At 39.9% G+C, this 122,553-nt stretch overlaps 2 protein-coding genes and 1 long non-coding RNA gene across 6 annotated transcripts; 2 read left to right on the forward strand and 1 right to left on the reverse strand.

The window, feature by feature from the left end:
• The first annotated feature begins 2,831 nt into the window (after positions 1-2,831).
• svild (supervillin d) lies at positions 2,832-53,810 on the forward strand. 3 transcript variants are annotated; one of them, XM_022213885.2, is made up of 29 exons: positions 2,832-2,942; positions 16,395-16,899; positions 23,253-23,287; positions 26,811-26,872; positions 30,093-30,190; positions 31,377-31,473; positions 32,742-33,271; positions 34,345-34,480; positions 41,006-41,153; positions 41,604-41,678; positions 41,999-42,085; positions 42,409-42,592; positions 42,814-42,986; positions 44,035-44,190; positions 44,389-44,525; positions 45,416-45,563; positions 45,833-45,978; positions 46,222-46,397; positions 46,650-46,785; positions 46,927-47,227; positions 47,574-47,728; positions 47,932-48,034; positions 49,161-49,368; positions 49,448-49,581; positions 49,667-49,822; positions 50,410-50,553; positions 50,976-51,085; positions 51,190-51,345; positions 52,520-53,810. In XM_022213885.2, the coding sequence occupies exons 2-29, from the start codon at positions 16,511-16,513 to the stop codon at positions 52,604-52,606; spliced, it is 4,467 nt and encodes a 1,488-aa protein (XP_022069577.2). In that variant the 5' UTR covers positions 2,832-2,942; positions 16,395-16,510; the 3' UTR covers positions 52,607-53,810. The 3 variants fall into 3 exon arrangements, with proteins under 3 accessions (XP_022069577.2, XP_022069578.2, XP_051795611.1); XM_022213886.2 differs by having other exon boundaries at positions 2,859-3,202; XM_051939651.1 differs by lacking the exons at positions 2,832-2,942; positions 16,395-16,899 and adding an exon at positions 22,970-23,042.
• A 1,995-nt stretch (positions 53,811-55,805) lies between these two features.
• LOC127531156 (uncharacterized) lies at positions 55,806-62,992 on the forward strand. 2 transcript variants are annotated; one of them, XR_007938141.1, is made up of 11 exons: positions 55,806-56,635; positions 57,157-57,381; positions 57,952-58,190; positions 58,329-58,435; positions 59,196-59,387; positions 59,474-59,560; positions 60,728-60,977; positions 61,054-61,182; positions 61,361-61,501; positions 61,608-61,725; positions 62,072-62,992. It is a non-coding gene; the product is annotated as an uncharacterized LOC127531156 (long non-coding RNA). The 2 variants fall into 2 exon arrangements; XR_007938140.1 differs by having other exon boundaries at positions 55,807-57,381.
• Positions 62,993-63,498: 506 nt separating this feature from the next.
• Positions 63,499-68,451, reverse strand: LOC110963050 (uncharacterized). Its single transcript, XM_051939845.1, has 8 exons — positions 67,800-68,451; positions 66,257-66,435; positions 65,977-66,110; positions 65,349-65,500; positions 65,083-65,232; positions 64,871-64,965; positions 64,469-64,739; positions 63,499-63,841 (listed from the first exon to the last, which is right to left on the reverse strand). The coding sequence occupies exons 1-8, from the start codon at positions 67,986-67,988 to the stop codon at positions 63,638-63,640; spliced, it is 1,374 nt and encodes a 457-aa protein (XP_051795805.1). The 5' UTR covers positions 67,989-68,451; the 3' UTR covers positions 63,499-63,637.
• Between the last annotated feature and the right edge of the window lie 54,102 nt (positions 68,452-122,553).

Here is a 122,553-nt window from a genome sequence, read left to right on the forward strand (position 1 = left end):
ATAAAACAGTTTGATATTGTGATGTTTTCTTGTGTTGTTTCAGAAAAAGAAATAAACTGTTATTAATCACATTTTTTTTCAGCGTAACATGCAAATTATTGACTGAACCCACTGTATTGTATTTTCAAAGTAAGTCAAGTAGCAGGATTTAAATGTTTTTTTTCCCTTTAATTTAGACCATACACCAAGCACTGATTACTACAACTAGACTTACTACTACCCAACTGTAAAACACTACTGTATAATAATCACATAAACTACATTCATTGTCTTAATCTGAGCAGTAGGGTGTGCTGTAACACAACATTAACACAAGCTTTTACACTGTAAGCAGTTACAAAGCGAGTGTAGACGCAAACATCACCTGTTTTGCATTATAAGGTTGGATGTGTAGGAAAATGACGGCCATTAATGAAGTGTGTGTTTGCATGTTAGTACAGTGGCACACATGAAGACAAAGGAGAGACAGATAACATGCTGATAAATTTGATTTTATGATTTTATGACAGCAATAGTGCAAAAAGGAGAACTACCTTACAACTATAAAATAGGTAAAGCAGCATTATCATGGTACATAGATAGTAGTCCTTACACAAAAAAGTAATCAAATAAACAGAAAGTGTCAGCAGTGTTCTCTTTCAGTTCATTAAAGCAGCAAGTAAACTAGTACATTAATGTAGCTGGTGACTCCCTTTGCTGGGTATTGCAAGGGCAGCTAGCAACAGTAGGTCAGAAGGGTTTTAATGAAACACTAATGACAAAAAACATTGGTCTACTCTATAAATTTTAATGGTTTGTGGGATTTCCCCCTCTTTTGTGTGTGTGAAACCCTAACTAGGATTACCTGTATTTAACTAATGAGACAATTAGTAGAAAATGACTGATTGGTGTTTTAAAGGGGTCAAAAGCCAAATGTCTGGAATCTATAGGTGCAAGCTATTGTTTTTCATGAATTTAAATGTGCAGTATGTCGCTTTTGCCACTAGGGGTCTCGCAATCAAAACAATCCTGAAGTTGTGGGCAGTGCAATCTAGTTAAAAAAATTAATCATAATAAAATGTTTAAGTCTGTATAGCGAACTATTGGTAATTTTAATGACATATTTTTTGATAAAAGACCAGCAGAGGAAAGTGCTTTATTTGAACTGACCAAAATATTTTTAAAGTGAAAGTAAAGTTACCAACTAACCTGATTAACTGAAGGACAAAGCCTGAGGATCCAGTAAAATTCCATACAAGAATGAGGAAAATAGCCAACCTCCCCACTTAGAGGCCCTACCCACGATTTGATCAAAGCACCTTCCACCTGTGAGATGACAGCATTATTAGTCAGCGTGTGGTGAAACACCTTCCAAAAAGAACCAAAAAGAAGACCAGTTCCTTCCAAATAGAGCCTGGAAAATTCCTGTAAACCTTGTGAATAGCTGAGAATCTACACAGATCTATGAATTAATGTTTATTAACCAGACATGGAGTAGTTCAAGTTTGTTCAAGCAACCAAACTTTCCATCCTTCTTATGTGCTCTCATGGTGGTTTGCATCTAATGCAATAAGGTGAAGCTGTAGAACATTCTAATGAACAACTTTCATATTGCTATTAATTACGTGTCTATCACCATTACATATCAACAGCGTTTTATCACCAAGGCGTAAGGTGGAAACATGAGAGTTGTTGTCATTAAGACTGTTGTCGATGAAACTCTTTCCAACGTCCTTCCCCCTATCATCTATACATCGCCTAATCTTCATTATGGTTGCAGGGGACCTGGAGCCTATACCCCCTGGCTTAGGGCGAAGGTCAGAGAGGTCACCAGTTTTTTCACAGGGCTACACATAGAGACAAACAAGCATACTCACACCTACGGACAATTTAGAATCACCAATTAACCTCAGCATATTTTTGGACTGTGGGAGGAAGCTGGAGTACCTGGACAAAACCCACATAAGCACAGCGAGAACATGCAAACTCCATGCAGAAAGATCCCCGGCCCAGGCCGAGACGTGAACCGGGGATCTTCTAGCTGCAAGGCAACGGTGCTAACCAGCGAGTCACTGTGCATCTTTGCAATGTGACATCTTTAAATACAGTTCGTTGACTTCATTTAGACAAACAGCATGTTCACAGATGACCTAACATAACATTTGTCACATTTAGTCACTTGCATTCATATTACCTCAATGAATTTGAACAAATTAGGGTGTCGACTATCCATATGGCTACTGTAGCTAACATTATGTATTGAATTCACTTGTGCTGTTGTTCATAGCTTAAACAATCATATTAAAAATAATTGTAAGCGATACAAACAATAGAATGAAGAAACAAAAGCGCTAGCTAGCTAGCTTGTTTGCTAACTTCATCTTTCTTTCACATTATTCATGAAATGCACCATTACACTGAATAAAATTACAGATTTCTCTGTTTTCAATACTGTTGGAAACATTTCGGATAATACAGGCAAACAGGTAAACAAATATAACTTTAGCTGGTCCTTCTTTAGACATATTGACGCAAAAACGTCAATACTGTACCTTTATAAGCTTTTTAAAATTAGCGCGGAAATTTCTACACTACAATGAATACAAGTAAAAAGTGACAGAAACAAGAAATTTTAAGTGCCTGGAAGTATTTTAGCAGAGAGAGCGTTTCCTAACTTAACTTTTATTTTTGCACATACTTTATTCCCTAACAGTACTTCTGCAAAACACCAATAAGTTCTAACTTACCATAAATAGTGTGTGTAATTACACTTCACAGTCAGAGAAAGGGGCGTTTACTAGAGGCGAATGAACGCAGCACAGCGCTGAGTTTGGACCAATCAGAAGCGAGAAGGCATTTTAAGTTTGAAGAGCCCGGACCTGCCAGCAGCTCTGCTCGCTGTCTGTGCATACTGTTCGGACTGGACTGAGCCGTGTCCCCCCACCCGTCAATTTCGGTGGAGGGTGAGTATGAAAAGCCAGACTGTCTTCTAAAGAGGTGTTTATCAACTTCTCTGTTTTGTTTCGTCGAGGACTCCTCTCTCCTGCCGGTTAAGTACCGCCTCGCAGCGACGTGCTCAGGTTAACGTTAGCTCTGCCACGAACTTTCCAAAACACATTGCTGGTGTGCAGTTAGAAGTGTTTGAATAGCTGCCTCACATTGCTCTTATAGTTATATCTCAGTGTGTGCTCAAGCCTGAGGAGACTTCCAGGAAGGATTACAGGTATGTTATGACACAGTAAAAATCGTCAGATCATGTTTTTATAATGTTCCTGCAGTGTAACTTTAGTTCTGTGTTTTGTTTGGAGGCATTAGCATAAACCCTGCGCTTCCTATTCGAAGTTAAGTGATGTGTTCAAGGAAATATCAGTCATCAATGTCGTTGCAATCTGTGACATTCAAGGATGTGATGCATTGTTTGGTGTCGTAACGCTGTCATACACCCAACAGCCGTCATTGCGTTAGTCAGTGCAGTTTCCTTCCTTTGTCATTAACCTCATTCTCACAATGATAGTAAACACTAGAGGAAACTGCACTTTGATGCATTTGAAAACCCTGATTTGCACCTATTTGCTAAGCCTTTCAGATAACTATCCTATAAAGAGAGCAACATTCAATACTACACTAGATCCAGGCTTTTTCCCCCTCTTAAGTCTCTTCCTATGTGACATATCAAGTGACGGCACATCCAAGCCAGCTGGTTTTGCTCTTTCACCTTACTTTGGACTTGGCAAATTGGTCGACAGAGTCTTGCTGAGTGCAGTTCTCCTGCTCTCTTTCCACAGCAGTGACCTAACCCAGGGCAGTCCCTTTGCAAACACAGAGAAGTGAGCATTTGGGGCTGTTGTGTGCAAAACCACCTGTGAAAACAAAGTGATGAAAAAGTGTGATAAAGCTGGAATCGCTGGAGGACCGACTGTTACTGTACACATCATGTTTCCTGTTATGATGTGGTGGAAATGGTTACATTAATGTCAGTGCAAGCTAGATTATTCAAGTTGACATAAAATAGTTTGGAATCAGAGTCATGTTTATCTGTGCCAAACTGCCATGGCTATGCAAATACTTGCAGACTGCTTGGACGTGTACGAGCCTTGTTTGATTTGCTTTGAAAGATGGTGATTGTACTCTTTGTGAGGTGCAGCTTATGTTTCTTCAGTCTGCATGTTCCTATGATTTTTACTGGGTCTGGCTCATGAAACTGTCACCAAGCTGCAAATGCATATGTTTATGATGAAAATAATGTAAATTGGATGAGAAAATTTATCTTAAAGTTCATTACATTAGTTGCTATCTTGCCAAAAAAAAAAAGCTATGGTTTCATTCAGTTTAGTGCTATTCTGTCATTTCAAGAGTAGCTGTTACTTTTTCTCAAATGATGAACACAATGCAGCTCATTGAAGCTTCATATCCAAGGGCTATGGTATTTGAGGCTTGCCAGACTGTAATTTTCCCACTGTAAGGCATTTTGGTTGCCTGTGTCAAAACAGGCTTCCCAGGATCTTCCTGAGCCAGCTGGTGTTGAGCAAGACAAAAAAAGAAAAACCGATACATGCCTTGATAAGACATAGTTTCTGTGTGTCAGGCACAGAGCAGGACAGCACATGTTAAAATGACTGTTCAGTCCTTACTAGCAGAACATGCTGGTTTGTGTTGTTTTTTTTTGTTAGAATATTGCAGAAAGTTGGAGGACAATGCACAGCTGCTACTGCGTAATATCCAGCGTTTGCAGAGAGCTGAACAGCAGGAGCAGAAAACGGGGAGTGGCTCTCCTCGTGTCTTTTTTTTCTGTCCCACCTACATCATTTTACTGCACTTTACCTGCCTTTTCTTTGGACCGTGTAAAGACCCCAAACAAAGAGACAGACGCTCCATTGTTGTCGAGCAGAAGTGAGCGTTATGTGGTTGTGGTCGGTATTATCATTCACCTGAACGCCTCGTGTCTGTCTGATGGTGGTGTTGCGTTGCCCCTGCAGGGATCTTGTTACTCAATTCTGGTGAAAAGGCCTTTTGGAAGGTGGAGGAGCGTGCCGTGGATGAGGGCTCTTGCTGCAGAGACTTGTCTTCTTTTGTACTGTAACATCAACTTTTTTTTTTTCTTTTTCCTTCAGCACACATTGTCAGGAGTGCAATCAAGTTTCAATTCCTGGATCACTAACACCACAAGAAAACAATAGCAAGGTGTGCAAGGCTCTGAATCACAGCCCAGTCCCCTCAAATGATCAAATCAAAAGCTGTGGGGCCAAAGTGTTTCCTCGGTACGTGGTGGCTGTGTATTTTTTTTGGCTGCTGTTCCTTTTCCCTTTATACGACAGATGAGTTAAAGAGCTCTCATTAGGCCTTTATTCTGTATATTGTGCTACAATTTTGCCAGCATGCTGTCAAAATGCTAAAAGATTTCTTGGTGCACTGAGTGCATGTACCTCCCAAAGAGTGTTGTAAGCTCTAGAGTAATTGAAGGGATGTTTAAAAAAATAAAAAAAACCCTCTTGTTAAATTAGAATTGAAAGTTAGATTTATTTGGGCAATTAAGGACTTTAACAAGGCTTTAAAGGAGGAAGGCCCAAAATAAGTACACCCAGATTGCCTCATTTTCGATTGAAATTAGGAGCTAACTACTTTTAAGTCTCTTTTGGATCACCGAAATGATAGATAGAAGGGAATGTTTCCCTGCATTATTTTGTTGGTGAATATCTTTAGTGAGTTGTTATTAAAGCTCCTCCTCTTATGCATTTCTACACCTGGAAAGAATGAGTGAAAGAGCAAAAGAGGCCTCTTAGGCCTGTTTGTTCTATTCTGTGATTATGTTTATGATTGCACTGCGTTTATAATCATATGCAGAAGGTTTGAAAATTGGAACCCCACTGACTAGATTTTTAGGGACTGATGCAGATTTTTAGTGAGCAAAAAACTGCAGATGTTGACATCAGCTGATATTCTTCATATACGACTACAGGGATTCTGTACCACTGTGGATGACTGACTGGAAACCACTGACCACTACAGAAGTCCCTGTTACGATGGACCTTTTGCTAGCTAAACCCTAACAATACTCTTTACCACACAAACACAGAAAACCACCTAAACCTATCCAGCCAAAACAATCAAAATTCAAACATGATGCAACTGAAATAACACTCACAAAACCTCTCATTTAGTAATTTGGATTTTAACATTAACATTCCCGTGGTGCTCTGTGATTGCCAACGCAGAACTGCCCGGAATCCAAGCCACTGCCTCGTCTGGTCGCTACAGAATTAAACACAGCAGACAAGCAGCAGTCTTCCTTCTCACAAAACTGTAAAACCCTCCACCTGGTGGAACATCCAGGTACTACAGCAAATCCATGATATGTTTTCTCGCATGCATGGCCAATATCTTATGCCTTATTGATCATTATGTTTTTAATCAATTGCATTTTTAACAGTGATTCATTGATTTTCTATTAACCTATATCAAACCAAACTAGCTACTTACTGTGAAGACACCACACCACTGTCTGCTCAGCTGTGATGCGTACTCTGCTGCATGTGCTGCACACAGTGCTGGAAGTAGTGTAGACGGAGTCAGAGCCACTCTGCTGAACCAAATATGTGAACTTTCTAAATTACCACAAGTATCATTTTCTGTATTACACACTGGGAAAAGCTGGGATTTCATATGTTAAAATGTTTTCACAGTATATCTGTGATGGGCCGATATTGGCTGATAATATTGACCGATGGATATATCGGTTGGGGTCTACAAAGAATTAGGGCTGCAACTCTATTAATCATGTTGTGTTGTTGATTAATCTCTCAGTTATTTTCAGAACTACACAGCTGGTTGTTTGGTTTACACAGTTTTATAAAAGGGTAAAAATTGTCCAGTAGTACTTTCCAAGTAAAAGATGACAACCTTAAATGTCTTGTTTTGCTCACAACTCAACAATTTTGAGTTTAGCGCTATAGAGCAATAAAACGATGAGACAATATTTAAATTTAAGAAAAAGGAATTAGAGATTTTAGACTTTTTTCTTTCCAAAAATACAAAATTAGAACAATAAGCGGTTGAAAAGGCTGCTAATTAATGTATTAGTTGACAATCAAGTAATTAAATGTTGAAGTTTGATGAAGAACTATCAATCAAATATACCACTGTTGCTCTTTTGTAAAAGTTGAACATAATACATGCTAATAAGACAGTGTTTATTTAACACAGTAGGTACTGTTTCATCTGGTCAACAAGACGTAAGAATTATGAGTATTTCTCAGTCTTGATCTGTACAGTACTTGTCTGTGTTACTCAATGGTTAAATAACATACAGTAAAGCAGCTGAACTGTAAAAGTTGGCTGCAGAAAATCAGGCACAAGATCCATCCACTCAAGCAGATCCCTCCCCTCTTTTTGGTCTGACCTGTCCTCCCTTCCTCACTTCTCATCGGGGTTTGATGTCAGCTGCACAGCCAAGAAGTTATGCATTACAAATATTTAGATAAAGCAGAAGGGATGTGACAGTGTTTGTGATAGAAACTCCACAGGGAAGAGTGCTAGGGGTTACCCTCAGGCTAATCCCCACTAAGACATATTTATAAACCGAGCTAGCAGTTAAGAGTGGAATGCTTCCAGCTTCAACACTGAGATGCTAACTGTATTTGGTCAGCAGCTCCACCACCAAGGCCCACTTCAGTGACACCTATTAGCCGTTTTAATATTTGCATGGCACATAAACATATGGTTATGCTTCAGACTTTCATTTGATTTGCACACACGCGTAATAGTTTCCATGCGTAGGGGCAACACAAAGCCTTTCTCCATACCGCATTTGACTTTGTTTTAGCTCTGTGCCAGAACACAATTTCATCTGACACCATCATCAACTGAAAACAAAGCCTTCGAACGAAATGTCAGAGTGTTTTGAATCTGCGTTAAAAAACAAGTGAGTTTAGAGCCAACATTTTCTGTTCCTGTCAAACAGGGTTTTACTGCCTTTATGCACATGTGAGTGACAGATGCTGCCATGAGACACCCATGAATAAAACATGCACAATCTAATGTGTCATTGGTAAACCATATGTACGGGTTGTGTTTAAAGACAGCAGCACTTCAGTCAATGCAAACTGAAAAAGGGGATTTAATGGCTGCATTGTATTTATCTTAATGGCACGAGTTTACAAAGCAAATCCAAATGCTCTGTTTCATCTTAAACTTGACAGTGTTAGTGCCATTACTTGAACCCAGCATATAAGCTAGCTGATGTTATTTGCTGATCTTGCACCATTAACAGATATATCATCATTGGAATATATGCAGTTTGATATACTGCTGTTATGAAAACTGCCTTTTACAGCCCTCTATTGGGGGCTATTTACAATTTGTGGTATCAATTAGTTTGTGTTGCCAAGCAGCTCAAACTCTATTGTTTACAGCAGTGGCAGCACATGTAGCAGAGTATATATTGCAGCTGAGCAGAAGGTGGTGCAGAGTCGAGCTTTGTTTTTATGCTAAGTTGCGGAATAGTTTGTGAAATATGTTGTTTGAAAGTGCAAAAAAAACAACCCAATCAATTTGTTTTTTCTAGATAACTTTAACATGTATATAGACAATATCTGCCGATGTGTCAATACCAGAATTTCCTTCTTCCCAAGATTAGTATCGGCCCCAAAAGTCCAGTGTGGATCTGAAGATGAATGTGCATGAATTCTGCATATTGTATTACAGCTTCAAAATCAGTAACGTTGCTCTCATAGTGTCATTAAAAAGCCAAGTTCCTAATACATTGAGGAATAAGTTGTGTGTTCAAGTTTGCTTCCATGTGAATATCTCTCAGTGTAAATGTTTAGTTTATTTTTCATTATAAATTAGAATATCATTAGCCTCCTGCAACGTCAACCACAAAACATAATTGCTGCAAGCTTCACACAATTAACATTTAAACTAGAATAACATTTTGTGAAATATTTGTTTGATCTACCACGTTGTACTTCCGTGACTACATGCGTTATTTGTCACTTTTAAGAGGTTAGATCATCTGGCATTAAAGGGTTAATAGCCCTACTGTTAATACTCCATCTCTCAGCCATAACCCATCCCCCTGCAAGATAGGAGACCCCTTAACCCCTCCACCCCCTGCTCGGTAGCATTCCAGCTAGCCAGATGGTGTCTGCTCCACACAGCGGACACCACAGAGCTGAGAGGGAGAAACCCCACCAGCAGGATACTTCGGATGAGACATTCCACCCACTGATCTCCCCCCTCGCCTTAAGTTGCCTCTTCTCTCTCAGTCCAGTCTTGTCTGTGTCTCACAGGCCGCCATTCTGGGGATGAAGTCCATGCTGATAAGTTGTTGGCAAGTGGAAAAATGTCACGATGGCTTCAAGGGGGCAACAGCTCTGCAGTGAACTGTCAGACAGAATGAGAGTAGAAATCACAGATTTCAGTATCCGACAAAGACTAATTGTAGAAATAGTCAATGTCATGACTTGAGCAATCACAATATATATATATACAAGTTGGGATTCAAGCACTGATAGTTACTAGTAGTTATTATCATCTGTGTCATAATCATTCCCCACCTGTAACACATTTACTTTTACTGAAAAGTAACATGACATCATGCATTTTCTAACCACTGTAGTTCTTGTCTAACCTCATTTGTTTGTCAAGCTTTCCCTTTGCTGGCATTTTTTTTAAAAAGGGGATTTTATAGCCATATTTGTCAGTGCGTATTTAATTGAATGTGTTGTCAGGAACTCCTCAAGTAAATAGTGGAAGTGCGCACGGAAGAGAAAAGATAAATTAAACCTAACAGCAGTTCTCAGAGTAACCGGCCGAGTTCAGGTTTCTGTGCTGGTTGGCACAGCTTTGATCCAGTCCTAGTCAATTTGCACACTTTCCATCAAAAATTGGCAAAACCTAAGCACTGGAGGTGTTGCTGGAGTGCAGTAGTTGTTTCTGTATGTCAGCATGCAACAGGCGTAGAGTTTGAAATGAGGGTGAGCGCTCCAACTGCAGCTACTACAGTACATATGCCTGATAAAAATCTGCGTGGGTGTTTGCTTCTGGCCTACATGAAGTGAGTCTTTGAGTGGAGTCCAACTTTACGTGTTATGCATGTGTGCGTGCATGCAATCATGTGATCCCCTGGCTAGATAAAACACCCTAAACCCCACCCTTCCTACTCACCACTCCAGCTTCCATGATTGCAGCCTTGCTGGAGAGCTAGTGTATGTGTTTCTTTTGGCCTTTTTCCAGATTCTCTTATTGTGTGTCAGTGTGTTTGTGAGTGCATTTGTTCGTTTGCTTTCCCATACGTCACATTTAATGGCTCCTCTGAATGCAGCGATTGGAAAGCCGGAAGACTTGGACAAAGAGCTAGCCTGTAAATAGAAGAAAACACACACATGCTGTCCTGTGTTTAAGGCTGAAGCTTTAGTGAGTTTGAATGGCACAAGCTGTTGTCGTCTTTGACGAAGATTTCGAGGAGAGGGAAGCAGCACACTTTCTTTGTCTTGCTGGTGACCAAGGTAGCTCCATCTCAAGCTGGTCAGTTCATTTATACAGTGACAGTTACGATGGCAAAGCAGAGCGCAGGCATGAGTACCCAGGGGGGTGTTATGTCAACTGCCTCTTGGGTGACTGGCTACAGTCAGTAGGACTTCTGGTAAAAGGGATTTGAGGGAGTTTGTGTCTTTGTGTGACAGAGAGGGGAGAGAGGGAGGGAGAGGGAGAGATGGATTAGTCTCAAGCCCCGTTTCTGCCCCATCCTCCTCCTCTTCTACAGCTGCAGATCTTGTCCCCCCCCCCCAATATCACCAGACTGAGGCCTCTTGGCACCCTGGAAACACATGCCCCACAAAGCCATCACATCCACCCCCACAAAAGCCCATTCTCTCCAGCTTTCTTTCCCTACTTCTTTCCTCTTTCCCCCTGCTCTGACCTCTTCACTTTTCCTTATTCTGCTGATGTATGGACCCTTTCTTCTCCTCTTTTCATCCTCCCCTTTTTGTTTGTATCCTCCGTACTCTTCTTCCACATTCAGCTGCTTTTCCTTCCTCTCTCTGAAACCCCCCCCCCCCCCCCCCCCACACACACACACACACACACACCCCCCGTCCGGCTTTTCCTTTGCAGCTCAAAGTCAGGGGGAGAGTTGAGTCATGTCAGTGAAGTGCCTGTGTCTTGTTAGACAAACACACCCTCTTGTCAGAATCGTCCTTTGAAGCTCTATATTAGCAGAGGCTCATTTTAAACAAGATAAAGCATTGCAGACCTCTGTGATTGCAATTATAACTTCATTCTCCAGTTGTTGCAGGCAAGGTACTTAAACCGCTTTAAGTGCAGAGAGATTCCTTTTTAATGAGAAACACATTTGCCACTCAGTATGTGGTTGATTGTATGAGGGTGGCTTAAAAAAAGTGTGACACACCCTGCATCTGTCCCCTTCTTCACCCGTTTTGTGATGCATTTGTTTGGGTGAACAAATTCACGAGAGGCCAGTTTAGGGACTCAAGCCTATCTGCTTTCAATAGTTGGTCATGTGACCTGATTGCTGTCATACACCCATGCAGAGAAACATGCAACATCCTGTATACTGAACAAATCACAGGACAAGTGACTTTTTACACCTCCAGGCAATATTCTGTTTGATTTGTCAACTGTAGCATGGTGTGCCACTTTTTCTAGATGCATATCGAACAGGGTAAAGGTAAGATTTGATATTCCTTTAACACTAAAGAAGAATTTAATTATTGCTCTCCTCAAACTGGAATACAGACAGTAACATTTAGGTATTTAGAGAGTCATCTAATTCCCCAAACTTCAAAGCAAGGAAGCAGTACTTTAGTAATTCCCTCAGACATCCTGTGCATTGAGATCGTCGCTTGCCTCTCCACCGAAGAGTGAGTGGGATACTTCCATCTTTTGTTTTGCCCCTTTATGGTTCCAGCTGAAAATCCTTCTCAGAAATTGACCGCCAGTCTGTTTTTGCACTGGCACCTGGTTTTCTCGGCGGAGCAAACTTTCCGCTCTCCACCCTCAGGAAGAAAGTGTGTCGGCAGCTGCCTCCATCGTAAACTGCCTCCTCTCTCTTTTTGTACAGTAGAAAAGTGATGTCTAAATGTCTCTCTGATGCTTGTGGTGACTTTATGTGGATTCCCGAAGGTTTACAGTGGCAAAATGCTGTCAACATAAAAACAACATTTACCTAGTGTAGTATCTATTTTAAGTGTGAGTGCAACTTTGCAGAAGTGTGTATTTTAAACCTAATAACTGTCAAAATGCTGGCAGTTTCAGGTGTACATTTCTGTGGTGTTAAGTAACGGTTTCAATGAAAAGATAGAGATAGAAGACTCGTGGGAATTCCAGTGAAGCTGAACAGACGCAATGCTAAAAAATGGGCATGTTTGTATCTGCCTTTGGTTGCTGTAGTGCTGTGACTTCCATCAGTAATCAGATGACTTATAGAGAGATGTGGGTTTTGTGGTTAAAGACTGACTGTATGTCACAATAGCCTAATTGTTTGCTAAACAGCGCTTGCATGCAGTTTTCTTGATTTCACACTGTCAGTTTGTCACTTTGCGTCTTCAAACGTCAGGTTGGCTGTTTCTCACGTTATAAGAAAGGCCCTGATAATTTGATACAGCCAAAATCCCCCTGCCTTCCCCATGTAAATCCACTGTTTATGAGCAGGGTGTCGGCTGCATTCCTGCTCTGTCCTCTTGTGTGGACATGTGATTTCTGAATGAATACACAGTCTGGTGGGCTACAGGTCAGCGTTTGCCTTTGAGGCGACTTATTGTCTGGCCCTTATCTTAGAAACATTCACAGTTAACATTTATGTGTCCTTTCTATGGATCTCTGAGGCAGGTATTCATTTCCCATAGAGCACCTGCTTCCCATTGCTTGCTTATAATGACATCAGGCTGTGAGTAACAGTGACATAAACAAAATTTGACTAGACTGTCTTCAGGTGCTTAAGTTGACTCAGCTTATCAAAAATGACCAGTCTGTGACACACTACCTGTTCACTTGTATTCTTGTTTTATTATGAATAGTGTTCGATGACATCCAGTTTCACACAAAGGCTGTTGATTGTGAAGGGGTAATTGAGTTTATGCAGTGGAGCTTTAGGGGTACATCTGACCAAAATGGATTCATGGGCAATTACTAAAAAGAGCAGAAACTCTCCTCACATGTTTGAAGTCATCTTGGTTGTTGTAACTTCTGCATTTGTAGTATATTGCAGATGTTAGGCCTTAAACGGGGGTTATGTAATCTAAAGTAACCAGTTGTAATGATTGGATGTCTTAACAGGGAAGTAAATATTTAAAAATTGTGACTTTCACGTGGTGCTATTAGAGAAAACAATGTCACTTAATCCCAAACTGTTTTGAGTGCAAAGGAGCTGCCATTCTGTTTTCTTACTGCCTTTAGCCATCCCATCTCTCGAGAGTGCACTGGAGCTCTACCAGGTTTGAGAAATATTTCCCATTTAATCGAGCTTTTATGAAGAAGGATGTGGGCCATGGTTAGGAAGTGACACACTTGGCCTTTGTTGAGACAGATCTTCCTCTTGTAGCCAGTGACAACTCCCGATGGGCAGAGAAAGGTCAGAGAGCACTACAGTGGCTGGAAGCTGAGAATTCAGTTTGTTTACATGCCCTAGAGGAGCAGATATAATATCGCACATGAATTAGCAGGTAGGACTGGTATGACTACATATTGAGCCAGACAGACGCACTGTCGCAAGTGACACGAAGGCCAATTATGTTCTCAGATGTTTTTCACTGTCTTATTAAAAGAAAAAAACTCGATTGTGGTAATAAATGCTATCCTGGAGGCCTTTTGGAGAGTCAGACTGAACCGTTAGCTAGTTAGCTTCCTCCAAAACCGTCTATCACCTTGCTGTGTTATTCCTGATAGTATTTATTCAGAGTGTTAGTGTTTTTTTGACCTGTGCTTCAGAAGAAATAACCATAAATAGGTAAAGACACCATGCAGTGCTTTGGTGGTTTAAGTCACCTAGCAAAACAAATATTCTGGGTGAGTCCATGTTTTGCTGATAGGAGTGATGATTTTTAATCTATGACTCACAACTGTGTTTTCAGTCCCTTTTGTTGCTTAAAATAACACAGCCAGCTTCCAAACAAAGCAGCCTCGATGTTCTCGGTCTCCATGGACAAGCTTTAGTGTGCTGTGTAGCACTCCTTTTATAGGTAGTGACCTAGGTGAATTATGTAAGTGTGTGCATAGTCCTGAAATCAACATCCAAACTCAGGGTCCTTTTGCCTTCATAAGGCAATTCACAGGCTGAAGTAACATTCAGTCATTTCCAACCCAAAAGGAAAGTGGAGTTGAAGATATCTTCAGTAGCTTTTTGTCAAGGAGCCTCCCATTGCTCTGCTGCCTGAATTTTACATGTTCTGGCAATTTTAGGATGTTTTTTTCACAGACTGTACCACCAAACTAGACCTTATTTTGAGATGCTGAACTGTAACCTTCAAGGGTAATTGAAATGTAATACAACTCCCCTAACATCCTTTTCCTATTGAGCTGTGGAGCTCTTAGAGCTTCAGGCTTGGTTTTAGTGGATTCAGTGCTACCAATTGATTAGATCTGCATATTTAATAGGCCATTTGCTTTCCATATTGTGCAGTAAACTCCATTTAAAAAGCTTTAGCCTCATCTGAGCCTGAGTACATACATAGGATCTGTTCTTGTTTCTGTTCTGGCTAACTGTAGTCGGCTATATATGCCTGTTAGTGGACTAAGTGGAATAGAAGTGAACTGTGCTGGTTTGTTAATGCATCAAACAGATGGTGGATATCTTTCTACATAATATACAGCACACATTTCCTAGATTGTAGGTGTCTTGGACATCTCCAGGCTTATAAGAATGAGCAGACAGCGCGTAATTGTCCACTAGAGTCACAGTTTATGTTGAAACTGCATTTTAAATGTACACAAGGGAGGCACTGTGGTATCTCGGTGTTTAACCAAGCACTGTTATGTTAGGTGGAGGTGGGACGGGAGAGGACAAGGTGAAGACGGACACACACATACTCGCTTGCACTTACACACAGGCACATATTCCTTGACATATATATACACCGATTTCCTGTGTAATATTTCAAAGCTGTATTTTTTTTAAGGAGACCAAGAGTCCTGATTCTGGGTTGGTATTCATAAACCAGCAGGTGGTCAGAGGCCATAAGGGCTGCGCTCGAAATTTGTTCAAGCTTGTCATCATTACAGAATAGGCTCTTGGAGTCAGTTCATTTATTCCACCTCGTGACCTGACTCGCCTCTATTTTCCATCTTGCCATGACCATTCATTCTCTTCCTACTAACATTGTCCAGACACAGCACTCTCAATTATATTTTCCCTTATCCCTATCAATTTAGGGATCCTATACACTAAATGAACTCATGCTCTATAACTAGAAGGAGACCAAGGGACTACCCATGCCTCTCCTTAGCACGAATATGGCTCAGTTTATTCATCTCCCTTTTTCTCTTATCCTTGACTGCCCCAGAGCATCACAGGCAGGCATACTTGTGCTGTGAGAAATGTCTGTGGAAAAGCCCCTGTGCTTGGTGTGGAGCCACCAGAAACAGCGCACACATAATGATTATTGCTGTTGTCAGCTGGCGATGCATTTAAGTGACTGCAGTTTTCAAGGCACTCCAAGCCACGTGTGGTTTCCTGCGCTGTGAAATTCTTAATGGAACAAACTCAGTTCAAGTCAAACTTCTTATTTTCAGCTTCATAACGGCAGCTGACGAGGTACTGAAAAATCGCAGGAGATCAAACGGTGCAGCTTTTCTTGTGCTAAAAGATGTGGTTCGGATAGATGTTAAACAGATTATCCTTACCACAGACACAGATACCTGAAACCTGTCCTGACATGAAGTGTGTGAGAGGTCACAGTCACCGTGCATAGATTGCAAGTCTATCACAGAGGTAATATATGTAGACTGAAAAACAAGTTCGCTTACAGGCAGTTTAGATTTACTCATGCATTCTCTTTAGTCATGAGGAGGGGGGTAGTTTCTGAGAGATGATAGCCTGGGTGCAAAGCCTCAGCTCGGAGGAATGAAAAAAATGGGATAAAGATGTTATTTGATGGGCACTCCTTACATTCTGTGTGAAGTGAGTCGATGGAATAGAGGTTATGTGAGACTCTCACTGCGGTGGTCGGTTGCTTTTGAGCTGGCTGACATCATTTTCATCGGGGGTGGGGAGGGCATGGAGGGGGTGGATAGGGCAGGGCAGGGCAGAGCTTGGAGATCTGCAGCTGAGCCAGTTTCCTATGAAAGCTGGAGAAGTGTACATCCTGGTGTATCCAGTATTATACAACTTCAGAGAACCAGTCATCTGAGACTGCGCTCTGTAGCCATTATGCACTAATGATGTTTTTCTTTCCTGTTTGCAGCACTGGGATGATTTTGATGGAGTGAGACATTGCTGTCTCGGGAGATCTTCAAAAGCAGTTGGGCGCCGTATCATCTGAAGAAAAGACGCAACACTCAAACCGATTCAAAAAGCACAATGGATGGAATAGACACCTTGCAGAGCTCAGCCCCAGAGACCAAGGCTGAGCGAATCGCTCGCTACAAGGCAGAACGAAGGAGGGAACTGGCCGAACGCTACGGCAACACGGAGGAATTCACCTCCAAATACGTCCGAAGAGAGAGGAAAATTGACGACGCATCCGAAACAGCGTCTTCAGCAACCAAGGAGAAAGAAAAATATGAGGATAATGGACCAGAGCAAACATATACCAGGAGAGGCCTCAGGAATAAAGTAGCAGAACCTGTGGAGCATGCTGATGATGAGCCAGTCCAGGAGAAAGAGGCCACTACTCTCCTCAAAACAGACACCATTTCATCCTCAAAGTCAGAGTTTGTCTCCTCCTTGAAGATATCGTCTCATTCCAGGTGAGTTTATTCATATTGTCACAAGCTAAAGACAAATGCACAACTATCCTGACCATTGTTTATGCAAGACTAGTTACAGTGTCGATATAAAATTGACCAGAGACATGAAATACAACGCTGCCAGGTCAGAGAGACCCTGGCTAGTACAAGTGGATCTTCTCAGGAAAACCTTGCAATGTATTTAATTAAATTGAAATTAGATCTTCTTGTGTGTAGCAGCAGATTTACATCCAGACTTGCATGTAATTCTGTTGCAGTTGAATTATGTATTGCTTTTAGAGATATGTCTTAATTTGGAGAACTTGCAGCTTAGGTAGTAAAGACAGCTAGTTGATGACTGTAAAAGGGTTTACTGGCTCTCAGTAACTGAAGAGGAGGCAACAAATTGGCACATTAGTGCTATCTTCTGTTTGAAGTAAACACGACTGCTCGCATTTCCAAAATTGGCCATGTGTGCAAAGCAGTGAACTGCCACATTTATTTTGGTATGTTTTGCTGTGATTACACACAAGCTTCTTGTTTTGGTTCACTGTGCGTTCCTATAGGGGTTCACACATATTTAACAAGTCTGCAAATAATGAACCAGTATTGTCAGCAGGATATTTGGAAGAAGTTTTCTCACTGGCTGCCAGGAATGCACTTCTGAGAACTATACACAGATGGAGTTAAACATGTCCAGTCGTGGGTCTGGGGATGTTTGAGCTGTAATCAAGCTGGGGATTCTGCTGTGTGCACATAGCCGGACTTGTCTGTTCCTGAAACAACTGCCCGAGGGAGTGACGACTGAGAGAGAAGAACTTAAATGGATAGAATAGTGAGATAATGTCAGAGTTTGGGGCTTGCGGGTGCAGACTTATTGAGCTCTGCCAAGCTTTCATGCCATGTGTTTAATGAAGCAAGTTATGTAGATAGCTGTGATTGATTGACTGTTCGATATTATATACCAGTCATTTAATAAAATCTGGAAAACCATGTCTTGTGTAATAAAGTTGAGAAATACAACATGACATGTTTCAGCAAATCTAAGCTAAGCTGCCAAGATCATCTTTCACAGCAAAGCTTTGGCTTGATTATTATTATTGTTTCCTCTTTTTAATGGCCGTGCTAATGTCAAGATGTGATCTCAACATAAAATCTAGTATTATGGTTAGATTTGGAGTAGATTTTTGTTTTCCAGATTATGAAATGTGAAAGAAACTTTGCTTTGTGTGTTGGTTTACCGCATCAGAGAAAGAATATTTGGCAAAACACAGAGCAAAGTCACTCACAAAGTTATGGACTGTGTTTTTAATTACAGAGCACACAGAGACGAGTTGACATGTTGATGTGTTTGTCTTGCATGCCTATCACGTTAACTACTAATCCCGTCAGTTTTGTCGTTACGTTTGCTGCGTGTCACAGTCCAGCTGTGTAGTCTTGTGTACAGGCACACCTATGCACCATACGAAAGAGGTCGCATAGATGGCGTTGTTGTCAGCTAATAACTCATCAGCAGATTTCCATATATACCTGGTTTATTTGTATATTATGTTTATACCAACTTGTAGCTCATGATCGGAGTTTGATGGTGTTTTCCTTGCAGATCTTTCTAAATTCTATATTAACGCAATTTATCAAAAATTCCAGATTGACTTACATTTGCTAAACAGTTAGAGCTTCTCAGATAATCAGTGACCCTTCATGATCAGCATGTCTGAGTGACTGTTACAGAAATAGCATAAAGGAAGCCGGAGCTCAGCTGTCGCAGTGATAATGAAAACTGTCAACAGGTTTATCTCCCGCAGACAGGAATCCTTTGCGTGTAAAGTCACACTTGAAAAGCGACATTCCTGAATACTGCATTTTGACATTTACAATGAACAGTTTAAGCCAAGAAATACAGATTCTGTCATGCCCCACTACTTAACTTTTTATTTGTCCATGTGCATGTGATCTCAGCCTTTTAGTTGCTTTATTCTAATTTAATAGTTAACACAGTGACGTTATGCTTCTTGGTTTGTTAGCTAATGTTATCAGCTGAACAATAGCCCACACATAAGTGCACTGCTGCTTTGTCTGTCTATCAGTCTGCGAGCTAATAAGTAGAGAGACTTGGCAAGTGTGTGTTTATTATAAAGCAGCATTATTGCACAAAATATGACTTACCGAAGATAATCGGAGTAGGAAAGATTTAACATTAGCTGAACACAACTCTCCGAGAAATTTCCTACACATGAGTGGGAGTGTTATTACGTAGTATTTTGGGTCGGATATTCTGGGTGTTCTTAAGCATGTGTAGTAAACACCAGTCATTGTGTTACTGGCTCAGTGGGGTGAGCCAGTCGCCTTGGATTAGAAACAAGACAGAATGGGATTGGGGCTAATTACTGTTGACATGGCTCAACCTTTACAGATTTGAAGAACCTCCAAAATGAATAACTCAGCTTTCTTAAAATTAAGCGCGCAACACGACATTTTTATCCTCGTTTCATCCTCTCGCTCCCTGTTTCATTGTCTCACTTAAGGCTTTGTGTGTATGGCATAATTTAATGGAGAAAGAATGAAGAAGTTTGCTCTAAGTGTTTGATTAATGAAGCAGCTGCCTTGATTTGAATGTGTGTTTAACTTGTTTCTCCTTAACTTCTTTTCCTCACGTTTCATTCTTCTTCTCTGGTTAGTTTTGGCAGCGTAGACCCGATGCATGTCGTGCCTCACCTTTAGCTGACTGTCAAAGTGTGGGCGGGGTAGGTGAAGTGTCACTGAGTCCTGTGTTTGCAAAGGAAGGTTTAAGTGTCTTAGAACCAGATGGAATCAAACAACATCATCAAGATGTTCAAGCACATTTTCACTGAGCCTTAAAGGGTACATAGTTTCATCAGTGTTGCAGCCAGAGATTAGCGCATTTTGCATTGCTTGAATACTGCAACACCTGCATTCGTTATCTACCATCACATTTCTTACCATCTCCAACTACATCATATTCACATGCCTTAAATATCTCGGGCATGCACATTCTGATTTCCACTACATCACAAAGCTGTATGGAGGCGATCCAGCCCAAAACTAACAAAACTTTCCACTACAAGCAAACTCGATTCCAGAATTACTCTTAAAAGTACACTGCAGTAAAAACTACTTTTCAACAATGTTTTAGGGCTCTAACATGACATCACTCCAAGAAAAAGTCAGACAGTAATGAGTCAGATCCACCATTTAAATATGATACTGTAGTTCCCATTTGGAATTTGCCTGTTTGGCAGGATGGTGTCATTTGTCGCTGCAGCCTCGACAAGGTGCTCTGAGATACTTTCACTTCAAGTGATCATGCATTGCGTTTGTCACTGGTTTTGTAATCCATTTCCAATTCACAGTTCTTGCAGAGCACCACATCGCTGGGTCTCTGTCTAAAATACCCCCACTCCAATTCATGACAATAGACAAGAGTCTACACATACGGCAGGAAAACCAGTGGGGCTTATAGAAATGATTTCAAGACCTTAATCACAAACACAATTATACATAATATAGTGTGCAGTGAAATGTATTGTTCACCTGTTCAAGACCGAAACACTAAGAATAATAAGAGTAAAGAATAAAACACACTATAGATACACTCAACAAAAATACAAACGCAACACTTTTGTTTTTGCTCCCATTTTTTGAGATGAACTCAAAGATCTAAAACTTTTTCCACATGCACGCTATCACCATTTCTCTCAAATATTGTTCAAAAATCTGTCTAAATCTGTGATAGTGAGCACTTCTCCTTTGCTGAGATAATCCATCCCACCTCACAGGTGTGCCATATCAAGATGCTGATTAGACACCATGATTAGTGCACAGGTGTGCCTTAGGCTGCCCACAATAAAAGGCCACTCTGAAAGGTGCAGTTTTATCACACAGCACAATGCCACAGATGTGGGAAGATTTGAGGGAGCGTGCAATTGACATGCTGACAGCAGGAATGTCAACCAGAGCTGTTGCTGGTGTATTGAATGTTCATTTCTCTACCATAAGCCGTCTCCAAAGGCGTTTCAGAGAATTTAGCAGTACATCCAACCAGCCTCACAACTGCAGACCACGTGTAACCACACCAGCCCAGGACCTCCACATCCAGCATGTTCACCTCCAAGATCGTCTGAGACCAACCACTGTGTGATAAAACTTCACCTTTCAGAGTGGCCTTTAATTGTGGGCAGTCCAAGGCACACCTGTGCACTAATCATGGTGTCTAATCAGCATCTTGATATGGCACACCTGTGAGGTGGGATGGATTATCTCAGCAAAGGAGAAGTGCTCACTATCACAGATTTAGACAGATTTTGGAACAATATTTGAGAGAAATGGTGATATTGTGTATGTGGAAAAAGTTTTAGATCTTTGAGTTCATCTCATAAAAAATGGGAGCAAAAACAAAAGTGTTGCGTTTATATTTTTGTTGAGTGTAGATAGATAGATAGATATACAAGGTGAAGTGTAAACAGTATAGTGGATAGGATTTACAGGTTGATTGTCTATTTACCCTGGTATTCCAGGTTCAGCAGGCGGACAGCCTGTGGGCAGAAGCTCCTCCTCAACCTCTCCATGTTTGCCTTCAGGCAGCGGCAACGCCGCCCTGACGGCAGCAGAGAGAACAGTCTGTGGCCGGGGTGGGTGGGTTCACTCGCAATCTTCCTGGCCTTTAACCTGCAGCGTTTGTTGTAAACGTCCTGCAGGTTGGGGAGGGTGGTTCTTGCTTATTATAAGGAGTGACTGTACAAGGAAATCCTCTCTATCCACAATTTGGAAATTCTTTCATTTGTACGTGTTTTCCGTCAGTGATGCCAAAACATACTGGGGAGTTCTAAATTCTCCTGAAATCCTGTGCTGTGTACGACCACTATGGTCAGAGCACCTTGATATAATTATTTTTTATATAATTATTTTGACATGGTACTAAAGCGCAACGTTTGTCTGTTCTCGATGTGAGGGACATTGCGACCTGACACATGCTTATCGTAGTGTGGACAAAACTACACGCCCATCCGCTGTCTGCTTTCAAACTCTGCACACATAGAATCAGAGAGCAACTTTAAACACTCAAAGAGCCGTTTGGAACCATTTCCTACAGAAAGAAAGCACTGGGAGCCACAAAACTCTTGGCATTTAAAGTGAAGATAAAACTGCATAGATCGTTTTTTTTTTTACCTTTATGCTATGTATAAAAAAAAACCTATAACATATTGCATTTATGAAATCAATGAATTGTCTAATCAGGCTTCATGTTTCTGAAGAGCAACTCATCCAAACAACTTCACACTTGACACTGTGCTCATTTGCATCCCGAACAACACACGTAGAAAGCGTGAAGCAGACAGGGTGATTGGGGAAACATGAAAAAATGACACATATACACGTGCTTCTGAATTATTAGTGAGATTTTTGGCACAATACAGGTGTAAAGTCCAACTAAAGCAACAACAGCTTCTTCTGTGACAGGATGACTTTGAAACCCCCTCCCCATATCTTTCTATTATCAGAGGCAGAGCTGTGACTGACAGTGTAATATGTTCATAATGATTCTTCTTATTTTGTCTGTTGTCATGTAAACATTATCACACTATCAGTTTCCTCCAGGAAAGGCAGACTGCAAATTTCCACCATGCCCATACATTTACATAATCCTGTATCTCCTGCCTCTCTACAATGACCAGCTTTTCATTGCTTTTGACTATGGCAGCAGAACAGCTATAAACTCTGTTGACTTATTACGAGACTTGAAAACACGTCACTGTTGTTTACCGTAATATTTGATACAATTTCCTTTGGTATTTTCTATAGCATGTAGAGACAGGAATGTCAAAATCAGCTAAAAATGCCAAATTGTTCCTGATTTCGATCATGCAGCTGGAGTCTGTCTCCCCTTCTCCACTAGCCTTTGACCCCTCCCAGATGTCCACTACGATTCTCTATTGTGTTAAAAGCAGTCTTTCCCCCTCCTCCTGTTACATCATCGCTGCTACCCCACAGGCAGCTGCTGTCCCCATCCATTTTTAACGCCCATTACTTAGACATGAATGGCCACCTTCAGTTGCTACTTGGGCATTGCTGTTATATCATTTCCAACATGGGACTGGAAGAGCAACACGAGTAAATGCTGTACGCTGCATATGATATGAGGCACAGTAAGTGGCTTACTGTTTTTGGCTAGCACATGTTGGATGATCTGTTTTCCCGTCTGACTTGAGTGCACATTTGTGGATTCTAGTAATGTATGTAAGATTTATTTTCTTCCTCGTTTGCAAGCGTCAGTGTTACCACACATGTAATTCCTGTCATCACTTTATTATGTTAGAATGACCTCATTTGTCTCTCTCTCTCTTGCTGTCTCCTAGGCTGCTGGAAAGTGGTGACACCAGAGACCCAAAGGGTAAGATGAACTCTCCACTTTCACTGCACTCACATCTCTATTGTTCCACAGACAGTTGTACCTCTTCACTCATTCAATTCTGTCCATTACTCAGTGTGAAAGTAATACTGAGCTCATTGCTGATGTCAGATTACCTACCAGCTTTAAAGATGTTGGTCTTTTAACACTCTTCCACTGAGGAGGAGTAAAGGAATATAAATCTGATGTGCTTGGCTCAGTTGTACTGCTGATGTATGATTTAAAGTGAATGTTTTACCCTTAGGGGATGGTTTTCTATTTCAGAAAATAAAAGAGATATTATTTGGCACGTGCTTGCAGATGTTTTGTTCAAAGACTTATATTAGATTACATTATGTGCAGTTACATTAGAGGCTTGTTTCAACCAGCCGGCTTCTGCTATAAAAAGAAGAAAATGCCATGTTTGCATATGGAACTTTAGCTGCTTTTTCCTGATGACATTCAGCCACCTGAGCCCACAGCCTGAGCGTCTGTCAGTCCTTGTCATTGACCTTCTGCCTCTTTATTCGTTGGTTAGCCTAATTGTATGTTCCTGTGCTTACATATTTGCCTGCCTCGCTTTGTGTTTGTGTACTTGCCAGTCAGTGATGTGTGTGCGTAAAAGCAGAAAGGTGGAAACAAAGAGAGGTGATAGGAAGGCAAGCAAAAGGACAGTTATTTCACAATTTCAGGGAACATGAAGCAACATTGTGTAGCAGCACAGTAATGAAGTTAATCCAGAAGTCTAAATTATTTTCATATTTAATCACAGTTTATTTCCTAATTGCGCGTTGAGACGATGGAGTTAAAGCTGCAGTGAATTACAGGTTATGTGTCAGAATGGAAGCAATTATGTTGCGGTTTCATTATGAGAATGAGAAGAACTTCAATAATCCCCGCAGGCACATTGTTTTGTAATAGCTACTGAATTTTACCAATGTAAAAACATTTTAAATTAAATAAATTTAGAAGAAAGAGGAATTATTTGATGACTTAATGGCCTTTCAGTGGAATATTATTATGAGTTTAAGGCCATATGTGCTTCTCTGGTTAGCCAGGAGACCTTGTAGAGGATGGGAGATATTGTCCATGATGGAAAAAAAGTTTTGACAACTTCCTCTTTTCAGCTGCATCATATAGATTGTCCAGATCCACCTCCAGGGCTGAGCAGGCCTTCTGAATAAGCGTGTTGTTGTCATCCACTGTCAGGCTTTTGCCCGAGCAGACCACAGCTTCGACAATGGCCCTGGCATCCACAGACAAATATACGTATACATATTGTATGCTAGTTCTCTAATCTGACACTTTTTTCAGCTCGGTTTTCTCCACGTACGTGCACAGCAAGCATAAACTGTAAGTGACTCAGTGAGGTATCCATGTGTAAACAAATCACAGGCTTTATCCAAACACTGATTAGTGTACTTGACGGAGGCTCTTATTCACTTACAGCAGCAGTGACTGTATCTTCTTCTTGGTAAAGCGATTCTGAGAGGGTGTGAAATTTAAAACACAACACAAAGACAGAAATGAACAAACACTCTTCTGCAGACTGTCATACATGGCCATATATATTTTCACATTAAGTGGCTTCCTTGTTCTTTCAACATAACATTGATTTACTATATTTCATTGTTAACTGAATGTGCACCAAATGGCTTTACTATTTTTTTTTAAATACTTACATTTTACATCACATTGTGTAAACATAAATCCACATTTAATTCAGATCTCTTGAATCTTTTAGAATTAATCTGTTTTATGAAATTAGAAAATAAAGTGCATTCAGTGATTCATGGTTATGATTTTGTGATGAGGACTTGATTAATTTGGCAAACAGGATACAATAGTAATCATTTATTGTCTGTCTAGCCAGACTTTTAGATGTGCTGCTTAGAGGAGAAAAAGACCAATGTGTTTTTCTGGTTAGGAGACAAGATGTGTTTGTGTGTCTGAGAGGCCATTGGCAGCGCATTCATACGGCTGATAGAGCTTCCTGTCCGAGCTGGCAGAGGAGTCGGCGTTCTGAGCCAAAATGCCTCTCATGATCGCATCAAGGGGTTCCCCGACCCTTCAGCTTTTCTGCAAGTCAGTGATAAAAGCATACAAACATTCAACTGCTTTCTAATGAACTCCTCACCAAGTCGCAGTGGGACTGGTCCCGACATTATCATTGTCTTGTGCACAGTAGGTGACAGTGCCCATTGTGCATGTAGTGTCTATGTCAGCTGCAGCATGTTTACAGTAAATACTCTCTGTTTTGACTTTTTTCGGTGACTGAAGAATGTAAGCTTGGCCATAAGTTATAATATGCAAATGTGATGTTGTAATGAACTATTCTTCAGCTCCTTCTGGCTAGTGTTTATATATGTTCTATTAGATACTCTTAGGTCAAAGGACCATCCAATAACCTCTCAACGACTGTAAGTGAGCAGGCTTGTAAGATGGATGAAAACACTTACAGAAAAGTCTGTAAACTTAAGTGGAAGTTTTTCCGTCTCTTGAGTTTTTCTTTTCTTTTCTCTCTCTCTCTCTCTCTCTGTATCTACTTTGGACTTTGGATGGCTGATGATGATGTTAAAAAAGATTGGACTAAAGTCAAAACTATAAGAGTGTAGTCTGAGTGGAGTCACCACTCTGCAATGCTTAATGTTTCATCATCTGACTTAAATCATTCTAAGATCTGGACTACAGGGGAGCCTGGAAACATAAATCAAAACCGCAGCTTTCCCTTGGAAACCTTGAGTTTGTCAGAGAAGTGCTATTATTTGGACTAGAAATGTCACATTGTCAAGGCAATAAAAACAGATTTAGAGTGAGTGGAAGAGTGGATTTAAGTGTGCTGACTTAAGAAATTTGTATTGTTTTGGAATACCATTAAATTTAATAGGTTTCTTTTGTTCAGATCAGAAGGTTACATTCTCAGGGCTGCTTTTGATTAGGCAGGCCTTGTTCTCTCTAACAACATATGCACAAACACAAAGTAAATGTATTGCCCTTCTTTAAAAAAAAAGTCAGATATCTCTTGCATTACTGAAAGACTCACAGAATCCATGGATGCCAAAAGACTTTTCAGACTAAATTTGAGGTCAGCGGCTTTTTTCATTTACTTTTGTGGTGCAAAGACATTTTAGAAGCACTGGTGAAACCAATATGATTTTCAGTTTCCTTTTGTCCACTTTACCCGAGTGAGAAAAACTTCCATTTGACCCAAAAACCTTTGGTGCGTGTGTGCACACAGCTCATCGACCTTTTTCGTGCTGCTTATTTTCAACAGGAAGAGATATCAGTGTGTAGGGAATTTGTGCGACTATGTTCGTGCCTGCATGCTATAAAATACCTGTTAAGTCTGTCTTTGTGTGTTTATGCTCCAACAACACATTATGTTGTGGATACAAAACACATGCTGTCAATCTGGAAACTATATCTCAAGGTGACACCCTGACTGAAGCATTTGCGCCGTTTGAATAAATGAATTCTCACTGTTGTGTTCACGGTCACCCTTACGTATGTGTGTGTTCCTTTTCAGTTGATGAGAAGCCTCTGGACTCAGCCAAGAGGAGTGTAGCTTCCAAGATGTCTCTTTTTAAGGTACGGTGTTTTGGTTTGCTCTCTGTCTCCCTTTTTGTAACGTTTTTGGACTTTGTGTACCTGTTGTGGGGAAATAAAACTGTTTCCACAGACACATTGTGGGGACCCTCCTCCTTTTTACGAGCAAAAAACAACTCCACTTAAAGCTGCTGTCCGGAGTTTCCGTTTGTTTTCAATCTATGTATCATTTTTTAACAAAGCTTAAATGTGTTAGTCTAGTTCCATACTATAATATAAAGTTTGAATAACGCGATATGAAAATTTATTCCTGAGCTCCGCCTTCCTCTCATAGACCCCCATGTTATTCCAAAAAGCGCCGGTTGCTGCCGACCAATCAAGTTCGAGCTTCAGCTTTGTCATGCTGTCAATCAACGGTTACGCGCACAGCAAGCAAGCCCATGCTGAGGTGGGCGAGCTACGCACTACGCAACCACGTGCACATTTGTTTTGCTTGTGGAGGAGAGAGCATCAGGGCTCAGCAACTTCCAGAAAAGTTGCCAATCCCACGGCTTGTCAGGCCAAGAGACTGCAGGACGTTTTTTGGCTCGGGGTGCTCGCGTCGCTCCCCGACCACGGCCTCCATAGCCCGCCTGACGGCTTCGTTTAGATGCCCGACCTCTGGAGGAAGATGTTGGGGCGTCTGGGACATACTCTTCGTCAGAGGAGTCATGCAATTCTGAACTCTAGATAGAAATAAATAAACAATCTAACACATATACACGCGTAAATGCACTAAGTCTGATAAACAACGTCATCGAGAGGGATGCACGAGTGTAATCACATATTGAAACTTTACTCGTTCGTCCTAGCAGATTCATGTTATTTTGGTATTAGGACAGGTTAGACTCAATACAGCATTCTAACGTAATTCCTTTATTATTTACTAAATGTACTAAATGTAGAAGAGGGGAAATCAGCAAAACAGGCGAGATGCTGCAGCACTCCGGGCACTTCTCTCATGTACTGCGCCCGTGCACAAATAAAGGGGCGAAATCAGAGGGAGGGAGGCTGGGACCACCAGTGTTCTGGGAGACGCTGCGATTCAAACTCCGGACAGCAGCTTTAACATAAATCATTCAATTTCGATAGGAAGACTTGGCTTAAGGTTAGAGTAAGTTTAGATTTTTGTTCCAGTTTGGGGTTAGAATAAGTCTCTAGGAAATGAATGCAGCCCAATATGATGTCTCTGAAATGATAGAAACATTTATGACTGAGTCTATAGCACACAATCTATTGTGTGTCAAACATTTCCTTGCACATGTGTGAGGTCCAGTTTGCCTGATGTAGCCTGAGGAAGCACTTTCACACCCCAGCTGCATCTAAGCTGTATCCTCTTTTTTCCCCAAATTTAAATTTAGTAGCTGCAAAAATGACAGCAAAACCAAAGCCAAGGTTCAAAACATTAATTTATAAACTTACAGGTGATGTCACAGTTGCTGGATGTAAATTTTTTGAGTCTATGGTTATTTCTTCTAATTTCCCTCGCTGATTTACTCACAGCTTTTTCCACTGCAGCTGGTGTGCACTTCAAATCCCCTCTGGAAGTCAGCTCCATTAATAACAAATTGAGCCGGTCCGTACAGCACTGAGCTGTTCTGCACCTGGATGCACACTTGGCCAAAGTCATGACTTCAACTCACATAGTCCATCAGGGTCTTGGAGCAGCAGTGGGAAGAAAAGTGTAGCAGGCTAAAAGATGCACTCAGGAACAAAGCTTTGATAACGTCCTCAATCCTAAGGGAGCTCTTTGCATGTGTGCTTAAGAATGAACTGAGTATGGGGCTTTCCCAGGCTGCTTAGGTTTCAGAAGTGGTTAGGTTTCATGACGTTTGATGTAAATAGCTGTTCTAACTTGGCCTTTACAGACCAGGAGCAGTGCCAAGGTTGGCCAAGTGAACCCAGATGGCAGCAAGTTGCTCCAACCAAAAAACTTGCTGGGAAAACAGGCTCCCACAAAGAGGCTATCCTAAAATTTCACTGCTAACCCCCACTACCTCCTCCATTCTTTGTCCTGACCCAAATCTGTTGTTTTAAGGTGTCTCACTTGACCGTCATCAGCAGTGACAGATACCTCTTTTCTGTCTTCACTTTTTCCTTATCACTCACTTCTCCTCCATATTTCACTGATGAAAACCGGTGAGTCAGTGTCTCCATCACAAGAGACAGAGTTACAGCATGTCTGCTTTCCAGCACAGATGGAGGAAATAAAATATGTACATGGAGACTCCTGGAGAGAGATACAGCTCATTTATATTTGGAGTTCCATGCATGTGGAAGAATCTGTTTTGCAGAAGGCAGTGCATCCTTTCGAATGGAAAATATGTTCCTTCTTTATAATCAGTGAGCTTCAATTAGTTTGTAAGTGTTCTCTAATTCAGGGGAATTTGGTTTGTGCTGTTTTTCTTCACAGCTGGAGATCCACTTATTCTTACCAGGTCACCGCAGGCGCTTAGTAAAGTGTTTACTGACACACCTGCACAGTTCACACTTAGTATAAGTTAGAAAGAATCTGACTAGTAGACCGTGAAAAATAGTTTTGATATAATGAGGTGCAGAAATCCTTTTTCTTTGCAAGGAATATATGGGAAGTGGGCCATTCCACTTTCTTAAAAAGAGCTGGATGAAAACTTCAGCTTAAAGACTTGGGAACATAGGAAAACGGGTAGCCTGTCTTTCTCTGAAGGTAACAAAACACCCCTTATGTTATAGAATAGACACATAATATCTCATTTGTTAAGTCTGTACAAAAACAAACAGTAAAAAAAGCATTAAAAAGATTAAGAGGTGTTCATTGGTGGGTTTTGTTTTCCCTAAAAAGAGCCAAGCCGGAGTCAGCATTCCCACTGAAGCAATATTTGACCATGGAGATGGTTAAAAGTAATAAAAACAAACCACAATGATTCCCTTGAGGAGGCTTTGCTTTAATGTGGAAAAAGTAGCCCCGGCCACGCTCATCCCTTTCTGCTTTAGTTTTAACTGTATGTACTCAGGGTGGGTAGACGTCTCGTACTCGCGCGCAAATTACAACGCTGACCTTTAAGCAAGTCAGCTGGAGCATGGCAGGGGTTAACTAGTTTTCTAAAGTGGATGGGTGGAGTCTTATCCATTCATTCACTTCCTTTATCTAGATATTCCTTACAGCAGCTTTAGGACTTGAGCAGTATTTCTTTTAAACTTGAACCTGACATTTTGGCTCCGGCCCCGTCTTGTTTACCTGCAGGAACTGGAGGGGACGGAGGATGGAGGCAGCAGTCGGCGTGCTGATGACAGAGTAACACATCAGAAAATCATCAGTGACGAAGAGGAAGGCTCGACCAGGTGAGCAATTCAACTGATTTTAATACCAACATAGTTGCACTGTTTCATTGGACTTGCTACATTAAAACTTTGAATGTCTTTGCCAGCTGTGGTGCATTATAGATGGTACGGCACTTGTCGTTAGGTGGAGATACCTTAAAAACACGTCATACAAACAGGCACAGGCTGAAGCAAAGGAGTAATTACAGGCCAATTGAAAGGCTGTCTAATGTTGTAAACAGCTGCAGAGATAAACCAGATAAACCTGAAGAGCTTGCCTTTAATACCACACACACAGACACACACACATACACACACACACGTACATGCATGAACACGCAAACACTGAGGGGTCTATGGTAACCATGGTGATGTAAACCAGATTGAAGCTAAGAGCTGCAGCAGTGAGAGCCAGACTGTACTTAGCACTGTAACCACTGGAGTGCATTCTGATTAGATAGGTTAAAGACAAAACTCAATTAACTCCTGCCACTTTGCTGTCTGTAAGGAGTTTAAACAGAGCTTTTCTCAGTTTCCTCCCAAGTCAGGAATCGCTTCCAGCTGAACCTTTCCACTGGCCTACTTAGCAAAGCTTCATTAAATTGCACACAATATAATGTATGCAAAATGTAATCAATAATTTTAACAAGCTAATTACAAAATCAAAAGTGTTATGTGCAGAAAAGACCTGACACAGAATGTAAAAGCAAAGGTTTGTTAACAGCATTACCTTTCAAAGGTCAAAACGAGATCAGATGAGATCATTATGAACTCGTGGCTGAGCTTGCCAGAGTTTATTGTGGTGTATTAGAGAATTCCACATTCAGTGTCTATCATTATGCTGGAACAGAGCCTGCATCGCTTGGAAAACACCAGTTTAGTGACTGGCTATTGATTTTTACAGCTCCATTTGTGTTTGCAAAACCATCTGCAGTTGTGTGGAGTAGAACTGTGATACAAGCTTTACTCAGATATAAATCATATAAATTCAAATGGTAATTATATCCTAAACCACAGGTAATATATTCATAACACAAGGAGATTGTCATGATGGCAACATAATGATTGTTACATGACTCATTTTGTGTTTTGAATTACCTTGCTGCCAGCTCTTTCTAGGTCAAGTGTTTTTGCGTAAACTTTTTACATTTTTCCTCTCTTTCTGTCTGTTTCTACCATGTGTGTCCATTTCTGTTGATATATTCAGCCTCCTTAAAACTGATAAAAGCAAAGTGATGGAAGAGAAGGAGTCTACAGATAAGCCTTCTTGGAAGGATCGACACGAATGTGCAGAGGAAACAAAGGTCAGTTTTCTTTTTATAACAAAAGCTACTAAGATATTGTAACACTTTACAGAAACTTTAAAAAAATGTTTTTCATCAGTCAGAATGCTCAAATACAAAAGCCATCTTTGTGAATTGTGTTCTGAAAAATCCTATTTTTGATCACTGCTGCTGCACTTCTGAAAAAAGTTACCTCCACATGCAAACCAATTCCAAAACCGTTACTCACCTTAACTTTGGCTCTATTTTCCTCTGGTCTGGTTTAGATTAAAGCTTTGTTTTTGAGGTTGACGTGCAGATTATAATTCATGTCGCTGATGTGCAGTTGGACTCTCATTCTGAAACACATTTGGACATCGTGTTATTCAGTCAACCAGATCTGATCCTCACAAGTGATAAAACCATGTACACATGCTTCCACACACAAATGCCCACACACGTCACGCACTCTGGTGTTCATTAAAGCAGACCACCACGTTAGCATTGCACTTTCACACCCAGCTGGCCTCACAGTCTGCTCCTTCCTTCATCTCCTCCTAAATCAGCACGCCCTCATAACTTCTGACTTGTCAGTAGGACGTCTGCTGTTGTTTCAGCTGCTGTTGTGCCGCTTAATTGATAACATTTGAACACACACACACACACACACAAAACATGCATCGTTCCTTCCCGATTTTGAAAGAAGTGTTGGTGCTTCAAAATTTTTAATGTATTTTCAGATAACTTGGCCTTGTCACGTTATTTTACATTTTAATGACACAACAAATGTGTGCCGTCCCAATCAAGTCTTGTAGATTTGAAGTAGAAATCCTTCCCAGTTCTTCTTTACACATGTTTTTTTTTTTATTTCACCTCATAACTCTTTAATTTACACTTGATCCCTGTTTCTAGCCGCCACTGTTCCTCCTCTCCCAATCCCTTTGTTTTCTTTTTTTGCTTATTCTCACTTTCCGTCCCTCTAACCCATCATAATGCTTATCTGACACACTAACCCAGACTCTCTTGATAGTAGCAGCTGGTCACTGAAAGCAGAGACAGTAGTAATTGGAATGGGAGTATGTGTTTTTGATGATGGTTTTGTGCTGTATAGTCTTTCAGACAAGGAATAATAAGATGGGTTTTCACTGTTTATGTGGAAACTACAGAGCAGTTGTAACTGGAAAATGTCCAAAACCATAGAATACACTGCAAGTTGTTCTACAATTTTAATACTCTTTTCCATATATTTTTAATGTAATGACTGGTAGTAAAAACAACTTCCCCTCTCTCTTTCCTCCACTCCACACCAGTCTTCCAGTCTCCTCTCTGACAGAGCTCTCCCCCTCAGCAAGACCAGAGACGCCTCTCCCCCTCCCAGTCCTCCCTGCCAGTCTGCCTCCTCGCTGCAGCGCCAAGACTCGGGGCCACAGGGCATTAAGGGAATCCTAAAGAAAAGCCGCTCTACCAGCGTGGAGTCGGACCACAGCGACGCTTCGATGCCGGAACGAGTGCCAGCCAGACAGAGCAGTGTCACCCTGAGCCACCCTGAGAGCGAAGAAGAGGAGGAGGAGGAGGAGGAGGAGGAAGAGGATGAGATGGAGGAAGAGGTCAATGGAGAGAATGAGGATGAGTCATTCGCTGATGATATCACGGACGGACAGTGCTTGAGCATCGACAGACAGCAGAGTCAGGGCAGCAACGGCAGCAGCAGAGGGAGCTTTGAGGAGATGCGGAGTCCTTCGCCCGATGAGAGCCTGGAGAAGACCTCCACAGTGTCGGAGGATGTCGAGGAGCTGGAGAGCAGCCTGGAAGGAAGTGTGGGCTCGTCACTCAAACAGAGGTGAGAATGTACTCCGACATGCACATAATGATGCAGTATGTGGCCTGACATCTGAAATATCACAGACGAGTATGAACATTAGTGAGAAACATTTTATACTTCATGATAATTAATGCTAGAGTTTGGTCTTCAGTGTACATATGATCAATTTTAAAACCTAGTCTGTTAACTTTCGATAGGAAATAGTTCTCCTCTATTACGTCTCTAGTTTGGACTCATTTTTAATTGAGCCAAAAGGCCAAAACTCCTAATACATGAATATTGTCAGCGCTGCTACAGACGAAAAGAGCAAGTTTGATATTGCAAATTCCTTCATTTACAGTAGGGAAATTGTTGCAATGAACAATACAGCAAGTAAGCCGGCAAATTCAACTTTTAGATATCTATAATACTCTCTAAACACCAAGTAGTATTTGGGCAATTTTCTCATTTTATCAAGTGTTCTGGTTGTGTTCGAGTCATGGCTAGAAGTAGTGAGAACTCAAAAATGTCTTCTATGCAGTATGTGCAGTTATGATAGAAAAGTGGTTGAGTTTCTTCGATTTACTTCTTTTACAAAAAATGAAAAAACATGAAATTAACAAATACAATATTTGTCCAAGTGCCTACAAGTGTCACCAAGGTTCTCTATGCTATAGATGTTTAACTGCTTACATTTGTATTTGTTTCTATACTTGTCTTCTATCTGCTCTGGGTAAGCACTGCCCACTGTTCAGCTGAAAAGTCTCTGAATTTTATAATGTAGTAGGACACAGAGTTTTTTGTAATAAACAGAATGCATTTAGTCCAACAATTTTATTTTTATCATATTTTTAACGGTGATATGCAGAATGAAGTTCTTTGTCATTCTTAATCGTCCTTTCTATCTTTACACTCATTGGCTCTGATAAATAGTGTGGTTTTGGCTATTATTTTAGAAGAAAACATGCCTTTCAAACCTGCTGGCTGACTTTGGGGTTCAGAGGGTTCCATTCTTCCAAAATGCAAAGTAAACGTAAACTACGCAGTTCATTTTATTGCTACCTTCAAAACAGTCAAGAATAAGAACAAATAAATCTTTCACTTTTTTTCAGACTGGCGGAGTTCAATAGTGGAGACGTTGAGAAGAAGGACAGACTGAAGAAGCCAAAACCATCTGACCTGATCCAGACATCACTGGCTGATCGCTTCAGCCAGCTCCACGATGCTGAAAATAACTGGAAGAAAAAGGTAAGGTTTTGTAACGCTTTTGTTCTTGGGTCACAAATTGATCAGTTAAACCATGCCTCCTCAAGACTTCTTTAACATTAGGGGTACATTGCTTGACATTTTATGACAGCATCATCTAAAGAGTTGTCACTGTCTTGGGCTGGGAAAAGCAGCTGTACTGAACAAAAACGGCCATATGTTGCAGCTTCCCTTCAGCTTTCTGTGCAGGCAAAGACAAAGTTGGCTATGGACACATTTCTCCCTCTGCTGAATCAGCTTATTTCCCTGAGTTGCTGCCAAGAGAGTGTGAGGTTATGAGGGCTTGGGGTTACAGCAGATTTGGGAGTGGTGATGCCAAAGCCAGAGATCCAGGGTTCAGCTCGCCTCCCAAAGAGAAAAACGGACACGCCTCCTAGCCCTTGTAAAAACAAAATCCTACACCATGACCAAACACCTGCAAACCCTCCAAGCTAATGCTTCCTTCCTTTGTCGGCTTTTGCTCTCTCCTCTTTTCTTTTCTCCTCAAAGTTAGAAAAATAATTTCCTTCATAAGCAAGCTTTTGTGTTCCTCGTAGTGTTCTTTCACTTATCATAAAGGTATATAAACATCCAGGACAAACAGTATTGCACATGTCAGCATAGAGCATTTAGCAGACACATGCTAAGACAGCGGACCTACTGTACTTGGTGGTGATGGAAGTTTATGCAGGTTACCTACATGGTCTTCTCTTCTATATAAACAAGACCACCAGTGCCAGTCAGTACTGAAGTGGAAAAACAACACTAAACTATTCCATGGATGGTGGAAGTACAGGATCGTACTGCACCAGTGGAATATAAACCCCATGGACATCCCCAAAAGAGCCGGTTATACTCTACGAGAGAGGTGATGTCATGTTTATTTATTCTGAACATCTTTCAGCTGGAGGTATGTCAAGATCAGTGATCCTCTTGAGGGATTTTCTGGTTTGCGTTCATGCTTCATCCAAAGATGAGCTAACGTTAGAATAAATCCACGCCAAGTCTGGAAAAAGCTACTTTATAAGTAAGTACAGCCGGCCAGAATCAGAGCGAATCCCCAGTCAAATACTGAAAAATGATATCATTTTATACTTGTGTGCTTTGTCCTCAGTATGATAAATCAATGCAAAGTCCATAAACGTTTAGTGTATTTCCTTGAACGGCACAAAAACTGCGTTCTCAACAGCCCAATGCATGAAGCACTGCCAAGCTGGTGTCCAGAGTCTGTGGATTTCTTTCTTTAATTGTGTCTGAAGTTATTTCTTGTGAATTGAAACCTGCTGTTTGCTGCGGCTGCTACTGTGGAGCTCAGGGAAACTAACTTATGTCACAGATGCAGATAATATGTGGTTTGGTTAGATTATGGCATTGATGCCATGTCTGCATTAGCTATGGGACATTTACTTGGATGTGACTTGTTACATTTCCATCTATCTCTTGAGAAAAGGCCACTAGTTTAATGTTTAGACATGTTCTTTTACCTGATACGCTGCCAAGCTGGATCAGATGTTTTTGCTCTTCGGCTGACATGTGGAAGACCAGAGAATGTGTCATGCATGGTACAGGCCATGGCCAGCTCCAGATGTTTCCTGTTTGCTAAGCTGTCCTGTGCACCATGGTGTTGTAAAATGATAGTGTTGTAAATTTAATTTAAAGAAAGTCTGTTGTGGCTTGAAGACTTTAAGTCATAAGTTGCACTGACCGATGGCAGCATGCCTCCAGTTAATGATTAATAGTATCCAACACAAAGAAACACTGCTTTGTAAGTCTGAATGCTGTTCTGGTATAGCACTAAGTTGCAGTTTTTAAATCTCCACATCATCTAGACAGTCCTTAGAAGAATATTTGAAGTGCAGAGTTTGCCTTCAAATCCTCCAGGATTTGCTAAATGCCCGGGTTTCATATTCAGCTGATGACTCAACAAAGACTAGTTGGACATCTCCCCAAAATCCAAAACACTGACACTGCAGCTCCCACAGAGATACTTAAATGCATTAAGACTAATTATCAGTTGCAGATATTGCCCTCAGTATGTTGATTCCAGGAAAATGTATTACAGATGACAATGATGATAATAGCAATAATAATAATAACTTTATTTATATAGCAAGGGCTTACAAAGCTCTTTGACAGACAAAGCGAAAGGAGGATACCGAGAAGGCAAAATAACAGGCAGCCAGACAGCGAGCTACCATAAAGCAAAGCAGAATTAAGGTGAAATTGACAAAAGAACGGCCATCTTTAGATTTAAGCCTCGACCTTGATACAGCCAGAAAGGCCCTACTTGAGGTGTTATGGCTGCAAGCTGGTTCATATTAGGTCAGCGTTCCTGTTATGTAGCTTAAGGACAGACCCCGATGTGCTTTAAAATTAATCAGCACAATCTGAAAATCAACTCCAAAACAAACAGCGAGCCAGTCGAGAGAAGCCGGGTTTGGGGTGATGTAATGTCGTCTGCTAAAACCAGTAAGAAACCAAGCTGCTGAGTTCTGAACCAGCGGGAGGCACTTTTGGTTGGATAGTCATAAATTGAGTTTACGATCTCCAACACATCACAAGTGTGTTGGATCAAAATAACATGAGATAAGATAGATTTTATTGTTCCAGAGGAGATTTGTCTTGGACACAAATAGTATCTGCTGTTAAGAACTTAGACATATTTATAGCTTCAAAGAAATCAAAGGAATCCCTTTTTTTGGCATCATATCCACGAGGGGAAACACTAAATAAAGCTAAATCCAGAAGCTAGTTTTATACCATTGTAAAGACTAGTGACTCATATGGGCACATTGTACTGTCACTTTGTAAGCTCTGCTGTCTCCCAGTGCACTCTTATCAACAGTCCCACCCTGACCCACTTTATGCCAGACAAATGACCCATGTCTCTTCTTTAGACTCCCATTCTAAGTCTTTCTAACTCCAGCTGCTGCAGTCTAATGTTGCCCTGCTTCTTCTCCATTCTCCTGTTACAATTTTGCATTCTTTTTCTCCTCTTCTTACTTCCCTCCTCCTTTTATCCTTCTTTCCAGTTCCCTTTCTCCTCTCTGTTCCTATGGCCTTTGTCCTGTCCTGCAGACTCTACCCCTTTCTTTGACTTTGACACCTGCCTGTCAACCTTTCCTCATCCCTTCAGGTGAGTGTGTGTGTGTGTCCTCTTAGTATAGGCTTGTTTACTTAATGTTTTGCTCTTATTTCTCAACTGGTCAACCTCTCAACCCTCTGATTCCCTCTGAGAAGTCGACATACTTGCTGGTGCCACATGAATGTGGTTTGCTTATCCACAGGTGGTCGATATCTGTGTTAGTGGTTTGGCCAAAGGGTTTCCTACACCATACAGTAAGGCAAGGCTGAGAAAAATGGTTTCCTGTGGGGGTTTGAGGCCCTTTCCTCTCCTCTCCTCCCCTCTCTCTGGGGTCCTGTCAGGCCAAGGTATTTCCCCTCTCTGATTGACTCCAGAGGCAGGCTATGCCAGTGTGTGAGAGTACTTTTGGACTGCGATTAGACAGTTTGTGTTTTTGCATGGCTGTACGAGTATTATTACATTAAAAGGCCATAATAGGCTATGAAAAGGAATAGGAGTGGTGTTTATAACTATCTAATGGTGGAAAAAACAAGATTTGCTCCATTCTGTAGTACAGAAATTAATCTTGTTAGTGTTCAGAGTTGTTTCTTGGCCATAATAGCATCATTATCTCTCCTTCTAAAGAAATTAGACAACGCTCTTATCAAATCAGCAAGAGTTTAGTTTAATGTCCTTCTCCAGTATGTTGGGGTGGCTGTGGCTCAGGAGTTAGAATGGGTTAATCCCTGGATGTGCTTGTTCAAAGTGTCACATTGAAGTGATCTTAAGTAAAGCCACATTTCAACCACAGGAACTCTCTCCAGGGACTAGGTATGTTTGTGTCTAAATGAAGTTCCAGGGAAATTATTTCCTCCCCAAAAAGCCCCTGCTTGGGAAGAAGTGCAGTCTGAAAGTTCAACATGCTAACAACATTGAACATTTCTCTTTAGTTGAGCATTTGCAGCAGTCTCTTTCAACCTTTTCGGTACTACTAGAGACCAACCGATACCGGATACTGGATTTTTGGCTGATAAATGTTTGAGTTACACTGACAAGGGAAAATGATAGGGTCGCTGTTAATTATCTTTCCGGCAACGTATGTCACAAACTGCACAGCAACTTAGCATGAAGACAAAATTCAACTTCGCACCACCTTCACACCACTGTCTGCTCTGTTACATGTGCTGCAAACAACTCTGGGAGGATTGTAACTAATGGAGTTGGAACTGCTCTGCTGCACAAACTATGTGATGACATTTTATAAATTACTTGAAGCATCCTCTTTTGTATTGTGTTCTGTAAAAGAAAGGTTTCATTAAGGTGGTCCTAATTTTTTTGTTCTGCTTTTTGCTTTGCACCTGATCAGATCCTACTGATATTGACACCGTATGTCCTTGATAACACACACTTCAAATATCGCAAATTATCTAGGGAACCTTTTACACTTATACTGTGGGCTTTTGCGGCTTAGTAATATAGAAATTAGAAGAGGCAGGCAGTCCCATGTTACTGAGCACAAACTGAAAATTCCAGGTACTTTGTATATAATTTCAGCTTTGTTCCCATTGGTGAATGTGTGTGTGTGAAAGTGACAACATTTTTCTGTTAAAGACGAACAGTGCTCTACAAGTGCAGTCGATCCAACTGTCTCTGTGTGCATAGCAGCGTGATTAAATGTATGTCTTTGAGCTTTTGTCTCACGTCAAGTTAATGTTTGACCGCATGAGACGGATGAAGAAAGAGAGTGTGTGGTTCGCCTGAGTGTACAGGTGGTTGAGAGTGTCAACACACTTGGTGTTTTTCCATTTTCTTGGATCAAATTATGATTTAAAAAGAAATTTGTTGCTGTAAATGGCAACAAAAAAAGCTTCCCTTTTTTTGCCAAAACAGGCGAAAATATCTATTTAACTTTTTGATATTATTGAGTTTGTGCTTTTTGACTGAATAAAACTAACAAATGGGTGACGTCACCGATAGCTCTGGAAATATAATTAGAAGGAAGGCAACTCATTGTTTAATAAAATAAACAGTTGTCTTAAAGTCAAAGATGGGTTGGCTTTGTAAAGGAAAACTCTGACAGTAAGAACCCTGGACCTTTAGTACGTTATCTCTGTATGCGTTTGATTGTTAGTTATCTTGTTTAGCATTTTGCAAGCCACCCATGCAGAAATGTATTGAAAAGTTTAAAATAGACATTTTTGTTTTGACCTAAAAGATTTTAAGATGGACAACTTACTTTGCAAGGAAACTCTTCCTGTTGTAGCTTCTGATGCCAAACTGCAGTCCCCCACTGTTGCAGCCAAGCATCTTTTTCTTTTTAAAGCCACTGCCATCTGTAAATGTTTAAGTGGACTGTGCAGAGCTTACAGTAAATATGATGCTATGAGTTACAGAATGACAGTCAGCAGATCACAAAGATCATCACTCATCCACAAAGAACGTTCCTCCACGACTCTAACAAGCTATTTGGTTTTTGGGAATCCCAGTTATTTGTTCGTCTTTTGCTTTAATTTAATGCAGTTCAAACTGAGTGCGCTGCTGTTGGCTTCATGTGAATGAATGCTGTATGTCATACATGACAAGCGACACAAAAATGCACTATAAATGAATGCAAAAACCAGTAGATTTTCTGACTTTTTTAACTGGCAGTTTTGTTCACAGTTGTCTTTTATATATTTATTCCACTACAGAATAGACCTGATGTTTTCTGCAATTAAGTTTTGATAAAATGTGCACACTGTAAATCGGTATCTTCATCTTTAATCATCAAAAATTATGTGGGGAATAGACTGAGCTGTATGTAATCTAAGGAAGTCACCTCTCACGGTCCATTATACACGGTGAATTGCTCATTATTAGTGAAGGAAGACGGGGTGGAAGTAAAACCCCACACAGGGCCATAAAACGCTTCAAATATTTAGGAGTGGAATAGCATTAATTGCTGTAGCTCCTGCGTTCCAGTGGGACAGGGAGCCCCAGTAAACCACCGCCAATTCATTTTTAATGGTCGAGTTCAGGTGCAAATATGGCAGCAGGAGTAAATCACGAGGAATGTTCTGCTGAATAGTGGGTGATGGATGTCCTCGGTATATAAAAGGGGATTTTTGGTGTTTTAGTTTCGGGACTCAACATTCCTCATGTTTTGTGTTGTAAAAATAAAGTTTGAATTACACATTAAAACCCCAGGAAGCAGTTACTTTTGGAAAGAGCCAAGCTTCTGCATAAAGTCATGGGATTTTCCTTAACTCCCTGTTAGATTAATTTCTGCCTGTGTATTTGCTTCTGTATCCTTCTTTCACTGTCACCAGAGTGCTTCTTATCCTCGTGTAACATTTTAGAACTGTCTGCTCCTGTATGAAATCAAACCCACGGTGTATGAGAGCGTGTGGTCTGCGCCCTTTATGTTGGTAAACCATCACCAGTGCATCAAAAGTGGAATTACATTTGAATCGATGTTCCAACAGAAATCCAATATGGATGTGGAGCCCAAAATGTCGCTAGCTGAGAGGATGAAGATCCTCAAGGACAAGGAGGAGCAGTGGAAGAGCAAAGGCAAAGGAGCAGCCAATGACTCGGTCCAGTTCACGGTGGCTGGACGTATGGCCAAGAGAGGTGAATATCCAGTGTGCTTTCTTTAAGTGTGCCCAAATAAGATCATTGTTCTGCCGTGACAGATCTTAAACTTCACTTTGACTTGTTTTGTTGTTGTTTTTTTGAGATAAATGATAAGCAGATGTTAAGTTCTCAAAAAGAATGAACAGCTAATTAAATATTATGTCGTATAAAACAATAATTGTAGCTCATTTACCAGCATATACAGAAACTCAAGCCTCCATACACACAGACTCGGCATTCAGTGTTTTACACAAAGCACATTAGACAGGATGGGATCTCTTTAGGCAATCAATTTGATTCTCTGACGGTGTTTTTTTTTTTTTTTTAATTAACTTGTAATTGCTGTAATGTCAGATGTGCTGCTTGTCTTGCTTGTACCTGAAAGCCTAATCAACGCTGAAAGCAATTGTTAGCTGCAGCCCTGATTCTCCTGTTGTGTTCTATCAGGTCTCGTGTCAGATGCAGAGTCACCTATAGTCTCTCTCAAGAAGTCTCATGCCACACCTGTGAAACCACATGAAGGTATGGTCTGTTAGTCAGGCTAATATTTGTATTATGTTATTCATTCCCAATTGAATTTAATTTAGCTAAATTAATGTGATGTGTGTATTAGCACAGAAGATAAGCATTTGAAAAAAAAAATAGTTGAACTGTATTCCTGTTGTTGTGTTCCTCCAGCTGGGACCTCATTCAACATCACAAAGATTTAACTCAAACCATTTTTTATAATTCTTACTATTTGAAAAGATATTGGTAAATTTTAAAGTAGCATAATGCTAAGTTGCACTGAAATGCATGTAAAGCCAAAACTGACTTAAATTGTGTTCATTTCTGTTGGACAGAAATTTCCAGTAGGACGGGTGTTCAGGTGGAAGGAGATAAGCGTCTCGACAAGCTGGAGTCCTTCCTGGACAAGCTTCACAATAAAGGTACAGTGTTCTCCATTTTAGGAGTAAAATCAATGTCGCATGCTCTGCTTTCACTGCAGCATGGCGCTAATGTGTATCAAACAATACAGACAAGCAGATTAGAGACAAAACTACACAGACAGGAGTCGTTAACAAAACATTCAGAAAGTTTCCAGAATATCCAGCACGTGTAATGCATATCTGAATCACCCACCGTGACCTTTTCTTTGTCCTGTTCATTGAAAACACAATTCAGCAAAAAGGTGTCATTAGCCCGATAAGTGTTCAGTGTTAAACCTCTTCTTCCATCCTTCCTGTTTCCTGGTGTGGTTGGGGGACGTCAGGCGTGAGCAAAAGCAAAGTATCCACCATCGAGGTGACGGCAGAGACGGAAAAAGAAGTGATGACGCTGGATGACGACGAGACATTTGGCAACTTCTACAAGCCCATCTCACCCTCAACACTCCAGGACTCCAATGTGGTTGTGACTGAGGAGGCCTTCAGCCAGATCCAGGCCGATACACCAAAGTTAGTTTATAATAATCATAAATGACACAACATTAAACATTTTTGTTGCATTTTTTCTTGTATATTTTAAGCACTTTCCTGCTAGAAGTGTGCAGTTTGTGAGCGTTTTACAGCATTGATGCATGACTTATAGCATATTTTTACTTAGGATATGATAGTTGTTTTTATCATCGGTTGCTGAAATTCATAAATGAGACTCTTTTGTGTAATTATGCCATTAGGCTCACGTCTGCTGTAGCAGAGCACAAGCGAGCAGTGCGACCAGCCAGGAGGAATCAAGGCTCCAGGAACCCTCTGCGGGCTCTGGCTGCCCGCAATGACATCCGGCAAGGCTACACCGAACAGAGGCTGAATGTGGCCAAAGTGGAGACCAAGAGGATCCAAGTGGAGAGGAGTAAGTCTGTCTAAACTTACCCACTGTAGCACTGCTAACGTTATTTCAGTAGTTCTTAAAATACTTAAAACCCTCTGTACTCCAACTATTTTCTGCACTTGTCACATTTTTAGTCAGCGTGGGTTCATTTCTTACTGCAGCATAAAGTCCTGCTCCTCTGTAGAAACAGCATAACCATAGCTTAGAAGTAGATAGAACTCAGAAATGTTTTCTGTGTGTTAAACAAAGTTGTAATACCATGAAAGTATTTAAAAAAAGAAAAAAAAAAGATGTGTATAACATTTTTCCAAGTGCTTACATATGTTACCAATACTGAAAAATGATGACTCTATACACTGTAGATATTTTGCAACTTAACAACTGTAAACACAGCCTGCAGTTCAGCCTAAAAGTCCCCTTTGTAAAGACAACACACCATTCAAACATGCAGTTTTTTTTAAAGATTTTATAGCTAAAGCATCACCAAAGTATCATCGAATGTTTAATTTTGAAATGTATATAAAAAAACAGGGAAAAGTTGGTTTACAGTCAATAAATTCTTGTGCCCTTAGTTTGCCATCACCTCACATAGGAAATAGTGCTTACAAAGTTAGCACATTGCATGTATTTTATATTAAAAAAATGGCTGGAGTTGTAAACCAGTTAGTTGTTCTATATGTTTTCAAAGTAAAAGCAAATATACTTGTTAGCTTCACCTGATACTCATAAACTGCATTTCCACTTTAGCTGCTGCTTTTTCCCCTATATTCACTTCCCCTCTATAGATACTCTTCAGACTAGACTGACCTCAGTTGATCTTTTCAGTCTACACAAGAGGAAGTCAGCACCACAGCTGCATTTGTGCTGTCTATGTATTGCTCACATGAAAGAAGTGATTAACAAACACGCCTTGCCTCTTACCATCTCTGCTAAAGCTTTGTGATGCTCTTTGACATGTCAGATTAAGGAACAGAAATCAGTCAAAACATTGTGAGTCAGTTAAACAGACTATCAGTTCAGCATTCACGTGGTAGATAATTGTGTCTCTGGTGATTTCTCTCACACCCAGTGGCAAAACACTCCAACCTGGCTGACGTGGCCTTGGCGGGTCTTGCCAGCAAGGAGAACTTCCGCAAGGTCAGCCTGCGCAGCGTCAAGTCCACCGAAGTCGTGACCAACAACAGCGCGCTGCCGTTCAACAAGCTCATGCTTATTCGCATCAAAGGTCAGAAAACACACAAGAGTTGACTGTTTGTTTTCTACAGCTTGTTGAATGCAGGAGTAATTAATTGTGATCTACTGCAAATAACTGTTTACAATGAGGAGCAAATGTGTAAATAAATCACAGGAAAGAATATTTAGTTTCAGATCTGTGTCGTTAATTAACGGTGCAAGGAAGTGAAAGCTGCTTCATTGTCTGCAGGTCGGAGACACATCCAGGTGCGCTTGGTGGAACCCACAGCTCACTCTCTAAACAGCGGCGACTGCTTCCTTCTTATAACGCCAAAACACTGCTTTATGTGGAGTGGAGAGTTTGCCAACGTCATCGAGAAAGCTAAGGTAGGGAACATTACACAGAATAACGGGCTTCACACTGGGATACTTCAAAGAAAGGCTCCAGAACTAGGACTGTGATGTTTAGGCTGGTGCTGGTATATCTTATTTAAAACAAACCAAAAAAAACTGCTGCAGAGAGAAACCTGCTGGATTTGTTAAATTTGATGTTCTGGTTCTGAACAAAGTAATAGTTTATAAACTGGATTAATTAATTCTGTTGATGAGACCGCATCATACAGTGTGCCAACTTTTGTGTGGCCATTTTGTGTTCTTATTTGTTATTAATGTTTTAATCTCACTATTTGTTTTCTCTGTATCTCTTTATTTCATGATGTGATGCAAGAATTTTCATTTCCGGGGTTTTGTTTATGGGATGTAAAAAATTTTTTTTTCCTATTTCCACCCTGATGAATACGTTGTAACATTAAAACCAACTTTTAACCAATTTGTCGAACTAAATCAAGACCTCTAATATAAAGCTCCCTTTACACTGTTTGACCTGTGGTTGTCCCAGTCGTCCTCTGTCACTCTGAGAAACATTTATCTATGGTTGATTTGGACCTTTGATGACCACAAACAACCTGCTGAAAATGGAGAAGGCATAAGAAGTTTAGGACCAGGTGTGACTGCTTGGTTGCAAATTAAAAAGCACTGTGGAGCTGCATTTTTAAAACTAGAGAGCAGCAGAGGTGGAGGAAATTAGCTGATGTTATGGCCCTCATCTCATACTCTTTATTGCCACTGGTCTGACTCAGATTGAGACTGATTTTATCTGTCCCATCTTGCACAATAAAACCTACACAGTCGTCGTTGTGACCCAGTCTAAAGGCCCTTTTTTTCAGCGTTAAACTTTCCACTTGCATATGGGTGTAAAATGTGCTTTGTGTGATCAGGCGTCAGAGATGGCGTCGTTCGTCCAAGCCAAGAGGGACCTCGGCTGTAAAGCCCCCCAGGTCACGGTGCTGGAGGAGGGCATCAACACTGAGAGTCGATGGGCCAAAGAGTTCTGGAGCCTGCTGGGTGGAAAAACCAAATACAGAGGTACATACACACACTTCATTATGTTAAGTGAAAAGAAACACAGAGGAAGAAGTTGGCCTCAGTTCAGCTCCACATGGTTTGTGCCTCTGTTAATGGTAATTGGTACCAGTAGTATTCTCTTTTTTTCCCACAGAACTCTTCAGCTGCACTGATCCTTTGTAGCACAGAGTTTTGAGAACTAGTTTACCATTTGAATGACTGTCTGTCCCACCACACACCTACAAATGCTGTATGCCTACCCTAATTTCTGCAAACTGTGTGTGTTTTAGGGGCAGGGGAGCCAGAGGAGGATGAGCTGTATGAGAGTGGGGTGGTAGATTCTAACGGGGTGTACAGACTTCAAGGAGACAAACTGGTGCCTCATGAAGATGCCTGGGCCTCCATCCCAAGCGTGTCCTTGCTCGACTCTAAAGAGGTAACAAGAGTCATACTGTATGTCTGGGAAGTTTTGATAAATGTAGAAATCAAATTTGATCCATTTCACACCATGAAAATCTAGTTATGTACAAATCTTGCAAGGATGGTTAACCCAAAGGCTAGAGGTGTTCATAAAGCATCCATAATAGTCCAAATACACAAAACAATACATATTTATAATTATTTCTATTGCTGTAATAACTATCTGAACTTTGTCTTTCTCCTCTGCTGCTAACGTCAGGTCTTAGTGTTTGACTTTGGCGGTGAAATATACGTGTGGCATGGGAAAGACGTGCCCCTGAGTGACAGAAAAGTAGCCGTCAAACTGGGCAAACAGCTCTACAGTGGCAGCTATGACTACAGCAACTGCAGAGTCAACCCTTTAGATGCCTCCTGCACAAATAAGGATGTGCCTCAGTGAGTGTGATCTGTTAAATCTTCCCCTTTTTATATCAACTGACACTTTTGCTAAAGGAATGCTTTGATGAATGTTTAGCTTGTGTTGTAGGGCTTTCCTGCTTTGTGCTTCACAAAAAAGTGGGACAAGCTGCATTTGTTACATTACTCTTTGTGTTATTGCAGCCTCTAGTGGTTTTTCTCTGCCAGTGCAGCTGCACAGATGAAACTTTTTCATTTTTTTATTATTGACACAATATGTGAAACATCCAGGCAGGGAGAAAGTCGTCCAAGCTGGACTCTGTTTGGCCGTTTGTCGGAGCACAACGAGACGTCCCTGTTCAAAGAGAAGTTCCTGGACTGGGCCGAGAGGAAGAAAGAGGAAGCAGCTCAAACTGAGGAAATCAAGGTAGATAAGATTAGATGTAGGGTTTGTGTTTTGAACTTATCACCAGTGACAGCTTTCATAAATATCTTTTGGTTCATTTGTGGTTGTTGTCAGTTGTGTCACATTTTATAAACTAACTTAAAGTGTTGTTTGTTTGCTCAGAGCCCCGTCCACTCCACCGTACGCTCCCCGCTTGACTTGGACCTGCAGCCATGTGACGCCAAAGCCCTGCTGGACAACGAGCCGAAGCCGGTGAAGACAGTTCTGGAGGGGGTTGATGTCCAGCGGGGCCACGGTGCGGTGAGGACAGAGGATGGAAGACAGGCGGAGTTGGCCACAGTGGCTGTAGAGGCCTGGCACATCAGAGAGCACGGTGAAGAGGAACTGCCCGAAGAGAGCCTGGGTCAACTGCACGAGTGTGACGCCTATATCATCCGCTGGAAGTACTCTATCACCACACTGGGTGAGTCATGTTGTTGGCACAGAGGGGCTTGTAGAATAAACGGTGAACTGACAGAGGAGGTTCACATGCAATGAAAAAATCGTGAAAACTTGAGAAGATTAATGGCAGAAGGATTTTTATCTTTAGTGAAGTGCAACTGCATTAAAAAAAGTGGGATAGTGTGTTGGACAAACTGTGAAAAGTGCATTTATGACAGGAGACAGTTGTGTGATTGAAAATGTTTGGAAAGAGGCAAATGTGCTCGGCAAGGGTTTAAGAACACAAGCTTTAGCTTTGCCTTTTAACAGAAGTGAGAGCCACAGTCTTGATTTCTTCCACTGGATTTACTGTGGTTCTGTTCTGTCAGTGGGGAAGCGGCAGAAGCCTGGTGAGCTGAGTGCTGGAGCTCCTGGAAGAGAGAGGACGGCTTGTTTCTTCTGGCAGGGCCGCCACTCCAGCGCCAGTGAGAAAGGAACCTCAGCTCTAATGACAGTGGAGCTGGGCAGCCACAGGGGCTCACAGGTGAGTATCAGTTTATTATGGACTCACACAATCAATAATAGACATTAGAAGAAACTTTAGCATTAAGATAAAGTTCAGTTACCGTGGCAAATGCTTTGTCCACCCATTGCTTCATTATTTCCATCAATATACAAACATTCATGCACGTGTTTTTTGGTAGCAGTTAATCTTGAGTATGTCTTTTTTCGTCTGTTTCTGTGCAGATGTTGGTGAGTCAAGGAAAAGAGCCGCCGTGCTTCTTGCAACTCTTCCAGGGAGGTTTGATCATCCACAAAGGCAGCAGAGATGACAGTGCCAACAACACAGGTAGAACTGATTAAAAGCTTTGCACTACTAATTAATGTTGAGGCTTTCATCTAAACTCATTATTAGAGCCTCATTAATGCTGTATTTTTGGGGCCAATGCTGGTTCAGATTAGAGTAAAAAAAAAAAATCTAATATTGACATATCAGACAAAATACTAATGCATTTATCTATACATCTATATGCTATAGTAATATTAAAAAGGGGAAGTGATTGGATCATTGTTTATTAACTTTCAAGCGATGTATTTCACCAACAAGCTAGCAGCTTACGGTGAGACACCACATGACTCCATCATCTGTGATACTCTGCTACATGTGCTGCAAACAGCGCTGACAGACTTGTAAAAAATGGAGCTGGAGCTGCTCTGCAATGCAAGCTGTATGATGACAACAGTAAATTCCAGCAATGAAGCCGTCACCTTGACGCTCAAAAAATTCCTCTCTTTTAATCTACATTGTAGGAAAAACCCACACGACCACTTTATACAAATAAACTGTTTACTTAAGCTCACGCACAACAAAAATACTGTGTAAAAAAACATAATGCTCAGATTTTTGAAAATAGTGCAAGACACTAGAGGTCACTCCACTCTCAATGCCTGACCTTGCTAGCCACACTCAGACCCCCTGCTCACTCAAGAAGCAACTAAAGGTGCTTTAACTGTTACTGGGAAGCAATGATCACAGGCACCTTTTTCCACATATTACACAATTATATGAATGAAATCGTGTAATAATTTAAATCAACCACACACCTCAAGTGCAAGAAATAAAGTTATCTTACTATATATTTCTAAATGCTTCTTTTAAATCCTCTTTAATCAATGAAAATTGCTCTTGATTGACCATTAACTTAAGTCAGTGCATTTTAATTATTAAGCATCACACACTCAGGCTCCTACAGCAACATAAATATAAGATTCTTTTTATTCTGTGCAGAAAATTTCAGTTTTCACGCAACATATATCCCAATATGGGCAGATATTATTGGCCAACCTGTTTATTGTTTAATCTGTATTACTGGTGAGACTTAACTGATTTTAACACAAGGGTGGATTGAGAATGTGTTGCCTTTTTTTGTCAAATAAACACACTAACACATATCATGTTCTCTTCATGTCTACAGGAGACTGGAGGTTGTTCTGTGTCCGTGGTGAGGCTGAGGTAGAGGCCTCACTGGTGGAGGTGGTCTGCCAGCGGGCCAGTCTGCGCTCTCGTGCCAGCTTGGTGCTGCTTAACGCTCAGAAAGGAAAACTCTACTTGTGGCACGGATGTAAAGCACACGCAGGTGCCAAGCAGGTGGCCAAAAGGGCTGTGGACAAACTAACCCAGAGGTACGGCATAGGCAGATGGGTAAGTAAGTGTGGGATTGATGGACATGCGGGTGGAACAACAGTTTTCTGTTTCTTCAAGGTGCCCCTCAGAGTTGGGTCTGAGCAGCTCCAGCAGTGTGAGAGTGGAGGAGGTGGAGGAAGGATCTGAACCTGCTGAGTTTGTGAAGGCTCTGGGCTCGCAGGATAAGAAGGCTTACGACTGCATGCTGCAAGGTGGGGAACGTCACACACCGGCTTCTTAAACCCACAGCAGGAAGTAGCGAGAGATCATCACCGAGTGTGCGTGTGTTCTGTGCAGATCCGGGGAAGTACAACTACACGCCCCGGCTCTTCGGGCTGAGCGCCAGCTCTGGAGTGTTTGAAGGGGAGGAGCAGCTGTATCCCAGCAGGGTGACGGAGGGAGTCATGGCGATGCCTTTCCTGCAGGAGAACCTCTACTCTGCACCACAGCCAGGTAACACACACCCACACAGATTCCAATTTGTATTCATCACAGCGTCACAGAGGTCTGAAGCTCTGAATCAGGCAGGTTTTTACATATGAGAAATGTGACTTCAGCATGTAGAAGATGTTTGAAGAAGGATGAAAAAGATGCAAGCCAGTAGAGTGTTACTAGATGAATCAATAGCTCCAAAAATGACATCCTGGAACATTCATTTTCAACAAAACTCAGAAATCCCTCACACAGTAATACCTAAAGATACATAAAAATCAGAGTAAAGCCGTGTCTTGCAGCTCGCACCAGCATTTTCTCCTAATTTCTTGCACATATACCAACCTGGATGGGCAGAGGAAGAATACCAGCTCTCAACTGTGACCTCTTGCATTGTAGTTAAATTTGAATTTACCGATCTCACTGAGCTGGACATTGCTGCCCGTCTGGAGCTCAGAACACCTACATTACAAGTGTTTAATAGACTCTCCCTCGGGCTTCTCTGTAGATGGATTCTGCTTTATTGTTGGATTTTAATGTGGAGCTTTCCCTCCTTTGCAGTAACTACAATGCCATCTTTTCTAATGCCCGTGTTATTCCTTCTCCAGCCCTGTTTCTGCTGGACAACCGCATGGAGGTGTATCTGTGGCAGGGCTGGCAGCCTGAAGACACCCAGAGCACCGGATCTGCAAAGATGCGCTGGGACAACGAGAGGAAGTGCGCCATGGAGACTGTGCTGCAGTACTGCAAAGGTTGGAGCATTTTAACCAAGCAGCCTACGACAGCTGAAAGATATGTCCCGTATTTTCTCTCCAAAGTGGTCATCTATGGTGCACATGCGTACAGTTTTTATTTTGTATGGCACCTTTAAATGTACCAGAATGAGGAATAGGATCCTGAGTCTCATTGCCTCAAATTAAGGACATAATCCGTCAGGCTGTGGCTTATTTATTTGCATCTGAAATCAAGGTTCCAGTATTATTTTCTTTGTTACTCTTTAATCTAAATAATCCTTTGTGTTTTCATTATGTGCTAATTTCATATTCAGCTATCTTAAGTCGCTGATACCTAGTTCTTGCTAAGCTAGTCCTCAAGATAAAAATGTTCTTGCTTTTTCTTTTTTTTTTAGCTTAAATGCATATTTTTCATCCATTTCCGATTGTCTGATTCACAGAGAAGAACCCTCGGCGCCCCCCTCTGGCCTATCTGGTCCTAGCAGGCTGTGAACCCCTGACCTTCACCAACATCTTCCCTTACTGGGAGAAGGACACCAGTATCACAAAGGTGGGTGGCATCTGAGTGCGAAAACGATGATACAGATTTTGTGTGTTGTAACAGTTTTTCAGCGATGTATCTGCTCATGTACCGTCATTTTTGTGCGTTCACAGGCCGAGAACTCCAAGAACAAGGTGACCTTGGTGAAGGAGGCGCTGTCCAAGCTCAGTAAGCAGCAGTACTCCATCGAGGAGCTGACCGGGAAGCCACTGCCGGAGGGAGTGGACCCTCTACGTCTGGAGGATTACCTGTCTGACCAGGACTTTAAGGTAGGACACGCCGAGTGACTCCTGATCTGTGTATTGTTAAGTAAAAAAATGTTTCTTAAGAACATTCACAAAAATAAATAAATAAAAAAATCAAGTGAAATTCACTGGATTTTGGTCGATGTTTTAGTGAATATTCTTAAAGAAAATATTGGTTAAGTTTAACTGATATAAATATGTAATCACTTTAAATATTTTTAGGATTTTTTTTGGAAGACTTTTAATAATTTTTTGAAAATATTTAAAATAATTTTCTTGCCAAATTTAGGGGATTTATTATTTTTTAATTTAAGAAATTATTGGAATTTTCTTCCTGAAGGTTTTGCAAATTTTCAGAAATTTGGGGAATTTTTTTTTTTGCTGATTTTTTGTTTTTTTCAGACAAGAAAACTATAGTTTTGGTGCCTGTAAATGAATACGACAAGAGGGTTAATTATGTGAGAGATAAAATAATAGAGAGTCATGATCAAAGAAAACATAACATAGATGATGAATATTGAAATCGTGATTATTTTTTTATGATCATTCATTGATTTAAGGGACATTTAAGGAATTTTTACTGCAGTTTCCCATCAGTAACCAGTCCTGCTTTCACCCCCATGCTGGGCTTCACTTCTGCTGATGTACAAGTGTCATTAAAATAAGTCTGAAAAGAAGGTTCTTCTGTATGTGATTTCAGAGAATCACCTAAAGGCAAAATATGAATGAATGTGTACCAGTATGCCTCATTTGTTTAACATCTTTTTTATTCATAGACTATATAATATATGGATGATCCATTAACACCTCACATGCGGGCTACAGTAGGTGCTACCTACAGAGAAGCCTGTAGTCTCTCTGCTACGTTCAGACAGAGTGTTGGACCAACAATTAAATAGCAAAGAGTGAAATCCAGCAGATTAACATAAACTGAAACCAAGTGATTTTATCTACATGGGCTACGGAGTTTTCTATAAGCAGAACACACATTTTAAATTTCACAATCACACCAAATCATGTTCATTTTACTGTTGGGAAGCCAAACCCATGATTACTATCTGAATAATTGTGCAGCCGTTCTATAACCCGTGACTGGCCTGCGCATACAAAGTTATTTCTGTACGTGTCCCAGCTCAACCACAACACATAATCAGCTTCCACTGACTTTTATTTGTCTTCTTCCTTTCATGCCTTCCAGTCACTTCTTGAGATGAGCCGAGTTGAGTTCAACGCCCTGCCAAACTGGAAGCAAAAGAATCTGAAGAAAAGCAAGAATCTGTTTTAAAAACACATCATTCGGTTTCTTTTTTGTTTTGTTTTTATCATTCTCAGCAGCTCGTTTGTGTTTTGTTTTTTATTCCATCAAAAAAATAAAATCATGGTGTCATTTTGTAGAAGACTGAGAAAGGCAAATGTACAATTTTGTTTATATATTGACTTATTTTTAATACCAGTGCCATTTTTTTTATGTTTCCATGTGTCACTAAAATACTTTAGCCAACAATTATGTGCAATTGTTAATCTTTTTGATGGAAAGATTTTTTTCTTGTATGGAAAAAACAGTTACCGTCACATTTTAAATATGTAAAATACCATAAATGAACGTGTCTTTGTGTGTTTTTACTCCAGACATGAAATCTTGTGTGAGAATGTGTAAAAAGATACACCTTTGGTTTTCAAGCTTCAAGTTTTTCTTCTTTCTTTTACATTTCATATAAGTCAGCTCTGAGCAAAGGGAATAAATTGTTCGGTCCCCACTTTGAAGTTGTCAAAGAATAGAAGAAAATCAAAAGAAACTGAAGTGCAGTGTACAATCCCTGTAATCTGAGGTTGTTTGGTGACATCAAACTGAGACTATAGACTCTGTTTTCGCTGAAATATGTTCACATTATATCTTTTTAATTGATGTTTTATCAGAAAGGCATCATTGAAACGTATCCATATGCCTTTATTTAGTTTTTTCCTTGTTTTCGGTACTGAATACTTCCTGGTTCTCATACAGTATATAGTGACTTGTGTGCCAGTGATGGCAGCCGTCTGGTTGTTTGGGACCAAATCTGATCCGTTTGTCTCGTCATCAATGTTTTTCCGTTTGTTTTTGTGAATCTGTGTGGGTATGTTTGAGTAAATGTGAAGCTTTAAAAGTATTAAGTGTGTGTGTTGAGGAGAGAAACTGTGCAGACTGCCTTTATCCTTGTAATGGTATGTTACATACATAACATCCTGTTTATAAAACTGCCTGCTATGTGTGAGTTAAGAAATTCTCTGCATGGTGTTCTCAAAAAAACTACAATCATGTATTCATTTGTCGCATCTTTTTTGTGATAGATCAGACCTGTGTTATATGTAGAGACGGCAACAAGAGCAGCTCTTATTTCTCAGCGCGTACAGTTGACTTTAGGTGGTGTGGGAGCGAGATAGTAATGCTCAGTATTCGATTTTAATTAAAAAATTCAAAAGAAAAAACAACGGATTCACGTCTTCTTTTAAATAACACCAGAGAAGATTTTATTCTAACCCCGATCTCACAAACCGAAGGCATTTTGACGTGTCAGGAAGCACAGGTTTGAAGAACAAACCAGACTTCTGGGACACCGTAATAGAAGGAAACCACCTGAAAAGTTATTAGTAACAGCTGTTCTCCTGCTATAGCAAGTCAAAATGTCTGCTGTGGAAAAGGTTTGCTAGCAGACGCGGAGGTGCACAACTGCACATACCGTATTGTAGTTCTTTGAAAAAGCTTTTGTGCAACATTGTGAGTCTGTTGAACAGATGTTTGAGAAGTAGACTGTGTAATTATTCCTTTTGGTTTAACCACAAAAAAGTCCCACTGAGATTAGGAATGGATTTTTGTAAGAGGTCAAAAATAGAACATTTTATAGAACCTCTGCTGAAAATCGATATTTTAATTAATGTAAATATTTTTACCTAGATTATATGTGAGTATGGTATTTTTTGTAATACTGAGCCTGGTTCTCTAGAGGTTTTTTTTCCTTCCTGGTAGAGCGGATAATTGTTGCCAAGTTGTTCCTCAAAGGGAACTTTGGTTTGTTAGCTTCTCTGTTTAACATTTATAAGCTCCTCATGTTATTACATGAAGTTCTATGAGATGATAGATGTTGTGAATTGGCGGCATATTAGTAAAACTGAATTGGATTGAATTACGAGTGAAATAATAAGCAATTCCATCTTGAAGCTAAAGCTTCCCAATGACGGTCTGAAAATATAAAACAAACCTAATGAGCCAGTCCTGTCTACCAGTTTCCACTTTAAACATATGTTTGAAGAACTTGCCATTGTAGAGAAGAGAGTATTTTTTACTGCGTTTGAGAAGAGTCGTAGGTGAGCTGGTGTGCTGAGCTGCAGCAATGCTTCATAGATCTGCACATTCTAGAGGAAGCAACAGTTTAGAGTTAAAGATATTGTTAAATGTAGGCTATTTTGAGGCTGGAATTAATCGTTTGCATTAAATCTTTTTTTACAAAGTCATTTTCATACAGAAAGATGAGTTTTTAGGAGCTTTCTCAAAAGCTTGAGTGAAAATTTTAGAGATATTCATTGAAAGAACGACCTGACTGACACTATATCAAAGATCAAAATGTGTGACAGTCGCATAAACTCGCTAAATGTTATTTACAAATCATCAGTGTTAATGATCACACAGGGAGAACTGTTACACCAAAATTACTTGGATGGTAAAAAAAAACACTGCGGAGCCACTTCTTCTTAAACACGACTTTAATCACGGCAGCCTCTTGTCACAGCTGCTAAAGACTAATAATGTCAACGACGACACAACACACAGAGCTGGAGCTGGTCAATGTTCAGCTGAAGGCAGCCAGTATTATCGGTATTAAGCCCGTCTGTGTTTGACAGGTCATTTAATGAGATGCTTTAAAATTAATCCTCTGTGTTTGAAGCTCATTTTATTTAAAAAAAAGTCTCAGGGAGCCGGAGCAGCTTATGTCAGGACTGATGTCAGATTTGGCACATTAACAGCCAACATGGGGAACATTACTCCAAATGACTGTATTGTGCTTAGAGCCTTTCACACTCACAGTGAAACTTCTGATGTCCACATTTTTAACATTTTTGAGAAATTTTTGAGCATTTTTTGGTGGGAAAAAAAGAAAATGTTTCCTTATGAACATGTAGAAATAAAATGAACCAAAATCCAGCAAAATTTGCTGGATGTTTGCTCATTTTTAAAAAAATAAATGTCCTTAAAGAAAATACTATAAGTTTTACTGATACATATGCAATCACTTTAGATGTTTTTTGAATTTTTTTTGCAAGATTTTTCATCTTTTTGTAATATTTACAAGAATTTTCTTGCTAAATTAAGGGGATTTTTTTAAATTAAACTTTTAAGGGAAACTTTTAAGGAATTATTGGAAAAAAAATTCCTAAAGGTTTTGCAAATTTTCAGAAATTTTTGGATTTTTTTCACACAAGGAAACAATATTTTTTGTTGCCCGTAAATGACGACAACATGAGGGTTAATTCTATGGAATCACAGGAGTGCCAAAATAAATAGGAAATAAATGTGGAAATGTAAAGAGAATCAATAAAAGAATCAATAATAAAAATAAACAAATGTAGTAATATTCTTTTTCCATTTTGCTTTTGCTTATTCCATTTTGTCTTTGCCTTTTCTGTTTTGTCTTTGCTTTTTCCGTTTTGTCTTTGCTTTTTCCATTTGCCTTTGCTTTTGCTTTTTCCATTTTGTCTTTGCTTTTCTCACTTTGCCTTTGTCTTTTCCATTTGCGTTTTGCCTTAGCTTGAGCCATGAAGTAAAGGCAAAGGCAAAACGCAAATGGAAAAGACAAAGGCAAAAGGAGAGAGACCCGCCTACAGCCATTTGATTGACAGCTTGAGCCATGAAGTAAAGGCAGTCAATCAAATGGCTGTAGGCGGGTCTCTCTCCTTTTGCCTTTGTCTTTTCCATTTGCGTTTTGCCTTTGCCTTTACTTCATGGCTCAAGCTGTCAATCAAATGGCTGTGGGCGGGTCTTCCTGTCCAGGATGACTAGTCCATACCTGATCACACGATTCCTGCTGGACAGTGGTAGCTCTGTATACATGCTAGCTCTTAGCGCGGGCGACAGGAAGCAGTGTCACGGACAGGAAGGAACGTCTCTTTCGCGCCGTTAATCAGAAACGTCCCGCGAACGTCCGAAGAGGTACAATGGAGTCCGAGTCCTCAATTTCTAAACTCTTGAGAGAAGCGGCTGACAGGCTGGATGAGCTGGACTCATCAAATTCGGCAAGACAGCCAGCTGTAGCGACTGCGCCACCAAGGGATCCCGTTGATGGTAAGTAGTTTTCAGTTCCTTTGTAAACTATTCAGAAAATGCACTGTGAGTGGGGGTCATGTTCAAGACGGCGACCGAGGCAGACGCAAGTCTTCGTGACTCAGCAATATTTTGGATTTCTGTCCCTAACCTTCATCCTCTGACTCTTAATATGTTGCGCTGAGTACCTAAAATACCGGTCCTTCACTTAATACTGAATTTAATTGCCCTTTTTGCCAACCGAAATGCACGAGCACAGCTAGGCTAAAAATATATATAAAAGTTATAATATATAAAGAAGTTCTGGTCAAATAGCCTGATTGTTCTAAATTACTGCGCTGGCTCAAACGCTAGTTGGTAACCGTGGCAACAGCAACTTCACTGAACTTTCTGAACTATTTGAGGACAAATGAAGAACTGCACAAAATCATGAAAACAGTTTTTCTGCTCTGCTTCAAATTTAGATGGTCTTATATTTCAAAAAAAGAAAAGTGTATACAACTAGAAACTATTAGTAAAACTTTATTTCATGTTTCCCATAGCTGAGGTGACAAGAATGTTCCTGCCCTATCAGAGCACATCTAGGTCTCTGATCCCACGTCGCAGGCCAATACGCCACAACCCTGGGCCCAGAGGAACTGTGGCTCCCACGTACTCGCACACCTTCTGCTGTTTAAGCAGAAAAAATACCACAATGGCACCAAATCGCTCGCAGAAGCTTGAGCTGGCGAATGCAGGTTTGGGCGAGAGACGAATTACTTTTCAAGGTAAGCCTATGCTAAGGTCAATGATAACGCATACATAACACTCTGCAATTAAAAAAAAAAAAAATATATATATATATATATATATATATATATATATATATATATATATAATTATACCATGGTCTGGGTGAATACTTGATTCTGATTGTCTGGAGGGGTCCGTTAAAAAGTGTTATAGGACACCTATAAAGAAGTTCAAACACCCTGATTGTTCTAAATCATTGCGCTGGCTCACAGTGGCAAGACAGTAGACACAACATGAGTGATTTTATAGTTTCCACCTATGTGGTGTGTTATTGTGACCTGCTTCTACATTTGGTTCAGAACAGCTGCAGGGTCTGTGGCCAGAGCCAGTTACCTTGGCAACATGTCACAACAAGATATATTAAATGGAATAAAACTCTTTTGAAGAACTCTTTGGGAGCCAGCATGGCTCTGGTTCCAGGACACAGGGATTAACAATTAACAATCTTATTTATGTTTTTAATATGCTTCATCTGAAATGTATTATGTGCCAATTTTATTCACAAACTGTATTTACTGTTATTTTTAATGTATCTTCTTTTGTAGGCAGAGAGTCCTGCCCCCAGTATTTTAAACAGTGTTTATTGGATGCCTTCCGGAAGCTGAGTGAAGCTGGGGGATATGAGCTTCTCAGGATCCGGGGCTCAACACGAAGCCGGGAGTTGTCTCTAATTTCCTGCCCAAATACAGGATACTGTGTCAAATATCTGAAGTCGCCACAAGCAATGATTGGGCATGCAGTGGTTTACATTCGGCCACTTCAGAGAAACTTGAACATGGACAAAGTGAGTAGAAAGGCAAAAAAACACACAATATGAGTACCTGTTCCAGCATGTTTACACAGATGTTTATCCAAGGGTATTTTTTTAAATTTTGTAAATATCTTTTGTCACCTTTCTTTTCTTTTCTTTTTTTAACCACAGGAAGATGGCGAGTCCACAGACGCATCTGGACCCCTGATTGCATGTCTGTCTTGTGGAGTTGAGTTCCACTTTGATTCAATTAAGGCACACAGTGAGATGTGTAATAGGTAGGTTGTTTTTAAGAAGCTTCTAAATTATCATAAGCTCTTAATGGGCCATCAAAAACCATTCATTTATTTAAATATTTCTTTATAGACACTAGACACAACATTATTTCATTTGCAGTCTTCATAGCTGCCATACTTTATTTGTGTATAATATTTTACATCACTTATTTTATGTAGTGTTTATATTGACAGATGCACAAGTTTTACAAATTTCAACTTGCATTAAATGGCATTTTAGTCATTTCAAAATTTTATATTACCAATTAGTTGTACTTGAGTAACTTGTGTAGCTTAAAGTGCTTCTTCTATTTCAGAGTTAAATGAGCTCAGTAAATACTTTTTCCCTTTCAGACATTTACATTATTGACATTATTCAAATTGAGGCTCAAGTCATGAAATACTAAAGTTACTCTTCAGGAAATTATGGGAGTGATGACATAAAAGAGCTCAAACTTTAATAAATATCTTGATAAAACAAAATCTGTTTTACACACTGAAGCAGGGCAGAAAGTGAGACAGCTGTGGTGCAGGCAGGGTCATCTTCCTTGTGTGAGGCCATTACAGTCCCACTGACATCCAGGCCAGGGTCATCAGTGCCTTTGACTGAGAATGTAGATTTGGTGGATTCAGGAGAAGGCTGTTCATACACAGAGTCAGGCAACGGTTTGTGTCCATGTTTTATTAATTTATAAATGTGTGATCTAAAATTATTAATATAACAGTAACACTAAAACTTGTTTTTTTATTATTATTATTTCAGATTGGAGGACTGTTAGTGATCCCCTTGAGGCCGTGAAGCTCTTCAGACAAAATGTCATGAAGAATTCGGGTGAGGAGCTTCACTTCAGGATGGACCTCGGAGATTCTATTGAAGCCAGGGAACAATCGATGATCAGCTTTTACAAAAGGCAAAGAGTGGACTGGACGGCTCCCCTAACCTGTACACTTGAAGGTACAGCAAGTAATATAAGAAGGCCTTCATTGGTTTAATAACTGGAATCATTTTATATTCTACATTTTGTTGTGCTCCAAAAACAGGCGATGCAGCGATAGGGGACGGTGTGAAACGGCATTGTCTTTCCAGTGTGATGTCCAAATTACAATTTGGATTTGAATGGAAAATTGGTATGTATGTTGTATACTTTGCATTTGTACAGAGACAGAGAGATGAAAATTAACCCCTAATAGTCCATGAGCCAGACCACCAATCACAATAGAAAAGGCGGGCAGATTCTTGTTGCTATTTTCTTTTTCCTATATACGTCTACATTTTTTATTGGTATGATCTCAAATCTCAGATAAATCTTACCTTTCACCAGGTACCAGATTTATGGATTTACCCCTTGTAATTTTGGAGATATACTCATTTTTACCTTCGCAAAGCGGAGGTTATGTTTTTGCCAGCGTTTGTCCATTTGTTTGTTAGCAAGATAACTTGAAAAGTTCTGAACGGATGTGAGTTGTGCCTGAGCCTGCTCCTTTAAGCGTGGTGGCTTATGGTAATGTTGTAGTAGCACTTTCCAAGTACTTTTCGAGTTATGTGTATGTGTTCAGGTGGAATGTCCATAAAACATGAAAAGCTTATTTATATCAAGATCCCTATTCCTATGGTAATAATAAACATATGATTCACCTGCAAGTTCATGTTTCTGAATTTAACAAAAATGATAACATACTCATTAAACAAATCAACACTTTTAACTTTTGAAGCAATCATTTGAACAAATAACTAGAAAAATAGATTATGTATGATTATGTCACAGAATGTGGAGCACACAAGTACAGTATTTCAAGTCCATACTCAAGATCAGTCGTCACTTTCTGAGTCAGTCAGGCCTGCATCTGTGGTCATCATGTCAAGGTCATCCTCTTGGGGCTGATTGTCACATGTTTGCAACTTGCACAAGTTGGTACATTTCAAGCCATTGCTCATGCACTGGCATTCTGGAAGCTTGCATCTACAGCTGCAGTTGCAGGATAGCAGCTGCATCACTGCCTCAGGGGCTGGAGTTTCCTGAATCCATTCAAGTCTTCCCAGAAGAGTTGAGGTGTTATAGGCTGTTATTATAACAATCCACATATTCAATGTATGATAACCATCACTAAGCTACCAGTCTGCAATGGCTATCACGCCAAATTGTGAACTAGAGATGTGCACCAAGTCAAAAATCAAACTAGAAATTGCAATTAACCAATTTTATTGTCGTAGGTCAATTTTGGGGTCTTGGCTCAAGGACTATAAAGGGAAGTTAGGTCCACAAGTCCATTTATGTTCTTGTGTAATTCTTTCAGGTGCTGGAAAGACCCTGTTGTTCGAGGGTGAAAAGGATCACCTTGTTCCGGCTGCATCGCAAGTCTTCGTCGACAGTGACCTTTTGTGGTAGCTGGCCGAATGATCGGACATTCCTTCCTTCACAATGGCCCTTGTTTGACTGGTCTAAGCCAAGCCGTTATCCATGTGTTGGGTGGTGGAATGCCTGAAATGGCTTCCATTGACATTGAAGACTGTTGTGATACAGATGTCAGGGAGGCAGTTGAACTGGTATAGACATATTAACAAAAATGCACATTGACTGATTTTATTTCTGTTTGCTGAGATTTTGCTTCTTTTTAAACAGTTGAAAGGGTCCGCTGAGCTGACAGCAGATCAGAAGAGGTCCATACAGAGCTTGGCAAGTGGATGGGATCTTCCAGGAGTCACAGAAGAAAACCGGAGATGGCTGACTGAAAAAATTCTTTTTCATGCTGTAAATAATATATTTTTCTACTGTTAAATGAATTCCCCCCAAAATAAATAACAATAAATAATACATAAGTAATTCAACATAGAAATAGTAATGTGCATGTGAAGTAAAACATAAAAAATATGAAATGGCACAAAAATTAAATCTTACCATAATTATTTAATATTATTTCTTTTTACAGGTTCTTTCCAGGTCAAAAGGTCAAGTCAAACAGCTCCGCAAAGGACTAAAAGAGACGCAGGTTTTGGATCTGGTGACCAAAAGACCAGACACCCTGCCGTTGTTGTTTCCAAGAAGCTGTGCTGTGTTATACTCACCACAGGTATGTATATGACTACTAATTTCTTTAACTGTTTATAAGCTAACGTTTGTTAATTTGCACACAGACTATATTGCATAACAATGTGATTATATTTATAATTGTACAGTTACTTCTGGAACGCATCATTTGGCCAGCGGAGTCCGATAGTGGTGATGAGACTGATGACACGAGTCTGGAGGAAAAGTGCCGTATCTCTGGATTTCTCAGAGAATACATTGAAAATGGTAAGTCTTCAAACAGTACTTTTTCTATTTGTGGGGACCAACCCTCAACCCTTTAACTTCAGTTTGGCTCTGCAGATAAAAAATGACTAGCTTCAAAGTAAGCTTAATTTTTCAAAAGATGTAGCTTTGTTACCATCAGTTGAACACTCTCGCGAGAATGAGCACACAACACTGGTTACTGTACTGTTGATGTGTTTTAATCTCGTCACTGATTTCAATGGGTTTTATGCAACATTATGTAATTCCACTTTCACTTTTGTTTTACTTGGATATACAATTGCACAGATGCGAGAAAATGAGCCTGACATATGTACTTTAACTTACAATGTCCCAAATGCTTTGATAGCCTCCTCACAGTGTCTCCAGGAACTTCTGAAGTTCTGGCATGGATGGGAAGTTCCCCCAAAAGAGCTGTATGTGGAAGTTGTACATGGACTAATGCCACGATCCAGCACTTGCATGGAGACTCTACGGCTGCCATCACACTATATCTCTTATGATGCTTTTCGTGAGGCTCTGAATGCAGCAATCAGTTCTGTTCCAACAGGTTTTGGACTTGTTTAAGGTCTTAGGGCAGGGGTGCATGCCTCTGTTAACGTACCAATTGAAATGCAAATTTGGGCCAAGTTTTTGAAAAAAATTATGTTTTGACAACATTTAGGTCCTGTGTGGTGAAAATCAAATTTATTGTGTTTTATGGTTGGTATGAACTTGGAGGTGTAAAGTAAAAGCTGTTGGGATATGATATTCCTCAAGCCCTTCTACAATTAGGTAGCCTCCCAGCTTTACAAGCAAGTAAGAATTTTACTAAACTGCTTCCAGGTGAGCCGTTCTGAATGAGCAGCTGCCTTGCAGACCGCCTGTACCCAGTGAATTACTTTTATTTTTGATGGCAATGTCCCCAAAACAACAGGGAAATCCTTAATATTAGCATTCAGCTTACTTTTCTTTTATCTCAGGCAATTAGTAGTTTGTTAAAGTTTTAAATACCTTGTTGACAGTTTCGGTGGAGATCCCTTCCATAGCTGTTGTGCTTCAGTTTGTCCAATGTTTACATCTGTTTGCTTCTGTGCTCGCATATACTGTATTTTAATGCAGCCGAATTCCCAACAAAGCTCTTCTCATTCACATATTTTTCTGTTTCTGTTGAGTATGAAATTGTGACTGAAATACAGCGAAGTTAAGACTACATGTTAATCAGCTGTCACTTCCACCTGTCTTAGGGGTTAGTGTTAGTTTAGAGTTTAGACCAGGGTAGTCAATCCTGGTCCTCAAGGGCCCCTATGCAGCATGTTTTAGATGTCCCCCTCTTCCAACACACCTGATTCAAATGATCAGGATCGTTATCAGGCTTCTGCAGAGCTTGATGATGAGATGATCATTTGAATCAGGTGTGCTGGAAGAGGGGGACATCTAAAACATGCTGCATAGGGGCCTTCGAGGACCAGGATTGTGCACCCCTGGCTTAGAGTTAAAAGTAAAAATTTTAAAGGAGAGGATTTTTAATCCTATTGTGTTTTTTATTGTCAAACAATTTGTTAATGCTTTAAGAATCTCACAGTGTTAAAGTGCAATAAAAATAGTTCTACATCCCTTTGCTATGTCTTCATTTCAAACTAAATTTTTATAGTGCATATTTACAACACATCATCACATAGCACTTATAAGGATGAAGAAAACCCAACAATCCAAAATCGCTTTTGGGTTGGCAGTATAGCAAGGGGTTCAGGTCAGCGGCTGCAGAACAGGGACGTTGAGCTCCAGATCCAGAGACAAGTTTTGCTAGGCTTTTATTATAAATCCACAAGTTGTCATAATCACCAAACATTTCAAGTGGTTTTTGCAATGTTTATGTCCTTTTAAAGGTCTTGTTTATAATGTTATGATTATGGTACAGTCAACTGGTATACGCTTAGATTTGCTGAAAAATGTCCTTAATAATATTCACTGTATCCATGTATGCCTGTAGTGCAGCAGAAAAAGGAACCTCCGGATCGGGTAATGATGCAACTTCAGCCTGTGTAAGCTGCCGGGGTAGTTGTGCATCAGGTACAGTGACACCCTCTGGGTATGTGTTGTGAGGTCCTGTCCAGTCTACACCGTAACCATCATCAACCTGAAGAGAAATCATAATTTGAAAAGTTATTTTAGGAGAAGTGTGTATTCCTTAAAAGTGAATTAAACAGCTTGACCACAACCTCTCATGTTGTGGTGACTGTTTAAACTGTGACTGAATCCAAACATTTAATGGTCAATTCATGGATTCATTCAAGGATCTTGTGATTTTTACAGTTAACCACCTTGTTAGAGAACAGCACGTTATTCAATATGCACCAGAACTTTCAACAGTTGCCATTCAAAGGTTTAAAGGTCAAATTAAGTTCACCTGTAAATGCTATGGTGCAATTTAGGTATATTCTGAAATTTCATCCAAAAGCAGAATGTCCCTAACTTTGTGTGAGTAGTGGACCTTTTTTCATTGGAGCCCTAACAAAGTATACTGTATATATGAATTAAGTTACTAAACAAAGTATGTATTTAAAATCTAGGTTCTCCTAGCAGTGTGTGAGAATATGGTTCTAGATGGTATTAGTTAAATATGCTTAGACACGTTCAATGAATTCTGAAATAGAAATATACATTTTCTCAACTGCAAAAAGTTTTATTGGCATGTGAGCTCACACACACAAGGAAGTTTTTTTCCCCACACACAAGTACTCCAAGTACTACAGGGGACTTGTACCTGAAGTGGATCAGCATTATTTCCCTCACGTGGCTGACTAAGCCACAGTTGCATGGGGGACTGGCCTCTCTCTGTCCTCAAGCTGTGGTGATTCCAGGCTTCCTTGAATGCCTGAAGGTGCTGCTGAAGCTGTGGAACATAGATCCACTGGAGAGCAAACAACTCCAGTTCATTGTCAGGATTTAGAAACCCTTCCAATTCCAAATTGTGAAAGACTGTATGGAACAAGTCGAGGACATTTCCATACACATCTCTCCACAATCTTTCGATTCTGTTGATTGACCAAAAAACACAATTGGTTCAAATTTTGCAAATGAATGTATACAGAAGGAATTTACTTTTCACCATTTCAAAATATATCTGATAAGCATGACAGCAATTAGTTCCACAGTCGTACATTACCTTTGGTTATGCACACTGCGTCCAGTGATGTGGGAATGCCGGCCTGTTCCTCGATGGCTCACCATGTAATGTGCAACGGCAACATTTTCCCCACCCTTCAGGGAATTAGTATATAATTAGGTAAAACAATGCAAAATGCTGTTTTTTCTGTTTTATTTTAGTCATGTCAATGCAGAAGATTAATTCTTTATTAATGCAATACTTCTTTTTACCTTATCAGATCTTACACGAGATGGCAAGCCGTACTGAGAAACAGCCGACATGAAACTGTCCAGTACAGTCGTGGATTTGTTGTTTGTAGCTGCATCTATATAAACAATAAGCCTGCTGAATCCATCCACTCCTGCATGTATCACAATCCGCTGTCTATAAAAGACATTGAACTTATAAATATATATTTAGAATTATACAGTGATATAGAACAAAGACAAAATATTTTCATAAATGCGACAAAGAACAAAAGAAATGCAAAGACAACCTGCCTTATTAGTTTGTGGTTTCCATCAATGTGCCATAAACTGTTTGGAGCAGGGACACTATACTGCCTGCGCCTCAATACATGCATGGATATTTGCCGTGCTAGGGTACCCTCAGGATCCACTCTTCGCAAAGAGTTTTGCACACGATAGGCTGCATAACACACACAAAAAAATACAAGTTAAACTGAAAACAAAATATTTATCCAGTAACAATAAGTATCAGTTTATTATTGACAAAAGTTATATCATTCTTGCCAATGACATAACCATAAATGTTGCTCCTCATTCCAAGTTTTTATTCCTGTATATGCAGAAACACAAGATGTGAGGAGCAATTATAAAAGGATCTATAACTTTTATTACCATGCTACCACATGCTTCGGGACAGACAGATCTTCAGGCCCTGATGTTGTCCTTATAGCTCTAAACACTATGATGACTACCAGGGCCTAGGAACGTGTCTGCTAAGGAGATCTTTATTAACAGCATTTTAAAGTATTTCAAAGACAATATTGAAATATTTAATTGATGGCATCGCCTGCTGTTTTATTTCCATTCTGTTAATTGTATACTTGGTACATTTTCAATTGTGACTTTGATCTGGAAAAATCAAGCATCTGTACTTACTTTGCACATGTGTACCCTGTGATTTAAGAAGACCATGGATCATCCTAATCCCTGCTCTGGGATTATGCCTGTGGATGTCTGCTACAATGCCATCAAGTTCATCATCAGTCAGTGGAGTGTACAAATCTGACAACCTGCCAAAAGATTATACAACAGACAGATGTAAAAACTGAACATCTATTTATCCATTTATTCATTTTAGATGACTACGTTACTAGTGAATTCATTCTTATTGTGTAAACAATATTGACTATAAAATTAAGAACTATAAAATAGTTACTTCAATCCATGGGATGCCATTCTCCTTCTGATGGTTCTAGTTGACACTCCAAACAGTTCAGCTATTTTGGCAGCTGGTAATCCCAGAAGAATGTATGACTCCATAATGTCCACCGGTATTTCTAGTCTAGGTCGTCCAGGTCCTGACTGCCTAGCTTCAACACATAGTTGCATGCGTACCTAGGAAACCACAGACATGACCTCCGGATAAGAATTACGTATGATATGGTGTATAACATATTTATGTTTATACCATGGTCTGGGTGAATACTCGATTCTGATTAGCTGCAGGGTGTCCTTTATAGGTGTCCATTATCACTGTTTAACGAAGTTCAAACAGCCTGATTGTTCTAAATCATTGCGCTGGCTCAAATGCTAGTTGGTAACCGTGGCAACAGAAACTCAGAACACACGTTAACAGAATCAGAATCAGAAATACTTTATTTATCCCCTAGGGGAAATCTTGGTGTTCATTTTCTCCACATCTCTTCAGGGATGTCTGTAGATCTGGCCATCATGCCGACCAGTCTCAGAGCGATCAGCTGATCTCTCGTGTAAACAAAAAGTGCATCCATGCAGTTGTTCAGCTCAGCAGGATGAAAAAGGACCAAAAATCACTCCACCAGATATGTTTGGAGAGAGAATTGCTTAATAACTGCTAGCAACAAAAATAATAACGTTAAATAATAAGATAAAGTGCGAAAAAAGTAGTATATGGTCAGGAGCTACTGTAACAGGCTGCATACATGGTGGCGCAACATACGTTATTTCAGTTTATTTATCACAACGGCAAGACAGTAGACAAAACATGAGTGGTTTTATAGTGTCCTTTAACCTATGTGGTGTATTATTGTGACATGCTACTACATATGGTTCAGAACAGCTGCAGGGTCTGTGGCCAGAGCTGGTTACCTTGGCAACACGTCAAAACAAGTGATATTAAATAGTCCCCTCAGCCGCTACTTGTGAAAAACTTACGATTTTAACGGTAAAAAAAAACAACATTTACGTATTAATAATTGATTTAATATTTATTTATTTCGCAAGTGACCATGGTATAAGCGGGATAATGCCCTTCGCGGAGTTCATTATCAGAAATTAATGAAAACTTCGCGGAAGCAACCGGTTCACGCCTCGTCGGGTATTATCCCTTACATAATATCTTTTCTGAATCTATCATTGAATGTAGAGCTGATACAGGCTACCGCTGGAGAGTTTCATAATGTATTCCTATAACTACAACAAGACTGACAGACCAGAGAGTGTGTGCACGCTAACACAAAAACTTGCTGAATGAAACTGTGTACCAACAACTTTTCACCTCAGCAGACTGTGTGGTTCGACTCTAATCTGTCCATTTGGGTGAGCTGAGCCCAGCCCTGCCGGCAGCTGGTGCTAACTTCAGCCGTGGCTGCTAATTAGTGTATTGTGAATGTCTAATATGTGAACCAGTCATGGTGTAGCGGTTGTCCCTCTTAAAACTTGTGAGCAAAGCTGACCGATAATATGACAGGATCGTATTTTACACTAGGTAAGGCGCTTACCTCCTCCAGATTGCGCCACACAGCTTCGTCGATGTCTGCATTCATCAACGCAGATATTTCTCCAAGACTTTCCATGGCATCTTCCACCAACCTTAAAATGTAGTCTGTTGGAAAATTTTCCTCCACATACCGAGCAATTGCCAATAGTTCTTGTTGAACTCCTCTTCTCAATTCGTCCACCTCTGCCATATTTCCCTGTTTTGCCCGTGACACTGCTTCCTGTCGCCCGCGCTAAGAGCTAGCATGTATACAGAGCTACCACTGTCCAGCAGGAATCGTGTGATCAGGTATGGACTAGTCATCCTGGACAGGAAGACCCGCCCACAGCCATTTGATTGACAGCTTGAGCCATGAAGTAAAGGCAAAGGCAAAACGCAAATGGAAAAGACAAAGGCAAAAGGAGAGAGACCCGCCTACAGCCATTTGATTGACTGCCTTTACTTCATGGCTCAAGCTGTCAATCAAATGGCTGTAGGCGGGTCTCTCTCCTTTTGCCTTTGTCTTTTCCATTTGCGTTTTGCCTTTGCCTTTACTTCATGGCTCAAGCTAAGGCAAAACGCAAATGGAAAAGACAAAGGCAAAGTGAGAAAAGCAAAGACAAAATGGAAAAAGCAAAAGCAAAGGCAAATGGAAAAAGCAAAGACAAAACGGAAAAAGCAAAGACAAACAGAAAAGGCAAAGACAAAATGGAATAAGCAAAAGCAAAATGGAAAAAGAATATTACTACATTTGTTTATTTTTATTATTGATTCTTTTATTGATTCTCTTTACATTTCCACATTTATTTCCTATTTATTTTGGCACTCCTGTGATTCCATAAATTCTGCTCCTCAATCTACTGCACAGAGCAGGAAGTTGTGTTCATTTGAAACCAGCAGAGGGTGTCGTCTGTCCAGCTGATCCTCTCTATGAAGCTTTAAATCTGGGCAGCCTTTTGGGCCGTAAATAATTAACAAGTAATGAGCAGGAAATGAAACATTTAAAATATGCCAAAAACAAACTTATGAGGCCGGATGAAGTAATTTGTTGGAGGTTTGGGTAAATTTCAACAGCAGTCATGATCACACACTAAGGGTCACTGACGTACTGTAAACACAAATACACACTTAAAAACACTTCTACACTCGTCTCTGTATCCTTACTGATGTGGGCAACTTATCTCTGCAGCAGATGGCAGGACGCTGCTTCAAAACAGCAACTGCTGGGCGGCCGGTTTGTTTATTTATTACCAACTCCATCCTGCCAGCTTTAATCTCCTGCATCGTGGCTCAGGTGCCACACTGCCCCACGACATGCAGAAGAACAATGAATCTGCTGATACGAGGCAGATCAGCCTGAGTAACACCAGGCTGGATGCTGGATGATGGAGCCGCAGCTTCAGGAGGGAGCATCGAGCGTCGCTTTGATCAGGCCCCAAATTCTGACTGAGCCAGAGGAGCCTCCAAAAATCAGGCTGAACTTCTGCTCAAGCAATATTTTATGAAGGAAGCTCAAAAACAAAATGCAACTGGGGGTTTATTTGCCATTCTGCAGCAAGGGCAAAGGAATATGCATCAATTTTAAAGTTTGAAAATGTGGAATATATATATATATATATATATATATATATATATATTCACAGTGAAATTTCTGATCCACATTTTCTACATTTTTGGGAAATCTTTGAACATTTTTTGGTGGAAAAAAGAAAATGTTAAAAATGTTTCTTTAAGAACATTCACACACAAAAAAAATCAGCCAAAATCAAGCGAATTTCACTGGATTTTGGTTGATTTTTTTGTGAATGTTCTTAAAGAAAATATTAGAAGTTTTGCTGATATATATGCAACCTTTTTAGATATTTTTAGAATTTTTTTGGAAGATTTTTTCTCATTCTTTTGAAAATATTGACAAGAATTGTCTTGCCAAATTTGGGGGATTTTTTTAAAATAAAATTCTGAGGGAAACTCTTTAGGAATTATTGGAATTTTCTTCCTGAAGGTTTTGCAAATTTTCTGAAATTTGGGGAATTTTTTGCTGAATTTTTGAATTTTTTTTCAGACAAGGAAACACTATTTTTTGGTTGCCAGTAAATGAAGACAACAGGAGGGTTAAGTCCTATGTGTTGTAAAGTTCTAATGGATTTCATTCGGATTGAGATGTGGAGAATTTAGAGACACCTTGAACTTTCGATCGGGTTCCAAACTATTTTTAGAGTGCAGCGGGGATTATTTTCCTGCTGAAAGTGTCCACTGCCATTAGTGTAAAGGGATGTATATGTGGTCTGCAAAGAGACGTCCACATGAACACCAGCAACCAAGGTTTTCCTGCAGAACATTTTGCTGCCTCTCGTTCCCCCAGTACATTTAATGGCATCTTTTCTCCGGGCTGCATTACACTTGGGATCAGAATACTCAGGTCCACTGCACACTGGGAGAAACCTGCAGGACCTTCTGTTCTGGAGATGATCTGACCAATTTGTCAGGCCATCACATTTCAGTCCTCGTTAGAGTCACTCAGATCCTCACGCTGCCCATTTTTCCTGCCACCGATACGTCAACTTCAAGAACAGAACGCTCACTTGCTGCAGAATACATCCTTCGACATTGTAGCCACAGAAGAGAATACTGCATCATCATCAGTGCAGACGTACTCACTACCTGTGTTTGTAATGAAAATCCAATAGCAGAAGTTTGACGCTTCCCTGTGGCTCATGTGCCCTCATCAAAAATAGAAACGCAGCATGCAAATGGTTTTCTTTTCAAAGAGAAAAGCTTAAAAATCGAATTTCTGTTTCTAACTGTGCACAACTTTTTTGTTCAACTGGTGATAAATCCTGGTCTGGGTTGCTTTTAAATTCCAACAATCAGACAGCGTGACCAGCAGACGGACACTCTTTGATCGGTGATTATAAAAGTCCACCTTAAAATGAAGCTTTATTCTAATTATCTAATTCTACAGGTCACAAGAGAAAGATGCTGTTGGAACGCTGGATGCTGTCAGGTCAGATGGGACCGTAGTCCAGGTTTTTTGTTCTAAGAAATTGTTTCCAAAAGTGCTAGATGACTGTGCTGACAACGGTCACTAATATGTCTGTCAGCTTCACCAAATCCTTATAGAAGAGTGGAACTAAATTTTACAAGCAGCATCAACAACACATAAAAATATGTATGTTTATTTTTTAAAAAAACTAGAAAATTGCACCTGAAAAGTAAATGCTTCTCAAGAAATTAAAATATTGCATACAGAACTGAAATGCTGCACCTGAGACTGAAATGTTGACAATGGAGTAGAAATACTGCACAGGAAATTAAAACATTACATGTGAAGATTAAATGCCTCACATGAAACTGAAATACTACACTGGAAAATGAAAGATTGCACATAAAATTGAAATTTGCATGAGATATTCAATAATGCCTAAAAACATATAGCATGAAAATGAAATGCTGCACATTCAGCTCAAAATATTGCTCATGATAATGAAATGTTGCACATAAAAAAATTTAATATTATACATTAAATTGCCATATTGCATTTGAAAATAAAATATAGCACATGAAAATGATTTTTTTTAATAAAACTGACATTGCATAAACTATTGAGAAAATAATTGTGCAGATTAATTTGATATAAAGACGTGAACAAAATTGATCTGAAACTGCCATAACAACAGGTCAGTTGCACCCAATCTCTGAAGAAAATAATAAAATTAGTATTTGGTTTATGTGGGCTTTATAGGCTGCATAAATAAAGCTAAAATTAGACCAAATGAAACATTATTTTAACTATATGATGAGCAAGTCTCGATAAATAGAACCGACGTTAAACAAGTTAAATTTAACAAAAAAATTGACGCACCCTCATGTGACCTATACGCGCACACACCTGGTGTTAATGATCGTATAGAGCCGCTAGGTGAGTTATTTTAAAGTTGTGGAAATAATTAACGACAAAAAGTACAGAAATGAGAATCCCTGTTAGTAAAACTCTCCACATATACATACGAACAACACGCAAATGGCCACGTTTGTTTTACGTTGCGCTGTAAAGCCTTAGTAAAGCCTTAAACTATGCTAACACACCAACTTATCTCAGGTAGCTCGCTAGCTAGCCGGCTAACCTAGCAGCGAACTGAAGCTAACTTCCAGCAGGAGGAGACAGAATTATCTGACGGAGCTGGTGAGTTTGTACAGCTGGATTCAGACAACCAACGAGCGACGAGGTGAGGCATAATGATAGAAATGTTAAGCAAACATCTCCTCCTCTAATGTGAAATTGGCCTGTTTTCCCCAAAGCGTTTGTTAAAGTTTCAAGTGGGCTAATAAGTAGCTAAAGGCTAATATTGTATTCAATGTTGAATACAAATAAGAAGTCCATTTCAGAAAGTCAGTCACTTCAATCATACACTTCCCATGACGGTAACAGAGGAAGCGACATGATTTTTGTCTTTTGCACATGATCTGTATGCTTTTGCACAAGAGTGAACATAAGAATGCACTAAAAAGCAAACCAAAAAAAAAACTGAACAAACTGTCAAAATATCTAATACTCTGAGTCATTTATGATTTCTTAAACACTGAATATTCTACCAAGGACAATCCATCTGCTACATTAGTAAAATAAATATCCAGAAAGCTGTGGTGAAGCTCAGTGCTCAAGCTGCTACGTAAAAAATAATTTAAATGAATCTGTCTGATGTAAAGAGAAGCAGACAGTGTGACTTGGTGTTAGATCCTAATTGACCCTGTCTCCACGTTGGAGATAATTGGAGAAATTTATAGATATAAGTAATTAATAGAGGTTCTGCTGTTTTTTCGCGTGCAACTCTCTTAATAAATCTAGAGGAAAGATTCCTACAAACTGAACTTCAGCTGCTATAAATGTTTTGTCAAAACTCACATTGCATTCATTATTAGTGAGTCAGCCATGAAGCTGAAGAACTAACTATTATAACAAGTGAACACTGTGTCAGCTGCCTGCTGACGATCACACGATTGTGATCGTACTACAAATTGATCGCTGTGGACTTATCGGGACTTATCCGTCCGAAATGATGCAAGGAACAATTGATTAAATTGTGGGGGTGTTTCCGAGTCCCGTCAATTCCTGCCACCTGCTACATATTTAGGTCACATGGTTGGTCTGTACATAACGTACAGATGCACAGCACAGGCTTGTGTTCAGCGCAGTGCCGTTTTGTTTGTGGGTACATCTATGTTCAGTGTCCACATTTTATAGTGCTGTGAATCTGCCTCGACTTTTGTCAAGATTTTAGCCGTCGGAAATGATATGACGACTGAGCAACCTTGGTGGAGTATTGCGCTCTCGAGTGCGTTTCTTGTCATGAAATATGTTCAAGAAATCCAATCTGTAATTGTCCTGTATTCTCGTGCATATTTTTACATGCAAAACTGCACATATTCTACTCTGGTCTGCTCACTGAGTCAAGCCCCTGTGACCATCAAATCCATGAAAATTCAGCTGGTTGTACTGAAGTGATCGATTGCCTTAGTGTACTTTTGGCAGTGAGAGATAAAAATTGAAGCTTCAGGCAGACATTCAGAATTTAAATGATTAGAATTGTTGAACCATAACTATATTAGGAAAAAACTTGCTATTTAAAGTAGTAATTCCACCATGACCATGTCATTTTGAATTGTAAATGATTTAGATGTGGGCATTCTTGATTCTAATTCTAATTTTTCAACTCAGGATGCGGTGCAGCCACAAGGCTCCAGACCAGAGTGAGGGAGAACAAGCCGAGCATCAGAACACACATCAGATAGGTACATATGAGGAGAGTATTAGTGGCCAGTTATGAAAGTGGCTGTGGCAGTAACAGTGGGATGAAGAGAAAAAGATGCTGTGAAAATGAAGAATATGTCGCTTACAATGCCTCTGACTTTTATCTTTCAAATTTTGCTTTACATTGTGTACAGTGTCAAGTCATAATCACCAAAATGTTAATTTTCAGTGCAGAAATGTTTTGTTTTTCTACAACAAGTAATGCAGTGAATGACCACAGTCCCATGTTGAAACAGTGTTATCACCATTCAGGTACAGGTTCCTCAAATGTTTGTACACGTCCTTGCATTGTAGTCTAGATTCTTTCTGTTTTACTTCAGTGAAATCTGCTTTTATTGTGAAAGGAATAAGTTGACATGTTGAAAAAATTGATTCCAGTCTCATATCTGTACAAACATGAAGTCAACTAGCAGATGGTCAGCTTCACTTAGCCATAAGACTAAAGTCAGACTGCCATTGTTAAAGCTCACCAGTTAGCATTTTATATCATGTAACCAAAGGGCATCAATCAAATGCTGCAGTTTATGCAGGGTTATTTGCAGGATTTGTTGACCAGGAAGGATAAATTCTAGTGGTTGCTGGTTGCCTGTAACTTGAGCTCATCACTGCTACTAGCAAAGAATGAGTCACAGAAACATCATATAAACCACAAATAGTTGTTGTTGAGATTGTGTTTGTGTAAAATTTGAACAGATTACTGCTATTCAGATGTATTTTATTGAGAGTGGTATCAGTCTTATCTAATTTTTGACAAGAAATGGTTTAATGTATTTGCCTAAATGTCAAACTGGTGATAAGTGAAAGATCTGTGCAAATATATAAATGTATTGTAAATGACACATCCACTTCAGCTCTGAATTTGACTCCGGGCACTAGTAGGCTGGACTTTCTGGTGGTTTCTTGCACTTTACCTCAGCAGTGCTTTCACTTTGCTGAAAGTGAACTGGAGCTCTCTGTGTCCTGATTTCAAAACTTTCAAAAGGGACAAAAATAGCACTGTTATTTCATTTTTGTGTGTGTGTGTTTACCTTTTGTGCTGAGAGATGTGATGAAGCGATAATTCCTTTGCAGAAGCCGAAAACATCAACAAAACAGCAGGATGACAAAAGAAAAGATTGAATAAACACCACATCCAAATGTTCCCAAGGTGCATTTTAGAAGAATTGATTGCCTTGGAGAAAGCCAATCAATTCTCATATGCGGTTTTACGTGCATACCCTGCTTTTAAGAGGCCTTCTCACACTGTAAAATAGGATGTTTATTAGCTGGAGAAGCAGAGATGAACTAAGTTTGAATGAGGACAAGTGAGTCCTTCAAATTTTCATAATTCTCAAAGCAATACTGCCTGACTCACTTGGACAGAAAAAACAGAAACTCTTGTTTTTATGTGAGAAATCCAAGGCCTTGAACAATTCATGGTTTACTCTGAGTGCAGCAGCCAATATTGAACTGAGAGAAAACTGCAATAACCTTGGATGCCTCTGTGTGTGTGTGTGTGTGTGTGTGTGTGTGTGTGTGTGTGTGTGTGTGTGTGTGTGTGTGTGTGTGTGTGTGTGTGTGTGTGTGTGTGTGTGTGTGTGTGTGTGTGTGTGTGTGTGTGTGTGTGTGTGCATGCGTGTTGAGGTGTGTGCACTCAGGACGGTCGGTAGAAATGAAGGTGATAATGTTGCTAATCAATGCTGCTCCCTGGCTTCCCTCCCAGCAGCGCACTCACTCTGGGTTTCTGCTGCTGCTGGGAAGAAATTTAGCAGCTTCTCAGAGCTGGAGCAGGATTATCTCTCTGAGCTGCACATTGTGCGCTCTTCAGAATATGCATGAATTATGGGCGATGATTCACGCCAGACTACCTTGAACCACTTGGAAAAGTTTACTGCGAGTTGAATTATATTCTGCTGTGTTTGTAAATCATGATTTTTGTCTTAAAGGGGAAGTTAATGAATTGAGCTAAGCCATGTCCTGTTTCTGAACATTGTCCCATAAATGTTCTTTTTTTTCTTTTCTGTTTCTTCCTGTATGTTTACTCAAAGAAGTATACTTGGTGCCAAAGCAGCAGGGATCGACTAATATGGGATTTTTAGGGCCGATGTCAATTATTGGAAAGCAAGAAAGGCCAATGTTTGAACCAGTATATGTGTAATGTTATAGCAGCATGTGATAGCAGAGAACCTGTCACTCATAACTAGGATTCTTCATTGATAAAGGTGACTCGCGTTGAAGAAATTTCACTCTTGGTCCTCTGTAGTTTGCTGTAATGACGTGTATTGGTTTTCTAGTATAGGTGGAGTCCAACGTTGTATACATTTGGGAGGGAGGGGACAGTATGTAAATGCAGAAAAGATTAGTGGTCAATTTGCATATAGTCTAAACAATAACAAATAGTGGTGGAATCAGGGTGGATAACGAAAGGTGAGAGAACAAGAGGTCTGGCAGGCATTTCCCAATAACAAAAGGTGATCGAATCAAGGAGACTGGCAGACAAAGGGGAAGGAGTTATAAATGACCAAGATAATGGAATAAGGAGTGACACCAGGGGCAGGGGTGTCTGCAGTGAAATGATGTGCTATTTTCTTCGTCACTCATAACTGAACATGTAAAAAGAAATGGGGTGATTGAATTAGAAATGTCTCCTCTGTTTGTGTGTGATCAACTGAGATTGATCAGTTTGTCTCTTGCAGTTACATCTGTTGTTCTTCTCTGTTTTCTTAGGAGTTCACTGCTCTATCACTTTATTTCCCAGTAAGGTCCAGATCTTAAATTATTCTTGTTTTCCAGACTCTGTTTCAGGGTATTTTGTGCCTCCTTCTGACTTAGCTGCTAACCTGTAGTGCAGCTTTGTCCACTGTAAGGGTTGTTTCTTGTTTAGTTTTTGCAGTCTCTGCTTGACAGCCAATTCTAAGAACATAGTGACTACAGACAGAGAGACTGCATCAGACCTGAAATAGTGCATTTAATTCATCATTAATCAGCCAGTATAATGTTTTTAAACAGATACACACACTTGGAAAAATGTCAAATATCAGTTATGACAACCTAGTCGGCCGGATCCCTACACAGCAGCCAAAATCCTCATGTGTCCAACCCAATTTTGCAAATAAATCAGATTCATGCTCGCTTTCCCAAGCTTTCGACCACACTTCAAGGTCTTTATCAGTGAATACCGGTTGCTCTGGCGTCACAGGAGTTGACTTAAGTGTGAAACATTTATCGCATGATAAAAATGACTCCATTTACTCCCAGAGACAGTGGGAAGCAGTTTAAAACACTGACAAACCTACACATACTGTCTTGTTCAATATTACTTGCTGTCGTGTACTTTTCCTTCTGCACAGATATTGACAGCTCTCTCAGCTTAGAGAGGCTTCAGAGCTCCTTCCCTGCAGGACTTTAACTCATACCTGCTAGCACTCCTGTTGTTCCAGGGATTCTGCTGTTTTATCCTTCTCTCCTGCTGTCCTCCTGCTTAAATGTGTTCCCATAATCTCTTGTATTTTTAACCTTTCTGTAAAAGGTTAGCAGTATATCTTGTAGGTGTAACCACCAGGCTTATTTGATGTGTTTACTGCATTCCCCTCTGGTGAAGGAGGTGGTAGCAAGCAGGGTGGCCTTAAACACTCAACCTCTTGTCAAAATGGATGCAAGTGTTACAACTTTACTGAGAGCATAAAGCGCAACTATTCTTCTGGTCACAAAAAGAGAAACGCAACAAAACAAAAACATTGCAAGTGAATTACAGGAGCAGCAAACAGATAATCTTGTGTTCTCTCCGGGTTTGATGTCGGCAGATAACAGTTACATTAAGTTGATGTGCAAGCTTGGATTTTTTTATTGCGTCTCTTTGCCATCTCTCTAACAGCTGGGCACTCGGTGTATGTTTTGGTCTGTCTCTGCTTTGTTTGCTTGCAGCTATTTTCAGTCCTGCGTTCTGGGATTTTGTCCCTGACAAAAGTGAAACATGACTATTCATTATGTTTGACAAATAACGATGGACCACTGTGATTATAAACTGCAGCTTGGAACAGATAACATCATAATACCCCTGTCCAGCTTTATTATTGCATTAGTTAGGTTATTGTCTATAATTATTGGCGCTGTGGGGCCTTATTCTAATATGTATTTCAGTCAAGTAAGGTAGTATTCTATCATTTATGTAAGATTTAATCCTGAATATGTAAATGACTCCAGTAAAATCATACTTATATAATACCACTACAGGGCCTTTACCGCAGTGTTTTGTCTTGGTAGGCTACTTTCATAATGGCATTTTTTATTTGTAGATTATTTTTTTTTAAATTGGTGACATTTGTTTTATTGCAAACCACTTGTTAACATTGTTTTCAGATGGAGCTAAACAAAGTTAAACAGACTTCTTCTTCTTATCATAATTATCACATACGAATAATGGTGGGTGATTGGGTCATAAATTCATATAATGATCTTTTTGGGGTGGAATCATGATCTACGGTTTGAATCGCAATGCTCCCCACAGATTTGGTTAATCTTGTGCATATTGTTGGCTCTATACAAAGTCTGTCACTTCAGCTCAAGGCTAAAGCATCAACTCATAAATCTCTAGATCTTGTTTTCACTCTGATTTCACATTGAAAGTTCTGACCGCAGATGGTGATCTAAATGTCTGAAGCCTTGACATTTACTGAGTTTCAACCCCTTAAGATGAGCTCGATAATCAATATCGACCACTGCAGAGCTCCTATCAGAGAGCACGGAGCAGAAACCAGAAAATAACTTAACTGCAGCAGAGAACCTTTACATAATCCCTGATTGAATCAATTAAGGGATTATACGGAGTGCTGACATTAGGACAGGAGGCAGAGCTCATGTAGTTAACTCAGCATAAACAGTAATTATCTTCATTCACAATCTCTGATAAGGAGAATTAATAAAAATGCTACTTTCAGGAGGTGGATCTTGTTTTTTGTCCATCCTGCTGTTGTCTGTTAAATAAGTTCCACAAGCGTTGTGCGTCTAGTGAGTGTCTTCCTATTTGTGTCACAACCGATCACGATTTTTGCTGAGTTCAATCAGAGTAGGAAGTTCAGCTCTGTTTATGTATTTAATGATGCGTTTAATGGAGAGAATGTTTTCCAAATTAAGATCATCCATGATATGTCATCAGATTCCCCACTCTGATGTGTAAACATGCATTCATATGTGTGTGCCTGAAATGAAACTCAGACTTTCCAGCAGCAACCACAGTGGGGACTAGTCCAGTCAATATACTGTATATATGTATGTGTGTGAGTCAATACTCTTGAAGTATTCATCTTTTTAAAACCACACAATGTTTCTATAGTTTCTCAGTCAATGTTTAGCTAAAACTCTGGACTAATACAAGATGAAAAATACTGGATTAACATTATGGTTGACTACTTATTCTCAGACCAACAGATTCAGCAAATGGAACTATGCAGTTAATACTTGTAGCACTAATATTTTCAAGTAAGTGAGTGGTAGTTGGAGGATTTAGCATGGATTCCCCTGCATAGTTGTAGGGGATTTGTGGATAGTGGTAGGTGGATGGTGGGAAACTTTTCTTTATTTTCGGATCCTGTTGCTGACAAATAAGCTTTAGCTGTGTTGCAGTACAGAGACGTATGGTGATGTAACACAAACTAATAAGTGGGTCCATATTTTTCTGTCTTGATATTTTGCAATTTCAGACGGTTAATTGTTGAAGTTTAATAAGTTATTTGCTCCATTGCAAGACAGCAGAACCCACCTACTGAGATCTAACATTAAAATACACCAGATAAAAGCCCACAAAATTTTTCCTGAGATGACAGCCTCTCTACTAGGTCCATTTTGTAGTAGATCTGGAGCTTTTGATATCACATCAACTTCATCAATAAAAAGAGCTGTTCTTTTTTCATTGAATTCCTAATATATATACAGTGTGAAATTTTCCTGTGCATTAAAAAAGAATTTATAAAATGTTTAAATTCATTTTTTCCCTGGTTCAGTTTAGCCAAAACAAGAATTAAAGTGGTGCTCTGTTCTCTTCTTAGGTCTGAGACATGTGATTAGATTAAACCTTCAGTATGCTTTGGATACTGTAGTGAGATTCTTTGCTCGACTGCTATTTCTAAACTTTAAAGGTCGACTTCAAAAGTATCGCTGGACTCGAGAATCTAGATGCTTATCTGATAAAGGTCTACTCACTCAAACATTGCAAGCAAAAGAGTGACCAAAGAAACTGTTTTTCAGCACTAGAGTCTTTAGTCTATTAGGAGGCGATCTTTTCGTCCTGGAATTTAAATGTACAGAGAAATAAGATCAAACAAGGAAACACTTGCACTGCACACACATGTTTTAGATTAGGAGAGCTGCTCCCACTCAGCCAACTGCTGAAGTGAGCATTTATATTGTCTGATGTGTAATGTCAGCGGGTATTTCCAGGCAGCAGATGGTGACAGTTTGCCTACTTAGCTTCAGCATAACACATTCGAACACACTCATACACAAAGACACGCACCAACTCAGGCACTTAAACTGTACAAATTTCCACCACACACAGAGAAAACAAAATCATACCCCTCTCATCCCTACCCCGCCCTCTGACAATAACAGGTTACTGTATGCCATTTGAAAGCAGACACACAAACACACACACACATCTCCCAGTGGCAAAAGCCTGCCTGTATCAAGAAAGGCATCAGTCCTGCTTCCCACTGATGAGACAGGAACTGCGGCTGACAGATTGATTGAAAGATCCTCCTCCCTCTCTCATCTATCATTTTGACCTGTTTATCATCTTCTTGTTGCTCAATCCATCTGCTGGAAAGAAAGAGGGGAAACATTTAGGCAAGTTCTGACCATCAGGTCACTCAGAGGGGCTTTAGACAACATACAGCTGGGGCTCTATCACAAGTACCCCCACAGAAGGCAATTGGACCTTGATTTGTACAGCTTGAATCAATACAAAGTGCTATTTACTTGACCTTGTCTTTGTGAACACAGAGGAGTAAGACCAGCTCTCAATGATGAAGATGACTGAATATTATTAGCCCCGTGGTGATTGAGCTGCTTTATAATCTAATGCCGAAAGTTCTGTACCTGAGCCCAAAATTTAATCTCAAAATGAGAAGGGATTTGTCTAAGCTTCTCTAAGATATGTTTCAGCTGATGGTGCTGGAAGTTTGGATTTGAAAATCTATTAATCTTTCTGATGTTTTAAAATTAGAAGCAGAAGGCAAAGAACAAGGCAAAAAAAGATACATCATATTGTAGATTTGTGAGGCAAAACTCACTCTTTCAGGTTACGGTTGCCATAACACTCCTGTGTCCCTTATTTTTGGTTGCACAACAAAACACCATAATGAACAACTGCACAGATCAACACAGATTGACATTTTGAGAGAAATGAAACACCTACATGTGGTCCTTGTGGGCAAACAAACACAAACTGACTCAGTAGCTAAACTTTCCTAGTTGAATGCAGTTTTAAAAGCCTATACACAACTGTCAAAACATTTTTCGTTGCTACTGAAAACCAAGTTCTTTTTCCTGTACACATTCTGTAGGCTGATTTCAGTCATGACTGTCTGTATTGTTGCTATCACTCACTTGGACAGAGAGATTTAAAAGCTCTAAACTGTGCAGCCTAAAGGCCATGGAAGTCTGCACACTGAGCTGCTTTAGAAATTCCTTTTTCAGAGACAGACAGCAGCACAGTAAACTAAGACTTGTAGGTCACCAAGAGATGTCCATTTAGAAGGAATGCCAGGGTCTGTGCTGCAGAGCGTCCTGCCGACACTCCACTTTCTTGGAAGCCGTCATGAAAAAGCTGCGGTAATGGAGTGCTCAGCATGAGCTTAGAGTAAAATAAAAATATTGTGAGTGCTACAGAAAGGTGGTTTAAATGCCACTTTATGCTATTTGGTAAGATTTTTTTTTTTGTCAACTTGGAAACTGGCATGATATAACATTTTATATGGAACCATAAAAAGAAAAGGCCTGGTGAAATCTGTTACTACAACATGCTTTTTTTTTCTAGTTTTTGGGTTCACAGTAGAATATGTAAAAATGGAGAGGAGATGAGACAGGAGACTGCCTCTTAAACACCGAGGAGATAGTAAAAGTAAATACTCATATATGTGACCATAATTCTTGAGGTCAGTCACTTTGGGATGCAGGTGTCAGTCACCGGTTTGGTCCAGTGAAAAATCTCAACAGCAATTTTAAAGGATTGGCGTGAAATGTCCCCAGAGGTTGAATCCAACGAACTTTGTTGATCCTCTGATCTTCAACCACCACCATAAGGTTGACATTTAGCTCCACCAGTGGTTCAGGCTTTCTACGCTTACCCAACAGAATAGCTCAGTTTTGACTTAATTGGTGTAAACACTCCGGTGATGCCCTGACTTTTCTTCTAGCATTACTATCAGAATCATACATTTGTTTGATAATAAAATAATATTTCAGGTGGATTGTCATCAAGCAACTTGTGCAGTTTGGTAAAGACATCGATGTCCCCAGTGAATTATTTAAATAATCTTGATCCCCCAATCACATTCTGGCTCATCCAATGCTTTGGTTTCTAAAAAAAAAAAAAAAACCCTGACATTTCCACCGACCTCAGCTCCACCTTGTGCTTAAATCTAATGAAAGTAGAAATATTAGCACGCTAACATGCTAAACCAAGACTTAGTTTCCATGGTAAACACTATATCTGCTAAATATCTAGCATGTTGTCTTGACTTGTTTGGTTAACTGACCACTGCATCAGTCAAAGTGCAGGTGCAACACTAATATCGAAAACCACAATAATATATTATGCATTAAAACAAGAAGTTTCATGTGATTTCAGTATCTTCAGCAAACATGTACCTGCTTCTTTGCTGCTTGTGTCATGATTGTCTTTGCAAACAGTTTCTTACACAGTCACCTTATAGCTAATAAATCCATAAAAAACACTTGTAGAAGTCAACTCAGTGATGTATCTGCTGAACTTGGTCACTCTGTTAATTAGAATTGCAGTATACCTGCAGAACCTTTGATGAAATCAGTGTGATCAGGATTAAAAATCTTGATTTCTGAACTGTAGGTCCATTAGACACGAAATATTTGGTGCCATTGAGCTTTGCTAATCTCTAAAAGCTGACTGAAACTTACCTTTTGAAATAAAAAGGTCCTTCACAGGCCAGTATGTGTCTGATGGATTTCAGCCCAAAAAAGAGGGCTTTGTAATTGAACCACAATTTCTGCATGATGATATGACTTAGCTATCCGTGTTCTTTCTGTACTTATGTGAGCTTATTTTGTACTAATACCTGCTAAGCCTGTTGGGTTCTCGGGCACAGTTAAATTGGGTTGCCAACTGTTCTAAATTGAGTGACCTATGTGACAGAGGAAAGAGAATTACTTCTGTCCTACCATCATTTCTACTTTGTTCCTCACCTGCAGTCCCCATATAATACCTTCTCTCCTGCTTTTTATATGAATTGCATTACTCCAAAATGACACTTTCACCACTGGGAGACAAGTGTCACCCACTCCTCACTGATTGAAAGCGGCACTCTGAGCCAACTCTGCAGAAAGTACTACATTTCTAAAGATGATAAAATGGGAGCAATTTTGTAAAGAGCTGATTGTTTCTTATGTTTTAGTGCTTTTTGCCTTCAGTTACATTCCTCTTTCCCTCTGCTTCTTTTGTGTCTTTTATGTCCATTTCAATCTGCGATTTTCTTCGTCATTCTACCTTGATCCCAAGCTCATGCTCCTCACACAATTTCTTCTTCTGTAATTTCCTGCACTTTCATATACTCATGTCTTTCTGGCTTGTATTATTATACATTTTTCATATTCGCTTAAAATGATCATTACAACCTGCAGCTAGTTACCTTCGTTTCACTCAAATACTGGAAATAGTTGGTTTACACAAAATAAAGCTTGCTAATTTACATGTTTGTTTCATCGATGCAAAATTCTAAATATGAAACACACAAATTGCAGTTTTATTTGGAGTTATGCCTCATACTGTTTCTTGCTGGTTATTTGGCTACCGATCTGGACGTGACATCTCATTAAATTACCATATTAATACACTTTAAGCTAAACAAATGAGATATAAAATTGTAACAAGTAATCTCTTTTTACATGAATGATATCAATCCAACCTAAATTTCCACAAGAAAGTTGGTGTTTGTCTCCAATATGTTTAACTATTAGTTCAAGCCCACTATAGATGTACCACAAAAGCAGTGAATACTATTGGACTCTACAAGTTGCAGATAGTTTCAAAAAAGGGGGTTTCATTTTACCCCCAAGAAATGGCAAACAAAAGTTACAAAAGCAAGTACTACGCTATGAGCTCATATAAACAGGTCAGTTGAACAGAAATAAACTAAGGCTATAGTAGCAAAACTCAGCAAATGGACACAATAGGGATACTTACTCAATTATACTGACACCTCAACTAACTACAGAGAAGTTGGCCTGCTTAATTTGACTAATTGTACGTGTCCACAGGGGTGTTTTTTCTCACAGTAAATATCGCCTGCTTGGTGGGTGTGTCACTTGTGGGTCACTGGGTGGAAACATGACAGCCGCTTTAGCTTAAGTCCAGTAGATGCGTCGGACCGACATGGCGGCTCGGTCCCACACTTTCTCTTGAACAAACTTTCTACTATTTCTGAAAGCATTTGAGGCAAGAAATAGGATGTGCAGTGGCTGAATCTGTTCTCATTTGAGTTCAACAACGGCTAGTTTAGAAGTTTTGCGCAAGTTTTCAAAGCGTCCGAACTCAACTTGCTGAACCTGATTTGTATGAAGTAGAAATCAAGTGTACTTCATGCAAATGAGCTGCAGGCTTCTCGGGACCAACGCTACGCAACGTAGCTCGAAACATAACGTAGCTTGTACCGCAACGCAATGCAAACCAGCATACAACATGGTGCGTTTCACATAGACAATGAAAGGGATGCGAGAAATGGACGGATCCTGTACACACGCACCATAGCAGTATTAAACTAAGTCAAAGCACATCTAAATACCCAACACAAGTCAAATAAGTTATATAGTAACCAAGTAAGATTATCCATGTATCACTACTACTACCACCACTACTTTTACTGCATCTACTTTGGTGTGGGAGGAGCAACAAACTTTAAATTAGGTCTGGTTTTTGATATTTATGGTCACAATGTCAGAATTATTTGATTGCTTTTTTTGTTATCTATCGAACAGACTGTCAAAACAAACCCTTCCACAATCTGTCTCTAACCTTGATTCCACATTTTTTTTCCACCTTTCACACATAAAAAACTGCTTCTCATTTGAATTTAAAAGCCTTCAAACGCGATCCACCTGAACCTCTCCAAAAACCAATCAGCACTTCAAAACAGATCCCTAAGGGCAAAGGCAGCAGCACCTTGAACCAGCCCAGAGTGGTGACCAGTGACTGCCACTGATGGGTGTGATGAGTGATTGACGCTGTACTGAGGTTTCATAAATAACACTGTTGGGTCAGTTGAGCCACGATGCACACGTCCGATACGACTCTGATACGAGAATACAAGACATTGAGTGATGTGTATATCAAAGCTGTGTATTTGCTGTGTGTGTGTATGCACAGTGTACCTGTTTTGGGGCTTTTATCTGTTTTGTACACCAAAGCTTTGATGTTTTTCTCTAGATTAGCGATTCCCCCGTGAGTCACTGATGGGATTCTATTTTTTATCATGGTTGCAGCAGTATTCAAAATTATCTCTTTCTACGGTATATGTATGTGCCTCCTGTGGTTTTATAAAAACTCATTTTCCTACGCAGATGCTGTGAAATTGCTTTTACAGTGTTGTTTACCTTTGCCTGTGATTCTTAGTGCACATACATACACCTACACTCCCTGGCTTGAACATACGTGCTGCGCCGGTGCTTACACATGTGATGTGAAAATATAAATAAACATAAATCCATCAGTATGCAGCGTGTCGGTGTCACCACAGGTGTTGTGCAGCCTGATTATCTGTGTCATTTTCAGAAATGTTTTTCTCTGGTTTCCTTTATGTCCCTCTCATTCCCCCCTACCTCCTCTTCCCCCCCCACAATATCCATTTATTTCCTCTCTGTCTACCTTTCCTCTGACCTTCTCCCAGTCTGTCTCTCTATCTTTCTTTCCTCTGCCCTCCATCCTGCTTCCCCTTCTCCATCTCTTTCAAATCTTCCACAACCAGCATCATTGGAAAGGCTATTTCTCAGCTCTTTGCCAACACTAGCATCTGTAATTTAGGGTCAGAGGTGCTGTTTCATGCACCTCAAAGCACCGACTGGATAAAAAAAATGTGGCTAACGTGGCCTCGATTGGTTTCACCTCTGACTAGCAGGTTTTTCCTGGGTATGTAGTAGAAGAATTTTATCTTGTTTGCTTAAAAGAGGTGGTTTTTGTGGTGCATATGTGATCTTCTCTGATCTTGATCCCTTTAGTCACTGGACTGTCAACTGGTGCATGTCGGTTTTTTTTTTTGTACCTAAGCTTGACTAATCAGATTTAGAGTTAGAAACTGCTCTCTAATTTTCTCAAATGGTTTCCTCTAACAGGCATCTCCCACTTGTAAAATTGTTCAATATTGCAGGCTATAAAAGTGGAAAAAAAAAATCACAATTTAATTGCAGGTTTCTGTTTCAATTTCGATGACAGGATCACAGCGGCTTTAAAAATGATGGTAGCTCTGTAATTATGATGAATGCTATGTGACAGTGTGTAGCAGATGAACACTAGCCTCTGTGTTAACTGATATTAGCCCAGTGAGGGATAACGGATCCTCAGTGGGCCCCGAGGAAGTATTGAACTCATGAGGTTGACTCAATTCCCCAAGCATGTGTTGGCGCGCTCGCACACACACACACACACACACACACACACACACACACACACACACACACACACACACACACACACACACACACACACACACACATGTTTGTTTTTCTATACCGGTGGGGACTTACCATTGACTCCCATTCATATCTAACTCCTAACCCTTACCCTAACCCTAACCTTAACCATCACCAAATCAATGCCTAACCCTAAACAAACGTTTCTGCACTTTTACATTTTTATTAACAACAATATGGCCAAGAAAACGGTGTTGCCACCCGTGGGGACCTCATTTTAGGTCCCCACCGTAAGACAAGTCCCCACCTTTATAGCAAATAGTCAGGTCAAAGTCCCCACCGGTATAGCAGAAACAAGTACACACACACACACACACACACACACACAGAGTATGTCACAGAAGATTTATACAGTGTACATATGTGATGACACACCACTGACTGCACTCACACAGATTCTCCCGCCATGCATGTGCAGACACACTCATGCATTCTAGTGTTTTCTCAGCCGAAGACGACGCGAACTTTAATTTCATGACATCAAAGAGCCATCTCTTCCTCTCGACCCCAACCCGTCTGTTTATTTCCTCCACTGAACTTCCATTTTCCTCAGGAGTGTAATTTTGTGCGAGCAGCATGATGTCTTGCCTTTCATGTCTGAGCTAATGTTGCTTGTGACGCCAGTATGTGTGCTTAAGTGGCAAATTTTAAAGGTGAAGCGTCCAGAAGATGATTTAGATTTTTCATTATTTTCTTTCTCCATAATATCTACAAATGTTCGGGGCGCTTTGCTTTGACAGATTCTTGTGTTTTTTCATTTATCAGAGTAATGCAATAACTGTGATACAACAGCAGCAGTTTTCCATGAACAAATCAATTGCAACAGCAGCAGAAGGGGTTCTCTGTGGTGCTCGCTGCAGCTGCAGTTTTTCCCCATGTTTCAGCTCAGTGCAGTCCATTACGAGCATTTGCTATCAAGGGAGTTTATTACGGGCAAAAAAGAATAAAAATCACAATGATCCCACCATTTCCACCCGCGAGCATGCATTTCACGTAATGGCATCCACACACTTTGACATGTTTGTAAAATAATTTGTGCTGTGACCCCTCCTGACAAGGGGTTATGAACAAAGCCTTTTTCCTGCTGTTTTACAGCCTCCCTCATGATTTCTGCTCCCGCTGCTGGGGTGTTGTTGTTGCATGGCCCCGATCCATCTCGGCATGACCCCGAGGTCGTCATGTAATCCCACGGCAGCATTTTCATGAACTGGGGCGAAGCGTAATCTGTGGATTTGTTGTGATCCGTAAGGGTTACCTTGATGGATGAGATTCAGAGCTGAAAATGAGCTGTCAGTCTTGTAAAATGGTCAAACCTCATTTGTACAATTCATCATTATCACCAATACGCGCCTGCATGTGCACACACACAATTATTTTAAGTCATTTTAACCTTGTTGTGTATAAGTGTTACCACTTTTTTCCTCCCAACAGTAGGACAGCAACAGCATTAAGAGATTTATTATGACATTGAGGAGAAATTATTTTCTGTCTTGCAAATTCCTGAAGAAATTGTTCCCGTGGTTTCATTTGTACAGACGATGCAGGTCTGCCTCAGAATGAACCTTGAAGTTTTTACGCTGATAAAAATCTTATCTTTAAAATTGATTTACAAAACAAAATGTACATTACAAGAGGAGCGTTAATGTTTCTGTACAAAATGTTAAAATGTTTGTGAACACATGCTTAGATTCATAAATTCTTGCAGGACCTTGTGCATTTGTCTCACCTATTTTATTTTATTTATTTTTTAATTATTCTGAAACTATCTTATAGCATGTGGTAGCCATGTTAATATGTTGCCTGTCATGAAATATGCTTATTCTCTTTCTTGCTGACTAGAATGTAAAAATAATAATCAACTGTTTTACAGAGAGTTAATATGATGGACTAGTTCTTGGTCAGGAGCAGTGACAGTCAGTCTCTGCTGGTTGCTGGGCAACGTCAACATGATGACAAGATTTGAAGATTTCATTTGCCACACATAACATCTAGTGAAATGGCAAATTGACATTGATACTGTCAATGTCACTTTTGCTCTTTGGTTTTTGCAGAGAGTGAATAAATGAAACGGAGCATGTTAATTTGTGAGCTTTAGAAGGATTTTTTTTAACCTTTGGACAGAACCAGGCTGATTGTTTCCACTCTTTAAGTGAAGCTGATTGACTGCTGGTTCCAGCTTTATATTTTACGGACAGTTATCAGAGTGGTATCAGTGTTCTCTTTTAACTCTTTTGCAGTTAGTAGTTTGTTTCTTGGCTTCATGCCATTTTAACTGCTATGTAAACAGAATTTCTGCTTTTTGTCTGTATTGTTGTGTTGAAATCTTAGGCTTGGAGAACACACATGGATAATGCTTGTTTTAAATATACATTTGTAAGTTTGTTCAGTTTAAGGTATAACATCTCCACAAATCTCCACCGTCAATCTGTCCAGCAAATCTGGTTTGTAAATCTTTTCAAGCAGAGAATCCAAGTTGCATCAATGGGAGATTACATTTGTTTACACAATAACAGCATCACTCCATAACAAATATGTAATATCTTCCATCTGTGCAAATCCGATCTATTAAATGTCGCTTGCTCATGTGTAAAATGCACTCATGCTGGATTTCTCTGACAGCTATCATCCCCTGTGGTTAGCTACTGATCCGGCCATGGGAGGTTCATTCTTCCAATAACATTGTACATGTAACACACACTCCAGAAGACATGAAACACACTTCACTGAACACTTCTCACCTCCCTGTGTGGTTCTTCTTCACTGCAGCTCCTTCTATCCTCTCCATGCTGAGCTACACACACACGCATACGCACACTCAATCAAGGAAACAGACATACTGTTCTTTCATCATACACACTTAAATCCACAGACATGCTGAGTCACACAAAACATACATTTACATTTGTGCAAACAGAGAACATTCACACAACACATGCACTGTGAACTGTTTAAAAATTCGTGCACGTATTTCCTATGCTCCTGGGACTCAGTACAGGCACACTACAGTGCCTCTGTACATTCAGTGTGGATGTTATGGTTCGAGTTTTAAAGAAATCCGGAGAGTTTTCAAGGGATTGGGTCATTTTTCAGCTATGAGAGAGAGAGAGGGGGGACAGATTCACAGAATGCGTCCCCTGATAGCGAAAACTTTGTTTTTTGGCATGCTAGCAGTTTCTTTAGTCCCTAGATGGAAAAATCTCGACTATTTTATGGATTGCCACAAAATTGTGTAGCTATGGATATTATTATTGCCATGGGGACAAGGTCTACTGCCTTTGTTAAGCTCCTAACTTTTCACTGCTTCTCAGTTAATTCACTTCATTGTTAACAAGCTAACGTGCTAAGCTGCTTGACAAACGCATTGGCGGATTGGTTCGTTAACATTGACACTATGATGTTAGCATAGTGAAAGCATTTGGTTAAAGCCCCACTGTGTCTAAGTATAGCCTCAGAAAGCTGCAAACACAGCCTCAGACCATTCATGTTGTTATCTTGTCTTACAGTTTATCCATCCATTCATCCATCCATCATTCCATTTTCTTCTTTGGGTTGGCTCGCTGTTACAGCAGGCTTAGCAGGTCATCTCAGAAGCCACTCCCCCCAGCAACGCTTTCCAGTTCTTCTTGGTGGATCCTGAGGGGTTCTTTGGCCAGATGAGAAATGTCATCACTGCAGGGAGTTCTGGGTCTACCCCGGGGTTTCTCCAGTTAGACAAGCATATCGGCGTCCTCAGTCTTGCAGTCACTACTTGGAGTTCATGACCATGGTGGGGGTAAATCAAGAGTCTTGCCTGACAGCTCAACTCCTTTTTACCCAATGAGGCCAGGTACAGTGCCCACAGTCCTGCTTGAGCTACTCAGATTTATCTGTCCAGCTCACGACAAATGTTAATTCCTTTGCTTGGGGCAGCAACTTACTCCCATCCCAGACACAGAAATCCAGTAGTATCCGGGAGAGAATCATGACTTGAAAGTGTTAACTTTCATCCTAGCTGATTAGCAAAAACACAAGACACGTCTCTTGCAGTTTTGCTGAGGGGGTCACGGAACTTTGACCATCCAATTCCACATGTGATTTAAAGACATGGAGAAGGCCTATGACTGTGTCACCTGGTAAACTTGTCTTTGTTGCAAGCCATCTGATTCTTAATCAGCCAGCGTGAGTTCAGTGTTTGTATTTTTGGCAAAAGGCCAAGGTCTTAATATCTATAGATTTTTAAATGAATTCAGAGTAAATTGTAGCAGATGATTGATGAAGCTTGTGTCTTTGTGGTTATGGAACAGATTTAATGTTGCCGTTGTCTTTCAGTTATAGCAACCTTCTTTTTCTGTTGAAAAACAGAGGCCAAAGTACAGGCGTTGGTCCGTCCATTTGCTTATTGCACAGATAATAAATAGACATCCTTAATTTGGGTCCAGCAAGTCATAATGATGGTATCAAAGAGCTGTTTCCAAAAAACTCACGGTGTCACATGTAGTTCTTACAGTCCAGTTTATAAAAGAATTACTCCTTGACAGTCACAACACTCCATATGGACTCCATATGGTGGCTATTGTAGACTACTTAGAGCTCAGGTAACTGCTGTGCTTCACACAACTGGCATTAGTAAAACTTTTGGGTAGTTAAAAACACATTTTTTTCCATTTTAAAAATGTAGTCTCCTATGCAATGTTTTTATCCGTCGTGTTTATGGCATGAAGTTTCATAAACGTGATTTATACTGATCAGTAAACACATATAGACAGTAATTACACATTTTGTAGTTGATAAAATCCAGTAGTTTAAGTGAAGCTGCACTGTACTACCAACTTTATCGACAGCATGTTTTGTAACTTGTTTCATATCTCAATCATATTAATGTTTCGCTTTTAATCGCCTTCAAGTAGTCTGTTTCCCATACGCCCCAGATGTTTGCAGAATGTCAAGACAGGTCCACTAAAGTGTCGAAGGTCATGCTTAGCTTAAGTATATAGGACAGAGAGGACAGAAGTTTTTAGACAGCAAAAATTACTGCTAAAAATTTTTACAATGATTTTTTCCCCAAAATAATCCCTTAATGTCTTAAGATGGCTCAGATGTAACTCAACATCGTTGTTTTCTCCAGAATGTGCAGATCTATCAAGTCCTCTCTTCTCTCTCTGCCCATCCCTCTCCTCTTACAACAGCACCAGCTCACCTACAACTCAGCTCAAAGACTTTCAAACCACTCTATGCTACAGAATGGCAAGTAAAATAGTGAAGTAATTCTGCCATCCAGGTTTAAAACCTGAAACCAATTCTGAATAATGATGATAATAATAATAATGTTAATACAAAATGTTCCACCCTGAAAGTTCCTGTACTTTCTATCGGAGGATGCGGTTAACTCAGGAAGGGTTCATTGTCAAAATATCAACTGGTGTGATAGATGCTGATTTCTCCCAGAATATGGAAAGTAAAATGAAAGAAATTGTCTTTTTTTTTCCTGAAATGCTGATAAAAATGCTCAGTGACAGATTGCATTGAGTTTTCAAAGCTATGGAACATATATGCATATTTTTTTGTAATTAATGGAATATATCTGTTGTTGGGATATTTTTTCATAGTACATTTATATATACATCAATATTATTGCAGGTTTTATGTGAGACAGAGATTAGCTAATGAAATAAGTAATTTCACTGCTGGTTTAAGTAAAAGCTTATTAAGTAAGCAATTTCCTGCGAAGGATAAATAAAATATCTGTCTCTTATGATTATGATTGAACACAGCCTCCAGAAGCTTTGCGTGGACTGTCATGAAGAAGCCGCTTGACTTGCTTGCAAACTATTAAGTATATTCTCTGTCACTAGAGGACACCCAGACTGGTTAAAACTAACAGGAGTGTGTCACGTGTGACAGGACTGAGAGCTGTGATGGACCCCTGCATGAACAGTGACACGGGCAGAATGTCACAGCCATATGGTGGCAGTGAAGCAGCTGATTAAAAGCCCAAACGTGTGAAACAAGAAGTGTTTTTGAATTTTTTTTTAATCTGAACTACTGACTCGGTGAAGGAGATGGAGCGTACGTGTTGGTCCATGTGGCTGTGTGTGGACATGAATGTGTGTGCGAGTGTGTCATGTGTCAACCAGATGGAGCTCTTGACAGCGAACAGTTTCGGTGGTGGGGAGTGAGCGAGGCGACATTGAAACGATGTCACTCAGTCCGCTTCCTGTCTCCTCCCTAATTAAATAAACTCTCCCTCTACCTCGCTCTCCCCTTCTGTCTCCCTCTAATTCCATCAGATCCAGATCCCCTCGCGTACACTGCAGGGGCAGGTGGTGTGTGTGTGTGTGTGTGTGTGTGTGTGTGTGTGTGTGTGTGTGTGTGTGTGTGTGTGTGTGTGTGTGTGTGTGTGTGTGTGTGTGTGTGTGTGTGTGTGTGTGTGTGTGTGTGTGTGTGTGTGTGTGTGTGTGCGTGCATTAGGAGTGCAGGGGGTTAAACATGCGGATGAGACAGCGACTGCAGTAAATTCATGGCCTTCCCCGTTTGACAAATGACTCTGTCAGCCTCTCGAAGGGCAGCGGCCCTCCATCGACCCTCAAGGTGCCCTTCCACGTTGTCAACTGCTTCCGCAAGGGCCGAAACCACAAGTGCAATAAACCTAATGAGCAAATATGCAGCTGGTTCCTCTGGGGAGCACAGTTAGCACATTTTATTGTGTTCCAATATACAGTATATCTACCTTTTAGCAGTGTTTGGCTGGCTGCAGAAGGATTCAAATCTTTAAAAGGGCAAATGTTATGCTGACTAATCCAACGCTATTTGTAAAGAGAGAGCTGTAAATCCTCAGAGGCTTTTCAAAGTCATTAACAGGAATGTGGCTTTTCCAGGGAATAAATTTGTGACAACCCATTGTTGACATTCCTGCAAAACTGTACATTTCTAAAATGTGAATTTTAATTAGGTAAAGAGCAACAGCATCGTTTAAAGATCCCAGGTTATACACCTTTTAACAAATTAAAGGTCCCATATGGTCCATTTTATTGCAGTTTGTGGTTGCTATAAATTTGAAGGTGTAGATTAAAAGCTGTTAATTCCCTAAGCCCACTCAACTAGATAGCCTCTCAGCTTTACAAGCCAGTAAGAATTAAACTGACCTGCTCAGAACCAATTGAAAAAGCAGTTGTCATCTAGCTCATAATCCTTCTCCCTCACTACCTGCTGCTTCCAAGGTCTGCCATTTACAATGAACAGCTCCTCTTACATTTCACCAGGTTCATTTACTTTCTGGAGTTGCTTCTGCTTTTTCCAAAATGTGTCATCCACCAGCACAGTGCACCAAACATTCTGCTGTTGGCTGCAACAAACAGTTCTTTCAGTTTTTGTTGGCAACGTTACCCCAACGATGTTAAAATTCTTACTGTTAGCATGTTGTCCAGCTTATGTGGCTAACATTACAGTTTACTTTGATCGTATGCCCACCCTGTGCAAATTGTAGCACTGAAGTAAATTCGGATGGTAGAAGCTTTAAGACTGATTTGAAACCAGTAAAGAAGAACTGGCTGGGTTACTGTATTTTTTGAATGGCATGTGTTGGAATTCTAAGCTCAACCAGTGTTATGTCTGTTTTGTTTTCTCATGCTCTCTGTGCTCACATATACTGCATTTGTTACAGCTGAGTGCTGTAATAAATTTGTTTTCAATTCCATTGTTTTTGTTTTATGTTGTTAGATAAAGGATAAAACATCTTCTAGTACCTGAAACACAGTCGGTTGTTGTGAATTTGTTGATATTTCCATGTAAAATTATTGCTCAGGGAGAAAGAAGTGGCAAAAAAAGTCATGCTCTCTTACACTCAATCCTGTCTGTGTCAGCTGCTGTGTGGTCTACTGTTTTGTTCCATGCTGTCAATCAGGGATGCAGAGAGAGTCTTCTTCCTGAAGGACAGCAGCAAATAGCTGCATTTGAAACCACAGACACTGATACAATACATTTAGACCAGGGCTAAAACCATGAGGAACACAGTCATAGTGATATAAATCTTTGCTGTGTTTTGAGCGTAAAAATTCAAAGACACATTCTGAGGACATGAACTTTCAATAATTTACTGGAAAGGGGCACAAAATGGGACCTTTAATGTAAGTGTGATATGTCCCCAGAATGTGTCCTTCAAGTCACCTCAACTGCTGCACAGATCATTCACTCTTTTATGCTTGTCGTATCCCAGATTTTTAGCCCTGCTCAAAACGGGCTATTTTAGTGTTGTAGTTTGAAATTCAGCTGAGCTGCTGCTGTTCCTGCCTCCTTCAGAAAAGGAATTCTGTATTTACTCTGTTCAACGAATGGCAGAGAGGATCCCAGAGGTGGAGGAGGAGGGGCTGCAGTGCTTATCCTGTTGTGGCATCACAACTGGCTCCAAACCTGAATGACTTGTTCAGAGACACTCTTTCTGATCTGTGGAGAAAGGGGGCATAAAAAGGAAAGAAGGCCTTCTAGTGTCTTGCCACAATGGGAACGCATAATTATGTAAAAATGAAAAACTAAATTTTGCATAATATAAGGCTTGTCTCAGATGCACATAAATGTTTATCAGTGTTGTGGATAACCATAGTTCAATCAGGAAACCAAACCAAAGAACATAACAGTTCAAGACCAGTTGAGTGATTTATCCAGGATGATGTGCACAGTAAGGAAAAACTGAATGAATTTATGAGGATTCTTTGGAAATTAGAATCCATCAAGACATCGTTATTTTAGGGAGGATACCTTGAGCTGTAAAGGAACATCACCCCCATGGAGTCTGTTTTATATCCATTTATTCATCCAGGAAACCAGAAACGCAATAAAATTAAGACATAAAACAAAAGGTTCGTGAGAGTACCAGTCATGGTGTTGAGCAAACATATTGTGGGGTTTTTTGTTAGGCTAGAGCTGTCGTTTTGCCTCTGGGAGGACCTGAGTAAGTGAAGCGGGGCACAGAGGCATCAGCTCTGGCTGAACTGCAGTAAAATAGTCCAGGTGTTGTGAAATGGGATCAGATTGTCCTCCAGGGTTGATTCAAGTTTTCCCAGTTTTTCAGATTGAGCCAGTGATTCACTGATTTGTTTTGTTTGTCTGCTGAGCAATATGGTTTTCTTGACCACAGTTCTTGGTATAAAGATGAAACTTTGGATGTGTCATGCGATTGTGAGCAACAAGAGATGGTGTAAAAGGGACAGCTTTGCCATTACTTTGGACCAAAATTAAAGCTTGAATGCAAGGACGTGGCAGTGCATATACAGGTGGTGTTGTCTGTGAAGCACATTTTGTGATGGAATCTATACTAGGGGTTGAACGATTCAGCTTCTGAGGCTAGTTGTCAGGCCGGTGGCTAATGCTATCTGGAATAAAGTTTGATTAATTTTAGCAATCTGCTCTGACGGATTGGTCTCTCTAGCAGAAGCACAAATTCAAAAATTAGCTACTTTGTCACTGACTAAGGCTAAAAGGGGTTGTTGATGCTAAGATAGGCAGCCATAGATTACCCCAAACCGTTAACTCATTCTTGATATCACCCTTAGAGGGCGAAAAAAATGCTAAAGCAGACAAGATTAAGACAAAAGATGTAGCTGTGGGAGAAGACTATTTTTAATCTCACTGTAAACAAAGGAAAACAGCATTTTGTCACCATCATTTCAACTGCACTTGTACACGTTCAGCTAATCCATGTTATTGAAGTAGCCTAGTTAGGACAAACAAGTTCCCTTCCATCACATGACATAGTACATAACATTTAATGTGTATCTGTTCCAAATAGTGGTTATGGGTCTCTTTGAGTGCTAACAATCACCCTGAAAAAACATATCGGTTGATCCCCCGTTGTGATACTGTTGGTGGTGGAGAAGGAGTGAAGAATGATGCTGAAGATCTGACTGGACGTGATGTGAAGTAAAACTGCTGATGAGCATATAGACACTATAGACTATCTGGTTAGTCATGAAAGGAGGAAATGGAGGAGCATTACATTTATCTGACACTGAAATGACAGCTGATGAATTGAAGTGATAGGACTCAGAGACATCTTCAATCTTCAACATTCTTTATCCATCAATTAAATTCATACAAAGTGCAGCAAACAGAAACAAACTAATCAGATGAATATTTGATGTGACTACCTTTCCCTTGAAAACAGCAGGTACACCCAGCAGGCAGGTTGTTCGGAGCATCTTGAGGAACTTGTCACAGTTTGTCTGTGGATTCAAGGCTGCTGTCTCGGTGTCTTTTGTTTCGATGACATAAAGATCAGCTTTGTGGGGGCTGCACCATCTGTTGCAGGACGACTCGTTGACTGAAGATAGTTCTTTACGTCATTCCGTGGAATTAATCTGGAAGTTAACAGATGTCTTCCTGGTGGTAATGACATCTCCCGTCACCTGCAGCCAGCTTTAAGAGTTTTATTGTGAGTTTGTTTGTGTGAAATTTTGGTCAAAACACACCCAAAGGCAAAACTGTTTATAGCTGTTGCGAAAGGTCACAGTTGAAGGTAGGAGAAAAACTGCAGTTACAAAGCAGTGAGACAAGATGAATCATACAAATGGGAACAATACCGCAGACTTTGAGTTTGTGTGGCTGTGAGAGAAATAAATGTAGGAAGAACAGAACAGAAGACGTGTGGAGAGAGAACTTCCAATCTTGCTCAAGTTTTCACCTCTGCATACCTAAATAGTCACTGCCTGATGAGTGCTTGTCAGATTAGTTTTGTTAAAATATGCAAAAGTTGTCAAAACATGTGGGAGGATGTACTGGACTCTTCTGGACAGTGTAGCAACTCCAGATGTTTATCCGCTGTAATTATTTCGGCTTTGCTTCTTCATCATTTTGACACGGCAGATGGGTTCAAATACAACAATACCCATAACCCTCAGGCACTGCAGGCATGAGGAACAATCCAGATGCAAGTACAAATGGTAGAGCACTCAGAACACTTTTTCATTGCAGTTGTTAAGAAATCATCACAGCCTTATTGCTATCAAATCTGAAACAGAATTCAGAAGTGAACTGATACAGCCTATGTAGCCTGTAATATTTGGTTCTGATCTCTAGTTAGCAGGTCAAGAGGCAGAATTTGAGGTTTTTCTACCCATCATGCAGTTGTGGAAAATTTTGTACCTTCAATGTATGTTTTTTTCAGAGAACCTTTTATTTGATATTCTATAATTTAGTACCCTCAATGCCTGCAGCTTAAATGTAACATGGCAGCTGCTCATCATGTCAAACGTTAATCTTCATTCATTTAAACCTGATACTAAAAAGTGCATTTAGATCTGATACTGTAGGATGAGTGAAAAACACTTTTACTCGCAGTTTTGGTCAAATCAAAGTAAGAAGTAAGTAAGATTAATGTTATTGATTGGATATTCTGTGTGATACGTACTACAGAACCAATCAATTCTCTGTTAGCTTTAGTACCAGCACTCTAAAACGGAGTTGGCAGCAAATCAGGGCCAAGTATAAAAATATTTGTTTTTTCTGCTTCACCAACTAAATACATACAGGTTCTAGTGGAAACTTCAGAGTTTGCTGCTGTAACTGCTTTGTTCCGTGGCATTAATAATGTGTGGTTGAAAAGGTTTGCAGATGTAAATTATTCCCTCGGCTAAGAATGTAAATAAAGAGAATCGTCAGGAAAAGAACTGACGAAAGGGCAGCGTTTCGTAGAGCTGATTTAAATTCCAAACTCTGAACATTACTGCGCAGTAAAAGTTACCATGGTGATCTAGCAGGTTAAGAGAACTGCCTACATGATAACTCTGACCTTTGGCTCAACATACCTTGTTAACCCATTCGTATCACTTTGTAGTACCTCTGTTTGTTGTATGAGCACCTTGGAAATCAACTTAAAACTCGGATAAACGCTATTCAAGTCTAAAACAACTGACTTTGATATTCGTCTTATGGTCTTGACGAGTTGTATTTATCTAACGAGCATTAATTTGTACAGTATCATGTGTCTTGTGCGTTCTTTAGGGTGTAAATCAAAATGTGTTTTGTTACTATTCTGTGCAGTCTTTTGTGTTTTGAGTTGTTGAGGCATAAAAAATGCAAATGAGTTTGAAGTTTTAATCTTCATTCTGAGTTCCAGCTGTACACCGACCTTCTGAAAGAAATAACAAAAACTGTGACTCACACAACGTTTTCTATGGGGAAAAGTAAATGGGATTTTTAATTTGGGGCACCTGAAGCAGCTCCTCCCACTTGGCAACTGTATTCCAACATCAGAAAGATTTGGGAGGACGGGGTTTTCTCCACTGTTTGATCATCCAGCATGCACTTCGGCTGAAACATACTGACACTCTCATTAAGAAATTGCATCAGTGCAGGCAATGTTTTATTTACTTATGTGTGCATCTTTAGTGCTTTTATATCATTCCAGAGATATGAGTTTAGTTATTGTGAAGGAACCATTTTGCCTTGCTTTATTCAGAGTAAAATCACAACTTTCTCTTTAAATACTTAGTTGAAATAGAAAGATATTTTTCACACCCAGTTGCTGAATTTGTTTTTTCAGTTGAGCCAAATGAATCTTTCATTTCCCAAACGTTATTAAAAACATGTTTTCAGTGATGACATTTGAAAACTAAATCAAAAATCGCCACACTGCTCAACTCTCTAATATTGATTTTTTTTTTTTTTTTTTTTTACAGCCATTAAAGAATAGAGAGAATTGCATTTTCAAAGCAATTTTGACCTGCTTCATAACACAGCATGTGGTTTAGCTGAGTGTGAGCGAATCATAGTTAATAAGATCGCGGTGCGGAGTTGGAGGGGGAGGAGCGCTTCCATTAGGGCTAGACACTGTGTGACAGCGGGGGAAATGAATTAGTTTGGAGTGGGCGGCGGGATGTGACTCCCAGTGTTGGAGAGGGATGAGGGGCTCCTGTTTGATAGAGTTTGGTCAAAGTGGGCCGCTGGAGTTGAGCTCTACAGTTATGAAAGCAGCTCTGAAATGGAAGCGTGTGGGCGCCAAGTGCCTCGTGGAACACTCGCTTATCTAATTGCATGTCGACAAGTAAGGGGGGGATAGGAGAAAATTAGCTGTGGGCACGCATGTGAATGTTTGCGTTCATTTGTCCCAGGCGCATTGTAATCCCATCATGCAAAATCCATATTATTGCCTCTGTGTTTTGTGGTTTCCAGTGCCAGCTTGTGCATGTGTTGCCACTCGTGTTAATTAGGTTATTTATTCATGTAGTTACAGTATCATTAGCGCCTGTTTGCCTCAGCATGTACTGTATTTTCATGTCAGTGAGGTTCCCTCCACTCATAAGTGTAGCTGCAGTGACTCAGATTGGGAAGCCTGGATATTGCTGTGGAGATTCAACTCCTCAGCTCCCCCAGTGGAGAATCCCACATCAGTGATCCCGAACCGCTTACTTGAGTTATCGGTAACATCGCAAAGACATTGCTCTGCCCTTTTGCAGCCAAAGAAACTACATGCTAATTGGTGCTCTCTGTAGGCATCAAGAACTACAGAAACTGAATACGTTTAGCAGTGTGGTTTTTTTTTCATCATTGCATTTCTTGTGATAACCGTGCAGCACATTTTTTTCATTTCCTTTATTTCCGTTGTGCCAGGATGTTGTGGATAATACTGTAATAATCACAGAATCAGGGAACATGTTTGCTGCACTTGCAGTGAAGTAATTACAAAATGAAATGTATTGTGAGTTCTGCTTTTGAGATTTTTTTCTGACTCATTCTGTCTCTTGGTGATGAAGGTCGATGTTGCCTGTGTACCTCAATAATGTCTTGCATTGTCGAGCGCTGATATGTTGCCTCATTTTTCCCTTTGTACTCTATCTCAGAATCAGCCATAGAGACTGTACAAAAAGCATGGGCCTGTTGCATTGCAGCCCCATTATTACCAAAAGGACCAAATTAGTTTTCATTAAGGAACCAAACAGGAAAGTTTGAATTACATGTAAACTTTTGCCGTAGGTTCTATTTACATCTTATTAGAAGCATTGGGACAGGACCAAACGAGAGCTTGAGATGAACATCAGTAACATCCCAGTGATGTCTCACAGAGGTCAGTTTGAAATGAAACCTTTTCAGTCCTCTGCAGGTGATCTTTTCAGAAAACTCTGCCCTGCCCTGAAACTCTGACAACAGATAAGTTAGAGAGCTGATTCATTCACCATTCAAATGGCTGGCCTTCCTGTGCTGAGAGCAGCTGTGCAGACATCCCTTGAATCACTTTGGGGGTTGTGGATTGCCAGGTTGCAGTGACAGATGGGTAGAAACTGTGTGTGTAGATTGTGTGTGTAGATTGTGTTTCATGCACGATCTGGTAATCTGGGTAACATCAGACAAACGGACAACTTACAGAGCTATGTATGCTGCATTTCTTATGATCTCCATTTAACATTAAAACACAATTGTACATGTGGTAGACGTGTTTGTGTTGAAAGGAGGGCATCGGTTATCCCAGCAGGTGGTTACTGCTTTGATTCTTTAACAGCCGCCCCAAAGTGGGGAGCATTTTCTGCCAAAGATGGCTGATTTTTTTTTTTTTTGTGCCAGAAATGTGTGTCTCCAACTAAATCTTGTTAAGGTCAGGGAACAATGATAGACAGATAAAAGAAAATGCACTGCTGAATCGTGTCTCCTTTGTTTCAAGTCACACTTTGTTTGGCGTGGGAGTTTAAATCAGTGGTGTAAAACCTCTCACTTTCACAGAGAGCTGGAAAGTTACAGAGAACAGGGATGTTTACAGCTGCTACACATCCTCCTTAGGTAAACATTAACTCATGTTGAACTAGAGCAAATGCAGGAAAGTTTCTTGTCTCAGTGTAAAGATTCTACACATCAATTAGCATTAAACTGTCACATTTACTGTAAGTTTTGGCATATCATTGTTTTCTGTACAGATCAAATAAAACTATCTAACCCATCATGAAAAATAGGAATATTGGATGATTAGATTCCATCAAAAGATTCATGGATTAGGCCTTCAGCACCTGTGAAGACTGAATGACAGCACGACCAGTGAACATGGTGGACAAATCCCATGTATTTGTGTATTTCAGTGTGTGTGTGTATTGTGTCAGTTGCAGACCTCTAGAGTCAGGACATCGTGAGAAATGTTGGGTTTGAGATTTTTTGTTTACTCTATATGGTTAAAGTTCAGGCTAGAGGCTATGAAAATGCAAGTAGAGAAATCCAAACAGACACAAGTGAAGAGGTTCATCTATGCAATATTAACAATACCGTAAAAGCCCTCTGCTGTATGGCCCCTGGGCACCTGCTACATTATTAACAAGCAGTGAGCGTATGCACACGTGTGTGAGCATAACACACTAAGAAGATGAGAAAGAAATTGAGAACACACGTCCCCTCCAGTTTTGTTCCTCACTCCTGCTTCCCCCAAACTTCAGTAATGAGGCGTTCAGGTGCGATGGTCAGCGTGAGTCCTACTTCTTCACCTCCGGTATGCTATGTACTTGTCAAACTCAGCATGCCTGTTAATAATGTAACATATGAATGGAGATGAGGGATTTCATCATCTTTGTGTGATGGGGAAAAAAAAAAGGAGGGAGTGAGCTGTGAATGCGTCAGACAGAGAAATTAACGATGAGCAGGGACTTCATAGCGTTCATGTTTCATTTATTACTTGTACCAGTGGTGGACAGACAGAGCATGAGATCAGGTGTGCATCTTTGTAGAGAGTGTTCGAAGTTAAAGTTATGCACTGTGCCTTGGAGAAAACTGCATGTTATCTGCACATGAATGAGCAGTGGTCGATCAGAGGTAACCTCCAAGGGGGACGCTTGTGCACATGTACTGTATGTGTTTTGCATGAATGAGCATTTGTGTGTGTAGTTGAATGTTCATATGTGCTTATGCACAGAGATGCTTTGTTTATGCTGGCTGTACATTAGAACAGACGCACATGCTTGCTGCCCTTTAGGCTTCAAGTGTGCGAGTAGCACCACGAAGCCCTCAAATCATTCATCTTATGGAAGACGCACGCCTTGATTCCTTTTGTTTAATTTAATCACTGAAGGATGCATGTGGAACAAATCCTCAACTGCCTTGGCTTCAACACATCCTCTGAGAAAAGCCATGGCATCAAATTTAAAGAAATACTCCTCCTGAAGTCTTTAAAGCCTCAAATTCCAATTTTTTTTGTTTAGTTTCCCTGTAGTGATGAGACTTTGGAGCTTGTGGTATCAAAACTAATCATGTGCTCAAGATGCTCTTTTATAATTTACCTTCTTAGTGCTCACACTGGTTAATATGAAGTAAAGAAATCACTGAATATTGGTATCAGTTGAGACTGCTCTTTGCACATTATCATTTTGATAGCATTATTACTTTAATGGCAGGTTGTCAGATATTAAAATTCTTGTCCTTAGGACACCTTAGGTTTTGAGGTCATTTCATTTACAGGATCATTTAACTGTTGGAGCTCCTAAATTCAAGTTAACTACTTTAAACCTGCATGGAATGATTGTGCCCCCAGGTTAATCTCTGCTCTGATAGCAGAAATACTCAGATCTTTTATTTATTTAACTGACACCGGTTAAAAATACGCACGAGTCAAAGCCCTACATTCTATGCCTTACTTAAATAATGTATGTACTGTATTTTCAGCGAAATGTACTGAAAGCACAGAATTAAAACATTTATTTCAACTCCAAATAGGGTCCTTTAGTGTTGTATTACGTATGTACACACAAACAGCATTTATATATTGTAGATGACTGAGAAAGAGCTGATTTTACTCATTTAATATGCTGTCATATGGCACTTACTGGATAACATGTCACTGTATTTTACATCATTTATTATATTGTGATAGGTTAAAGTCCTGATCTGTTATAAAGCAATAAAGAACAGAAGTCAGTTTTATGTTTCCCATTAAGATATTGTGCAGTCGATATACAGAGTAGCACCAATTTAAAGTACTTTACAGTTGCTTGGAATCAGTTGCCAAATAGCCTGAATCTTTAAGAGCTCTCAGTAATTTTTTTACTTTCGTGGAGGCAGAGACTGGAGGATGGACATGTTGTGAATAACTCACATTGCCCCTGAAAACCCATTTTCTTGTGTGCCACTGATAGTTTTCATGAAATTTCCAAAGTTTTTGGCATCACGAGGATTGACATAATTAAAAAGTTTTATTTTTTAAGTTGTTTTCACCTTTGATAGTCAACATAGGCACAAACGGGTATTTTTTACTAATTGTTGAAAGATGTTTCCTCTACATGCCCCCAATGAAAGAGAACAATCTTAGAGGGAACTGATCACAACCCATAAACCTCCTTAAACTGAAGGGAAATCTGAAGCTTCATTTTAAGGGACACAACCCGAAATGATGGGATTGCTATAACCTGGCTACAGCACTGCAAAAAAATGAAGAAAATAATTATAACAAAGGCACCCAATTGGAATCAAAGCGGAGGCTGCATTTCCATGGTATATGCATTATGGCACTATTCAACAGAGGCTCTCTGAAAAATGACAACAACAGCAGCACTTTTTTTATAAAGTGTCCCAGTTACTCAGGATAATCCTTAGGAGGAGAAGTAAAGTTTCTGTGAAAACTGTTGGCAGGCTGCTTTGAGGATTATGCAGAGTAACAGGGAAATGGAAAGTGATGCTGCTGTTGTTTTTCTTTCCAGCTTCTTGTTGTTGGAGTCGTCTGTTTTCGTTTTGAGGTATGGATGCATGCAGTCGGTTGTCATCAGGAACAAAGGAGACATTGTGTGTTGTATTCCAGTCGATCAGTTTATTCATTGAAATAAAATAAAATATGTGCTCCCTATTGAATAAAGTTCAGATTCTACTCTTTTTTTTTTTTGCCATGTCAATGTAAAACACATTTGTTTCATATGTAATTTAAGCAACACTTTGGAAGGTCAATTGCATTCCCTCCTTCATTTGGACTATTCCAAAGATAGCAGCAACAGGTTTAGTTTTTATTGCTGTTTAATACTGATGAGACCAGAAGCAGGTCGGAGATTGGCATACCAAAGCATGTGTCCCAGAGAGAAGGAGGGATCGCGGCACGGGGAACTGAATGACCTGGATGTGTCGTCATCAAATAGGTCAGCAGAAAAGACGACAGTCATGCTAGACTTTGAATGTCAGATCCAGCAGTGAAAGTGGAAAGAAATGTTTAAAGGTCAGTAGAAAGAAGCCAGTGGTTTTCATGAAACTGAAATGTTTCCAATTTCAGATTTTGACAGTTGTGAAGCATGGGATTTGATTCCTAGGGTTCACATGTTGCTGGAATACCAACAAGGAGATTGGCGAGACAGGAAGACTAGATTGTAATTCTCTGGTTGACCATAGAGATCTCTATTTATCTGAAAATGTGGTGATCCAGCATAATTATGTAATGTATTAGCTATAACCTTAAAACCACCTTCTGAATATTATGCAGAACCTCCTTTGTTGATGAAACACTTCAGAAGATAAACACATGACCTCCGGAGGTGTGTGGAACCAGAATGTTGCGGGTCTCTGTGGGTCCTCTGTAAATCTGGTTTGTTCCTTCCCAACCCCTTAATGCCTGATCTGGGTTCATTAAGTCAAAGCCTTGGTATCTTTGTCATTTTCCTCAAGTCATTCAGTGATGCCCAAGGTTTCCCAGCACAACATTGCATTATAATGAGATGATCAATGTCATTCATGTGATCTGTCGGTGGTTTTTATGTTGTGGTTGATAGGTGTATGTTAATTTAACACACCTTTGGGTCATCTTCACACTTGCTTTTTAAATCCAAGAGGAATTTTATTTCAAATAAAGGTAGCTGTAAAAAAACAACAACAACAATTTGGTAGGCAAAAAATATGATCATTATCTGAAATAGGCATGAAAATCTGGCTAGTATTTTCATTGACAGAAATAATGCACTTTAGTAATACAAGAGAGAAAGGAAAGTTTGAGCAGTGCTACAGGTCTTCCTTTGTACAACATAAAAGTGCTTTGGAAAAGTTCTACATGAACTTGTGACACAGATTCTGAGGCATGTGAAGCGTTCCTGATTAACTTTCAAAGGAAACTGGTTGCTTAGCTACCTTGTTAACAGGGAATAGTGGGCTTTTCAACAGGTTTAATTTGTAGCCTGAGAGCTTTCCAAGGAGATTTAGTAAGTCCAGAGGGTAAGAAAGACTCTTGATCAGTGATGCATAAGAAGAAGGTCGTCTGCATACAGTGACAGCTTATGTGTAGCTCCACTCGTGTCAATCACCTGATTCCCCTGGTGGGATCTGATAGCAGTAGCTAAGCATTCAATCACTATATCAAACAGATATGAAGACAGACTATATCCCTGAAGGTGTTCTATATGAAAGAGAGAAATATCAAAATCAATACCACTGGTGCACACAGAAGCCACAAGACTTGAATTTATTATGTTGACCCAATTAGCAAACTTTGGTCATTGGTTGTAGTGACATGTTCAGTGCTGTACCTCAAAAGAAATTCTATTAAAGCCCATTGTACTGTGGTGGATGCAGAGGTCTCTGATTAATTTCTTCTGAACAAAAGAGAGAAAAATAGTGTGCTTTTATGATCCGAGTATTGTGTGCATGTTACTCACTGTATTTCACTTGAATGACAAAAAGGTCTCATAAGACAACAGTTAGACGCCTCCTCTGTGTAGCAGTCACCTTCACATGGAGAAACTGAAATGTCTAAAGCAAAGTAATCTATCATTTTTTCTTTAACTGGTCCTCAAACGCCTCAAATGCTTAATGCTAGTTCCAGTCCAGTACTGTGAAGAATATGTCATACTTACCGAGGTACTGTCAGTCATCGTAGTTGCAAATCAGTTCCAGAGTTCCACCAATCAATCCACTGTTTCACTTCAAGTTTCTCACATTGTCAGTCAGAAGCTTTGTCCCCTCTCATTATAAGTAGCCTAAACTACTCTGACATATCTGCCCTGTGTTTCACTTTATCTGCTCACAGAAACGCGACAATGGGCTTCCAAATAGATTTTCTTGACAGAATGAGACAAAAACAGTGTCAGCTGAAATTCTGCTGCAGCCGTTGATTCGCTCGAGCAGTCCTGTTATCTCCTGCAGGACCAGAGCAGCACTGCTGGCTGTAAGCTCTCAGCCAGACACGTTTGCTTTCTCTGGGCCGAAGGTACAAAAGAACATGTTTTACTTTAATGGCTTATACATTTTTAAACATCATCTCTTGTACTGAGCGCAAGACTCTCAGAATGTATTTGTTTTCTTTCTGTATCTCGAGTCTCATCTGCGTCTTGCAGTTCAGTTCAGCAGCTTCAGGCCTTGAGGGAAGAGGAAGAGCGGAGCACTCTTCTATCCAGTGTTTACGCCACACACCAAATGTTGTGTAAGGAACATATGTGAGTGTTTATGTATTCATGTACGTGTGCTGTGCTTGTGTTGTTCTCCTTTATCATCTGAGCCGTGTCTTTCTCCTTCCTCTTAGGGTTAATTGGTGCCTCTCTTTCAATGGTCAGGATCAGTAAATCACTGCACATCATTACTAACAATCAGTCAGTGCAGTCAATTAGTCTAATAAGTTGATGATGAAGCTCGTACAAACCTGAGTTACCCTTTTTTTTTAACCAGGTTGCTCACATTGCATTTATCAGATTAACTGAACAAGCATTTAAAGGCCCATAACTCATCTATGTTTGAAGTGATTCATTTTTAAAAAATAACTGAATAACAGCCAAGGGACGCTGTTAATCATTTATTATATAAACAAACGAACACAAAATCACAGTGTGAATCAGTATATTTTCTTTCTGCATCATATTGCTGGCCAGGATTTGCAACGAAAGCTGAGTATTGCTGCTCTATAGAGGTTGCAGTGTTGATGCGGTGCACTACTTCAGTACACAGTGAAATAACTGGATGTATTCACATGGAATTTTCTGCAGACATTCATGGTTCTCAGACAATTAATGAGACACTCATACCACAGCTAAATGTTATTTTTAAAACTATTAGTAGAGGGTTTGTAATCTTCTGCACCCCTGATTTTGTTCAATTCTAAAATCATTTTTCAATGGAGTTCACTTCAATGCTTTCCATACTACACGGTCAAATCAGAGAAGATGAGGCAGTGGCGAGTTCACATCCAACAACGGTAATGATAAATGTTGTCTCTCATTGTGTTCTCATCCCACAAACACTTTGTCCCACAGCATCCTAAATAAACCGTGCAGTTGCCTCTTCCTTAATGCTGCCTGGCCTCTCAACACCCTTCTATCACACATGCAGCTAAAAACCTTCAAACTTGACAAATTTACCATTTGCCTAAATCATTAAACAAATGAGTCTTGTTTACATGCACGCACATGCACTTTTTATCTCCCTGCTGCTGCTCAGGATGCGTAATATGCAACGTGTTCTGTCACTACTCGAGCCATGTAAATGCATCTACACACTGCAGTTTACATACATATGAATGTGGCTTTCTTCACAGCCTACACATGTACAGCTACGAACATGCCTGCTGTGTGCAATCATTAAGACTAGTCATTCACTGCTCAATCAGTATCTTGTTTTAAATCACTTCTTAAAGCCCTTTTTTAGAGGTTTGCTTTTATCTTGTGTCGTCTATTTCTCTTACATTTTTTTTATTTTTATCGCCTATGATTTTTTTCGCTCTATTTTATTGTTCATTTTCCTCTCTTTTGTTCATTATTTACTATTTTTATTATTGTTTTAGCCTTGTATTTATGGTTTTACCCTCTATTTTCTTTTTACTCCACTTGTTCTTTATTTAACTTGAGCGAGGCATTTTATTATCTGGCGTTGTTCTACTCATTTATTCTGAAAATCTTTAGCCATGTTTGAACTGACCAGCCTTCTGTGGTTCGATATTCTTACTGAATATCCTCTCATCTTTTTTGCTTCATCTGTAAAGCACCTTGTAAATCAGTTTATTAAAAGGTGCTATATAAATAAGGTGTTATCATTAACGTTAATCTGATCTGTTAGGGTTAGGAGAAATCTTTGCATTACGTTACAACGTGATCCTGAAGACACGATTTTTCTTCCAACTTTGAATTTTGTCTGTGGCCAAGCTGGAAAATCTACCATAAAATGAAATCAGCACCTCTGTGACACTGTCAACAACAATTTTAGGTTTTCATCTCAACAAACTCAGGATTTATTGTTTTACACCATGTAGTAAAGCACACCAGATTCACATACCAGTTGTGTTGACCCCTGGCTCTTGTAAATCAAATATAGACTTTAAAAATTACTTTCTCTCTCTGTTTTAGTGTCTTCCTATCTTGTCCTGGGTTGCCCTTACCCTGTCTGTCAAACTGGCTTTTCTTAAGGATGTCACAAGGTCTGTGTGCTCACCAGTGTAGCGATTAAGATATTAGCATGCTGCAGCATATTGGTGTAACTCAAGGGAAATAAATAGTGGACAGAAATCACCAACTGTCTCCTGGCCTGGGGGAAGAATCACGACCTTTCATTCTTTTAGCTGAACCAGGGGATTTTACCTTGGAAGAATAACAGATATATGCTATGTGGGCACCTCTAGAAGGTCAGCTGAGGCACAATTTCACTGCAGGCAAAATTCTAAAAAAAAATTTCCCCAGACAATCAGCACACTGTGGTTTTTATTTAGAAGGGGCTGTTTTTTGTGTTTTGTTTTTTTCAAAATGAGACAGCAAGGAAACACCTGGGGAAATCAGGAAAAACACGGAATGAAGATACCGATGAGATGAGCCAGTATCAGCACATAATAGAAATACAAAAGGACGTTGCTGAGGTTAATGAATGTTAGGTTACTAAATAAATGACACTGCTTAACTTAAAGATATAAAAACGAAGGAGGAAGCGCCACAAGGATTGAGCAGTGATGAAACAAGAAGAAAGTGGTCCCTATTTATTGACAGGCAAGAAAAAACTGAATAAAAATGTAATTGCTGCAATAAAGGAAGTACAGAAGCCTTTAGAATTGTTGCTACATCACTGTTCTATCATGTTCAACCTTGAAGTGTAGTGCTTGAATGAGTCACCCTGAAACAGTGTGCCTTCAGTTTTCGAGGGAATTCATTACCTTTGATGTAAGAACAACTTTTCAGACCACCCTCAGAGTCTGACCTTATTACACTGTATTTATTTGGTCTCTCTACCTCATTTTTCCTGGGTTGTGAACTGTTCTCATGTGTCTGTTATACCAATATACTGGTTAAAAGAATGTTAGAGCCAATCTAATACAAAAAAGCTGAACGAAATGGGAAATTGCAGACAGCTTTGCTCATTCAAGCTGCTGATCTGTGCAAAGTTTCATTAACACTGATTGTAGTTCTTCTTTTGTGGTTGTCAGGATGGATGTTTTCCAGTCTGTTAACAACTTTAGCCCAGACTGAAACAACTTTCAGATGGATTGCTATCAAATTGTGTACAAACATTCAGGTTACTCAGATAATGAATCCCATTCACTAATCCTTTGATTGTGACTCCATTTCCACGATGGGGTTATAGTTTAATGTCTTGAGAACTGTTAAATGGATTGATGTGACTTTGGTAAACCCTTAAAGTCCATTTCTGGGCATTGGTCGATCCTCTAAGAACTCATCTCATACATCAAATTACATGTTTAGAAGTTTTTCCATGACATCTTCCTACCTTAAAATGCGTTAGATGCAGCTCTAGACCATTAGTCCTTCTAGAATCTGCAGATCTATGAAATCCTCGTCTGTATCTCCATCCACCTCCTGCAGCCCAAGCACACCAGCTCACCTATGACTCTACTCAGATGCTGTAAAATTCCTTGCCACACGATGACAAGTTGTAATTTTGGAGTTTATTTGTTTTTTTATTTAGCCAGATTAAAGACCCTTTGAGATCGAGACCTCTTTCACAAGAGTGACCTGGCCAAGAGAGGCAGCAGCAAATGTCAAAGTAAACAAAAAACAGACAGGTCACAATAACAAACATTAAAATATTAAATACAAGCAATTAGATATATAAAGTACAGGAGTTATTTTTCAGTAACAATTTAAGAACACAAGCACTGTTTGAAGGACTTCCATTGTCGATATCTTAAGATGGAGCGGACGGTTTCCCATGAAACAAATTTTGACAATTTCAGTTCAGATTGGAGGGCATTCGAAGCAGAGGGGGCAGAGTAACTAAAAGCTTTTTTCCCATTTCAGTTCGAACACGAAGAGCAGAGAGATGCAAAATGCCGTGTGATCGTAGGGCATAACAGCCTCCAGTTCTCTGAAGAAAAGTGCATAAATAAGTAGGAGAGTAAGAGTTACTTAGCTTCTGTGGAAGAAGAAGAACGATACAGAGACAGTTGTCTTTATACTGCAGTTTCAAGGTGGAAATGCTTCGTGGTGTTGACGTGATATCACTCATATGTCCTACAGCATATAAAAAAACACCATGTTGATATCCTAACAAGGTTGTTTGAATGCTGATCGGTTGCAAGGTTGACTCAAAACAGAAAAGGTAAAAGGTCCTTTCGATATGATGAACAGTGAATATATTTATAAGCACTGGTTGTGGCTGCTGATGCAACAGTAATGTAGTCCGACATCGATACAATATTTTTAGCACTTGGTTTCCCTCCACTACACTCCACTGACTTTTGTCTTTTCTGTGGCAGCAGCTAAAGCAAAAGGACCAACAATAGCAGAGACATGAAGAAGAATAGTCTACATTTCCCGTTGTTCCACATATTTCTGACACTGTCCCCAAGTGTTTTCAAACAGCTACAACAAGCAGCTGTGAGCCTTCAAAGCGTAGACCCAATACAGTACCAGTATAGTTGAATGATTTTAATCTTTTGACTTTGGACCTCAGAGATTTGTTTCTGATGTGCTTTCAGTGCCTGCTTCTATATTGGTGTCATCGTTGCAGGCGATGTCTTCTTTCTGTACATGATTCCCATGTGGTCCTCCACTGATCTGATCATATAATGATGTTGTTCTTCTGTAGCTCACAGCGCACAATGTTGCAGAGTTAAAGCCATGATATTAAACATACCGCCACTTGTATAGTCACACTTTGCCTTCAGAAATAAAGATATAGGGTCATGCTGATTGTATCTGGGACTTTTTTATGATCTTTGCCTGTCACATACAAGAATAGATTCCTGGGAGTAAGCTGTACATGATGCATTCTTTGACAAACACCAGATGTTTCTCACATGTAACAAGAACAGTAATGCGGATGCAATTGCAGTGGAACAGCACTGAATAGGTCATAGTGAAAGCAGTGTTTTAAGGTTTTGTTTAGGTAGAAAACAGGTGTTTGTACCTCTTTGTGTTATGTCCATGAACACTTTTATAGCCCCCTTTGAAATCTCCTGAGGACAAAAACATCAACAACAATCAAATTATTCCACTCATGAAAACATCCTTGAATCTTTACTGCTGTTTTTTCAGTGTTTTGGGGCATTTCACTGTCAGGGAATTTCATTAGTTCTTCTGATAAATATTTGATCGTTTGTGGTTTAATCAAATATTAAAAAAATTCAAGGCTTGCAAATTTTAAGAACCAATATGAATCATGTAAAGGTAAAAGTCATGTAAATTTTGTAGCTTTTGTGCTGCAACCACTCATGAGTTTTTCATTACCGTCATACTGATCTCGTGTTCATATGTTTTTATCTGTTACCTGCCCAAATCAAGGACAATAAACTGCCTGTTTCTTAGTAGTTGCATTGTTGATTAAATCAGAATAATCAAATCAATCAAGTAATCAAATCTAAAAAATGTCTCCAGCTGATGGAGCACAAGGTTGTATAAGAAACCACAGGCCTCCACAGAACACGCAATCCGATTAAGTCCCTCCCAAACGCAATTTGTCCGCTGTTAATGAAAATGAATGTAACCTGCCTCCACACACTGTTTCAGCAGGAGGAAAGAGAAGATCCAGAGCAGCATAGCTTGTCCAATCACTTTTACTTCAATATAAACACACATCCCCACTCTAATTGAAGTGTTTATGTGTGAATGCCACCTCATTTGCGTGTTTGTCTTTTAGACTCTTGTTGGGCACACACAGGGAGGAAATGCAGGGATATATGAGGTTAGAGTTCTGCAGGATAATACCTTCAACTCCTCATGTTTAATCTTAAAAATGCTGTCATGACTCTGTGTCTGTCACCGAGGGCATCAGCTCGACAGCAGCTGCAGTGAGATTCATCTGACTGACGTACTTGTCATAATGTTGATGACACACTTCCCTTTCACAGGTAATGACACCGCAGGAAGGAGTCAGTCAGCAAACCTCCTGGGTCTCGACTGTCGCTGATTCTACCGACACTCTGCTGAGCTCTGAAGGAGCCCTTGACATGAGGGATTACCTCACCGACTTGTAAAAGATGCCCTGAAAATTGAGGTGAGAACTCGGGCAAATAAGAAACATGATTGTGCAGCTTTTAACTTAGACTCTCTGTTACACATTTTCATGTATTTATTAGATTTGTAGATGCTGGCTTATTTGATGTATTTCTGTAGTGGGTTTAAGTAAGCTATGGAGTTTTATTATAAAAAAAAAGGGCAGTTAATCCATAATGTGTAAGGAATGATTTATTATTTTTATTAGAACCCAGACCTCATGTAAAATCCCCAGCTACAACTACAAAAACAGACCCCTTCTCTTCTCTAGATCTTGTAGCACATTGCAGGAATTCCTGAATTCAACACTCACTGAAGACCGTGCAAACTTTCGCCAATGTAATTAAAAATTTCACTTCTCTGTGCAGCCTTGAAGCCATGCAATCGTTCCGAGTCAGTTTCGCACCTTTTTGTTAACAACAGTTCAAAAGGTCACTAGAAAAATAAAATCCAGCAACCAACTTTTTAGTGGAATATTGATTCGTCACGGGAATGATATTCTGAGGAGCAATTTCATCCGCCTGTTTCCCCTCTATGGTAAATTAGAGCGTGGCAAGTCTTATCAAGTGTATTTCAGGACAGTAAACTCTCTGTGAATACTGATGAGAAGGAAGGAGGTGCAACGTCTCCGCCCTAAAACTGGAGCTAAGTCAGTTAAAGGGTAAATCCACTCAATAGAGGAAATCATTTCTAATGAAATATAGTCAGAGCTCATTCAGTGTGGTTTGTTATTGATGTTTGTATGTCCTGTCTGAGCCATTCTAATGTTATATTTATAGCTCCATTACTTTGCATTGGCTGGCTCTATCCTCTCTTCAAATCTCTTTATTTAATTAGAAAATAATGGATTAATAAATATGCCTTTGCTATAAATATGTTCCCTTGAACAACCCGACATGCACAATTGCACACAAGGCATCTGTGTCCCTGAACTTGGCTGCAGAGGTAAAATTCCAGGACCTGCAAACATCTGCAATGCAGGCAGTAGGTTCAGAGCAAGAGCTCATTCCTGCCAATTAGAAGCCTGTCTTTGTACTACACAAAAAGTCTTTGACCATTAAGGGGAATTCCAGTCTAAAGTAAATCAGTTCAGTAGCTTTTCCTGTCAGCTAAATCCTTTCTTAAACAAGCAGCACAACATTAAGCTCAACTTTACCTGCAGGCCTCCAGGACGATGGAGCTGGCTGGGAAACGGCTGATACAGTTCGTAGAGTTTCATTGTCTTTTATAAGTTACACCTCGAATATGTGCACAATTCAAGTCATCCAGACCGTTTTCTACCTCTGCTAATTACATAAACCTGCCTTCTCTCTGACATAATTACCTCACAGCTCAGTAAAGGCAGAAGGCAAAGAACCACTCTCTGGCAACGTATTTAGCATGAAAAAGATCTGTTTTACCCTAATAACATGGCAACTGCCATATTGTGTTGTTATAAGCTCACAGGAGTACATGCTATGCATGCTGCTTTTTTCCTAAAGGACATTTTGCCATATGAGCCACGCTTTTCCTGTGCTGATAATTACTTGAGCAAACTGCTACACAAGAAATAAGACTTTTGTCAAATCCTGGTGTGAGTAGATCACTTGACCCACTTTACTGCCGCAAGATATCAGACATTGTACTAGAAGGTCACCAAACCTCCTCTCCCTTTAAAGCTCTAAATTGGTAAGTCCCCTGTAATAGACTTCAGGGACAGAAATGGGGTGAATGCAAGGGCACATGTAGTAGCAGTCCCATCATTATACCAGGGATGGCAATTTTCCGTGGATTTCCGCTGATTTAATTTCAAATTTGAACACTTTATTGTCGCTGATGTTAACGTCGTTAACATCTCACGGGAGTCCGCGAGACTTTCACTGAAGCTATCGTTCGACTGTAAACGGCACAGCGATTCGACAGTATATATAGTATATATATATAGTATAGTTTAGTACTTGTATATAGTGTATGTAGTGTAACAACAACTTTCAGCTGAAATCATACTTTGCTGTTGCCATCACTGTTATACTGTGCTTTATAGCTATTATGTGCAAGCAGTGCTGTGTGATTAATTTGTATGACACACATTTACCAAAGCCAATCATTTTTCTGGTAAAGAAAGGTTCCCTCTGATCTGCTTTCACCCATAAGAACCCACGGTGACACCAGTGTACCAAGCATTTTGAGTGCCCCAGTCTCTTCCTATTAAAGCTTTATGTCTGATCTTAACTCATTAAGTCCTTTAAGGAAAAATGGGTCTGGGTTCTTATGGGTTAATTTTCAAAAAAATAATACAGAAAAGCAAAATTGTTCGAAATGCAGAAACAGTGAGTGAATATTATGTTCACAAGCAGTTTTGTCACAGATGTTTCTTATCACCAAAGGCCTTGAAACACTGAAGTTTGCTTTGTAATCACAGATGGTCATCTCGCTCACTAACTGGACACTAATGGTATTCCCCAAAGTACAAGACTTGTCACTGCATTAGCTGCGTTAGCATCGCTTCCCTCCCACAACTGCTGTCAGTTTAGTCACAGATGGTCAATGTGCAAAGTGTACAGGAGGATTACTTGCACAACAGAAGCTAAGAATTAACAAATGAAAGCAAATTACAGTACTTATCAATGTGAGCATAAATGCTTATTTTTGTAATAGAAAGAAGGATGAAACTGTTCATCTGGACATAGTGAGTGATAATAAATTGCATGTACCAAGCGGGAATCATGCCTGCAATCAGTTTTCCTGCCAGAGCGCCAGGGAGTAGACTGGCGATACAGTAATTGCTGTTGTCTGAGCGATTTCCCAAAGGGAATGGCTGGGTAAATAATGCAAAGCTAATTGATTGGAACTACTCCCAATTGATTGGGATACTGAAGCCAGTTTAATACACTGAAAAAGTCTCCACCATTGCTGTGTGAGATTGAAACACTGGGTAAAAGGTTTTGAATGTTTTTCTTATATGCAAAGAAGCAATACAGTTTCAAACATAAAGCAACTCCCTTTTCCCACATCCCCAATGTCACCTTTTTCTGCTTGCTTAACTTTAACTTGAGCTGCTGGCCACATAAAAACAATGTTTCTCACCAAAACTGTCTGGCTTTGCAATGTCACTGCTGTGCTGCCAGCTATTGCCCTGAAAAGCAAATAATCTGCTTGTCAAGTAAGACGAGGAGGGAGAGGTCAGCATCCACGGTGCAAATGACTCACTTTCCTGCCTTACCAATTTGTCCCCAAACCATGCAGTGATTAACCTCAGCCAGAGGCTGTAAATCAGCTTGGCAGGCATTGCATAAGAAGGAAAGACTGCAGGGCACATCCGTATGCAGCTTCGGCACAACTTATGTCCTGGCTAGCGCTGCATCATTTTCCCAGAAGACTGGTTGGCATTGTGGCCAGTTTGGGACATGTGCACTCAACATTGTGTGTTTGCCAGATTGGAGAGCTTGTTTGCTCAGCTGCCTTTTTTTTCCCTTGAAACTGGCAAATGTGAGAGACAGCATTTTATTGGTCACTATTATGCTGCACTGATAGCAAATCTGTTCCCAGTTTGGCAGTCAGACACTTGTACTTGCGACAAATGCTGTGTCCAAAAACCCTCACAAATAACTAAGTGACCCAAATACCACTTTGTTACTTGTTTTCATTTTCCTTACTTTCATATGCCTTCAAATAATTACTGTCCATATCAGTGTTTTTCAATCTTGTTGACAGAAAAAGACAGAGCGGTCCAACTAATCTGATAGAGGAGAATTCATATATTGACATATTCTGTCAAAAGTAATGGATAAATTGTTGCAATTGTAAGCTTCAAAGGGTCTAAGTGCAACATTCACAACCACTGGATGTCATCAGAGCATGCAAACGGTCATGTTTAGTTTACTTTTACTTTCATTTACAACCAAAATAGTTGTAAACAATGAAGAAAATATCCAGCCACTACGGTTAAAACATGCTAGTATTATAAAATCCATTGAGTGATATCTTGCTTTCACCATATCAAGTTGCTCAGTAGTTTCTTATTCTTTCTGGTTTGGTCTGTTTTGCTCCATGTGTTTCCACAATCCATTAGACCGGAGTGGACTCACAGACCAATCAGGTCCATTTGTAAAGGGGTCGGAGCAGATCAATGTGTGGAAACGGACATAAATAGACCGGAGCTGAACAGACACAGGCGAAGAAGTAGTAACAGAAGAGAGCCTTAAAACAGTAATGCAGATTCTCTAACTAAACACCAGCTGAATGTTAGCATTGCGGGAGGTCACTCTTGGTGTGTTTATAAGCACAGGGAGGGCCACAGTTTCAAAGGGAGGGACTCACATCCGCTAACAAGCATGTGCCACCAGCTTGATTGACAAAACATAGAACAATGAAGCTCAGACTACACGCAGAGGTAGTGTGACTTCAGTCTCTGCTGAGAATGTCATCCCTCCATTGTAGCTTTACATTGCAGAAGGTTATTTGCCGTTACATTAATGTTATATGCATGTTCATTCATCTTGCATATTGCACCTTTATGTGATGGCTAAATGGTTGAAATGGGTAAAAGTAATGTACAGAAGGCTGACAAATGAGTCAAAGTATAAATACTTAGAACAGAAGCAATGCAAGTTAATTAAAATGTCGCAAAGAAGCTTCTTTTAGCATAAAAAACAGATTTATAAATGAAATGGCTAAAATAATTGATTGAAAGTGCTAGTTAGCTTTAAGTAGGTAACTGTTTGAAATACTGTAATAAAACACATAAAAATAGATGTTTAAAATTATTAAAAGAAAGAAGTGTGTAAAGGTTTGGACTGTTCACTCCAATCAAATGTCAGTTCCACTGTTTGCACAAAACATTGTAAATCTACTTTATATCATTAATGGTTAAATATTGGGTTAAAAATTCATTTAAATGAACACATCTGGAACATGGCATGTGATGTTGAAGAAATAGTTCATCTGATAGGACTGTGGAGGCATCCAGTTGGAACCACTGACCTATGACCATTTTTCTACATTACATGAATTTTAAATGAAAAAGCTGTTTCTGCCTTTTAAACAGAGCTGGAACACTGAGGGTTGAAACATACATGTTATTTGTTGCTATTCACTTTCCTTGAGGAAGCACTTAGTTGTAGCCTGTCCAGTTTGGAGACTCACTCCAGAAGACACCGATCTTTTGGGAACTGCTTCCTAGCATCTGGATATAATAAAACTTTAAATGATTTAGTAAATTTAATGTACGTGATACATCCACCACTGAGTCAGCTATGACAGCACATCACTGAATAAGACTGTGTGCTCAGTTAATCTGATTTATTTGTATTGGAAGCAATTTAATTTGATAGAATACACCTGGACAAAGCTCGGAAATACTGACAGGGTGGAGAATATTAAAGCCAACAGGCTGTGGGCTGATAAATCTGAGGGGGATGACAAGTTAGAGGCAGACGTTTGCAAAGAAACCAAATGTTTCTTGTAACATCTTCAGTATTTTAAATTCTGTCTAATTAGCAGACAGAGTTTGCACAGGAGTATTATACATTTAGCCTGTCAACTGAAAAACACAATGTTTAGATGACATCTCATGTCACAGTCTAGACAAGATTCTAAAAGTTGTGAGGATGATGGAAATCAGGAAGAGGAGCCGAGACATCTTCGTGTCCCAGAAAAAATGTAAATTTAGTGAAAATATGTAAATTTTCTGGGACATGAACAAGTCTTCTTTCTCAAGCCCCTCTTTGAAGATTACTAAATTATCCCACATGGTATTTACTGAATGTGTTACTAAGGTAATCCGGAGACGGAAGATAAATTAATATGATGAAGACTGCAAATTGTGTGAGCAATGGAAGGCCTTTTGGAAGATCAAAGGTTTGAGTGTTGGTAGACTAAGAAGCTGGAGCTGTATTCCTTTCCACATATCAAAGACAAAGAAGACAGGGGAATGATGTCTTTGTCACTCACTGGAGGTCTCATCTGCATCAAGGCTCGTAGTAGGACCAGTGTGTGGGAGACGCACAGAATAGAGTTCAGTTTATTTGAATAAAAGTAGATCAGTATGCACCTTGAAATACACTGTGTTTACCACTTTGCAAGGATCAAAAGCAGACATCTTTTCAGTAGCCAAATCCTTACATTTGTCACAGAAAACATAAAAAAAATCTTTCATCTTTACATCTCTGAAACTTGTAGTAATGTGATTCTCAGGCAGAGCATTTAAGCTATGATATTTAGGTCATCTTTTTTTTGTCTCGGGTTCCTCGTAGCCAGATAAAATCACGCATTTATGCAGGAACGTCTTCCCCAAGCAGTGCTTCTCACTTATTAAAGGATCAATCAAATATTTATTAGACAAGCACGCTTTTCTCAAGAGACTCGAACATGCTCATAAATTTCCCGTCTTGTAGCAGTTTGACTCAGACTGTAAATGATGTTCTCTGCTTCACTAACTCTTCGCTAAGAGTCTTAAACAATTCAATATTCCTTCCATTTAAAGCAAAGAAAAACCCTGTGAAGACAGTTACTCATTCAAAGCATTGTTCAATCTCGAGGTGCATCATCTGCTAATGTGCACTGAGTGATTTGTATTCACAGTGGTGGGGTTGTAATTTGGGGAGTTAGGAAAAGTCTTGGTGGGAAAACCCAATTAGGATGCCAAGACGGGGCATGTAATCAGATTCTGTCAGTCTGTAATGTAGTGACAGGGCTGATAATAAGGTGGGCACATCATGGTGAACTCTCACTCTGAACATATTTCAATCAGGCTCGCCCTGGGAGACACGACTTGCTTGAGAAAGAGGGTTGAAATGTCCTCCCCTGCTGGTTTGATAATAGTAAAAAACACACCACCGTTTTTGATGCATAGACTTACAGAATAAATGGACAGAACTCTCAGTAAGATGGCATTGTATGATTGACTAATATCCATGCTGCAGAACGGGCCCAAAATAATTACACAAATGAACGAGTAATAACTGTTTTGATATCCTGTTAAAGACTTACCTAATTAATTCCTCAAAAAAATAACATGCATTTGCTTTTTTCAGCCTTTTAAATAAGAGGTTTTGCTGCCTCCCTATAAGATGTAGGATTGCATATGGACGGCTTAAGCATGTTGCGGTCAATATTTTGAAAGGATAGAATTGTCCGAATCAATATTTTAGCCAGCTTGTTCACATCGTCTTCGAAGTCAAGTCATATTAGATCATTCTGATGTGGCGTTCCAGAAACTAGCTGGATCCCAGATCAGGGTCTGGACCCTTCTAAGGCTGCATTCAAAAACCAACAGCCAAGGGATGCCTTTCCCTAGATATGAAGGATCTACCCACTGGTACATTCATGACCAAGAATTCACTAGACGTTGGTGATGGTTGGATTTTTGAGAATGTGACTCAGCAAGTGGAACTTCGGTGGCCTTGGATTACGCTCTGAAATGCAAGTAACTGGTCATTTCCTGAAGCATGTGACAAACAAACAAACTAAAAAATGTCTGGCTTCATGTTGTCACAATGACTTAAGTGTCAGTTTTTGCTCAGACAGTCAACTTGGACTGCCAACATTGCTAGGTTCCAGGGCACAATCTTTATATACAGTCAATGGCCTCTTCATTGCTTGTTGATGTAAAACATCACCACAGAAAGTTTTACCTCAGACATCAGATTCACAACTCCAGTGTCCTGCCAGATCCAGAGAAATGTGGCTGGCACCGACAGGTTTAATTAGCATTTTGTGACCTTGTTTGGGTTGGATGTAAAAAACAAACAAACTGTCATTTATGTAAAAGTACCGAATTCTGCCTTTAATTACTGGGCTGAAAACCAAAACAATAAAATCTTGATTGAACTTGGGAACTGCAGAGTCAGCCAGTAATTGTGTACGGATTTGAGAATATCCGCAACCTATTTCCGACATGCAGAATTCAAAATACTGCTCTAAACTTTCTCTAAATATTAACAATTTCCATAAAGAAAATTTATTTAGCCCCAACTTTCCAATCCCACTCTTTGGTTTATCAGCAAAAACCAATCATCTTGTGATGTATTGACTTCATATGGTATCATTCAGAACTAGATTTAAGTTTGGAGTGAGATTGCAGCTTAGAAAGGATTTAATTTTGTTAATAACTTTTCCTCAAAGGTTTTCTCACAGTATAAGCCGGTGATGAAATTTAATCTCTAAGGTTGCATTGCATTGTATCGTATTGTGTGCAACAAAGGTGAAAAGCTGAGAGAAAAATGGTCGTGGAATAGCTATCTTTCAGGTGGAGAGCGTTTGCTGTATTGAGTTTTCGAAACTAATTCTTACATTCCTCAGTTTGGAATCTCAGCTGAAAGAACACCACAGTAATAAAAAGCACTTGTATTGATGTATAGTGAGTTGTGGAGAAAGCAAAGAAAGGGAAGCAATTGAGATTCTGCAGGGTGAGAGCTGAGCACTATTTACCTCTGATGCCCAGAGCAAGCCTGTGGGCATGACACACAGATGACACCACGAATAAATGATGCCTCATGGAAATGTTTTCTAATCCGGTTGACTCTCTCATGACCAACTGGACATTTTCTGTTGAATACAATATCACACGGGAGTGGAAATTTTTTATCTAGACATTTTAAAAGCGCAAATTGAAAGGGTTTATTGAACCTTTTTACCGTTTGATATTCCTTTGTCTGTTCTGAAACAGATTTTGTTGAAGCATGTGAAACGAGAGTATCTCTTGCCCAGTATTGCCATAAACTCCCACTTCACCGTGTTGAGGAGCTTTCATGAGAAGACTCACATTACACTTTAAAAGTGATGTGACCCTCCGAGATAGAGATTTATTCATAGATGCTGCACACCTGCAAATGACTGTGTCAAGAGGTCAAACACCACCGAGCTGAATCCCCACATCCCGGATGATCTATCAATTCATTGGATTGTCCGTCTCACAAAGCTAACGGTGGTGCAAAGAAGCAACAATTTTTGTGCTCATTGACTATGCATGAGCATCTGGTCCATGTGGATGTGTGATGTGCTTCTCCAGAGAGAGTCTCGCTGTGTTTCCCTATTCACAAGATAAACATGCCGACATACAGAGCCCACAGAGTCATGCTCTGCACCCACATCTACCTCTATGGCAGTATACAAATGGAACTTTAGACTGACATGACAATGATTCAAGCTGCTGTATGCAAGAGTTTCGATAAAGGACTTTTTGTAAACACAGATTCATGGTTTTGACTTCTTTTGTGTATTTGTGAAAATCTCTCATTTAAATGTCAAAATATAAACATAAAATGAACATTATCTGACTACACCTGATGTCGGTGTATCTGACAGCACAGGAATACAACCCTTGTACTTTAATGGGATACAGCTGCATGTTTTTACATAAACCTTGTTTTTCCTTAAAATGGTAAAATCTGGCCTTGAATATGTTCCCTTGGGTAGTGTTAAAAATATTCCGCGGTGGACAGTTACTGCTTCCTCCATCCCTGTACCCAGGAACAAAGTTAAAAAGCAGTATGGTACTGTTTATTCCACTACATTTATATGGTAGCTGCTAGCTATTTTGCAGGCTATGATTTTATATTTATGTACATGTTAAAGTTTAAAGTCCCACACATCTGTAAATGATTTAAAAAGCTCCACTTCAGCCATGTAAAGCATTAAAAAATAAAGCTCACATGACAGTTGAATCAGTAAATAATCTAATAATATACGGATGTGACTGTAAAAGCGGTGTCATAGTGTCAACACTACTCTTAGAATATGTAATTATTGGTAGTTGT

This window comes from Acanthochromis polyacanthus, chromosome 19 (assembly GCF_021347895.1).
Source record: "Acanthochromis polyacanthus isolate Apoly-LR-REF ecotype Palm Island chromosome 19, KAUST_Apoly_ChrSc, whole genome shotgun sequence".
In the NCBI taxonomy this organism is placed as follows: Eukaryota; Metazoa; Chordata; class Actinopteri; family Pomacentridae; genus Acanthochromis; species Acanthochromis polyacanthus.

Bases quoted from the DNA above. Each gene is read 5' to 3' on its own strand.
- svild (XM_022213885.2), top strand. From the start codon at position 16,511: ATGGATGGAATAGACACCTTGCAGAGCTCAGCCCCAGAGACCAAGGCT. The intron at 16,900-23,252 runs GTGAGTTTATTC...GCTGTCTCCTAG, and splicing joins AAGATATCGTCTCATTCCAG to GCTGCTGGAAAGTGGTGACA. The intron at 49,582-49,666 runs GTGGGGAACGTC...TGTTCTGTGCAG, and splicing joins TTACGACTGCATGCTGCAAG to ATCCGGGGAAGTACAACTAC.
- LOC110963050 (XM_051939845.1), bottom strand. From the start codon at position 67,988: ATGGCAGAGGTGGACGAATTGAGAAGAGGAGTTCAACAAGAACTATTG. The intron at 65,501-65,976 runs GTAAGTACAGAT...TGTGTTATGCAG, and splicing joins ACAGGGTACACATGTGCAAA to CCTATCGTGTGCAAAACTCT. The intron at 64,966-65,082 runs GTAAAAAGAAGT...AATTCCCTGAAG, and splicing joins CTCGTGTAAGATCTGATAAG to GGTGGGGAAAATGTTGCCGT.